The 144,179-nt window shown below is 43.6% G+C and overlaps 5 protein-coding genes across 13 annotated transcripts; 3 read left to right on the forward strand and 2 right to left on the reverse strand.

Moving 5' to 3' along the window:
* The first annotated feature begins 9,447 nt into the window (after window positions 1-9,447).
* On the forward strand, window positions 9,448-60,964 carry samd11 (sterile alpha motif domain containing 11). Of its 4 annotated transcripts, none has more exons than XM_035159511.2 (14): window positions 9,456-10,660; window positions 11,842-11,933; window positions 24,183-24,358; window positions 33,460-33,569; window positions 40,216-40,251; window positions 40,373-40,465; window positions 44,110-44,274; window positions 50,561-50,714; window positions 55,601-55,716; window positions 55,944-56,022; window positions 56,289-57,079; window positions 57,888-58,021; window positions 58,905-59,015; window positions 59,268-60,964. In XM_035159511.2, exons 1-14 carry the CDS (start codon window positions 9,958-9,960, stop codon window positions 59,529-59,531), a joined length of 3,024 nt encoding a protein of 1,007 aa, XP_035015402.1. In that variant the 5' UTR covers window positions 9,456-9,957; the 3' UTR covers window positions 59,532-60,964. The 4 variants fall into 4 exon arrangements, with proteins under 4 accessions (XP_035015403.1, XP_035015402.1, XP_035015404.1 ...); XM_035159514.2 differs by lacking the exon at window positions 9,456-10,660 and adding an exon at window positions 10,770-10,948; XM_035159512.2 differs by lacking the exon at window positions 40,216-40,251 and having other exon boundaries at window positions 9,448-10,660.
* A 995-nt stretch (window positions 60,965-61,959) lies between these two features.
* Window positions 61,960-78,313, reverse strand: noc2l (NOC2-like nucleolar associated transcriptional repressor). The gene is made up of 18 exons (XM_035159598.1): window positions 78,211-78,313; window positions 77,661-77,798; window positions 77,378-77,561; window positions 76,424-76,664; window positions 75,227-75,317; window positions 75,050-75,128; window positions 74,831-74,941; window positions 74,619-74,732; window positions 73,728-73,916; window positions 73,053-73,192; window positions 72,766-72,877; window positions 70,785-70,898; window positions 68,786-68,887; window positions 68,316-68,459; window positions 65,751-65,864; window positions 65,473-65,608; window positions 63,005-63,097; window positions 61,960-62,270 (listed from the first exon to the last, which is right to left on the reverse strand). Exons 1-18 carry the CDS (start codon window positions 78,228-78,230, stop codon window positions 62,143-62,145), a joined length of 2,250 nt encoding a protein of 749 aa, XP_035015489.1. The 5' UTR covers window positions 78,231-78,313; the 3' UTR covers window positions 61,960-62,142.
* An 89-nt stretch (window positions 78,314-78,402) lies between these two features.
* On the forward strand, window positions 78,403-93,757 carry klhl17 (kelch-like family member 17). 6 transcript variants are annotated; one of them, XM_035159602.2, is made up of 12 exons: window positions 78,403-78,703; window positions 81,021-81,279; window positions 81,990-82,117; window positions 82,238-82,459; window positions 86,667-86,783; window positions 86,916-87,129; window positions 87,789-87,933; window positions 88,289-88,456; window positions 88,613-88,701; window positions 88,863-88,936; window positions 89,078-89,259; window positions 91,458-93,757. In XM_035159602.2, exons 2-12 carry the CDS (start codon window positions 81,066-81,068, stop codon window positions 91,684-91,686), a joined length of 1,782 nt encoding a protein of 593 aa, XP_035015493.1. In that variant the 5' UTR covers window positions 78,403-78,703; window positions 81,021-81,065; the 3' UTR covers window positions 91,687-93,757. The 6 variants fall into 6 exon arrangements, with proteins under 6 accessions (XP_035015493.1, XP_047196073.1, XP_035015496.1 ...); XM_035159605.2 differs by having other exon boundaries at window positions 78,566-78,703; window positions 81,996-82,117; XM_035159601.2 differs by lacking the exon at window positions 78,403-78,703 and adding an exon at window positions 79,246-79,488.
* A 7,022-nt stretch (window positions 93,758-100,779) lies between these two features.
* Window positions 100,780-115,003, forward strand: plekhn1 (pleckstrin homology domain containing, family N member 1). The gene is made up of 16 exons (XM_035159600.2): window positions 100,780-100,988; window positions 103,047-103,137; window positions 103,241-103,402; window positions 104,792-104,872; window positions 105,264-105,354; window positions 107,124-107,257; window positions 107,756-107,905; window positions 109,157-109,237; window positions 109,338-109,413; window positions 109,656-109,801; window positions 110,096-110,248; window positions 111,456-111,698; window positions 112,244-112,399; window positions 112,755-113,015; window positions 113,254-113,314; window positions 114,199-115,003. Exons 1-16 carry the CDS (start codon window positions 100,915-100,917, stop codon window positions 114,381-114,383), a joined length of 2,145 nt encoding a protein of 714 aa, XP_035015491.1. The 5' UTR covers window positions 100,780-100,914; the 3' UTR covers window positions 114,384-115,003.
* Window positions 115,004-115,590: 587 nt separating this feature from the next.
* Window positions 115,591-122,494, reverse strand: LOC118111197 (PPARGC1 and ESRR induced regulator, muscle 1). Its single transcript, XM_035159595.2, has 4 exons — window positions 122,343-122,494; window positions 118,148-121,854; window positions 116,584-116,700; window positions 115,591-116,407 (listed from the first exon to the last, which is right to left on the reverse strand). The coding sequence occupies exons 1-4, from the start codon at window positions 122,471-122,473 to the stop codon at window positions 116,307-116,309; spliced, it is 4,056 nt and encodes a 1,351-aa protein (XP_035015486.2). The 5' UTR covers window positions 122,474-122,494; the 3' UTR covers window positions 115,591-116,306.
* Between the last annotated feature and the right edge of the window lie 21,685 nt (window positions 122,495-144,179).

Consider the following 144,179-nt stretch of genomic DNA (forward strand, 5'->3'; position numbering starts at 1 on the left):
GCCTTAAGTGGCTCATGTGATTTACAAGGACTTTGCTTATGCTTTCAGCGATGCACAATTCAAAGCACTGAATCTATCACTAACTTCCGATGGCATCAGTTTGTCCATAGACTTTTCATTTCAGTGTTGATTGAACACTTTGCAGCGACACTTTGGAAATAGTTTCAAGTTTGTGTCCAAGGTGCCGACTTTGGTTACCACTAAACTTTGTAGAATCTATCAGAAATTTACCATTCAAGTCCACACCACCAACGTGCTCAATTAGCCTGCATTTAACTTAAGGACCTCACAACGACGTCTTTCTTTGTAGTCGTGGTAATGCTGCCCATTGTGTTTGATCTTGTCGGATTCCAGGCGCCTAATTTGGTATTAAATTATGGTCATATATGGCTGTGCTCGTATCAATGAGTTTTCCTCTTATTGCATTGTTTGAAATCACTAAGTCGAATCTCTTGAAGGCTAATGTAGCCTGCTATCTGGGCTTTGGCAGTTGGCGCTGCTACCCTTCAAACACAGAGTGAGCCCTTTGAAAAATGGATTGCGGAAGAGATAAGAAATAATTTATGTTCCTATCACTGCCTCGCACAAATATGGTGGGGAATACTGTGCCAATAACTCCCACAAACTCAGAGAGGCACGCTATCTTTTACTGCACAAATTATTAACGGCGCTGGGGAGGAAGGGGGAGATGCTGTGCATTTTTTGCTAGATAGACCTGGCTCATTGCTCCTCGAAGCTTTGAGTTCACCACAGAGCTTTATAATCAGAGACAAACGCGTGTGTTGGAATACAATCTTCTAAAAAAAATCGTTATAATTGTTTAAATTTTATAATTTCCAGCCTTGTCGTAATGAATAAAACTTTCATTTAGACAAAATGAGAGGCTGTGAAATCATTATTTTCTGTGTGTGTGTGTGTGTGTGTGTGTGTGTGTGTGTGTGTCCGTGTGCTGTGTGTTTGTGTGTGAACAGGGAATAGAGGGAGGAGGGGAGGGAGTCCAAAGGGGAGTGTTGAGGGAGGATACTCGGGGTCGGGTGTCCGCTCGCCTCTGTCGGCTGGCGTTGACAGCTACAGACGCTGGTCTAAAATGAGAATCCTCCTGGGCCGCCTGCCTGCCCATCCAGCAAGAAAATAAATCCCATGTGGAAGAGCCGCTGTGTGGGATCACAGACAGCCGCCTGACCCCCCAGATCAGCCGGGGGAGGCCAAGGGCGCCGGCACGACAGCACAACCCCCTCCTCAGCCCCCTCCAGGGTCTAATGTTACTCCGCCTGCTTGCCAACTCTGAAATTCTGGAGTTGCAGCCCTGTGTTCCTGTACTGGTTCAGTGTTGAAACTGTTTTTTTCGGGCGAGTGTTTGGGTGAAGACTTAGCTTAAGGCCTAGGTTAAACCATAAAAATAGCGCAGAGGTCTCTGTGTACTTACACTGTTAAAAAAAAACTTTTAAAAAAGGAGAAATTTTACTTATTGAAAAGGGAGCTGGTGTTCTGAGACTGTGCACAGTGGCCCGAAACACTGCCTGGTGAGCAATTAGAGACAAACACTGAGAATGAAAAGTTTTGAAATTTGATGTGGTGTTTAGCACTATCACCAGATGGAGGGTATTGAGATGCCAAATGCAGCGCTCTCCAAAGACTCTTGTCAGAATCTCAGCACTCTGATCCACATTTTTCCCCTCTACTGTGCGATGCTCCTCCATGTCTGCTAACATAGCACACTCAAATGCCACAGACTGGATCCCCTGAAACATTTTCTGATATTAAATTCCTCAAATTCCTGCATAGGGGAGCTAAACTCCCTCCAGGACCCCTGAGAAGTTCCATGTCTAGATAAAATGAGGATGAGTCAGCAAAGGTATTGCACTGTTTTAAAGGAGCAAATAAAGTTAATGAGTACTAACAGCTACAACAGAAGGTTGACCTGAAGCAAAAGTGTTGACTAGCTTTTTTCTCCTCTAACAGCACGGCGATTCAGAAACGCAGAGGGAGATGAAGACTGTGAATTAGGATCGAGTTGATTTTCCAGTTTAATGTGTAACGACAGCTATGTGACACTTCATCATGCCACAGATATTAGATACATTACTGGTTCAGTCATCTCGTTGAACGACACAGCATCTCAAGGGATCACGTCCATTTCGCCAATATAGGAAGTCATTTCCTTTACGTAGTGAGGCTGAGGTAAGTGTGTGGAGAATCACACTGGTGGATGGGGGAGTGGCGGTTCCAGTGTGTGTCCCGTCAAATGTTTCCTCTTTTGTTTAACTGTCACTACAGTCTTTGCCAAACCTCAACCAATTGTTGTAGGCACCGAACCCCAACCCTAACCATTCCCTAGCCTATACTGAAGCGCAGACAGCAGTTATACCCGCGGACATGCGGTTGAACCGCAGATCGGGTGGGTCAAAATTAACATTTCTGATTAATAGCGGATGGGTTTGGGTTGGTGAAGTAGGCCAATTGGATGAGTCATCGGAGGACAATGTGCTTTCTTTTGGGGAGAAACAGCCGCTCATTCCCACCCCTGCAGCACCTTGCAAAGAGAACCTTGTGCATTCCTGCAACGAGCGCTGCAAGTGAGCGCACATTCAGCGCAGCCGGGCGCATCATTGAGTTGTTTAAATCCTGGCAGAGTGGATGGTACTTTATTTCTGGAATGTTCATGCGGATGCAGGTCTCTAAATTGGAGAAAGCAATTCCTTTGGGTGGGTGATGGGTGGATGAGTCAAGCCCACATGCGGATTAGGATGACGTCCAAGCCGATTTGCGCATCTCTACAATTGTTATTTCCCATAACCAGAATCTTCCCTGAACATTAATCATACTGTTTTGCGAAATAATTCTCATGCCTGGATTTCCTGTTATTCCTCTACATATGTGAATTAAATGGGTACTTTCTTTTAAATAATTTTCTCGCTCATCTTTTGTGGTATCTAGCAATGTGGAAAGTTAAATTGTCAGAATTGACCTAAACGCTGGTTTCAGACATGCACTGAACTCTCACTCTCATTTTCCTGAAATTTTCCGAAGAGACGCAAATGTCTGAGTTTGTTGCTCCAGACATTTTTCGAGAATGACCCTAACCCTAACCCTTTAAACGTCACGTCCTGCCTCCTCCATGCTCTACCCAGGCGCCATCCCTTACCTGAATTTCGCGGATATTTTCTTGTTGTTGTGGACTTGTCTGACCCAGACAATCTCATATGTGAGAGGCCAACTCTGGAAAATGTCCAGACCTCATGTCTGAATATTGCTTTAGATTCTTTGCAACCACACAATTACAATGGGAGTGAATTAGATTTTCTTTGAGGTCCCAAAAACTTGTAGAAAATTGGCATCAGGGTCATTCCCATTACGAGAGATGTTACAGGACTTACCCATTACTCTGGATCATCAAAGGACCTCAACATCAACAGTTTACATTGGACCAAAAGAAACCCGTGAAACCTGTTGACAGTGAGGTTTATTGGTTATTATATGACACTACTTACTTTTTACTGTGAGCGCCACAAATTAAATCCCTTTCACCTCCATTTTTCTATGGAGAAATATCAGACTGACACGTCAATCTTGTCAGAGTGTTTGCATGGGTGGATAACACTTGATGTAGGTGAGAAAATATATTTTATTTTCTAATTTTACCCCTCACGCTTTGAATCTGTGCTCCAATGATGATGTTTGTAAAACATGTTTGAAGGTTTTAGGCCCCTGAAAAGTCCAATTCCAAAGTGTACACAAGTATAACTCATGGGTTAAATTGACTCTATAACAGGGTTCAGTCTTTGGCTAAACACCTCCAGCAGAACTTCAGTTGCTTTTATTTCTCCAACTTCCTCTGGTGTGTTTAGTGTCTCGTGTTTCTTTGGTGAAATTGGACGAGACATAAGCTGCAGCCTCCGCTCTCTGCAGAAATTCATACTGTGCTTTAAATAGTTAATTACTCTCGCCGTGTCTCCGGCGGTGTCTGGATGTGGATGTGGATGTGGGGGAGAGAGGGAGACGCTCCTGCCTGTCTTCCTCTCTTTTCTCTCTTTTTTTCCCCGGCGTGGCCAGGCCTATATATTTTGCAGCTCATGTCTGAAAGGCTGGCTCCAAGCGCTAGGGGTGGGCTCTCGCTCTCTGATGGTTTTCCAGTGAGTATTTGTCAGGTCAGACTGTGCACCGCCCGGCGGTCTCCGCTCCTCTCCCCGGGTTATTTATTACCTCTCTCCCCCGCCGGCAGCGCTGCGGCTCCGGGGCTGCTGCCAACAACGGCGCAGAGGCGGGGGCCGCGTCAGGGGGGTTCCCGCCGGCCGATGAGAGGAAGCAGCGGACATGAACCGCGTTTTGGAGGAAGGGCCGAGTTTGTGCCTCATTACATGGCCAAGTAACCGTCCTCCACATTTTCAGTAAACATCCTTTATGGTTTGCAGACTGGGGCCTGATGTCACCGAGCTCCGGAGTGAACTACTGTTTGGTAGCTTCTTTTTACAGCAGAGAAACACTGTGGAGCTAAAGGTCACAAAACATATCTCCATAGCACCAGTGCTACAACAATCACATCATTTATTAGGCAGGAGATCAACATAATATACATTTCTGCCAGCAATTTTAATGTTTTAATCATTAAAAGACTTTTACACCTGAAAGTCTGAACCAACGTTCCTGTCTTTGTTACATTGTTTAGATTTGATTTGGTTACTTTCAGTTTCATGTTGCGTTTTAGGGAGTGCATTAAAGAATTACATTAAATAACATTACTTGTTACATATGTACCTCCTGTCGTCATCACCTACATAGGATGTGTCCTATACTTGACATCGGCGTGCGTCTGACGTCGGCATGTTGTCAAATCTGCCGTTGTCTGCTCTCCGTTTGAATGGAGAACTTGATTGAACTGGTTCATTTCATTAATTTCGTTGCCACTGTGATATTATAATTGTATCACTATCAGCAAAATGAAGGTCTTCATCGTTCAAACATAATCGTCGGAAGCGAAGACTACAAGCCATCCTGCGCACCGCTTCCCCTTCTTATCCTTTTTTTTTAATGATGTCTCTACTTCCTGCAATTGATCTCAACGTCAGAACTATCACCAAAAAAAGGTTTCACTCTGCAAACCATCAGTTTGATCTGGACCGACACCACCTCTTCTGGTCAGACTACATTTTGTTGTGTTCGTCCGGACTGTGGTGCGAGGAGGAACCTTTAACGCCTGTTATTTTGGTTCACACTAACTGAAACCTCTGACGGTCTCAACCAAACAAGGTATGAAAGCACCCTCATCATATTCACAGGTTGTCGCTTTTCAAATGGAATCATTAACCATTTGTCTCTCTAATATCAATATAAATCAAATATCCTCGATCTAAACAAGCACATTGTTGATGTCACCTTGAATTATAAATTGTGACTGATGATTTTATACAAACCGGTTTTATCCACAAGTCTTCAGCATAACTGTATCTACATACGCTACATTCAGCTACATCTAAATACAGTATTTCGATGCTGAAAAGGAAATTGTAATTACAAGAAGGGTTTGTATTTGTCAATCATATATTATATATTAATAAGTTTTATTGAAGAGGGAAAGGTGTTGCAGTGGTTAGAACTGTTGCCTCACAGCAGGTATGGTTCTTGGCTTGAACCTGATGGCTGGACAGGATCTTTCTCTGTGGAGTTTGCATGTTCTGTCAATGTCTGTGTAGCTTTTCTCCAACTTCCTCCCACAGTCCAAAGACATGTAGATTGCGGTTGGGTGAGCTGGAAACTCTAAATAGCCTGTAGGTGTGAGAGTGTGTGGTTGTTTTTGTGAGAGTCCCTACATGTTGACCCTGCGGTATGCTAGCGACCTTTCCAGGTAACCCGCCTCTCACCCAATGTCCGCTGGGTGGCTCCGCGGCTATGCCACCCTCAAGGATAAGCGGTACAGATAATGGATGATTTTTAAAAACAGTTGTAGACAGTAACCTTGTGCACCTGTACACAGCATTAACAGGTGGATGAAAACATGTACCATAGAAAACACATTTACCGTTTCAGATAATCAGTGTATGACGTTTACTTTGTCTTGTAAAATCCGTTTTGCTGTGAAATCGGAAATCACAACTAATTGAATACCTATAAATTGAGTCTAGAGTTAAAAAATCTTTACTTTGTGCCATGGGAGATCAGATAAGCTACATATAAACAGAAGTAACTGGCTATTGACAGAGTACAATACCGTCTTCTGTTATTGGAATTCTGTAATTCATTGTAAATTAATGGGGTTTAAGAGCAGGAGTGGGTTTTTCCTGTAACAGGACTCTTCTATACTGTAGTAATAAGAAATGCTCACATATGCTGTAGAAAGGTTAAACAAGGTTTCCCCATCGCATCACATATTTCTATCAACAAAAGAAAGACAAGGCCTGGTGGAAAAATCGACTCAGTTCGCTCAAACCACTCTTTGAAGATGTGAAAGTTAAAGTGTCGTCACCGTACGAGTTTGGGGAACTCCTCCGTGATGAGGCACCGAGAGTGAGTCACGATCAGGGACAGGGTGTGGGTGTGCAGGAGTGGGCACGGGTGTCCCCTCTATGACTAGTTTCGTCAGGGCTCTCCCGATGGTGCAGCCTCCAGCGCCCACACATGCAACAACAAGGTTTCCACTGAGACATTTCAATGTGGCGAACGCTGCTTTGATAAAGAGACAATCAAAAAGCTCCCCAGCTGAAACGCAGTGTTCCACTTCCTAGAAACGGCTCTGCAAACATGCGCCATAAATGTCAGCGGCTCATGATTTATGTCAGTGCTATTGCTCAGTGTACTTGCCAACATGTGGGAAGTGACATTATTGTTTGGTTGAAAAATGTTGCTTTTTTCGATTTTATTTTTACGGCTGCGTTCACTGTGAAGGTAGATATCGAATCACTCTTTTGTTTTTCTTTAGCTGTGATTTTAAAATCAGTTTTCTCTCTCATATCCACTATTTCCATTACCTCCTCCTCACACGTCACAACCCCTCAGCTCCAAAAGGAAACATGTCAATCTATTATCCGTCATCATCCTTGGTGACGTCCCTGGCAGACTGTTTTTGTAAATGTCTGCCGTGTGTTTGCCTGGTCTTGGCTGTAGGTATAATACCAGTCCTGGCCGGGCTGTGGTCTCCGGCCTTTTCCGTGCGCCGCTTCCGCCTGCGGTGTGGTGTGCCTCCTTTCTGTGTGTGTCAGAGTCGGTTTGGCCTGATTTATAGGCCCCTAACACACAGCGCTTTGGACCCCACCTCTGCTGCTGGAATGGCTATTCCATGTGTCGGCGGTGGATCCACCTGGGTGGTTCTCCACTGATGGGGGTCAGATGTGATCCTGCTCACCAGCTCCAGGAGCTCAGGGGAACATGCCCTGCAGACAGTGTGGAGAGAAAGTGCTTTGAGAGAATATGGCTCCACAGTTAGGAGCCTTTGCAGCAGCAAGTTACACATATGATCTGCTCTTTTGAAAATACTTTCTCAAAACCCCAAATTTGATAAAAATACAATTATATGGTTGTATTTTGGTCCATGTAAAAGTTAAAGAAAAAACAACAAACTTATCTGCTGAAAAAAACCTCACTTCATTCTTATAGGGATCCCAAGTGTCTACAGCACCTGTCCACCGACCCACTAGTTTGCCAGTTGAAAGTTAAACTTCTCCCTGCCTAGTAATATCTGAGCACTAAGGCTACATCCATATTGTTGTTGATTTGGATACGCCTGGCATCCACATTACTCTGGAATTTTAAAACTTAAAAAAATGGAGAACCCCCATTTTAGCCTGAAAACGTCAGGGCAACTTTTGACTCTGGATGGGAAGAAATTCAGATGTTTGAAAACTATGAGAAACGCTTGCTTATTGGGTTTTTCCAGTCGCGACGTAGCCTTCCATGACCCGCTTCCGCAAGAAAACAAGCCTCGGCTACCAGTATAAAACGCAACCTAGATAATTAATTTCAAGCGTTGCTGACTCTGTTGTCATTGATAACAGCTGTGGGGCAATTTAACTCAGCATTTTACAATGATACCACTGTTTACATTTATTAAAGAGGCAGTATAGTAAACAATGATTGCACTTGATTATCCACAGGTTTCACAGAGCTCTTAAATACTCTTAAACCCCTAAAATATAGCACCTTTTTCCAAGTTTAGTTGTGTGAAACTATAACTTTATGTAAAACATTTTAAGGGAGGGTTTAACAGCAGCAGCTCCACATTTAAGCAGCGCGTCTCTCAAAAGCAGCTGCAGCAGGTGAGCAGTTTCCGTGGGGTGAGAGAGGACAAGCTGGTGTCACAGTAGGTGGAGTATAACTAAATATGTGCTTTAATTTAGACACAGAGGAGAACATCACACACCCAGTGTGCGGACCTGCTGCTGATGTCATGGGTAGATCTGGTGAACTGTGACGTGGCCAGGCCGACTGCATTCAAGTTGAAGGTCTGTGTAGCTGTTTCAGAGCAATATGGCCAAACATTTTCAAATCAGCCTATAGTGTTAATTGTCATGATAAATGTCACATTATTATTTTTAAATTAAGTGAAATAAGTTTGAAGACTGATTTCTGCCCCTGAGTGAATGAGCAGAGAATGACCAACAACAACCTTTACACTGTGTCTGGCACATTTTACACTCTCGTTTTAAGGTTTTAAAGCCAGTTTTTGCTTTTCATCTTTTAAGCATTATACCTTTTTTTGTGTTTTATCTTTTTAAGTGTTTTTAGAGCAGGTGCAATATCCAACTCGCTGTTAGCCTGCTTTATTATTCTGGGTCTTACACCATATGTCCTTGTGTACTGTTTTATGTTGCTTGTACTGTTCTGCAGCTGCTGTAGCACTTTGGCCCAAGAAAGATTTCCCCATGGGGACAATAGTACAAAGTATATTTGATTTGATTTGAACACTTAAACAGCCAAATAGTTTACAAATCTGAAGGTAGATACATTATGAATCACACTCCTTCACTCTGCTTACACAATGCATACCTCATATATTGGTATTGAATCTTCATTATATTGCTATTGACGAAAATTATATTGCGATAAACATTGACATCTTTTATTGCCCAGTCCTTGCTGCTTTAGTCATAAAGCGTCATTTGCTTTTGGAAAATGTGGTTAAAGATGAGAGTCTAATTTATGGCGGATGTGTGATTTAAGATAAGTGATGATCTTTTTTTAGACAGGATTTTTACAAGCGGAAATTATTGGTGGGAACTTGATTCAGCGAAAGTGCTTCACTTAAAAAAAAAATCTGAATTGACTCTGTAAACTGTAAATATTGAAAAGGAGCTTCCCTCAAGTTTTACATTCAGCTGCATGGGGGGTGAAAATGACTGCTCACTTCCTCATGTGCAGTGCTGCTTCCTCTTCTTTGGCCCGGGAGGCGCCGTCCCTCGCAGTCCCCCCTGCTCTCCGGGGCTCTCGCCGAGCCTCCGCTGTTTAAATGGGCCAAGTTGAGAAGCGGCGGAGAGTGCAAATCTTGTTTGGTCTGGGTCTGTGAACTTCAGCGTGACTTCAACGACACACACAGGGGTTAAAAACAACTCTTTCCAAACTTTCAACTGCACTAATGCGGAGAAATATACCGTGAGCCTCATGTGTTTGGCTCATGTTTGTTATGAGTAATGCCACATTAGTTTAATTAACCTAACAGGAGAGGTATAATGTACATTTGCTTTTATTTGATATGTTTTTATTGGATGGGAAATTGGCCACGTGGAAAGTCCCAGTAACTGAGTATTTGATTTTTTTTATTTAATTGAAAGATTTCATAGAAAACTGTGCCTCCACTCAGAGACTGTTAAAAAAAAAAACAGATTTTACTTCTAATTCCCCCCTAAAGGCAGAGGCATAAGAAACAGGACGCGTCGCTGCGGCCGGTCACGATCAGCGCAGGTTGCATGATGATGACCGCGGCTCAGAGCTGCTCAGCTCGTCAGGTATTAACACTGCGAGTGTGATTAAATGTGGGAGGTTGGATCTGTGAGGCTGGCGGAGAGCGCTGTCGCCGCTGCGAGCTGGAAACTACTGAATGGGAATCTATCCGGCAACTTCGACACACCGCTGTCTCACGGCGACGCGGCGGCTCTGCGTAAAACCAAGCGGCGCGTCTCCAAGTCTGGCTCAGCCCAACTCGCAGGCGGAGAGGACGCTCAAGTTGGATACGCCGAGCAGCTTCTCACTTGTTCTCGGCGCGCCTCGGCTCCCACTAACATGCCTGCCATCAAGAAGGAGCGGCTGGATGGAGACGACATGGCACTGACCGCCTTTAACCAGTCCGAATACCTGGCCCCTTTAAATGCCACCGCCATCCCCGTGGTGACCCCGCATCCGCCGCCCTACGACCACATTTTCGCCCATCACCGCGCGTACTTGGGGCTCCACGACTCGGCGCTGCATCACCAGCATCTCCACCATCACACGGACGACTTAATGCTGGAGAGGTTCTCCTCCATCCCCGACTTCCAGCCCTTCTTCGACAACGGGGAGCCGTGCATCGAGGTGGAGTGCGGCGAAAACAAGGCTTTGCTTTATATCAATAAACTGTGCCAAGGCAGCAAAGGACCTTCAATTAAATACAGGGGCGAGTGGCTCACCCCCAATGAGTTCCAGTTTGTCAGTGGACGGGAGACTGCCAAAGACTGGAAACGGAGTATTAGACACAAAGGTAAGAAACAACCTTCAGTGTCCTCGCGGTTCGTGGGCAGAGAGGGACACCTCACCACCGGCACTGAACCACTTTTTACACGCAGCCGATTCTGGGTAAAAAACTTGGGTGTCGTGGTTGGGTGCTGGGTTTTGGAGTGAAAGGGTTACAGCAGCAGTCGGTGCGTAAGGAGACAGATGCGAATAGGCGCAATCTCCTCCACAAACACTCCGGGGCTCTGACACAGAGTTGGGGCTGCGATCGTGCGCTAAACCCGGGGCATCTGGAGTAGACTGCGCCGGAACTGAGGTGAAAAGTTACCGACATAGTTAATTCAGTGTGTAACAGTTGTATTTTTTTTATTATTATGGGATGAGTGGTTCCGTTTAGTGAAGCTGCACTTGTGCTTGGGTGAAGAGACTTTTATGACATGGAGGGATTTTCTGTCTTTTGAAATGTTGTGTTTAGTTTGCTCATTCACACCAACGTCAGGGTTTACCGTTACCATTTAGCGAGCAATTCAAACATTTAACCAAATATTTAAGAATATATCATCTCTTTTTTTTTTTTACAGGTGTTTTTTATTTTTTTATTTTAAGCATCAATGCAACGATAACGTTCTGAGATATCTCATGTTGACATTCACTGCACAGTATTTTTACCCAATAATTACGCATGGAGCGCGCACCCACCCACTCGCCACACACACGAACACACTCACGTACGCTAGTTTATTCAGGTAGAGCAGACACTAGTTAAGGTGTGTGTGTGTGTGTGTGTGTGTGTGTCTGTGTGTGTGTAGGTGGGAAGGGGGGAAGGGGGGGTCGCCCCCAGGTCAAAAATGATTGCCTTATAGATCAATATACTGATTCCTGTATAGACTGATGACAGTACTCTGCTGTCTCTCTTCATGGGTAGGAAAATTAGTAGAATTAAACTTCATGGCAAAAACGTAAAGTGAAAATTCCAGGTACTGACTCCTCCACTTTTACACTGTATTCAGTTATTGATTGTTATCCATTTATTTATTTGTTGTAAAGATTTCTTCTGAAAACTTTGTAAGTTTGGCGATGATGGATTGAAGGACTATTCTCTGAAGCTTGTTGATGTTGCCTTAACTCATTCTGTGTCATGCAGGTGATGAGTTTGAACATATTTCTACACATTCCCTGAAAGTCATTTATTTTCTTCTCTTTCTCCAGGGAAAAGTCTCAAGACGCTCATGTCAAAAGGAATCTTACAGGTGCACCCTCCGATCTGCGATTGTCCTGGTTGTCGAATTTCATCTCCAGTGGTAAGAATATTTCTTCCTCATCTTTCATACTTGCTGTTACTGCTGCAACCTCCTTTTTGTCGACTTGTTAATACAGTGCGATAACAAGGATGAGGATATTTTAGATTGTGTTTGACTTCCCTGCAGTAGTTATGTAGGATTTAAAACACGTTGGGTTGTCAACATGGCCGTCGAGATTTCTCACTGTTGAAGGTTGTAACTTGTCAAAGAGCACGATGCATGAGGAAAGATATATTACACGTATAAGTGTTAAGACTGGTGTGGTATTTGGTACGATAATACCGCGATAAACTAAAATTAGCATTTTATAAAAACTTTTTAAATTCCAAAGTTAAGTTAATGGTTAAACCTTTACCTACTTGGTTGCTGTATCAAGTAAATCTAGCTATATTTATTCAACGAAAATGACAGATTTGTCCAAAAAGTAACGATATGTACGGACCATCAAAATTTATTATTTTATTTTTCTCATAGACCAGATCACTGATCTATAATTTTGATTTATTTCAGCCTATTTGAAAGCAGGACTATAGGCACACGGATATTTCATTGTGATATTTGTGCTGTCACCCAGCTTGACATGCATGAAACAGTGATTGTGTGTGTGTGTGTGTGAGTGTGTGTATGAGAATATCGGAGCGTTGTCTCTCCCTTTGTAACCTTGACGGTGAAGCCCCTACAGGCACACGTGTCAACTTTGATGATAATTTTTCTCAGCATGAATATCAAATCCACTTTCAGCCTTTCACAGACGCGGAGTATCAAGCAGCCTTTTTTTATTCGGAGGCATTGAGCTGTTCAGTATGGCTGCCTGACGTAAGGGCTCGTTGGCTCGTTGGCTCGGCTCCTCTGTCCTATTGAATCAGTTTCCTCACCTGGCTGTTGAACTTTTGTTTGCCTTGTGCTTCCCTCGGGGCTCGGCCAGGGGCATGATGCCAAACCTCGAGGCCTTGCAGGTGTGTCACGGATACGGCATCACCACTCTGTGCGTGTGTGTTTGTGTCAGTTATGAGCAAGCACACCGCCGGCTCACTGTCGCCAAATCTGTTCACACAGGTTGTGAGAGCGTGTGTGTGTGTGTGTGTGTGTGTTGTCTTCGTGTGTGTGTGTGTGTGTGTTTTTATCACCACGAAGCGCATCTGTCGTCGCTCCCAAGCACTAATCTTGAGGGAAGGGTGTAAGAGGCTTAGCGAGCTACTGAGCGTGGCTACTGCTGATTATTGTGTGCGAGGCACGCAAGGCAAAGGTGGTTTAGATAAGCCGGAGGTGTTTGAGTGATACAGGTAAACAGGTAACATTTTTCACAGCCAAGAATGAAGACCTGTACCCTAACACATAGGGTTCAGCCAAAGACGAATCACCCGAGGGAGGCAGGGGGCAGTGGAAACAGATAGCAGAAATGCTCATCTCTTATTTTTCTTATTTTTAACATGAGGATTTCAAAATCTGAGCATGTTTACTTGTGTTTAGGCTCATTACAGATATCAGAGTGATAGGCTCCTGGCTTGCAAGGGCTTGCACAGTTCCATTACAATTACAGCTTTGACAGTAAAACTTTGTTATTGACGTAAGCAGGGATATGAGAGCATTAAGGTTGGTGTAGCCTTTTTCTCCCTCACTTCCTCGACTTGTCTGTTGGTGAAGCTCGAAGTCAAACCAATACCACTGTGACACACATCCACACACACACACACACACGCGAGCAAAGTATGTTGGCAGTTCAGTGCGAGGCAGCAGTGAGGGTTAGGGCGGAGGAGGGAGGGCAGCGGGACTTGTATGGCCTGTACTGGCGTCTCCCTCTCTCCCCACTGACTTCCCTCAGGGCATGGCAGCCAGCACTCCCTCACTGATGAGCTCTCTCTCACACACTCACTCACACACACACACACACACACACACACACACACACACACACACGCACACTACATGCCTGCCCACTGACACAAATTACCTCATGCAGACATTTATTTTGAAAGTTTGACGGCTGAACTTTGAGTGATCTTGTTTCGCTATAGGCATGAGGCAAGCGATCATAAAAAAAAAGTGCAGCAGCTGGCGGGAAGACATTTCACCTGCCTGCTCAGAACTCGTGGAAGTTAATTTGCTGCGTCGGCCCCGACACAAGCTGTTTACGACGACACGGCACAAAGTGAACTGTTGTTACACTCAACAGTTTGGAATTTGAATATGATCGTATTAATGTTCCTTCACGCTATGGAATTAAATCAGTTTTATGATTGATGCGCTGCTGCTGACGAGCTGTCAAGGTGTGTTATTTTTCTGTTAAGCCCGTTATTATGTGATAATCAGGCGCTTAAATGATTTCTGTCTCTGTCGGTAGCTGTAAACATTGACAAAGTTGTCCCTTGAAGTTGCTCGACCCTGTTTATTCTTTGTCTGGGACTATAATACTGAGCGTTATTTATGCCTGTTGAACTATTATTCTTGGCTCTGTATGTGTGTGTGTGTGTTTTCTTTCTTGTACTTAAGTACATGTTAGTTTGTGTGTGTGTTTTCTGTGTGCATGTCTGGGATTATTTGTCATTGTGATGGCAGGCGGACTTGCCCGTTTACTGTGTGTGCTTGCGTGTGTGTGTGTGACTGTGCATGTATGTACGTGTGTGTCTCCTCCAGGGAGAGCTGGGCTTCCTCTGCTCTGTTTTTTCAGCGGAACTGGCGGAGGCCGGGAGGAAATTACACTCCCCTCCTCCGGCTCTTAAAGACCTCCTCCAATCAAGGGCTCCTCTTGCAAAGTGGAATCAAACACACGCACACACTCAGGCGCACACACACACAAACACACAAACATACACACATACACTCTTTAGCATACAAATAGACTTTGGCTTCCTACTGTACGCTGTTGCTTCCGCTGTATACGTTTTGTGTTTGCGTGCATGTGTGTTGCTCTGGTTACGTTGCTATGGTAACGCCGGAATCGGTCAGTGGCCCAGAAGTGTGCAGAGCTGTGATCATGTGAAGTGTATTTGTGCACTTTTGAATGCATCACTCTGTGTATTGGACAAATTAGAGATTAAGTGAGCCCCTAATGAGCTGTTTGTTCACCGTGGGTCTTAATCTCGCTGATAGAGATCAATATCAACTGGAATGTGAGTCCGACGTTAGAACAGCGCGATTCTAGATAAATTAGAATCATGATTTTCTTGTTTAGAATTAAGATCACGATTTCTACATAAATGTTTATCGCACTCTTTTACCTGATACAGAAGGAAACGACGAAAAATATGAAGTGAACGCGCATGTTTCTAGCTTAAACGCAACAGCTTGCTATATCTGACGCTGAAGTTTTTTTCTTTATGTTTTCTGTTGAAATCGCTGGTTTCTGCTGCTCTGCATCACGTGGTCTACTGCTGTGTTGTCATTCACTGAGGCAGAAAGTAGAAGTGTTTGTTTTGATGCAGCAGGAGACTAAGGAAAATGCATCACACTTGTTGACGTCAAGAAATGAGATTGCATAGAGGCATTTATTTAAATCAAGTTTTTAATACGATCAAACCTGCCGCTCAGTCACATGTAGAAACCCAGTAACCGTTGCGCATGAACATACACGTGAAAACACGATCATTGCTCTTGTTGTTTTCCAGTTAATAATTCGGTGAAAATAAACTGTCTAAATAGCACTTTGTTGTTATGAAATTGGCCATTAGTGTCCCTGTCAGCCAGACTGATAGACAGCTGAATGTGTATGTATGTATACGTTAGCTTGTATGTACTGCACGTGCTGCGCTGAGCTTCAACCGAATGTGGTTTATCACATCAGTGTGTGTGTGTGTGTGTGTGTGTGTGTGTGTGTGTGTGTGTGTGTGTGTGTGTGTGTGTGTGTGTGTGTGTGTGTGTGTGTGTGTGTGTGTGTGTGTGTGTTTGTGTGTCAACATGTGATTTCCTCTTACGGTTGCACTGACAAGCTCACACACAGTGTGTATATGACCACCAAGACTAGGAAGTAAAGTTCATCATTTTTGAACAGTTTTTGATTATTTTTTAACGTGGTAATTTAGCTGTAAGACAGTTATGATTTTGCAGATCATTATAATTAATGGTATGTATTTGGAAATCAATTCTTAACATAAGTTTGTTTTTGTCTCTCATTTTGTTTAATGTTAATATTGTGATAAATTGATATATTATGATAAAGATGGACAAATGCCAAACTGTGTTTACAGTATATTGAGTCTTTGAGTTTATGTAACCTTTAGCTACCTTTGCTCCATTATGTGTAGTTTTGTGTGTGATTTGTCAAAATCTCATCAAGGAGTGTATTTAATTGCCCTTGTGTGTTTTATTACAAGTATGTCAAACTTTAGATGAGATTCCATTGATGGTCTGGTTCAAATTTTACTCCTGCTGGGACAAAAACAACAGAAAACCTGACTTGAATTTTTCATCCTCAACTTTGCGCTTGCCTCCACTTCCCCTGCGTTTGCCAGGGGAGAGATAGAGACCTGGTGATCACCTGTAAAGCTCTCCTGTGGTGACTTCAGCCGGCCCAACACAGAGAAAGAGAGAGAGAGAGAGACAGAGAGGGAATATGGGAATATGGGAGGAGGAAAGGGAACAAGAGGGAAAGGGGAGAGCGAGAGGCGCACATGCATGCTTGACTGCACTGCCACTGACCTCCCAGCGCCGCCCAACAGCACCCCCACCCCTTCCCTCCACATCACCATCTCTCGCCCTCTGTGCACCTCACCCCTCCCCTTCCTAACGCCCCCCATCCCTCCCTCCCTCCTTGCCCTGTGCCGCTTCACTGGGCTGCAACGGCAGGAGAGCGTGTGTCTGTGTGTGTGTGTGCATCCGTGCAAATGTGTGTGTGTGTGTGTGTGTGGGGAGGAGGGGGGGAGGAGGGGACTTGGTCGCATGCCTGTCCGCCCTACAGTGCTTTCTCACTTTTTTTCTCTTTCTCTCACACGGCCTTGAACAACCAAGTGTTGCTTAAAGACTATATAAAACACACACGCACATGCACGCACATTATTTTGCTAAGTACGTTTCCTTGACAAGGCGTCTGATCTCATGGTTGGAGATGTTCTCCACACACACACACACACACACACACACACACACACACACACACACACACACACACACACACACACACACACACACACACACACACACACACATCTTTTGAGAAATGAAGAATCACATTTGTCGTGTTCTTGATTGTTTCCTGTCTGATTTCATCCCTTCAGTATAAAAAAATAACATGCTCATGTTTTTTGCTGGGTTGATGATATTTCTGCTGCAAATGTCATTTATACACCTATAAAACATGTTGATTACAATGGCAGTAACAAGCAGCAACTTACCCTTTATCACTGATAGGGATGAGATTTTTTTACAAGAGAGTGATTGCCTTTTCACAATGATATATACCACTTTATTGCATGCCTTTAGTTAGTGTGTGTTTGTGAGTGGTGGAGGAACGTGTTTATTCCTCTATCTCTGTGAATGAAAGTGTCTATAGGAGCATTATATTATCTTATGCCAGACGAGTTCAGCATGTTTTTAATTACGTATCTGTTTATTCACAGCCGGTCTTGATCTTTGCTGTTGTTCCAGATATTGCATTAAGTGTGTTTACGCACACACTAATAATTTGATTATAACCAGATTAGGAAAATATGAATCCTTTCTTAGATGTTTCTCCTTTCCTCTGCCTTTGTCTGATTTCTGTAAGTGTTTGGATTCTGAACATGCACCACAAAGGTCAGGGAGTGCACTGGATGCAAATGGATGTTTTTTCACACACAAACAGTGTCATGGCTCAGGGTGGGGAAAAAAGGAAACGGCGACTTTATTTTAGGACGACAGCGAAACAGCTCTCATGACACAACTAACGCTAGATGTGATAGAGATTGTATTAAGTTGAATTCATCAAAGGACAAACGATAAACAGCAACTTATTTTCTTATTTTCTTATTTTCTTATTGCTTTGTGGTGCTAATGAGACTTTTTCCACAAATCCCCACAAACAGTGTCTGGACTCTCAGCCAGATCATATAACAAGTTTATTAGTGGGTTACTGGGGGAAATCTGCTTACTGCAAACCATGACACACACACACACACACACACACACACACACACACACACTTTAATCAAAGCATTACTTTAATCTGATTATTTACAGTAATCGGGATATACCCGTCGTGTTTGCGTACTAAGCCATCTAAATTTTTTACGAAAGTTTGAAAAATCTAAAATGCCCTTCAGAGGTGCACCTGTGGAAATGTCCCAGCATGCTGTGCGGGCGAGTGAAGAGATAAGGGGGTGAGACTAAACAAAGTTAAGAATTTGCAATTTTTACTTTGTGATGAACTGAATCTGAGGCTCTCTCTCTCTCTCACACACACACACACACACACACCAATGGTTTGTTTTGGCCTTGTTTCAGAGCGCTTACGTGAACGTGGTAATGACCGCCTCACCCCTCCCTCCCTCCCTCCCTACCTCCCCTCGCTTATTTTTCCTCCTCTCTCCCACTCCCTCCGTCATCTCCTCAATCCCCCCTCCCCCTTTCCCCTACTGCTCGCGCCAACTCGGCCCTCCATCCCGCCTACACACACACACACACACACATGAGCACACACACGCTGCGAGGTAACGGCAGACAGGCGCGTGACTCATTAGGCATTCGTCCCCCAGGGAGATCGCTGGGGGGGCGCGTGCGAGGGAGAGAGAGCGCCGCAGCTGCAGGAATGTCACGGGCGGCTACCGCTGTGTGTGTGTGTGTGTGTGAGTGTGAGTGTGTGTGTGTGTGTGTGTGTTTGTGCGCGTGCGTGTGTGTGCTCACTAATGCTGGCTGGAGCCGGCGGCCGGGCACTGCATCTTTCAGGAAATAACGCAAGAAGAAGGAGAAACACACACACACACACACACACACACTTATTAGTGCTCCTCTCCACCAAGAGCCGGTTTAAAAGTCTGACATGAATTTAGAGAGAGAACATTAGATTGCCCTTCTAATTTCTGCTTGCGTCTACAGGCCCACGTGACTGTGTGACGTGGGCCTGTATTGTTTTTTCACTACCAAGAACATTGTGTTGCTTTTAAACCAAACACTCAGCTATGGATTTATGATGCCAGGACACCGCCCAAATGAGTTAGAAGAACGTATGTGGCTGTAAATGTAAGCGCGTTAGTTACCATATGTTATCGCTAATGTTTTTTCGCAGTTTTTCGAAGCTTTATTACCCATATCTACCTATTAAATGAGAATGTATTCTGAGTATATTTTGGCTCGTGAATAGACCGGAATAGTTTGCTTTTGACTTGTTGCCATTTCTCAAGATTGTTTTCTGTAAAGTTAGCGAGCCCATAAGAATACTCTGTATCCTGCACTCTGGTAAATGTCAATCCCTTGCACTGAATTTCACTGACGTCTTAGGGAGACTTGACATTAGGTAGAAAATTGTGTGGATATTCACAAAAGCTAAACGTTGCACATTTGTGTCAAATCTCCTTCACTTCAACATCATTGTCATTATACTTGATTACAACAAAATATATATACGGTCACCCCAACAGCTACAGCTTGAGAAAAAGTAAGGGAATGGGATAACAGTAGTAGTTTTTAGGTTGGCTTTTAATGAATTTGAACTAGAGTGGCACTCAGTGAAGCACAAACCTCCGCCAAGGCCCAGCAGTCCCCTTAAATTCAATCAAGCAATTCAATCTGAATGCACACACTTTGATATCAGTCCCTTAAATGTAACTACATTTTTTTCATCAAGATCCATGAAAACGGTGAAAATGTTGAAAAACTCCCTGTCTCGCTTTGTTAAAGAAAGTGTGGGGAAACCTGGATCCGCCCCCTGATCCAGATCAGCACAAAAATGTAACGGGTTCTTCCCTGACCCATACCACATCCTTCCACCAACTCTTGTGGCAATCCACCCAGTAGTGTTTGTTTAATGCTGCTAAATATCATACAAACATGTCTGATCTACTGAGTGGGCCACATGGCTTTCATAGTGCTGCCATACAAGCCAGTAGCCAGTCAGATTTACCTTTAGCCTTAGCGTACCCTCAAGTTCGGCCTGTATCGTTTATTACAAGGCCAAAACACTTGATGATGCTAAGGTGCCCAACTGAAGTTATGTCCCTAGCATCCGCTGGTGGCCGCCAACACCTGCTAATGGTAGTTGGTAACTAAAATTGTTCAGAAGACCTTCAAACGTACAAGAGATAGTCACCATCTTGTCCTATATTCTAAAATATGTTTTGTAGATAACTACTGCATGTTTAGTGAAATAGAGATACTATATAATAGTGTATCTTTCATAAAGCTCACTGACAATTAGAGCTTTTAGCATGCGTGGAGGTGAATGGTGTAAAGTGAGGTACAGATTAACTATAGGGCTTGGCAATATATTTTTCATCAATAGCAATATATGAAACGCTTAACATTTATAAAAATATTGCTTATGCATTGTGCAAACACAGTGAGGAGGTATAACACATAAGTGATTAGTAAAATGTTTTGCTGTTTATCCAGTGTGTGTCATTCTGTGCTCGTAAAAAATAGTTTTTAACCAAAACCTTAACTCGGGAGCAGAAGTCAGTCTTTAAATGTAAGAGAATAATTATGTGACAGTTTTTGTGATAATTATCGATATCCGCTGACACATGAAATGTTTTATTTCGATAAAATTGTGGCCATATTCCCCTGCTCTATAACAACACAGTATAAACTAGTTTAAGACACACGTGTATGATTTGAATATGGACATCTCATTCTGTTTGACCTATATTATGCTATGTAACTATAGAAACCACTGACTGTTAGTGTCAAACTTGGAGTATCAATCTTTCAGCATTTTCAAATTAAATTAGAGTTGATCTCATGTTGTATCTATTGGAGACTTCATGTATTACATGAATGTGGGTGAAGAAAGTATTTGAGTGTCTTCTGTATGTGTTTGTCATGTACTGATAAGACTATAATTGTGTGTCTAGATTGGGTAATAAGTTGGTCAGTGTGTCCCCAGGCATGTGCGCATGTGTCTTTTTTTACTTGTGTGTGTGTTTGTAAATGTGAAGCCCAGATATATTTCTTGGCCGCCTGACTGTCAGACAGAAAACGTGGGAGGCAATATTCATAGAGGTGCTTTTAGTGGGACTTTTATGAGAGACTTTTTTCCATGGCTGAAAGGAGGTTGACCACACACAGTAAGGTTGCCTCAGCTCTGCGCAGAGGCGTGTGTGTGTTTGTGCGTGCACATACGAGCTTGAGCGTTCCGGCGCCCTTCCTTTCAGCGCCCCTACGTGGGCCGCCAGGGGTGTGTTTTGCTTCGTGTTTTGTTTCAGAGAGCCCTCCCCCGTGCTGCGGAAGTGTTGCCGGAAGCAGTGGGAGCTCACCCCCAGTTCTGCGTCAGTGCCACTAAAGAAAGGATCGGGGCTTTCCGGGAGGACGGGGGGAGGGAGGGGAGGGGGGCTGTCAGCCTGGGTATGTCACGGCCATGTGGGTGGTTGTCTACACGCTCACACACAAACACACAGCTGCACACACACACACACACAGCTACACACACACACACACACACACAGCTACACAAACACACACAGCTACAGTCACGACTGCTCTTAGACAAACTATTCTTGTATACATTATATTGCTGGCATGCTCCAAGTAAAATCCCCTGCTTTGGAGGGGAATTCTAAGGAACAGGAACAGGTGTGTGTGTGAGTGAGTGTGCATACGATGTGTGTGATGGCGTAGCGCATGTGTGCTTGTGTGTTTCTCCCTGACAACGCGGATAGAGCACGAAAGAAACTTGAGGCGGAGGATTTGTATCTAACAGATGTGTGTCTGACAGATGCAACCGTGGCTGCATCCGTATGAGAGCGATGCTCTGTTGTTCTGTAGTGTTGTTTCCCCCGTTACACCCTGTTGGAGCTCGAGCACTTCCTTCCTGTACGGTGAGGCCTCGTGTGGAAGTAGCAGGAGTATCAGTAAGTGATCCACTGTCCTCAAACGCCAAGCAGAGCTCGTAGAAACCTCTGACAGGAAAGAAGAAAGGAGGGAAAAACCTCTTTTCTGGCACGGCTCGGAGAAAAAAAGAGAAAAGGGGAGAAATGTGCAGAACTATGTGGCCTGCTCATCCTGGGGGATGTTTTCATCTTTCTCTGTCCCCCCACCCCCAACTCCAACTCTTTTTAATGTCTGCCATTTGAGAGACTCCAGAGGGGCTGCACCTGTTTGCCTCTTGGCTAGGAGCCCCCAAATCCCTCCTCCTGCCCCCGTCTGCCACTCATGCTGCTGCACCTCCTGGGATGGAAGGAGCGAGGGAAGGAGGGAGCGGGGAGGAGTGGTGGAGAGCAGGGTTGCGTGTGGTGGAAGGGATAGCTAGAGGGCTCGAAGGCGTCCGGGAGTAAGAGCAGTGATGTAGGCACAGACTAGAGGGAGAGCGAGAGAGAGGAAGAGGAGGGGGAATATTGTTTCAAATCCAAGTCCTCTCTTCCACACCGGACAGACCTTACATCTGTGGAACTTTGAGTCATCACATCCTCTTTCTTTTCTGTATTTTCTCTCACCTTCTCTCTCCTGCATGAATCCACATCTGCCCTCCTTACATCCACCCGGCTAACTTTTCTCCTCTGCCTGTCGTTCCTTTGCTCTTCTATAATTCCCTTCGCCTCCACTCGCCCTCCCTCTCTCCCGTGCCTGTCCCGTCTCTGTGAGAGGTCCATGTTAATCTGCAGTGACCTCTTCAGGTCACATTAAAGGTCACCCAGCTTCACTTCCTAATGACCCGGGGGCAACACTCTCCTCTTTATCCCCTCTTTTCACTCCTCATTCCTGTCAGCTTTGGAAAAAGAAAAAAAACCTCTAGCCCTTTTAGTTAGGTTTTAGGTTAAAAAGTTTGGTGTGAATGTTTTCACAACAGCTTGTGGAGAGGGAAGTTGCTTCATTACTGCAGAAGTACTTAAGTATTGGAGGATTTTTTTATGTAATTTATTCAGTGAATAAAGTGAGGACATTCCACAGTAACAAGTTTTAGAGATTATGTTGTTTTGCTTCAGTTTGGTTCATGAGTGTTACAGCTACAGTCGTGTTATTATTCTGGCTCATAACCTTTTTTAATCTTACTTTTGACGAGAATATTTTCAAACATTTTATTTTCTTAAATGATAATGACTGCAGTGGTTCCCAACCTTCTGTGTCTGATGTACTTCCACAGTCTTGTCTGAGGATCTGTACCTCTTCAGTGACAGGAATGTTCCCTTCCTGATACACATTCCAAGTTGGACTTTACTAATAATTCTATTTCTATAGCACGTTTTAAGCAAATAAGCACAACATGTATTGGCCAGTACAGAGTACAGATCCAATAACAGGGCATTTAAAAAAACACCACCTCACATGATGTATTTTAACAGCTGTATGCTACTAACCCTGAATGGAAGTGATGTTTCCTATTGTTGTATGATCTGGCTCAGATTAAACCCTGCTGGACTTATTAAAATATTTGCCAAATTGCTGACATTTCAGCTAGCTCTGTGGCAGTTCAGCAAAACTGCTGTTTTGGAGCAGCGAAGAACAAGTGATCTCCAGGAAAAGAAACTTGCTGTTTTATCTGGAGGAAACTAATATACTTTACAAATGTGGTATCAGATCAGTACATAGATTTGAGTACTCGCGTTTCGCATTTTCTGCAGAATCAGTGACATTTCCAATGCTTGTATCAGATCATCTCTACCTGTTATGTTATAAATATCTATAATTCAGTTTAAAATCGGGTTTCTATTTCTATTTCTTTTTACCTTATTTCAATAATTTATCTGTTACCTTAAGCTAAGTTGTTAGACGTCTCTGCTTGCTCGCTCAGTGTGTTGAAATATTTATTTTGATAAAAATTAAAATTTCTATCCTTTAAAAGTAATTGAGTTACATTGCCATCTTTCAACATGCCCCCTGCTAACTGCAGGAGTATCTCCCAAGGTGTGAGTACTCCTGATTTGGAAATATTGATTCCGTTTGTTCTTTTAGGAGGCCTTTAAAAAGCAACACAAAAATAGTCAATCAATACAGCTCAATAAAACTAAGATACCTTTGTGTTGAAGTCTTGAGTCAACTCAAGACACAACTTAAAAAAGACACGCACAAAACAACCCGAGGTGTCTGGAGACACTACTGTTATGTTTATTTTTTTGTACTTTAAGGTCCAGGAATAATGAATCTTGTTGCTAAGACATCTTTTTCTTTCCTTTGTGCCACGTTGTGCAGAACCGTGGGCGCTTGGCTGAGAAACGTACCATCCCCCTTCCCCCCAACCGGGTGCCCAAGAAGGAGCTGGCCTCCATCTTCAGCAGTGACGACAGTGAAGGCAGCGAGCGGGCCAGCGGGGATCATGCCCACATCAAGCAAGAGGACGAGTTGCATTACAGTATTATGAGAAAGAGGTGAGGCTCCTGCTCTATGACTTCTGTGGCCGTGGTTTGCACTGGATCCCAAATCATTCTTATACCAGACAGCCGTTAGTATCCCAGACTTTTTGTTTACTTCTTATGTTTCCTTCCCTTTTTATTGTGTTAAGTTAACGTTGATGCATTATGATTATTGTCATAATTACAAGGGCTTTTAATGTGAAGATTCTTACATTGTGTAGTGAAAATCTCCACAAGAGGAACATCTCCTGCTGTAGCCTCTGAGCTGTTGCTTCTGTTAAAAATAATTAACAGTCACAAGTCCACTATTTTGTTTACTTCTCTTCAGTTCCTGTCTAAAAGCAGACGGATACACGCTCATTTTTTTAATGGCACCTTAGGCGAGTGTGTGGTATTTTCATTAACTGTGATTTTAGGATAATTTGAGGTGTTAAAGGCTCATTTTGAGATGAGCACACAAAGAACCGTGTTTCAAAAATAAACTTAGGGCTTTTGCTTTGGGATATCTGATGGAAGGATGTGTGCTGAGCTTTCAAAGTGTTAATTGGTTTGTTGGTCTGCGTTTTGTTGCCGCTGCCAAGTCTCAGTCTATGTGTCTCGACATGATTTTTTGAAAGACAAGTCACCTGAGTCACAAGTGTCTGCTTCGTCCTGAGCTTTCTGAGCGCTGTTTGATCAAGAGACTTTAGTATGAAAATAACATATAAGCTGTTATTGCCTTAGAATCTATGTCCATATTGATGTGCATCTGTTCTAGCTGCTCGATTAACAATTAAAGAAGATATTAGAGCTGAGGGTGCAAAGGAAGTGAAAAACACAAACAGACTGAGAGCCACAGACTTAAATTAATGATAAGAAGTCGCAAATTCTCCTCAAAACCATTTCAACAGTCAACACTCTTGATTATTTATTTTCTTAAAATAAAAAAATCTAAATTTTTGTGCAAATTATTAATTGGCTGCTATAACGATATAATAACACTTCATTGAAATGTCTATAACAACAATTTTATTCGAGAAAACAGGACGTATAATTTTAGTCGCCTCTTAATTGCGTCATATCAGCTTTACCCGCGGCTTTGTCAACGTATGACAAATGAAAACCACACTGCTAGACAGTTAGTGGACTGTCTTTTCCTTCCTCGTAGTTGTCACTCTCGATTATTCATTGGTGTTTGCTGCACAACGTGAATAAAACTGTTATTTGTTGCCCCATCCATTAATATGATTTGCGCGTGAGTCGTGTCAATTAGATCTTAATTGGCAGTTGGGTGAAGACAACAACTCCCATGATCCCACACTGCTTCATGACATCATCAAACTAAGTCTTTTGTTGTTGTTTTGATTTAAAAACCCATCATGACCATAATTTACATATTGTTTGTTTAACTAATTGTCAGAATTAAAATTCATGGACGGAGGAATTATTTGGGCTTGAAATGAAAATGTGGACTGCATGCGCAAAAAGCCTGTGAGGATTCAAGTGAATCAACTTGTTCATAATTATACATGCACCGTCATTAAGATAAATCAAATGGGCTCTGCCTCTCACTGTAAACACTCTGCTTTATCAAGAACTTGAACTAAGTGTTAACGGGATCTTAGGAAATATATAAATTTGCCCTCTTTAAACCAAATGGAAAGACAGAATTTAGGAAATTTTTGGAACTGGGGATCTGTGATGATCTGCCATTTAGGTTAACATATCTGTATGATTCAGAAATCAGACAAGCTATGAAGAGATATAATGCAGATGTTCTTCATTGATTAACCTCTGAATCTCCCCAGCTGCAGTATAAGCAGCTTGTGCAACCTCATTACAGAGGAGGATGTTTTTCATCTCTTGAGACTTGCGTGTGACACGGCGGACAGCACAGCAACTTGTGAAGCTTAAAATGGATCCACTAACATCATTTGAGAAGACTTCCCCTCCCCCTGACACTTGTGCCGCTGGCGTGTTAAGATGATAATGAATTTAAAGAACACTTATGACTAATATGTCAAGCTTTTACCCTTTGAAAGGCGGCGACTCGCTGGAGCCGCTGCTGCGGTCTGTCGCGGGCATCCGTCTCAGCCTTGTTTTATCCGTTAGTGCAGGTCTGGACGAGCGGGATAATGGGATGTCCAATCACGGAAATCTTATTTCCATTGACCGCAGCTTCGTAAGTGAGTCGTAGAAGGGTCTTAACAAATTGGATTTGGCCAGTGGATGTGAAAAATACAGGGCCTCTGTATACATGTGTGTGTGAGTGAGTGTCTGTGCTGCCTCATCCACACATCATCAGGGCTGGCGGCAGCACCGCGTCACACCCACTTGGTTGCTGCAACCTGCCCACTGTTAACTGCACCTTAATCTGTATGGGCTCATGTAAGCAGCGCGTTTCAATCATTTATCCAGATTTTTTTGTCCTAACATAAAGCCTCATGCAGCAGATTAACTTCGGATGTAGTTTCTGCTCTGCTACAGTTCTTCAGTGCATAGAGAATATACGTGTATGTCACTGTTGGTAAACGAAAAGTATTTATTTAACGCTTTTTCAGACTGATCGACCACTCAAAGAGCTTTACAGTTTAAGTTGCATTTACTCATTCCGTCAGGGCAGTTTGGATCTCAGTATCTTGCACTTCGGAATGCAGACTGGAGGTGCTGGGGATTGAACCACTGACCTCAGTTAGTGGACAACCCGCTCTACCTCTTGAGCCGCAGCCACCCATAAAGCTGCATTTGTCCTAAAGAAGCACAGAGCATCTGGACTCAAGACTGAAGTGCAGCCGAGCCACAGACCCGGTAATAATGATCACAACAAGGTATCAATACCTCCCTGAGGTATCAAAACCAAAGTCTAGTGTGGCTCCCGTGAAACACACAGGAACTGAAATGTGGGAATAAAATGGAGTTCTATTATCACGGTGCCAGTACATCAGTATGTTTCGTGACTTGGATTCATGTTTGCGACTTGGATTCATTAACACTGATGTATGGATTTCATCTTGGGCACTAAATATTTGATCTCGGTAACTCAGGATTTTAGTGTCTTACTCAAGGGCAAAACAAAGCCCACCTTAGTGTTTGTTTCAGTTTGCCGTAGATAACAAGGCTTTGATCAAAAAGTGCTGACGGAGAGTCTGGGTAATTACCCGACAACCACTGTGGATTTTATAGGTTACGCCCGCCGACGTCTGCCTTTCAGCCCTGAGCAACCATGTAGAGAAAAAAAAAAATCCACCATACCCATTATTAACCTGCGCCAAAAAAGCATGAGGCTTTTGTTACTCATCACTCACATGTACATCTATCTAGATCTTCGCCATCTACAAAATAGGGAAATTATTATAATATTATTATTGTTATTAGAATAAGTATAAGAGAGGGGCTGTCTGCAGACCTTTACCATTTACTTTTTTACACCAAAATTAGTGGGTATATGCAAGTTTACACTGGTAAATCCACAAAAAATAGGCAAATTGACTCCTTTTCCATTGCCAGTTTAGGAGTTTACCCTATGTTAGTGGGTTTTTTGACCAGTGGAAAAGTGGCTATAGACAAAAGCATAAAACATTTCAAGCTGCTCAATTGTCAGAGGCTAATCACTGTGTCTTTATAAAGGCCATCTTGTCCATCCGCTCAAGGGGAAAAGCTTTTTGAAACAAGCAACATATTGAATTTAACATAACATGTTAATGGTTCTGCCCTGAGACATTTGTCTTCAGCGACGAGGTCATAGTTAAGGTAACTGTGGGTGTAATTATGACCTCATCATAGTCTTTAACTTTTGTCAGCTTAACTCTGTGTTTTTATTTAACTTCACTGAAACACTGAAGCAGCTTTTGAGCTTTGAATGGAAGATGCTCACATTCATCAACACTCAGAAGACTAATAAATTATAATGATTAGTGACTATCGCTGTGTTTCCTCTGTGTGAAAGAGGGACTATTTCTTCACGTAGCAGCACTGGTGCTTTTTTGTTGATGGGGATTCTGGACTCAATCTTGTGCAATAACCACAGTGAGAGAACGACACCGGCACTGACGTGGCTTCTGTATGTCCATTGCATTTGACATTTTGTCCTCTGGCTTTATTGAACCACTGTGTCATTGCCTTATGCCAGTAAAGGGTCACGGACAGTGTGAAATTACTGGAAATGGCTCTCCCCCTAAAGCACTAATTAGTGAGCTCTGAGGTTTTATAGCTTTCTAGAGGAGCTTTCTGCTTCAAGAGTTTTTGGCCTTGTTTACACACGTTCACCATGGCAACAAGAGTCACAGCAATTTGGTTGTTGATTGGGCGTTGGCTGCGGCAGCAGGGCGTTCATTGTTTCCCACATAGAGCAGTGTTTGTCTATTAACTTCCTGTCAAAACACAGGATTAACAAAAAAGATGGTCTGCAGCAGCTTAGTCCCAGTTTTGGCGTCTGCTTGAAGGTTCCTCATGCAGTGCCACATGTGAAGGACACAATGTTTACCGTTCATCGGCACCTCTCATACGATATACTGAAATCTGCTAAAGATAATAAGAGTTTGCTCTTTGAAAGCACAAATGGATCACACCACATAACTGATTATTTATTTTTTTAATCCAAATGTCCCAAATGACAAAGATAAGATCTCGTTAAGCGTGAACCAGTGGACAAATGAACAGGCTTAGCACAGGAAAGAAACAAAATTCAACATGGCCGATTTACAGTACATTCTATCTCCGTTATACTCTTCTCTCCCTCCTTGGCTGCCTTATCGACCTCATGTCAATCTCTACAACTGAGGACCAGCGCAGAAGTGAAGCTGGGCTACTCTTACTTATTTATGTATCCATTTCTGTATTTATTCATTACCCCCTCTGCTCTCAGGGCTCCCAGTTGCGGGTTGCCTTTCGATCCAGCTGTGAGCGGCATGGCAATTGTATTTCCGTTGCTTGCGGGAAATAGACAAAACATAAAATGTATAAGGAACAGATCTATATACCTACATTAAACGTCAGAGGTCCTCAAGTTATGTTTATTACCTAAATAAAAAGGCATTATTCATTTTTGAGGTGAGGAATCATATAAACTTTACTTTTTTCACTCAGCACTTTGCCCAAGCCCATATATTCTTCTTCTTCTTATTCTGTGGGTTTTTAAATATTGCATATTGCCTGGTAGTATTTGAATGTTGCTGTGGGTCACATGTGCAGGTTGGAGCGGGTTGTGTTCGGGGCTGTAGTCTTGAGACCAGAGGAGTCTACATGTTAAACCTGCGAGCACCAGATGTTACACAGCAGCCTCTCCTCCATCTCTGTCTCTCTCTTTCTCTCTTTCTACCCTCCACACCTCCACCTTCACATCCCTGCTGTGCGTCTGTCAGCACTTTCCCAGTGGTGGTGTGAGACATGGCGTCAGGGCGCCTGGGCTGCCAGCTTCTGCCAGCTCACACTGTGACCTCCAGCCCCGCCACCTCAGCTCCACGTGCCAATGCCACAGCAGGCCACTGCAGGTCGTTTGTACCGAGTTGACTCCCTGTGCCAGGAGAGGAGTCGTTTCATGTGTGCACTGCGGCGGTAGACGGGAGCACAACCTTTCCTTAACAAACTAAAGAGCCTAGAAACTTGAATGATCTGGCATATTAATGTGATTAGCTTTTTCCAGGGATACTGGTGATGTTTCTGGTGATTTTACTTATTCTTTGATATGTGATTTTTCAACATTGACAACACAATACAAATATGAATATAGAGTCGAGGGAAATTTGACAAGTATTTTTAAAATGTGTCGAGGGGAAGCACTGAAAGAAAACAGCAGTAGAAATTTTGGTCAGATGTTTCCTGAAATGTGAGTATCAAGTGTTAAAAAGTTTTAAAACTTGGCGTTGAATGCTTGGTTGGATTCCTGGGCTCGTTTTCTTTGTCTTGGATCAGATATTTTCTAACCTAAATCATGGAAACCTTTTAACTTATGTTACACAATATATTCACTTTAGGCCAAGGGTGGGGAACCTTTTTCCTGTAAGGGCCATTTCAGTTTTAATGACCTCCTTCGTGGGCCATACTAAAGTATTGAATACACACATACATGATGACAATGCTCACAGCTGCTTTTCGCTGGAAAACTGGACTTTTCTTGCGGCGTCCGTCACTTTTATCAGTAATCCACTCTGTCTCTTTGGAGCGTTTTCACTTTGTCCGGTTTAAGCAACTTTGCAATGGCTACAAGGCTCCTTCACAGATTCTCCTTCTGAACGATGTCTCAGCCTGTTAGCTATGAGCTCACTCGACACAAAACTTCCCAGCAAAAACATTGTCTCTGTCAGAATGTAGTCTCATGAAATCTGCTTGTTGGGCACCAAGCTCCACCAAAGAGCGTTATCTTTATCCAAGCATTATTTTCTATCTGCACGTAACCCGGTGTAAAGAGATGTGTCACTGGCCTTGTCTGTTGTTTGTCCATTTATCTGGGAAATGTGTTGCTCTAGTATTTATGAATTGTCTCACTGTCCTGGAGGCCGGAGGTTCGCCAACCCTCATTTACACAAACGTCTTTGTTTACAATAGTTGCATTGAGCTTTGGAAAATAAAAAAATCTCTTTCAGTGCTGGAACTCGGGTATTGTTTTGGCACCAATTAAAAAAAGGATCAGATGATAGACAGCTCCGGTAGAAATCTAATTACTTATACAGAGATATAAATACAAGTTCAGTAATGTTGGAGAATCCATGACAGAATTTTCTTCCGCAACACATCTTAGTCGTCCCAGTGTCTGGGTCAGTGCGTCTGTCCTGTGGTCGGGGATGAAGGGGCAGTATTGACCAGTTTAGGGATCAGCTGAGGATGAGATGATTGTCTCCGGCGTGCACCTGGGAGATAAGAAGGCAGCTCATGTCCTTCTTAGCTATCAGGCCCAACAGCGACAATATAACCCCCCGCCGTACTCTCTAAGGCGCCCGTCCTCCCCTGCTAAGGCTGGCCTCAGGAGCTCCTTAGGGAGCGCTGACTCAGGTGACTGGGTTTTAACCACCATCCCCAACCCCCCCTCTCCATCTTCCAGAGCTCGAGTATGACCTTGCCTCCACCCATAGAAAGAGGAGGGGAGGGAGGGGGGGGATAGAGGGAGGGCAGAGGTGGGTGGGGACAGGACTAGGCCCTCATTAGCCTGGGCCGAGGTGGGACAGCTCAGGAGAAGTGCGCTAATTACCCCACTAACAATGTCCTTGCCATTCATGGCTTAGAGTGGCCACTTTGCCACGGGATAATAACCCCATCACCTCTCTGAGAAGTTCAGGATTGCATTATCACGATCACTTTAAATGATGGACAGAGGGTAGTGTTACAACGCAGCCAGCTGATTGATGGATTTAGCTGCAGTTTCCCACAGTGGAGCATATAACTACAGTGTGTGCGATGTGTGTTGCTTTTTGGAGTCACTGGGTGACGCAGATCTGCACAGATACATTATTATACAACTCGAAGCACAATAAAAAAAACAACCTTCCCTGCATCTCATTTTCTCTTTTGAAGAAAACCATTGGGCTCAGTAACGGATAGCTACTAATTTTAGCAATTTACACTCTAAAAAAGAAGTCTATCATTAGTCTTAAGAGTTTGCAGTCACAGTCCAATCAAGCATCTCCGTGCGTAGCAACTAGCGGGGAGTGTTTGGTCTGAGACAGTTTTCTGAGACATTGGTTCGCCGTGACTGAAAGGTAACTGGTGAAGCCAGCACGGCCAGCATTAGGTCCTCTACACGCTCCCCTTCATCTTTCCTGTTAGCATGTGGAAAACAGCTTGGCGACCGGCAGCCTGACATTACAGCGGGAGCCTGTAATCATGGGACTGTAAAAACCCAAATCCAGCGGCCGCAAACAGTGTGGCCTCGTCATAGTGGTGGCAGCTAAGAACCTTTCACCGCTTTTGTCCCATAAACTGAGCTTTGCCATGTCATACCAGACCCCCTTCGTGGATGATTTCTGCTTTCAATAAACTTGCCGCTTTAGGCCTGTAAAGGAGATTTCTGCTGACACTCTGGGAGTCTGATACCATCCAAATAATGTGTCGAAACGCTGCATATTTTTAGGGTTGTGACGGATTCCAAGAACAGTAAATGAAATGCAAACTGTCAGCTAAGAAATATTCAACCCTGTACCTCTCCTGCCACACAAGCTGTTTGCCATTACACCGTGACTACACTTGCACTGTGCGGCTGCTACACTCCCCTCAAATGCTAAGCGCCTATTTCCCATCATTATGCTATTTAATGCGATCAGGATGGTAATCAGATTGAAAATGAAATGCCTCCATGACACAGTTGCGTGGGTCCACCGGTGTGGGGGGGTTGGAGAGGCGGGCTGGGGAGCATTTGGAAGGGCAGAGTGGCTCCAATCAGATCTGGACATATAATCTCTAAACCCTCCTCCTGCTCCTCCTCTGGGTGCTGAAGGGCAGGAGAGGGTGCATGAGAGCGGTGAACCATTTTATTGTGAAGGACCTTGTGTTTAAGTTTAGAAGAATATAATATACAGTAAAATCATATTTTTTTATCAACAGTGTCATATAACATAGAATCATTATGTTGTTTTATAATATTCCCTATAATGAAAACTTGCTCAAGGCTTGACTGATATTTTTAAATCTTAAATATTGATTCATTTTTCTTTTCAAATGATCCATTCTCCTTATTTCTGTGAAACAGCATTTGGCGGCCGCAGTTTTAAAAAGAGCCATAATCATGTTTTAAGCTGCTAAACTACTTATGAGTTGTGAATATGTTCGTTAATACATCTTAGTGTAGAAGATGAGTAGGGATGAGACCCAAAAGTGCTGGATGCAGTACTCTGTCAGTGTGTATTACACACCTCAGAGCTGAGAGCCGGTTTACAGGACGGCCACTTGTAGCTGCAGAGAGTGTGTTGAGGCATGTGTTTCAGAGAGGACAGGTCTGTCTGGATGAAGGATTTCTGCAGTAAGTAGTGTGTGAAATTGTATGAGTTTACGCTCTGCTGCTTTAGATTGCGTCGTGGAATTAAGTTTGTTTGGGGACGCTTTTAAATGTGTTTATCCTCTCTTCCCCCTCTCTTTTCTGTGTGTGTGTGTGTGTGTGTGTGTGTGTGTGTGTGTGTGTGTGTGTGTGTGTGCGTGTGCGTGCGTTACAGTCGTGACAGTGACCTCTCTACAATCATTTCCAACCTACACCACACCAGACAGCACGGCATGCCCGAGGACCAGTCAGCCTCTGACCACAACACCAGTCCTGGAAACACAGGTAGGACCCCCGGTGATACCGTCAGTGTGCATGTGTGTATAACACAAGCTAAGTGTCAGATGTCGTCTTTCCTTCCCCTCCCCTCTTCCATTCTCTCTATCTTCCTTTGCATCAAGGCTGATGATGCATCTGCCTTCTCATCTCCCTGTAATACATGTAAACGCTCCATTTCCCCCATTTAATTTACTTTAATTTGTGTGATTGGAGGAATTTAACATAAGCTTATTACTCATTCCTGAAGGTCGCTCTCAAGTTGATTACTTAATGTTCTTCCCACATTCTCTGCTGCACTCCAGGATTTTTGTTAAACCCCCTGTTTTAAATTACCTCTGAATAAATAGCTTTGTTTGCCATTAATCCATTTTCATGTGAGCAGAGGAACCATGGTGAGTGTATGCTAAGCTAAGAGCTTTTCTCGCAGCTTACAGACAGAGCATAGACAGCATTTAATCACAGCTATTTGTCAAGTAGCTTGTGTGAGGAAGTTGTGCAGCCGCTGAAGACATATGCTTGTAAAACGGTGTCTGTGGATATCAATATTCAGCGATCAACCGACTGTACTGGATGTTTCTGCCACAGAATGTTAGTTTTACCTATTTATCTCATCACATAATGTATGTTTGTGTGGTTTACTGCACCCTAACAAGGTATGACTGATGGCAGCAGTGTTATATGGCAACATGCAAACCAAACAAACCTTTCACAGTTGTGCATCAAAAATGAATTTGATGACTGAAATGATTGTTATTAGTTCTTCTGTTGTCTTTTCATTGCTGTGCTGACTTTGCGGCACGGTGGGGCAGTGGTTAGCACCGCCTCACAGCAAGAAGGTTCTAGATTCAAATCACAATTTGGCCGGGGTATTTCTGTGTGGAGTTTGCATGTTGTCCTAGTGTTTGTGTGAGTTTTGTCCGCGTACTCTTGCTTCCTCCTACAGTCCAAAGACATAGATTGGGTTAATTGGTGACTCTAATTTGACTGTAGATGTGTGTGTGAAATGTGGTCTGTCTCTGTATGTTGGCCCTGCGATACGCTGGCGACCTGTCCAGGACGTCCCCCGCCTCTCGCCAAATATCAGCTGGGATTGGCTCCAGCTCCCCATGTGGCCCACCAGGGATATGCAGTATAGATAATCGACGGGATGGATTTGCTGACTTTTTCCTACAGGAAAAATGTATATCTTAAATAAAATCAGCTGTAGTTTGAAAACATTCACCATCAACCACACTTCTCAACAAATACATTTACTCCTAATTAATCAATTAGTTCCTTTTCTATCAGTGAAGCTCACACCTTTGCTCCACTACTGGCCGGGGTATGACCCTGTCCCTTATCCCATTAGCCAGAGGCACAGCAAGAGGCATAATCAGCCAAGACCCAACACCTCCAAACCCTCTCTCTGTGTGTGTTCATCGCCTCTGTCTGCCAGATTAATTGTCCATACGGTGCCTGTGATATCAGGCAGGGTGGGTGGAAGGTGCAGGGTATTAGACTGCTCAACAGCCGCCCCAGCCAGGGTCTTAGTCCTGGTTTGGGATGGATTTTCACCCAAATACGGGTCTAATCAGCCGCAGAATTTAATGGAGAAATCGAAGCCCTAAGTAGTTGTCTTAATGGAGAGAGACAAGAGGTGGGTGGTGGGGTGGTGACAGAAGAGGGGGTGAGCGCAGTGGGGTCCGCACCAGAGGGGGTCCAGGACCCCAAAATCTGTCCGTTTGAGCATTACAGGGAGATTTAACAGACTGCCTAAGCAGCTCGCTCCGTGTCTGTAAACAAGTCCAATCCGATCAGCCACTGGCTCTAATTCTGTCTGCCAGTGAAATGAGACGCACACACATTCACAAACACACTATTACACACCAAATAGCACATAGTTATGCAGATGCGTGCCCACGCAAAATCAACACAGGTTCAAATTTGTGCCCAAACACATGGGTGGGTGTAACGTCTATGAAGTTTTAGAGCAGTGGATTATTTGACTTGGAGATGGATGAGATGTAAACACGGCCCGCCGTCTATGACACTGTGTTTACTCTGCTCTGCCACTCAGCACTCCTGTTCGACGTCTCCTCCAAAAGTGTTTAACATCCACCAGCGGAGGGAGAGAATCTGAGAGACGGAGATTGAGACGGGAGGGAAATTAAAGAACAGAGAAAGGAACGAGACAAAAAGTCAGCAACAGAGAGAGAGAGATGAGAGATGCAGTGATGGAAGAAACATTTGGAAAGAGAGACAGGAAAGAGAGATGAATGAGTGCGGTGGTGGTATCAGGGGAGGGCAGACAGCAGCTATGGCGGTGGTGTGTGTGTGTGTGTGTGTGTGTGTGTGTGTGTGTGTGTGTGTGTGTGTGTGTGTGTGTGTGTGTGTGTGTGTGTGTGTGTGTGTGTGTGTGTGTGTGTGGGTCAGGAGGAAAGGGAAGCAGGCTTGCCGGGTCGTCTCTGTGCCGGAGTGGGCCGTTAATTAAATCTGAGGGATAGACAGGAGGGCTGCCTCCCTCCTTCCCCTCTCCTCGCCGCCCGTCCCCTTCCTCCCTCATTCGCTCTCTCACTCTCCAGCTGCTGGCTATTCAGAGGCTCCATGAGAGGCGGAGGGGAGGTAGGAGGGAGAGGGGGAGGGAGGGAGTGGGAGAGCAGGGGCGCCGACGCTGAGAGTCTGGCTGCCTGTGGAGACTGTAAACTGTGGCTCTGCGGTCAGACCGGAGACTCAAACAGGCAGATAAGGTGTTTTTGGACCGCCACCCTCTCTCTCTCCTCTGCTCCCTGCACTCAGACTCCCAGAGGCAGTTACAGCCTGTCGGTGCGAGTGTGGTTGAGGGCTGTAGCAGTGGTGTGTGTGTGTGTGTGTGTGTGTGTGTGTGTGTGTGTGTGTGCACCTTTACGTTTCATTTAAATGCTTGGTTTAAGATGTTTGTTTGCTTGTGTGTGAATATGCAGCCTCGTGTGTTTTTTCTTTTTTCAAACTGACTTTGAGTGAGGATTAGTTTTTAAAGTATTACCAGTCCCTTATTACATGATTATCATAGAAAGACAATTTTAAACAACACATTAGGATTTCTTATGATATCATATTATCTTCAACACATAAGTTTAAGTTGTTTAATGTTTGAAAACATCCCACTGGTCAATAGGGATGAATATTGTACTGCCATGACAAAATGGCTTCTCAGGGTTATTCTGTAAAGAGACATAACTTTATATTTATCTATTCATTTTAAGTCACAGAAGTCAAACAATAAATAATCACCACTGTGTGTGCACGCTCGCACATGTTGGCAGTGGTGCATCCTCCCCTCAGCATGAGCAGAAGCGCCTCTCTCCCCATCGCGCCCTCACCCACCCACCCCCCTTCCTCCCCACCTCCCCACCTCCCTCTCCCAGCTGCATCGGCCCGTAAGCCAATCAATGGAGGGGCTTTCAGGGCCGGCGGAGGCCCCGGCGCACGGAGGGGTGATCAATAAGTTATTAGCACCATTCTGTCAGCTGTAATGTGGAGATTGATCGGGGGCTGCGGCTGGCGGCTCACCCCACATCCCCGCCTGTCACCCCCCCCCCCCTCCCTTCTTCGCATACCCTCCCCTCCTCCCCCAGCCTGATAAAGATGACAGATTAACGGAGTAAGAGAGGAATTAAGGAGTCTGCCTGTCTGAGCTGTCACCACGCTCCATGGGATGGAGAGAGGAGGAGGAGGAGGAGGAGGAGGAGGAGGAGGAGGAGGACTAAAGTTTGAGGGAGGAGAGGAAATCCGAGAGCAAGGGAGAAAAAGAGGAATGCTCCCCTGCGGATGGTTCACCCCGGTGGTGTCACATGAAAGAGGAGAAGGTTTAAGTCCCGCTGTTCCCTCTTTCTGTCCCTCTGTGCTCATCCCTCTTTACTTTTTGGTGGGAGGAACAGCTGATAAAGAGTAGAATATTTAGCAAGGGAGGACTGAGTCAGAGGCTTGAAGCTGTTGTGTTCAGGACAACTTATAAAAAGTTACCCTGCACTCTATGTTCACCATAAATGGCCAAAAAATATGCCATGTCATAGAAGCTAATGCTATATTTGTGCTATTTGTTCATCCGTGTGCTCCTCGGAAGGTCCCAATTCCTGAGTCGTCATTTGGACTTCAGTGTGTTCATGTGCTTTGAAGTGAGAATGTGGAAGAAACATGGAGCTTGAAAATGCGTCATAGTTATATGTTTGGAGCTTTTAAACTACACCTTGACACCTCTCTCTGATATTTGCATAATATACAAAGAGCAAAGAAAAAGGAGAAAGGCCTATAGATCATTTAAAACGTATGCACTATGGATGGATATAAAGTGGTATTCGGTGTTTATGAGAGATGCACATGCAGTTTGCAAATCACAAAAGTTTACGCCGACTTTCTGAATTGTTCTGACTTGAGATGGCGTTACAGTGAATTTTCCTAGTCGGCACCACATGAATGCACAATAAATTACAGTGCTATCTTGACAGTTAAAACCTCAGCCTTGAAGCTAAAATAAAACTTCTGACTCCATAACTACTAATTCTTCAGCAATATTAACAAGCAGGTGATGTGGAATATAGGCCCAGGGTATAAGAGTTGACTGCGAGCGATGATAGTGGGAAGAAAAAGGGTTAGCGTAGACGCTAGCAGACGCTCAGGGTTCGGCTTTAAAAGAGAGCGCCGGAGCTCTAAGAAGCCCCATTTAATTGGCTTTAAAAGCTTTCCGCCCTCAAATCTCTGGCCCTCGGGCACTTGCTCAGGAGACAGAATGTCTTGAGTGAGGTCGGCTCGAGAGAGGACTGGTGTGCGTGTGTGCGTGTGTGCGTGTGTGTGTGTGTGTGTGTGTGTGTTTGATCATGATCGGCTCTGGGTGTGGATGATTGGTAGAAGAAGGGGCAAAACTGATGGGGGCTCTCTCTCTGTTAATATTCCACTACAGATGCAGAGCTTTTGTGTTTTTTGTTTTTTGTTTTGACCAGTTAAAGAAAGGGACTGAAGATGATCTTAAAATAGAAGAATCACAGAATGAGAGATCAAAAAGGAGACGAGAGAATAAGTAGACATTTTTAAGACGTTCAGTGTGTGAGCATGTATGTATGTGTGTGTGCGTGCACTTGTCAATTAACACCCCCCTCTTTGGTCCCACCGCCTCTTTGGGGTGGTATAGGGAGTGTATATCCTCAGGACCTGAGAAGCAACATCAAACACTGAATCCTTAGTGAACCTCCTCCCTCTCCCTGTCTCTCCATTTCTCATTTGCTCACTCACCCTCTCATCAACATGAGGCTCATTCGGCCGCACAACAAAAATCCTCAGAGTCCTGTCTGGATCTCGTTCCCCTCCACGTCTATCTGTGTCTTGTTAGAGAGAATAGAGGATGTAAGTGACGGGTTAAAGGGTTAAAGGTCAGACTCCGCTGTACGTCCTCTCTCCCTCCTGTCGCTACGGTAACAATATCAGGAGGATAGACGAATGGCGGAAATCGCCAAATGCTGTTTGCTCGGGTGTTGCTAATTTTTTAAACCCCCTGTTCATTGTTTCTCTGCACTATTTACGCATGCTGTGCAAATGATGAAAAATTGCTTTGTTGAAAAAGACACTCGCAGAGAGAGGAATCATTCTCCTTCAGGGGGAAAGTAAAAAGTAAAACACACACACACATCCCTAAAAATATGCACAGGGAAGTGAGAGAGAGTGAGAAAAGAGAGGGGAAGCAGTTGCTGCTGTGGCTTGGCTGTCTGTGTGGAGGAAGAAACAGAGTTGGAGAGAAAAAACAGAGGTGCAGGAGATAGAAATAGAGAAAGAAAGAAAGAAAAAAAGACGGAGAGGGAGAGAGAGCAATGACACACTGATTTTTCCTTTCTGCCGGCGCTGCGTGCAGTGTGCTCCGGATCCCCTCCCTCTCTGATTAGGCCCGTATTGATTTGAGGTGTGTTGGAGGGGGGTGGATGTGAGGCGACGGGTTGGGAAGGAAGAGTGGGATGAGAGGGGAGGAGGAGGAGGAGGAGGAGGCGGTAATTGTACGCTAGATGCTCCTCTTTGGTGGCGAGGGAGGAGGTGGAGGAGAGCGGGGAGGAAAAGGAGGAGGCAGCGAGGGTGTTAATGGGAGGGGAGAGAGAGAAAACTCCTGATGGAAGGAGGGCTCAAGCACACCTAGGGAGGAGGGAGGAAGCGTGTTTACGAGTGCAACAAGGTGGGGCGTGAGTGACACAGAGGTAGAAAAACATAAAAAAATGTAAACATGATATAGACATAATTTAGGCCGAGAGGAATTTCTCAAGCAGCTGAGAGGCTCTTGTGCGCTTTAGTTATGTCAGAGGCTTTTGTGCCAACATCTGGAAAAAGAGAAAATAAGAGAGAGAGAGAGAGAGAGAAAAGGAGAGAAAAGAGTGATAACACTTGAGGACAGACTGTTGGGAAGAGACATTGGAGGAGACACAGAGAGACAGTGTCCCCCGCCCTCCCTCAAGCAGACAAACACACACACACATGAACGTGCCGGGCAGATCTGTCATCCACGGCGGTGCAGGCCCCCCTCTCATCTCTGACAGAACAGGCACATCTCCAGACGCCCGTGGCTCGCTTCACTCGCTCCGTTTCTCTCTTTCTCTCCACCTGTCACTCTTTTTCTCCCCTCTCATTTGACTCCTTTTCACTCTCTCTCTCTCTCTTCCAGCTTCCTGCATTTTCAAAGCAGCCGCCATGTACGCAGGTAGACACAGAGCAGAGCGGCACTATCAAGCGTTTACTTTGGTCTTCTCTTACTGACTTCTCTCTCTCTCTCTCTCTCTCTCTCTCTCTCTCTCTCTCTCTCTCTCTCTTTATGTATACAGATGCCCTTCTAGGCAAGAGGAGAAGCTTCTCTCCCAACAGCAGCAGCGAGTGTCCCTCTGACAGCAAGAAGTCACGTAGCGTATCTCCCAAAGGTAAGACCTGTGCAGCGTGTGCGTGTGTGTTGTGGTGTCACAGATGTGCTTGGACATGCGTTCTCTGAGAGGGGAAACTGGTGAACGAGTGTTATGGTGAAAGTGAAAGGATGGACGCTGCCGAGTAGAGAAGAGAGAGAAATACAGCGGTATTGATTTAGCTGCTGGTGGTCAGTGTGTTAGGGTTAGTGTGATGATGGGAATACACACACACACACACACACACACACACACACACACACACACACACACACACACACACACACACACACACACACACACACACACACACACACACACTGCCTCACACACATGCTCACTTTTCTCTGTGTTAACCCATTCCTCTGCCTCTCACAGTAACAGTTGCATTTGCACACACACATGTTAGAGTGGAACTATTCTCTACCACAACTCAGTCTTCAAATATACAATTTGTAACTTTGGCTGTTAACTAAAGACGGTTTGTTGACGTGAGGCAGCACAGGATTATGGGAGATGTTGTCCTCATCACCATTGCTGATAAAAATCTACATGACACGACTCAGGCACAAATAATGTTGAAGTAACTTATTGAAGTTGTGTTCACGTTACGCAGCAAATGGCAATGAATAGCCGTGTTTCATTATGAGTGACCAATACAAACAGTGGGAGGAAAAACAGCTACAAACTGGCTAACTGGCGAGCCCTGTGTTTTTCCTTCGTCAGAGATGGCCAACGCCACGTGTAAAGCGGATATGACACAATTAAAAATCGAAAACGAAATACAACTAAATAAACAAAAAGTTCCGTCACATAGAGTCAAATTTTAGGATTTCAATGTAAGTACACAAAAATATGAGTTTTTAGACCTCTTAATGAAGGAACTGTTACATATAACGGTGCCCGTCATGCTGCTTTCCTCCAAACACAGCACATGCAGTAATATCTAAATGATATAATATCTCAGGTAAGAGGCCATTTAGGTCAGATAGTATCAGTCTTGCGGCTGATTCCTAAATAAAAAACATTGTTGCTTTTTAATTAGTTTTCTATGACGGACCTTGCCAAGGCACACCAAGACGATAAACCCTCAGTAGCTCTGGAATCCGGTCGCCGTCCTCTATTATTTATATCTCCCCCATGTGGTGTGAAACCGGGCCCCCGGTGTGGAGCCGGCACGGCCACCAGGCCTGTCCCTCTGGGCTGCTGAGGAAGACTTCCTGACTGATGCATTATACAGCAGGCAAAACCAAGGGCGACTCACCGCACATCCAGCCTCATCACTACACACACACACACACACACACACACACACTCCAAGGCCTTGTGTAGGCCAAACAACATCAGCGGCACACAGATACATAGCATAAATAGCTCTCATTATTTGAAACATCAGTAAAAATTCGATTTTTGTCATGTGGGGAAAATTTGATAGGTGAGGGTATTTGCATGAGTGCATGTGGAGGTCAGATTGAGCTGTGTAGAGTTCAACAGGAACCCTGTGTTGACCTTTGCCCTCTGGGTGACCTTTGACCGATGGCAGCCTCTCCCTGCCTGCAGCCTCTTCCCTCCCTCACTGTGTGGAGAAGCACTCATTCCCGACCATTATAGTCATACTTAGACACAAGCCAGCTTCTGAAAGATGCATGGATTTTTTTGTGTTAGTGTGTGTGTATATGCATGTGTGTGTGTGTATATGTGTATTTTTGTTTATCTGTGTTTGTGTCTGTTCTGTACTCGGGCTTGGATTCCTTTTAAGGGAAATGGGGCTTGTGTGTTTTTATTCTGACTTTGTGTTGTGCCTGTAAAGTGTATGCATGTTGGCTTTTAAAGCAAACATCCTCTGTATATGTTATATATGTATTTTTCTTTGCTGCATATTTGCATAAGAGAGACATAGACTTTGTGTGTGTGTTTGTTTGTTTGTGTGTTTGTTTGTGCTGACTGCTGTCCAGAAAAGTGTATTTAAGTCATTTCAAAACACTGCTGATCCTGTTTCTTAACCTTGAGGTCCTCCTATTAGTGTTATCTATGCGCTTTACTTTTTTTTTTTGCCTCCGAGTTTGGCGACACACACTCTCGGCTGAAGTCTAACGCAGGTGGAGAAACAGATTGAGAGAGAATGAGAGAGGTTAGCGTTTGGATGGAGCCGGAGAGATTGGATGCCGCTGCGTAAATGACGCCTACTTTTCTTTCATTTGCAAAGTCGGCACCCCCCCCTGCTGTGTTCAGAGAGCGCAAAAACTTTAGACGCTGCGCGCACACACACACACACCACACACACACACACACACACACACACACACACACACACACACAAACACATACACTCAAGGACCTTGGGTGGATTAGCCGGAGCTTGGCGGTGGAGACAGAGATGCTTGCGTGCTCGCTTCCTCCCCCACCTCCGCTCCTCAGCGCCACTCCTGCTCGCCTGCCCGGGGCCAGGCTCAGGTTTCAATAAGAAGGAGGGTGGTAAAAATAACCCCTGCTTTCCTCTGCGTCTCCCTCCTCCTCCTCATCCTCCTCATCCTCTCTCTCCCTCTTCCAACTCCCTAACCACCTCCCCATATCCCCCTCCACCCTTACCTTAGATCATGTTACTATTGACAGAGAGAGGGGGGGGAGAGGAGGGAGGTCAGAGAGAGAGAGAGAGATTAAGTGTGGTGACTGACAGCTAGATAGATATCATACACCACATCATCTTCACAACACCTTAAACACTGCACAGCGCTACGCTCGCACAAACACACGCACACTGATATGAGTTGGGCTGTTCTTGTTCTTTGTTCTTTCGTTTGTTTACATAGTCAAAAACACTATTGGACTTCTTATAAGCATTCAGCCCATGCAGCTGTTAGCATGGCTACTGCTGCACTTTCTGTCAGAGAAATGGCGAGTTCATGCTCGGGTCAGGCCCAGTCCATTAACAATGTATGCCTGTATGTGTATAGCTTCATCCGAAGAGGCTTCCAGTCCATCAGTGCTGACTTCTTAATAAATGATCTGTGTACGCAGGTCTTCTGGCTGATATTCCAGGCAGGCTATATGTCAACGGGTTCAGTGGCACTGTGTCCCGATGGTATTCTGTGACGTTTTTAGGCCTGGGACATTTATGGTTTTTATCCTAACAATACTCTTTGCTTATGAGAAAACAAATCATAAACTAAGATGAGAAAAAATAAAAAACTGGTTCCCGTAGAGCACTGTATGAACCGTCACTAGTTTTAGTTCTTCTCTTGTCCATTTGCAGAGAACTGTTTTCCAGGCTCCTGCACAGCACTGCCCTGTGCTCAGTTTAGTGACGTACTGAAATGTGGTTTTGTGTTTTTAACTACAATATTTTTTTAATTTGTGACCTCTGGCTGCTACTTTGAGACACAATTGGTTTCAAGCTGCAGAGTTAATTTGAGTATGTGCTTGAGGCAAATTCCTGACAATAATGACTGACTTGAAGATGAATGTGGACGTGGATGAATACACAAAATAATTATTTACTCTTAATGCTGAAAAGATGGGTCAGCGTGCAGCATTAGATTAAAAGCGAGTTAATGGCCTGACAGAGTTTCCGAGCCTTGAGTTTCACGTTAGAATGTATCTCCTGATGGGCTGGATACTGGCAATCAAGTTAGGTCATAATACAAGTGTCTCCTTCCTCTCTGCAGAAAACTCCCGGAGTCCGGTAGTGGAGGCGGGCGGCAGCCACGGCCACATGAGCCCTGAGGAGCACTACAGACGTATGATGTCAGCGCTCAGCGAACAAGGGTCCTACGAGGAGCAGCAGCAACGCCTCTACCAGCTGGCGAGCAGCATGGGTCTGCCTGGCCACGGTCAGTCCACAAACTCTGTACTGTGTGTGTGTTTGTCACTGTCATTACGTGACTGTGCACTCAGGGCACTTTCACACCTACGTTTTTTGGTCACGAATGTCAGACATTTTAGTTTAGTCTGAACTGAAATAACAGGTGTGAAAGGTGCCTCAGACCATGGTCAGGACCTACATTTTGTTCAACCAGAGAAGGGGGTCTCAGTCCAGATCCAACTGAACCATGGTTCGGCTCGTTTGCAGTGTGAAAATATATTTTGGGATAGTTTGGCCCCTGGGACCAACTGCAGGAAGTTGAGGCAGCGATAAACAGCAGAAGAAGAAAGAATGGTGATAGTCGTCACCTCCAACAATAAAAAAAATAAATGAAAATTTTCTGCGCACTTTATTCAAAAAAGTTTGTGAATACAAAAGCCGACAACAAGCCAACACACGCCCATCTACAAACCAATCAAATTCAAGTATAGGTAGACGCAGCCCATGTGGTGACAGGATGTACATGTCATACAAAAGCCTTCAGTCTGCTCCCTTAATTTCAATGTGAAACCAAACTAACGGAATAAAATTATACAACGTGGACTCTGTACACTATATAGCTCAGTGCGTGGTTGATTTTTAAATTAAGTTTTCCTACTCTACCAGTAAGAATTGGTTCATGATAAAGAACATAGAGGTACTTTTCCTTCATTTCTTTTCCTTTGTGTTGAAGTAACTTGAGAGTTAGTTTGAAGTAACTTGAGATTTACTTCAAACTAAGAGTTTTCTTTGGGAGCACTTCACTAGCTTCTAAAAAAAAAAAAAAAGAAATCCACACACACGTCTTCTTCTATCACCTGTCACAAAGTCACCCAGATGCCGTGCTGCTTTGTAACCCCAGAGTGTAGCGCTGTGCTCAGGGTCCCATGTTAAGGTGTGCCACACTGCTGCCATTGGAAAAACCCCAGCCAGTGAGACGGCTGACATTTCTATTTGCGGCGCTTGCCCACCCGGTGTCAAAGTGTCACTCTGTGTGATTTCTGACCACCGCGGCTCCCTCAGTTGTTAACACCCACGAGGCATTCGCATGCATCAACGCCACAATTGATCCGGAAGCTCTCATTGGCTGCCTGCCAGGGCTCTAAATCTCCCAACACTCTGCAAACCACCGGTGTGTCTCAATTCCTCTCCGTTTCTACAGATGCATACAATTGACTGGCTTTAGTTTGAGAGATTTGTAGTTTGATATGGAAAAAAACAACTGAGAAAAGTTCCCTTGTTTGGGTTTTATACGTTGGTTTTCACGTTCTTTTCACTCTGCCTGCCATAAAATTTTAACTCATTTCACACATTTTCTTAAAGAATGTAACATAACGTCCTACTCGTCTTTATGAGCTCTTTCACAGTAGCATAAATCCAATCGATGCCCTGGCTGAATTGTAGTTTGAGTTACTTTTATTTTTATTTGATTAGTAATGATTTTTAATTGCTGGCTGCAAATCTAGGGGGGCGAAGCCTATAAATGCTTTAATTGCCTTTTCCCCGCGTCTTAGAGGAGTTAGAGGCAAGATGCAGTGCATTGTGGGGGTTTTATGGCCCAGGGTGCAGGCTGATCACTGGCTTCCTTTCCCAGCAGCCTTGCTTGGTATGAAGCAGACGCTCTGGCACAACCCAGACACAGACTCGCTCCCTTTCTACACTTCCACATTCCAAATCGTTTGATCGTTTCCACACTTTCCTTTATTCCGCGCTCATGCATTCTTCTTCTAAACTGTGTTTAAATGAAGGATTTCTGTGCAGGAGAAGAAGAGACACAAATAGAGACACCCCAGGAATAAGAGTAAAAACAAATCTGAGTAGAGAAATGGTCAAAGGAAACGAAGGAGGAAAATATAACTTCTCCTGGAGCAAGGAGTCAAGAAAATAAACATACAAGTTTACCATTTCATTAATGACGCTTAAGTCACCCTATCCAATACAACTATCCTTTAAATTACAACTTCACGGTGAAATTTCCCCTCTAGCGACGTGTGTGTTTGCGTCCACTGTCGTGTTTGTGCGTGTCCGATCCTCTAAGCGGATGATGAGCATCACAGGCTTTACCACCGGCTCCCTGACAGCCGAGCCTGCGCTGCTGCTAATGTTCCTGTTCCTCCACACCTGGCCAAGTTCTCCATCTCCCCGCTGTGCCCACAGCACACAGCCTTTTCTATGACGCTTCCTGCAAATCCTCTCTTTCTCAAATTAGTGGCTGAAGCTTGTGAAGACACTGACACTTTGAGACATTAACAGTCTAAGAAGTGGCACCCAGGGACAGCTGTTTTGTCTCTGGAGAGGCTCACTTCAGCGAAAGCCCCTTGACATTGACCTAGACTGCGATGGGGCCCCTGTGACCCCCTTCTCCCTCACTACTGAGCCCCCACCAGCACCACCTTCTCCCCTATACATCTACCTCTCGGGAGCTGCTTTTATAACCCCACCTCCCCCTCCTCCCCCTACTTTCCTCACCCCCACCTCCAACTCTCCCTTTAGCCTCGGTCCCCGCAGAGCATCCTTTCATGTGTTTGAAGTGCAGGGCACAGAAAATGAAAGTGTGTGTGTGTGTGTGCGTGGAAAGAGGTGGTTGTGAGGAGGAACTCTGTGTGTGTGTATATGTGTGTGTGTATGTGTGTGTGTGTGTGTGTGTGTGTGTGTGTGTGTGTGTGTGTGTGTGTGTGTGTGTGTGTGTGTGTGTGTGTGTGTGTGTGTGTGTGTGTGTGTGTGTGTGTGTGTGTGTGTGACTGTGTAGGTGCAAGGTGTTGTTTGAGAGGCTCTCTCTGGACCTGATGGGCAAAAGAAGAGTTGGGAAGGGGGAGGAGGGCCTGAAATTGGAGGTTGAGGTGGAGGGGTGGCGGGGTTGTGGAAATGGCCAGGAGGGCTTTCCCTCCCTCTTCATATGATGAAAGGAGAGAGAAAAGAAAGGGAGAGGTGGGGGAAGAAGAGATCCAGATGAAAGTGTTGGGAGGGGTGGGATGGAAGGGGCATTCTTCTGTTTTGTCTCGTGCAGTTTAGTCTGATTTGAAACTAGAAGCTGTACACAACAACGTCTCTTTATCATCATCCCAAAGAGCCGGGAAACTCCAGCATGTGATTGGTCAAAGTACAGACAGTCGGTGTGACAAATACGCCACAAATGTACTGCTGGCTAAGCCAATGATACTGGTTCAATACCTCTTCCTGAAAAGATACTTAATTTTTATGGTGTATGGTGCGCTTCAGCAGAAAGATGTCGGCTTTTGTGTACCTGCCACTCCACCAAATCCATCACGAGGCCGGCCAGGCTGCATCAGCGCAGCGCTCCTCTGCATTCTCACGCCGAGGAAAACCCGGCTTAACCGAGGGGATTTAGGCGCAACTCCAGGAATGATGGCAGGGAGAAAATGGGATGGCACAATGGAGGGATAAGCAGGATGGGTCCGAGCTGTAAACACGGGACCTCCCAAAATAACCATTGCAAAGGAAGTGATGTGTTGTCAGTGTCCAATGTTCAGTTAGGACTCTAATTTATGGGAACTTTCCCCTTGTGTTTCAGCAGCTGCAACAAAAAGAGCCTTAGACAGGGGGATTTCTGACACACACACACACACACAAAACACACACACACACACACACACACACACACACACACACACACACACACACACACACACACACACACACACACACACACACACACACACACACACACACACTGAAGGGTGGAGCCCCAGGTGACCCTGCTCCCCTCAGTTCACATGATGAAAGAGAATTAGAGAGGGGAGAGACAGAGCAAAATATGGCACCTCTGTCATGTGAAGCTTTACAGACATGGACTGGATAAAAAATAGAAGAGAATAAGAGGACAACTGGAAGAAATACTAGAGAGAGAAATAAGAAAAAAATTCTACAGTGTCACATAGCTTTATTTGTCTGGGTTTAACGAAGCACTCCAACTATTTTACATTTCAAAGTCAGAGCTGTAGACACCACTCACTCAAGTTTGGTTTGTTTGACATAATATCTTTGATTTGGTTCAGAAATCGAAATAAAATTAACATTATTCTACCAAACAGTGTAAAGTTTAATTTTAAATTTAAAATGGACCTTATCAAAGGTGAAATATTTTTGGTGTGTGGTTTAAGTGGGTGTGGTCCTACTGCCCTATTGCCCTCATGACCTCATTATTTTTAAACTTCTGGTTACGGCCCTGGTCAAAGTCAATTTACCAGAGAGAACTACTCAGCCTGTGGAAACTCTTGTTTTCAGTCTAATGTGGCCCAGCCTGGAAAAATCCAGCTATACACACAGCTATATCTCATAAAATTACTCAAGTTAAGTAATCTTTTTTTAACACAAAGTAAATGTGATACAAACTGTGCATGGAGTTTGAAAGACATGGGCAGGGAGGGTCTCATCTAAGACACTATTGATCTGCATTATGGGAAGTGTAAGATCCAGTGTTCTTGGAGCTCGACCCGGATTCTTCCTCGTGTCACTTTTTGGCTGCGATGTAGCCTGAATATTTCAGGCTCCGCTGCATTGATTGTTCATTCTTTTTTAAATTTGTCTCTTGGAAGTGTCCAAACTTTTGGGAAGTGCAACACTAAATCACCGGAGGGCCCCTTTAACTGAACCAGACATACAAAATAATTGGTGAGGTGGGATTGTGACCACAACTCTTAGAGGTCAGCGCCTCCACCCTGTCACCCCCAACACCATGTATGCAAGTGTACGACAGACTCTCTGTGTGTGTGTGTGTGTGTGTGTGTGTGTGTGTGTGTGTGTGTGTGTGTGTGTGTGTGTGTGTGTGTGTGTGTGCGTGTGTGAGCGCGTGTTTGTGCACTCTTGGTCTCCAGTCCCTCTGATCCTTCCCTTATCTCTCTTCCTCCCTCCTCTCACACACACACACATACACACACACAGACACAAACACCCTTGTCTGCCGCCAGCCGAGTCCCCTGCGGCCTGGCGCAGCAAACAGATCGATACACCGGAGCTAGGCCGCATTAATATCTGTCGCTTCACCCCCCCCACCCCGGCGCCCGCTCAGCTGCTTCAGCACACACAGAAACACACAGTCAGGCACGCATACGCAAGCACCTAAATCACACAGACACACATCACACCCGCACCGGCGGCGGAAATGGCCCCTAGCTCCTGAGGGATCTGTCTAATTAAAAAAGTGTGTGTGTGTGTGTGTGTGTGTGTGTGTGTGTGTGTGTGTGTGTGTGTGTGTGTGTGTGTGTGTGTGTGTGTGTGTGTGTGTGTGTGTGTGTGTGTGTGTGTGTGTGTGTGTGTGTGTGTGTGTGGAGGAGGTGGGTGTGTAGATAGATTGAGGCAGAGAGAGAGAGAGCAGGATGGATTTTTCTCTCATTAGAAGCCGTGTCTCCTGGTGTCTCCTTCTCCTGCGACGGCAAGTGAGAGAGCCGTGGTGGCTGGGAGAGAGGGGACAAGCGGAGAGAGGGAAAGATGGAATAAGGCGAGTGGTGGAGGGCAGAATTTTGAGAGAGGAGGGCAGGCTGAGATTGAGGAAGAAGGTGGGATGATGGTGGCGAAGGCAGGGATGTTTCAAAGGTTGCTCACCTGATGTGTGAAGTTGCTGTCAGCATGATTTGTTTTTGAAAAAAATGTCAAATACACCATATCAATTTAATTTCAATTTCCTGCTTCGACCTCTTCATTTCCTCACATTTGCTTGGAAGTGGTCAGCTCACTTCCACACCTCGACACATGGATTTCAATGCGATGGTCTCATTTCTTGCACCTCTGCCAAAACGTCAGCTCTGTTTATCTTTGTCCGGTGTGAGTGTTTACATGCATGTGTCTGTACACGTACATGGGCGTAACATGGGGATTAGAAAATGCATCGCCATCACTTTCATTAATAATGTGGAATGAGCCAATTGGGGTTTTTAAAATAACTTATTGGTGTTTTTATTAGCCATGTGCAAACTACACCCTGACATCCAGCGCTACAGTACAATAACCAACTTTGTGTGTTCTCCACTTCCTCTGCTTTCCTAAAAAACATGTAAAGTTTACTTACAGCTTATGTGCAACACACTTAACAGAAACCATCAACTAAGCTAGCGGTTGAGTTTCTGTCTTAAATTGCTTTTAAAGTTTCTTTTAGTATCTTGTGGAGATGTGAATTCTAATTTGTTTTTATCCCTTCTCTTCTCTCTTTCCTTTTCCTTTCCTCTCACTATTCATCCTGCATCATCTCTGTCTTGTCGACCCTTATCTTCCTGTCTCTCTCCCTTCACTGTGCTTTCCCTATTTTCCTCCACATTCAGACATCCTGCGTGCTCGTCAGGAGGCGATGGCTGCAGCGGTGAGGAATCCAGTGGCCTTAGAAGCTCACCTGCCCTCGGCGGGCAGCTCCTCCTCATCCAGCCAGAGACGCAAGCAGGGTCTGCCGCAGCACCGGGACGCACATTACACCGACAGGTACGTTACGGATGCAAACACAGGCTTTGCTTGAATGTCAATGTCAATGCGTCATAGGTAGCTGTTGAAACTGCAACCGTGCTCTGCTTGCAATACCGGTGTTATTAATCATTAATAAAGCCCAACACCCACATCTCCACACACAAACAGAAGAAGGCCTGCTCGCATCCCTACACCACTTCACTTCTCTTCCCATTCTTCCACACATTCCTAGTACAAGATCTGATCTTGTTTTTTGGCTTTTTCAATGAGTTGTATTGTATGCGTGTGTGTGTGCGTGTGCATGTGTGTGCGTGTGACTACATGTGTTAGTGTGTGTCTCCAAATTCATGGCTAAACTAGGGATCCAATAACCTCTTGGCTACCACTGTGGAGCTGCACGCCTGCATCCCCGGCTCTTCCTCCCTCCTCTCCCCCCCAGCGCCGGCCCCTGCGCCTCCCAAACAAAGCCGGGGGCAGCGGGAGTGGGCGGGTAATTGCTTGTCGATTATTTATGTGGCGCGGGGAGAGGCGGGGGATCGATAATGGGCCGGCGGTGCGGCAGCAGGGGGGGATGGAGGGCATTGTGTGTGTGTGTGTGTGTGTGTGTGTGTGTGTGTGTGTGTGTGTGTGTGTGTATGAGACAGTGAGAGACAGAGAGAGGGGGATGGCGGGGTGAGGGGTAGGGGCGGGAATATAAGCAGGAAGCAGAACGGCCAGGCGCTGTGTGGTGCAGCTCTGGTAGGCTGTGGGGTGTGTGTGTGTGTGTGTGTGTGTGTGTGTGTGTGTGTGTGTGTGTGTGTGTGTGTTTAAGGGGGGGGGGATTGTTCGTTTGTGTTTGTTCCATTTTTCAAGCTGGCCGTCTGCATGCGTGCTCATCTATGCGGACTGAATCTGGGTTTGTTTGTGTGAATATGTCTCCTAATTTGTGCGTGTGTGGCCAGTGGTGCAGTGTGAATGTAGTCAGTGAGCTGTGGCCGTTCACCGACAGCACGCCGAGTAATTAGCCACACAGGATTGGTGCGAGTTAACCAGGCCTCAGCCATCCGTCTATCCATCATTCCATCCATCATTCCATCCATCCATCCATCTCCACCTCACTCCCTCCCCCTCTACCGCCCCCTGCCTCCTCTTTAACCCTTTAACTCTCAATATGATTGGGAGAAGAAAATTGGTTTGATGGCCAAATTATAGAATGCAAAGAGAAAGAAAAGGTAAAGAATTAGTGACACAAAAAATATGCATTTTCTCACGTGCACATTCACCATAGGGCCAAAGGTTTGAGACATATTCATATTCAGAGGTCATTTTTTCATGTTCTAGGGTAGGTCCCTTCCATTCTACTAAGGGAGATTTTAATGCAACTGCATTAAACATTTCTAGAACAGTTTCCAACTTTGAGTCCTTCTTGTGCTTCAACGTGCAGTTATACTCTCTGGACAGTTTAGTGTGCAAGAACACGACAGGCCTGGATAAATCCCGGACTCCATCCAACACGTTTGGGTCCTGAATCGCAGACTGCATGATTGGCCGTATTACCCTGTATCACTGATTGTGGTTTATAACAATACGGTGTTGTGCCAATCTCATGTGCTCATGTGCTATACCCAATCCCAATAAAACATACAGAAAGTGCAAAAAAAGGGAAAAAAGATGTGAGAGTAAAATGAGTGCAAAGTGAGGAGGAAATTAAAATCAAGATAATTGGAGAAAAAAGGTAAAAACGTACAGAATGAAAAGGTGAGAGTGAGGAAGTGAGTTAGAGACAGATGCTCACCCCTCTCTAGCGCTCTCCATGGCTCACCTTTCCATCGACCCCTCATCATTGATTATCTGGGGCCCATTAGGGCCCATTGTTAAAAACAAATCATTAGGGCCGCTCGATGGGCTTAGAGCCTGGTGCTCCATTTGTCTGGCCTTAAATGGCACTAAGCTCACCGAGCATCTGCAAGGCAAATAGGGGAAGGATGGAGAAAAGTAAAGAGAAAGGGGGAGAGAGAGAGGAAGCGGAAAACATGGGAGGTTAAAATGGGGATGAAGAGGGGAGAGGGTGAGAGAACGAAATGACGGAGAGAGAGAGATGAACAAAAATAGGGAGTGAGGAGATGCACAGAGTGTGAGATAGCGGTAGGGAAAGAAGGGACGGAGAGAGAGTGAGAGAGATGGAGGGCGGGAGAGGGGGAGAGAAAGAGGGAATGAGCATGGAGGGAGCCTCATCCATTTTAATGAGCTTCCTGTGTAAATGTGTTCCTGCGGAGAAGGAGCCGAAGGCGGCCGCGCGGCGCTCCTAATCCCCCCACGCTCCCATCATTAAGGGCAGCCCTGTCGCACGCACGCACACGCATGCACGCAGCCACACACACACATTTACACACACACATGCGCGCACACACATCGCTGTCGCCACTCTGACAGGTCGTCACACAACAGTGAATTCCCCAGGAGCCCCTGGCCTCACTGCAGGCAGAAGAAGAAGAGGAGAGAGAGAGAGAGAGAGAGAGAGAGAGAGAGAGAGAGAGAGAGAAGAGAGAGAGAGAGAGAGAGAGAGAGAGAGAGAGAGAAGGAGAGAAAAAGAGGGAAGTGGGGGGGGGGCTTCCTGTGATATAGTTTTTCATGATTATGAACCCACCTTGCATTTGCGAATCTGCCCATTTTCAGTCTCATGCAAAAACTAGGTGAGTGTTTTTGCCTTGTCTTTTTATAGCATGTTTGTGGTTTGGCAACAAAATGCAGAGATAGGGCAAAAAGAAAAACACACATGCACACACATACACACAAATACACACACAGAGCCTAAGAGCAAAACAACTAATGTCTGCCACTCCTCCCTCAAAATTGCCTCCTATAAAAGGAGGAAAAGAGGGAGCGATGGAGGAAGGGAGTGTCAGACACAAACTCTCTCTCTCTCTCTCTCTCTCTCTCTCTCTCTCTCTCTCTCTCTCTCTCTCTCTCTCTCCGTCTCTCTCACTCCCCGTGATTAGGCCTAATTATGGTGGCGCAGACGCCTGGCAGCCCCAGTCATGCAGCTTTAATTGACCGTTATTCATCTGCGGGCTAACGCCAGGCAATGGTAGGCAGTGTGTAAGGAGAGGGAAGAAAGAGATGGAATATCAGAAGAGAGAGGGGGGGGTGGGGGGGATGATGGGTGTTTGGCATGCGGGAGCCATTGCAGGGTGGATTGGAGTTTTGTGGGCGCCTCAGCGTAGCCTAGTGGAACTGTGCGTCGCGAGGCTAATTGCTAGCCCAGAGGGATTAGGCCAGGTGATTACACACTGGGCGGTGTAATTACATAAGCAGCGGCTAGCAGGGCCCCGGCTCGCGGCTCTGGGGTCACGCGCCGCAGCAAGATTAATTGGAGCTGCCACTGGAGTGCGAGGCACCGCCGGAGAGAGCGGTTATACGATTAGCATTAACATTTCAGCGGCGGAGGCGATCGATGAATGGTTTTCACCCCCTCCCCCTCTCAGTACTGGCTTCAACCCCCCCAACACACACACACACACCTCTCCGCACTCCAATGTGTGCCCTCCCTCTTTGCAATTCCTCCCTCTCTCTCCCTCCTTCTCCCTCGTCATTTAGTGAGGTGGGAGACATGCAGGCGCTAGCTAATTTGAACACGGTTGCAAAACAATATTTGCGGTTGCATGCGTCCCGGTGTTGGTTTTGATTTTGTTGTTTTCCTCAGCTTGTTTCCCATGTATGCTTTTGTGTGGTGGCAGTCGCACACAGCTGAGCTCCGGTTGGTGTGACAGCAGCAGCTCATGGGGAGAAAAAACAAGAGAGAGAGAGAGAGAGCAGAGAGAGAGAGAGCAGAGGGAAGAGGTGGTGGGAAGCTGGAGAGTGAGCTCAGAAAGGCCCTGGAGACAGCTGCGGCTGGAGATGTCCGGCAAGCATCGTCATCAAGTCCAGGTCCTGTGACCATGAAGATTAGCAAAACTCAAAGAAAGGGGGATCGAAAGAGAGACGTGACTAAAGTGAGAAGAGAAGTGGGAGAGGAAGTGAAAGAGATGTAAAGAAGCTGGTATAAAGAGACGGGATGAAATGGAGTGATGAAGAGGGAAAAGAGAAATATGGAGAGGTGAAAGAAATTAAAGTGGAGGAAAAGAAAGACACGAACAAGACAGATATTTAGAGGTCACAGAGAAGTAGAGAGACCGGAGTAAAAAAAAAAAAAGATGGGTTAGTCAGAACAAGAGATGGAGAGAGAGGGAGCAAGGTGAGAGGCGCCTTTCCCCCCTTAAGGAGGACAAAAGACGAAGCAAATAATGGAGAGGCCTTTTCAGAAGCAGACGTTGCAGGACGCTCCATCTTTTCACCAGCTTCAATGCAGCCAAGAGAGCGAGAGGGAGAGAGGGAGGGAAGCAGGGAGAAGGGCGTAAAAAGGGGAGAGAAGAGAGAGGAGGGATGAGTGTTAATTAGAAGGTCCTTCAGCCCATGGCCCCGGTCAAGACACAGGGGCCGCCCCAGCTGTCGGAGCATGACACACTGGCATTGTGCATTCAGCTCTCATTATGTGTGTGGGTCTAGAGTTGTGTGTATGTGTCTATCTGTGTATATATATTGTGTGTGTGTGTGGCGGCAGGGGAAGGAAAGGCTGCAGTCCAGGGTACAGCTATGGCCAGCGGCGCTTGTTGTGGCGTGGCAAGACTGATGAGGCACTGGGGCGACATGGGGGCCTCTGGAGCTCCACTGATAAAAATACACTGCATACATTGGTGTGTGGCAGAGTGCGCACACTCACAATGACGGAGCTGAGACACACTTGGAAGAGAAACAAAATTATTAAAACTAGTCATTAAGCCATCATGCATTATACATACCTCCACTTTTCTTTTTTCCCCCATTTTAACATATTCAGTCAAATCCAACTTTGGCCTAATGATGTCTTTGTATATTTGTGTCTGCAGAGATCTGTCCCACCCGCCGCCCCTACTGTCGCCTCCGACGGCCCCTCACATCGCCTTAGGACCTCACCTGCGGCCTCCGTTCCTGGGCATGCCTTCTGCTCTTTGCCAGGCCCCTGGTGAGTTATCAGTGATGCCTAAGCTGAATAGCTAATACACATCACAGCCCCCAAAAAACATATTCACATTTGCACTGACATGAAGGAAATGTCCTGTGACTTTGAATAAAAGCCCCAAATTCTAAACCAAGACTTTTTGTTAACTTAAGTCACTTTCTAATGTTTGTGCTCATAGATTTGTACCATTTCCCCAGCATTTCTAACATTTGGGATGTTTTTCATCACAGGGTATGGTTTCCTCCAACCAGCTCAAGCTGAAATCTTTGCTCGGCAACAGGAGATGTTGAGGAAGCAGAATCTGGCCAGGTGTGTATGTCTGTGTTTTAATGGTACAGGATGTAATGATTATAGAAGCCATTTGAAATATTAACTGTAACCACAGCTAAAATGTTTGGAGATGTGGCTTTTTTGTCACATTAAATTTCCACTTTTTAAATTGTTTCAAAAGCAAACTGCTGGATACATTTAATGTTTTAATACACAGCCATTTAACCAATATTTAAATGTGAAATAATTTAAATTTTAAACCGATGGCATAGGTATTAAAGTCTCGATGTGTTTTACTTCCTCAGACTTGAGATGTCAGCAGAGCTGCTAAGACAGAAAGAGTTTGAAAGTCTTCACCAGCGACAGCAGCAGCAGCAGCGTCTTATGGGCTCCGACTCGCTGGGAGCTCTACCTCATGGCCTGCCCCTTGACCATCCTGCCCTGCGGAGCCTCCACGACATCCCAGAGGGCCACCCTCTCCGTGAGGAACTGGCCCGCCGTTCAAACGCAATGCTGGTGCTTCACCACAGGGCTGCCACGCCCCTTCTAGCACTCAGCCACCACCAGCATCCACCAGGGGTGTCCTCCACACCCAAAGACACCCAGGCACAGAGCTCCGCCACTGGGCCAGATGCTGACTCCAGGAAGGTCCTACGCCGTGGCCCCCAGATACAGTTCCGTTCTGGGGACCACACAGGTGGAAGAGAGGACAGAGGAAGGGAGAGAGACAGGGAGGTGCAGGATGAGGAGATGAAGGACTCAGACAGCGAGACAGAGATGTACACGGAGAGGCAGGAGAGCGTCGCTGCCAAGTCCACGAGTAAACCCAGGGACAGAGAGAGGGATGGGGGTAAAGACACTGGCAGCAGGGGGGCATGTGACAGTGCCAAGGAGCCTAGAGAGAGCTCAGGCAGGCTGAGCGCCCCCTGTAGTTCAGCAGGTACAGAGTCACCCAATCGTCACCTCTTCACCCCTGGACTGGGCAAGGCTGACGTCAAGTACCACCTGCCACCTGGGTTCATGCCACCGCTGCCTGCTCTTCACGGCCAGTCGTTCCCCTTTGGGTTCCCCTACGCCAACCCTTACTTTCACACGGGTAAGATACTCCGATACACACACACACACCCACACCCAGAGACAGAGACACACACACACACACACACACGGCTGAAAACTGACATGTGAAACCCATTAGTGTCACCCTCTGTTTGCGTGTCTCCAGTGTGGAGACCTCTCCCTGTTAGGGGCCCTGTCTCTGACCCCGGTGTGACCCCCGTGCACACCACCAGCAGAACAGACACGTGGGCAGAAAAGAGGGAGGAGGGAGTCTGTGTGTTCACATATAAAACACACACTTCTAGTTCATATACATAACTGCAAACACAACACTTATCATACTTTCTGTAAACAACCTTAAACTTAATTTTATCATTATACAAATTCCCTCCCTGAGCAGCTAAATGACAGGAATAAAATCGGGTCAGTAGAGGTGGGCATATTTGTTAAATTATCCATAATCCCCAGCTACTTGATAATCAATTAATAGTATGAGTGTGAAATGAGTGTGAGGAGCTGATATTATCTCTTATATTTTTTTTAATTAAATTCCTTTGGTTAATGTTGGTCTTTGGAAAGAAATTATAATTTTAAACATTTTTTGGAATTAATCTTTTTCCTTTTCAAACTCATTGTGGAAGCTTAAAACTATTTTAGTGTCCAGTTTCTTTCTAAAGTGCAGTTCAAAAATATTTTCAAACACAGTACTTGGGCTAAGCTAAGCTTGCAATTTTGGCGTTCCGCATCAGTACAAATGTGGAACAGAAGCAGGATCCTCGCTCTCAATAGCAGCTTTGTAGCCAGAGTTTACATTGACACATCATTTTCACCCACTGCTGCTCTTTCAGGCTCCGTGGGAGGTCTTTTCATGGATGGGGAGGACTCGGCCACGGCAAACCCTGCGGAGGACATCAGCAAGTGGAGTGTGGAGGACGTGTGCGGCTTCATAAGCAGCCTGGCCGGATGTGCTGAATACACACAGGTGAGTACGTGGACGGGTGCGAGGGAGGGAGGAGGGAGAGAGAGGCCAGGGGCAGGCTGACTGTAGAAGGATAGTGACCAAGTTAAAGCATTTCAGGCATCTCATTGTTGAGGGTAGAAACACTAAACCGAGCACAGCAGCAGTTTATTGTGAATGTGTGTGGAGACATGAATGGTCACATTCACAACTGCAGCCATACCTGTGGGCTTTGTGTGAATGAAATGTGTATTGGTGTGCACAGTTGTATATTGTTCCAAAATGAAACATCCAGCTTTTGAGAAAGATGCAATACTTACATGATGATGTGTTTAGTCATTAAGTCATTTAAAAATCGCTGTAGTCATTCTGGTTGTGGCGTTAAGAGAATCCTCACATTGAATTCAGCGTAGACAAAACCAACTTTAATTCTAAACAATAGGTCTCAGTAGAAAATAGCTTTATCTTCAGAAATATTTTTTCCATGGAAGAACAGCGGAATTTGTCCCTCTTATCTCCAACAGTAGTGCAGTGTCTGTTCTAAACCTGCCTGCCTGTTTAGAATGGGCCCATTAAGATGAACGGTTCTCGAGATATACAAACCACATACAGACAGACACAGATTTCTGGATTTATTAAATAGATTAAGACTCAGGCCAGAAACGGATTTCTTTGGCCACTGTGGACAGAGATGATTCGTTTATCAGCATTTTCTCCACAAGTGGATTCTCTATAGTAAAAGGTTGCAATCAAAATATTCAACCGTTTTTTTTCCCCTCTCAAAATGGGAATGTAACATTTTGGAATAGAGTCACTGTTTTGTCGGTTGTGTGAGTGGATGTACAGGTTTGTGTTTCGAGTGTGTGTGTGTTGGGTCCTGTGGCTGAAGCGGCTGTGTCTTCGCCAGGTGTTTCGGGAGCAGGCCATTGATGGAGAGACATTACCGCTGCTCACTGAGGAGCACCTGCTCAGCACCATGGGACTAAAGCTGGGGCCTGCGCTCAAGATCCGCTCACAGGTACACACACCACAGACCAGCGTGTGTGTTTGATCAAGTGGACTCTGTGTCTGAGTGTGTGTTTCTGTCCGTAGGACCAAGACAAACTGCTAGTGTAGCATAGCTTATTATTCCCTTAAACTAGCCTGCCCCACAGACTGCAGCCTGTTTCTGCTCTCTCTCTCTCTCTCTTTACCATAAAGTATATAACATAAGTCTATTACATGATACTCCACAGGATGTACTGACAGTCTTTCGGTCTCGTCTCCTCAGGTGGCGCGTCGTGTCGGCAGGCTTTTCTACATGACTGGATTCCCCCTGGCGTTCCCTTTCCCGCCTTCTGCCGCCCTGCGCCCCACAGACCGGGATCGGGACACCACCCTGCCCCACCCCCTGACCCTGTCCCACAGACCCACCTCCACCAGCAGCAGCTCCTCTCCCTACAGCGGTCCCATTCCAGCGTGCTCCTCCCCCAAGCAGGAAAACGGTAACGGCTCCACGGTGGCGGGAAGATACGAGGCCAAAACACCTTCGTAGGTGCTAAGATGCAGGGGTGAGGAGGGCGAACTCAACCACAGAGATTGACTGCTAGGTTCTCTTTACTAGACTCCCCCCACCTTGGGAGCTTGATGCTGAATTTTATGGGAAAACTTGGACTGGAATAAGAGGACAACTGGACAATATGAACCACAGCCGGCGAACCAATCAGTCTGAGTTTGTCTGCAGCGGCTGTAGTCGAGCAGAATCCAAAGAAACTGGGTTGGATGGGAGACACGTGAGGCGACAGAGGAACAGAGGAAGAGAAAAAGGAGGAAAAGGAGACAGCTGGTCACAGACAGCCTGCCAAAAAAAGGAGCGAAGCCCTGCCACAAATGCGACATTCTTGCAAGTCAGACAGTCAGACGCTAGCGGAAACTCTTCCTTCCTTCCTGGGCTGGAGGAAGCTCTGCTAACTCACTTTCTTTCTCTGGTCTGTATCTCTGCTCTCACCACAAGCCCTGCAGAACCCAGGAATTAAAAGGAGACGCCTCTCTTCTCTTTTCTCTCCCTCGCTTCCGGAAGCCAAACAGCAGCGTGGAGCCGTCTCTTTAGAGGCTGGAGTCGAAGCATATATGCTGAGCAGCGACAGATCTGACCAGCTCCCTCTTTATCACTGCAACTATGCATTCCACTGTCCCAATACCAAAGATGACCGGATGTGTGGAATTGGAACCATGTTTCACAGTGTGTCTGCTTCTTCTTTTTTTTTGCATTAATAGTCTCAGAGAAAAGACTGGTCCAACAGGGGAATGCTAGGCTTGTGCCTCACATGATGGACTCTAGGTGGAGCTGTCATTTCCTGACATACAAAGACTTAAAATACTGTATGTTGGAGAAATGGAAAAGTGTGTACGGCTTATGTCATTGTGCGCTTGTGTTGACTACTGTGGGAGGTAGGAAAAACATGCAAAATTGTACAGAATCATGCTTAAGATGAAAATATCCTGAAGGTTACATACGTGGTACTTTTACTTTTTGTTAAATGTAGTTGCACGAATAAGGTTTTCTTTACTGAAAAATGTGACTTGCTGAACTTTGGTGGTACTTATGTTCATACTTTTGTTCTGCCATTTTTTTTAAGTGTAATATTAAAAGACGCTCCAATCTTGAATGCTACTTCAGCATATAAATGAGGAAAAAATATTTATAGGACTTTTGATGTAGTAGATAAAGCAGATTATGATATGTATTATAATTAGCCCTTCAGATGGATTCCAAAGATACTTTTACTTGGTTCTCTCTTGGTTGCAGGGAAAAGAAAGGCACAAAAAGCTCTTAATGCAAATGTTTTGATTTTGTTATGGATTTTTTTTTTTTTAAACCAACACAAGCAATGAATTAAAAATGGTCTCTAGATTTCCCTTCAAATGTTTTGTCTTCATCCTATTTTTCTATTCACCACACGGGTGAAATAAATCCTAAAGAAATTCCTCTGTTTTCTCATTTCTGTCATTTGTGTGCATGTGTCAGAACAGCGTCTATGTGCCCTTTCCTCCTCAGGTGTTTTGTGGTTCTTCTGTAAAAAAAAAAAAAAGACCGTGCAGGAGGGAGTATACGTGGTCTTTTGAAGGGGAGGTGAACCACGGGGGGCGCAGTTCAGGTCAACACCAGCCGTCAGAGTGTGAGGTTCAGCTACAGGCCAAGGCCTCCCTGCCTGTGGGGATAAACCCGACCCTCCTAAAACACCCACACACAGGACCAGAACCAGGAAGAGCCCCCGATCAAACTCCCCTTCCTCCCACAAGAACTTACACTGAGGCTTTATGGTCTGTTTCTACAGCCCCTCGCTTTAGGCTGGGCATCTGAAAATGACTGCTGAGGAAATGTGGCAAAACTAATTAAAAAACTTAAATCATAATTTGTGGAGTTTAAGTTCTACTCCCCTGCCTCTGCCCTGTGTTGTACACCGGTGAACATTTGATCGTTGTTAACCGAGTAGGCCAGGATCACCTTTAGTTCGTGGTGAAAGCTGCAGTAAAGCTGAGAATAGGGATAAGTTAGCGTCGGAAAGCCGTGTCTGAGCATGTGAATACACAGACAGAAAAGACAGTGGTCGGGAGAGAGGGGCGGGGGTTTGAGGAGCTGGCACAGAAACAGACCAGCCTGTGTTGCTGCTCTACCACCTGGGCAGAGAATCTTGGCACCGCATCAGACACCACCCTGCCAGCCTGGCACAGCACTGCTGCCTCGGGGCTCAACACCCGTCTCTCTGTACCCCTCCTCTTGGCCGGCCCAGCCTGGCTCAGCCCAGCTCAGCTCGGCGAGGCTCGTAGCTCTCTCCAAATAGCCTGTCCTCACAAAGCCTGAGGGTGCCTACAGGTGTGCACATGTACGCAGGACACAAATGACTAATTTCAGTTGCACTTGTGCATCAACATGCACGTACATGCTTCAATTAGTTAGCAACTAAGGAAAGAAAAAAAAATCAAGTGGGGATTTTGTCTTTTTAATAGAATTTCAATGCTTAATCCAATTACATCGCAAACACATTTGCACTGTACAAGTAATAAAAAGCAAAGAAAATAGCAGAGGTTCAGGAATACAGTGAGAATAGATGGCTGGTAAAGTGGAGGGAGTAGAAAGTCTCTCATGTGAGCAGCAGTGAACCTCAGTCTTCATCAGACAGCTCCAGGTCCTCCACCACATCCTCGTCTCCCTCTGCCAGCTTTATCAGAGCGGAGGAGGACAGTGGCTGAGGAGCCTTATATTCCTCTTCATCCCCTTCACCGTCATCATCTGGAATACAGAAAGGAAACACTTATTCAGTGGCTAGAACATGTATGAAGCCCAGCAGCTACCGGAGGTTGCATTTTGATAACTCCTATGCATGAAGATTTAACAGTGTCATTGTAGCAGCATGTAGATATTGCTTGATCGCTCAGGAGAGTTGGCAGCAGAGAAGAAGCTGGTATATTATTCATTTGTTTGCAGTTTCAAGTTTGGGACAATTATGTTAATGTTAAAACAAACATATCATTTAATTCATAAACTAAAAATGAAAACAAAAATGAAATGAAGAAAACTTATTGTGAGTTGTGCTACGTTTGGGGAACCTGAATGAATCTGACCCCTCTCCCTCATAGCAGTTATTTCAGATCACTGACACATATTACAAAGAAGAGCACCAGACTCTCTAAACTGAGTAAATACAGATTATTTTTCATATTTGCCCAAAACAATTGTCAAAAAATGTATCAAATATTAAAATACCGCTGATTATTTATTGATCAACTCAACATTATCTCGTTTATTCCGTTTGACTTTGATTTCTCAATATTTACAAGTATGTGGATACATACTTGTAAATAATATAATACTAATTATATGGGATTATGGTCTCATCTAAATCCAAAGTGAATAAATACACAAAAATGAATAAACACAGAGCAAATGACTTTAAAGATGAAAATGCATAATCTGTTAGTGCTACCCGTATTCTTGCATTTTGGACCCTGATGTCTGACACTTACCCAAGTCTCCTCCCTCCATTCCTTCTTCATCGCTCATGTCATACAAGTCTTTAAGATCCTCATCATCATCTGACCCACGCCTGCCCTTTTTACCTGAGGAGAGAGACAGTGAAAATCATTACACTGCATTGAGTCGAGTGTTACTTTGTTCAGACATTTCAAAGTTTGCGTTGGTGCGTCGCTGATGTGTGAGGACTTGGGAGACACCTATATGTGGGCCAGGTATCAGAGGCAGCTGGAAGTGTCTATTTCCTCCTGAGATGGAACTGAGAGACGATTACAGACGGCGCGACTGCTGCTGCACAAACACCCATGACAGTTTACTACTGGCAATTTCAGACATCTTATGCTCATGGCCTAAATATAGCAAATGGAGATAACAGGCAGGTTCCACAGCTACGATGATGATGATGGGAGAGTCGGTGTGTGTGTGCGCTGGAGAGAAGTAAAGAATTTGTCTGAAATCGTGTGTGTGTGTGTGTGTGTTGTCTAGCCAAAGGGACAACTGGGGTCCATGAGCTTTGAAGTTGAGGTGTGATGAGAGGCTGAGGGCATGGAGGAGAGCGAAGCAAACCAGAGCTGCTTCCTCTGTCTGCTATACCGTGAACACACACACACACACACACACACACACACACACACACACACACACACACACACACACACACACACACACACACACACACACACACACACACACACACACACACACACACACACACACACACACACACACACCTTCTATTAAAACACAAGACATCTCCCTTCCTATCTGAATATAATGATGACGAACACGCTCTCGTTCTTTTCCACTCTTTGTTGCTCACAAGGTGCAAAGCAGACGTCAGTAGTACATCAGAAGTTGCCCCCAAATGACCTGGAAGACATTTCCAGGTCACTTCCACACACTGACACCACCACCACAGAAAACACACACGCACACATCAATTTAAATCATCAGCACCCTGCTCTCGAACTCCCCCTCTTTCTGAGAGTGTGTGAGACCACAAAGAGCTTTGGTGAGCTGCCCAAAAGCTTTTGGCTCTTCAAGACTGGACGACAAGGTGGTGGGTGTGCCTTTGTGCGCTATCATTGAGATGTGCATGTGTGTGTGCACGTGCTGCGAGGACATGTGGGGGCAGCTGGTTGAGGCCCACAGGGCCAGAGAGAGAGCGAGAGAAGTAAAATGAGCGTGGTTGAGGGGGAGAGCGGAGTGGGAGCGTCAACTCTGGCTGTTCCACTGGGCTGGTTTGAATTAGGAACCCCGCCGGGATCCAAGCTTGTACTTCCGGTCGGGGGGTTCCAGTTCATGTATGTGCACAAGGGGTGGGAGGGTTGATGAACAAGAGGTGTGTGTGTGTTTTGGGGTGGGGGCTAGAGAAGCCCGCTTGCCGCTTGCCGGCAGCTGCCCATCCGTTTGCGGGGACTCTCCCTACAATGAAGTCCAGATGCATCTATAAAAAAAAAAAAACTGCCGCCTACTCCTTTCCTCTGTGACCTTGGGAAGGCTTTTTCAGCTTGGAGTGCGTCCGAGTGTAAAGGCGAGGTTACAGCTGCCTGTGACCTACGAGGGACCCCGAGTGGACAAGACACAGAGCTGAAAGGATAAACAAGCCGACGGCTCCTCTTAGCTGAGAAAGAACTAAACTATCTGATTAGTAAAGAGATTTTCTCTTGAGTTAGGTTTTGGGATTTAAGTTTTTGTTTTACAAAAATGGCAACTGTGGATTTTTTTGTAATTCAGAGCAAATACTTTGCAGGTCAGGTGGTGATCGATCGTGAGCAGCTGATCCTGATGGTGGACCGTGATGGTGGATTGTCGATCGTGAAGGCAGCTGATCATGGACAATGATTACAACAAGACTGCTTGACATACAATATGCCTACTCACATATTCTACCATAACTGGCAATACCTCCTCCATTTCAATTGTAATTGCTGCTCCATTCATCTCTATCAGACATTTTCTTATGTATAAATACTTTAAACATTGACACACCATTCCATAATGCTAAAAACTGTTTCTTCTAATAAATGTTGCACTTCTGTCCGTTCTGGGAGAGGGATCCTCTCTGAGGTTTCTATGGTTTTCCCCCCCGTTAACAGGGTTTGTCTTAGTAGTTTTTCCTCACTCTTGTTGAGGGTTAAGGACAGAGGATGTTGCACCTTGTTAAGCCCTATGAGACTAATTGTTATTTGTGAATATGAGCTATACAAATAAAATATAATTTATTGAGGTCATCGGTTTCTTGAAGCCAAAACTTTTGTCCCAGAAACGGACAAAAATCAAACTCCTCTGTCATCACCTCTTAACTTTGCTTTTAGTGAAAAACCAGGCCTCAACAAAACACAGCCCCCTGGAGGCCAAGATGGGATGTACATCATAAAGTAGTTTACCAGAAGTAACACAAAAACTTTGCACAACAGTATCATGAGTGAGTGAAAAGTGCGTCTGAGAATCAGCTTACCTTTAATTTGGAACCGTACTTCATCTCCATCTGATTCGCTGTCAGACTGAAACAGATCCTTGAACTCTTTCTTGTCCTCTACTTTTTTGTCCGAAATCTTCTTACGTTTGATCTCAGGGAGGTCCAGATCCTCCATCTTTAATACAACACAAAGACGGACAGATTAAAGCACAAGCCTATCCAGATGATGCTGATGATCATCAAATAATTGCTCTGCTCCACTATACAACAACTGTTCCATCATTATTATTATTTCTTTTAATTGGTTGGATAGTTACCCTGTCTTTGCCAGAGATTTCTAGCTGGATTTCCTTCTCCCTCAGCTTCTTCCACTGGCTGTAGTACCTGCTGAGAGGAGTCCCCTCCTCCTGGACCTTCTTCTCCCAGGCCGCCTGAAAGAGAAAATGGTTATTAAATTAAAATCTTTGTATATTTGTATAAAGAATGTATATACACAGGTGTGGGTGTGAGTAAGAGCTGTATATTGTGTTAAATAAGAAGCAGATGAGTGCCTGATAAACATGAAGATCCAGGATGGTAGAATATCTGTTGATGGAGGCCTATTCAGTTTTCACAGGTTGATTCTGGCTCTGAACTGATCTTACTACAAATGATTTTGCACAGCAACCGCACAACAATTGACCAGGAGAAAGAGATGGACACACAAGACAGTGATGAGAGTGAGATGTGAAAAACAGACAGATTGAACATGCCTGAAAGGGGGAGAGCAGCACATCTCCAGCCATCCCCTAAAGGTATTTGTGAATGATATTGATTAGGCCCAATCATATTATCTAACCAACAAATCAAATAGAGTGAACAGACCTTGGTCTCCTGCGCCTCCTGTTATCTTAACACATTTACCAGTTGGCTATTAAGTTGGCTGACGTGTGCTCGAGAAAAAATAAAAATGAAATGAAAAAGCTCATTCTGAATTCAGCCTACACTCACAAAAAACAAAACAATAAAAAATTCCACCAGAGAGACACCAACAACAGACACCAGTGTGACCTGGATTAATTAGGCTAGCTCTCAGTTTGGGTGACATGTCAGTGGGGGGGTGGGTGGCCAGAGGGGGGCCGTGGCCTTTTACACAGCAGCAGCAGGGCTGTCCCCTCTCTTTCGCCTGCGGTGACACCTCCACCACGATGCCAGGGAGTGGATGCCATGGCGACAGCCTCCGCTGAGCAGAGAGTCGTGGCGACAGGGGCTGGCGCTGCAGCAGTGCCGTGCTGTCTGTCTGTTGTACTTTACACACACACACACACACACACACACACACACACACACACACACACACACACACACACACACACACACACACACACACACACACACACACACACACACACACACACACACACACACACACACGGCTACTCATTAAGGCACAGGCGCCTCTGGTTCAAAGGCCCATAAGAGTTTCCAATAATCACAGGGTTGTTCTAAACCTGTCTTTGAGTTTACACAGGGAGGTGTTATCAGTCGCTGCCTGTAGGGGTCAGCGGTCCGGACAGTCTGCAGCCTCAATCTCAACTGGACCAGAGTCCAACAAACAAAATAAACCTTTCTAATCTTAACTGTTCATCAACCAGAGAAAAGTGTCTTTACACTGAAACTGGTACACTATGCTCTTTTGATGCATCTTGAGACCAGTCAGGTAAGACTGCACCTACACATTGTGAAGCAGGCATTGATAATCTAAAATTATTATATTATCATGCTGTTGTTGTGGAAATAACTTATATTTACTAGAAAATATCAATTGAAATTTCTACCAACTATAACCGATTTCCAAGGCAAGTGGATGGAGCTGACTGATTGAACATATTTGTGAACACCCAACAAACCCACCACAGCAGCTGGCATCATCTTGTCTACAGCTGGCAAACTGACAACCCACTACTCCTCATTAGATCTGATTTATAAGAGGGATTAATGGACAGACTTCTCAGATTAATTAATTTCAAATGTCATCTTTGTTGATTATCTCTCACACTTCTATCAGTGCTGAATAGAGCTATGTTCTGTTTACTATTAGTTTTGAGGTCTCGTCTGGGCATGAAATGAGTAAATCAATATTTTAGAATATTTTAATACAAAACTAAATGGTTCAAACCTGGGATTTGTTGTACATCAGTAAAACATATTTTGACATTCTTAAAGAGAACAAATGAATGAAGGTCACCAGCAGAAGCGTTCATCAAACGGTTTGCTCTGGATATCTGTTAGATTTTATCTGGTTTCCATCTGAACCATCATCAGCTTTTAGATAGGTTGTGTATTTTTACCAGGTGCTTCCTCTGGTTAGACATGTTGCCATGGTTAGCTTTGCATTTCACCTCACAAATATTGCAATGAGCAACTATCTACGCTGAATCTGACAAGAGTAACCACAATTGCGACAGGTTTGGACTCACCATTGCCCTGACTCACTGTGACTTGAACAAGCCGCAGGGGAGACGACATAGCAACGTTAATCTTGCTCCCTTTCTTTATTTTTATTCTCCTCTCCTCTCTCACCCAGATGTGATCGCAGGTACCAGGTTTTTGGCATCATTTGATTGATCACAGATTGGTAAATCAGATACTTGGTAGTACAAACTTAATTTAGTCCGTGACCATAAACGTACAAACCTGTGCGCCCAAAACTACTTAAAACACAAATGTTTAACTAATATTAATCTGCTTGGAGTGTCATTTTATTAAAAATCTAAAATAAATGTCAGGAAACAGAGGAGACAAACTGACAAGAAAAACAAATGAGTGTAAAAGGAAAAAGAAGCTCTGGAGAGGCAATGCTACATTTAGAACAAGACAGACATCCCCTCTCACACACTCACCACAGCGGTAGCATCGGCCACTCCGAAGGCGGTCTTCTGTCTCCGTCCTGTGATGTGGCTGCTGTTCTCCTGTACCTTCTCCAGTAGCTGGCGCACCGGCTTGCAGTAATTGGCCACTTTGCATTCCTTCAGGAACGCTTTCAGCTGCAGGGACATGGGGGGGTTAGAAGGGACTGGTGTAAAGAATCATGCAGTCCCCCCATATTGTGTATTCAGGCACAGCAGAGGTGGGTTTGTGGTCGTGTCCCCAAAGGGGAACAGATTCGACCTCGTGAGACGTCAACCAGAACCAGAGTCATCCATTCAGAGAAGGATTAAGCTCAGTGTGATGTTCAGTGTCACCATTTCCTTCTGAGTTTATACAGAGGTGCAATTCTTTAAGGCTAGAATGTGTCATGTAAAATTGTCAATTCAAGTCACCAAACCTATTTCACATGTACATTCCAGGATTCATTTCAAGGGTGTGTTACCTGAATGACGGTGGGGAGGGCGAGTTCTGGGAAGCCAATGGTGCAAGCTTGAGTGTGGAAATATTCCAGTATCAGGTCATACAGCTGGTCAATCAGTCCGTCCTAAAGATTCAAACAATACTCAGGTTAAAAACAGATGTGTAAAATTTCAATGCATCATTGTCGTCATTGCTGTGCGACTTCATTCAGAGGGAAAAGGCTTGTTAAAATTAACAGTGGAGGCAGCTTAGCAGAGCCTGTTCCAGACCTCTGAACCTGCCCACATTTATGGCTTGTTAGGCAATGCTAAGAAATCTGTGGCGGCGAGTTAACTTAAGGCTGTTTTTACCAGCAAGAGAAAATATTACAATAGGCAGGATTAATAAGGGGAGGACATCTTCCTACATACATGTAGATACCTACATGGTTGTACAAGTTGATCTAAGTTCATGTACAGGAATAACTTCCTACAACTGAAAAAGGCACTGGCGAGATGGATTTGCAACTTGCTCCAACACAGGAGAACAGCAAAACAAGATAATTCTCCCTCCAATACAGAAATCAACCAACAGGGTGTCTGAATGAAGAGAAACAAAATGGTTACGTCAGATTTTGAGGCAAAGCATGGTCTCGCTGTCACACAGCTTGTCACTTGAAATCTGTCACCTCTGGCTTATAAAATGAGATACATCAAAGATTACTTAGCTTGCTCTCATGCCAAGTCAAAAACACTGATCAAAATATTAAAGCCAGTCTGTAAATTGTTTTTTAATAAGTGCCAACAAGTGTTACAAATTTATAGAAAAGTATAACTTGGGGCCAACCTGTGCCTTTACGTCCACAAGGGTCTGCTTTGATCAGATAAACTGTTCACATACTAACTGCGCATGCTGCAGATTGTGTGAGGAGATCGGTCCATAGTCACATTTATACAATTCTTCATAGTGACGGCCGTTAACTAATAACATTGAACTCAAGAAGAGGCAGGAAAGAGAGGCTTGGCAGAGGTGAAAATATTTTCTGTCAAAAAGTGAAATGTTTGGGAGACAGATGTGAAGGCAGAAAAAAGAGCTTCTTCTTGATTTTTATAGCTGTTGGCATTGCAGTTGGCGCATCCCCGCCATCAACTGGAATGGAGTGAGGGTCAGTATATGTGTATCAGTGGATCGCCTCACTGATACAGACCTTCAACAACACTCTAAATGAAAGTGCATGTGTCCATGCAACCAGAGACCGGCTGTCTGAGGATGTGGAGAGGACGTCCCAGCATTCAGCTTTTCTTCAGCATTGTTGTGGTTGTAACTATCAACAAAATCTACATAAAAGCAGGTCAAAGCAACCTGAATGGACCAATGACAGCTTTGCGATCTCCATGTAGCTGCAACAGGAAGTTACTGTCAATTAAAAAGAGACCCTATATGTACTATTTGCAGAGTCAAAGCACATACTGTTATATATCTATGATTCAACCTTTACTAAAGATAATATAGATAATAGATATGGAGGGGAGAGTAAATGAAAACATCATCATAAGAAAAGCGTAGTTGCCTCTTTGTGAAAACTTTTTTTAACGTGTGTCATATCTAAGTGTGTTTTGTAATGTCGTGTGTCTGCGAGGCAGGGGTTCGTGGCAGCTGCCCAGGTGACTGGAGTGAAAACAGCCCTAGCAGGCGGAGTGCAGGGGATTATCCCAGAAGGCCGTGCTGCAATCCTCTTGGCTGCAGCGCTGAGCGTGGTGACTCCGGGCCAGTTTTAGAGCCCTGACAAGGGGCTTTCAACGCTGCCCTCAATCCCCTCCTGTACACACGCAGACTAACACACAGTGCCAGGGAGTAACATGAAAGTAACATTAACTAAGACCTGGAGCACTCATCTGATCAGCTGCTCCTCCTTCTCAGCACAACAAAGACACACGGAGCACAGATACAAAGCGCAATACAAGCAGCACACGCTGGATAATCTATCACTATAAAAATAAATTTGTCCTCACTAGTGGTGGATCAAAGACAGAAACATTTACCTTGTAGGCTTTCTCCACCAGGTTGACTTTGTTCAGCTTCAGGATGACTGCAAAGTTGATGGGTTTCTTGCTCATTCGTCCGGGCTTCTTGTTAAATTCGACTTGTTGGAAGATCTATAAAGAAAAAGAATAAACCAGCAGCACTGAATTTGGATCCAACGACTAAGAAGTGATGAGCTTTGTTCATACAATAGAGCAAAGCACATAATTTTCAGTGAGAACAGTGAGCAGTACCAGAACACATAGCAAATACAAAATGCATGTGCAACATGTGACAGAAAAATCCTATATATATATATATATATATATATATATATACACTTTTTTGTTCATTCTTGTCCTTGAGTACTCGTTTATTATTCAACGCCACAACTTTTGAACAGAATTGGAAACTGTGACCATATTTCCTATATTCAAGGAACAACAGAAAGCAACTACCACTACAGTACACATGTAATCAGCAAGACATTGATATTAGTGCTTCCACTTCATTTGACATTTACAGTAGTGTTAGAGAGATGACACATTTCTATCTTGGTATGGACGAACATTTGAGCCAACGTGTGGGCTTCTCGTCTATAAGGTTTAGCTTTCACATCTGCCCACAGCGCACAAGTAAATTTCTGCATTGTATTTGTATATGAAGCTATTTCTGACACCCTGTATCTCTGTGTATTTGAGTGTGCGCGTGCATATGCATGTGTGTGCGTGTGTGGTCGTTAATGTGCTCAGTGTGTGAAGCAGAGAAACGCTCCTGGTCGGTGCTGTCTGTACAAACATAGGATGTGGTGGCGGTCTGCGGGGGAGCCGGGGGGAAGTGGGAAGGCATGGGCCAACCCTGGTGCATGCACATGCAGACGCACATGCACGCACACACGCACACAGCTACTGAAGCAGGAAGCTCCAAATCATACACCCCCCTCGGAGATGCGAGAACACACACAGGCACAGACACAGGAGGAAGGGGCTGTTTCTGCTGCTCTAATTAAAACAGTAGCAGCATACCTCCGCCTGCCTTTAACAAGGGGAACAGTAAAGGAGAAAAAAATACAGGAAATATAATGCGTCACAAATAAACCCAGCTTGCTGTTGGGGATGGGGGGGCTCTGGGTGTATGTGTGGGGAAAAAGAGGTGGGGAGTGGGCCATAGGCAGAGAGGATGTGGTCTGCACAACATGTTAGGACCAGAGTGGAAACCACAACCGTGCCTTTATCGGGTCGGTCAAACTGCTGCAAACACACAAACGCACCCACACACATGCACACAAAAACACACACACACAAAAACACACACATAGATGACTCCCAGCGGGCCGAGCTAGTTTCTGTCGCTAGCACACTGTTCACCTCTGGCAAGCCACAACACCGCCCCACACATAAACACTTGCATACGTTCGCACACAAAAAACACACAGAGACCACACAGTCACGCGTTTAACACCTGACCCGGAGAATGTTGTCAGTTGGTGACTTGCGATTGGTTTGATAAGAAAGGTGTCTCTCTCTCTCTCGCTCACACACACACACACACACACACACACACACACACACACACACACACACACACACACACACACACACACACACACACACACACACACACACACACACACACACACACACACACACACACACACACACACAGAGTTGTACCCATCGAGGTGTTTCCTCCTGAGCGCCTTCAGTTGTGGCCGTTGAGACCAAAATGCATTTCATACACCACTGATGTTTTTCCACAGCAAATGGAACATTTCATCGCCTCCACCTTTTCATTGTTTCCACTTGTGACAGAAAACAAACTGACTGGTGTTTATTCTGCATCATTTAAAGTGGTGTGAGGTCTTCAGGTGTATATGGTGAACTGGAATATGAAGGACTTCAGATTAGACTCCTGGAAACTTTGACCTTCTACATAACTCTTTTCCAGCGGCCCTGATCCTGTAAGACCCTTGTGGAGGTTACTGCAGATGACATGTCTTACCTCCAGGAGGAAAGGCAGCACAGGTACAAATGTGTTGGTGCTGCTCGACAGCAGCGTGAGGGCTCTGCAACAGTGCATCCTCAGAGGGTAATACTTTGAGGAGGGCACCAATCTGTTCAGGAGGAGAAAACAGCGGTCAGTGTCTCCCCCTGCTGTTCAGAAAATGTATACAACATGATAGGTTCAAACTATACTACTTTCTTGCATTGAAGACTTTTGACATCATGGGATATTGTCCAATATGTACAAGTTAAAAAAAACCCTGACATTATAATAGATTTACTCACTTGATGGTTCCAATTATGACCTGGCAGAGTGGATAGATGAGAGGCTGGAGGACATCACTGGGGTGCAGGGTGCCGAGCACACGACACCAGAGGTACAGACAGTGGATAAACTGCCAGTTATACACTGACTGGTATGTTTCCTACAGAACACACACAAGCAGAGTCGTGGTTTAATTACAGATGCATAAAATTAGCACATGCTCATGTTTGCATTGTGCTATATGTATGAGTACAAACAAGCAAGAATAAAAAAACACCAGGCTGGTGTGAACAGACTAGAAAGTAGCTTTGTGCTCTTTTAAACTGAAGGGGCTGTGTCAATACATTTTTATCAAAGAAGAAATAATCTTACAACAAATAAAGAAATCTCACTCTGACTTTTTTCCTCAACAACCACTTGGGTGTGTTGCTGAGGACATGAGGAAGTGTGTTTTTAGGATGAGTGACTGTTCAAAACATTCGATAAAGATTCCTCGATTTATTCCAAACTGTACTCAACACAACCCTATCACCAGAGTGCATGCTCCAGCTTGACAGACACTGCATCAAAATGAGAATAAACCTTGAAAATCAGTTATCCTAAAGTAGCAATACACTTTCTTCCCACATCTGTAAATGTGAGAATTTATCAAAACTTTGAGAGACTCCTCTTCAATCGCACAATCAAAAACAAACCTTTTTCTTCATGGTCATGGCGTTTCGGAGGTGGATGGCCAGCTGTCGAATGTAAATGAAGGCATGCTGGTAGGAAGCCTGTGTGTCCAGGGAGTACATCTCTGTCAGAGTGCGTTGCATGAAGTTGATCATGGGCAGCGCATTGGGAGATGTGAACTTGCAGTTCTGTACGTAGGAAATGTACATTTGCTGCAAAGAGAGAGAACACCACCATAATCAGAAGAGATCAAAATATGTCAAGACAACTGGGGACTGGTTCTACAGTGACGACATGTATTTATTAACCATGCTGTGCTGGTATGAAAAGTTAGGGGGCTCTTGTTTCTAATAACTGATCTTCTGAGTTCTCTTTCCTGTGAGGCATGGTTCGTATCAGCAGATGCTTCTGGTGAATAGTAAACACTAAATGTCTTTTTATAACTTAGTAATGTCTTTTTATAACTAAACTAAGTAATCTTATTGCACTGACTGGACTCCAATTAGCTGTTGTTCGTGTCATTAAATAGGGATTCACATACCATTTCAAAACTTCGCAGAGCATTTAAATGATGTCTTCAATATGGACAAGAACAATACAATGATCGAGTTCTTGCTTAAAATAGATCATGTTTGTTCATTATTGTAACTTAGTAGATTTGACATTATAAAAACACATTCATACAATATGATAATTCCAAAAGGGGATATTCGTTTTTTTCTTGCCACTATACAGTCTTGATGTGTCTGAAGTGTTTGTAATGACCTTTAACTGAAAAAATATATAAAATATAAATGTCTTATTGTGTAATTGTAGCATGATCTTGTTATGGCCTACTTCCCCGTTCTAGGCCATTTAACATCTAGGTTCCCAGTGAACCCCTGATTTCCAGCCTTACTCTGCATTTAGCTCACCTTGAGAATGGGGTTCAGATACATCTCCTGCTTGTGTCTGCAGATTTTGTTGAGGGCCAGGAAAGCGAGAACTCGGTTTGTTTCCTCCCCTGTGCTCCACTGCTTCAGCAGTTGCTAGATACAAACACGTTAAAGAAATTTAAGGAAAAATACAATAACACATGAGGAGAATTTATCCCAATGAGCCCTTCCTATGGTGACTTCTGTCCTACCTTAACCAGGTGGCGACACTGTTTGGGTAGGCAAAGGTAATAAGGCACGAGCTGGTTGGCGTGCCGCAGGACAGCGCTGATGACTGTGGCCTCTGTTAGACAGGATAACAGCTACAGGTGCAGAGGGACAGAGCAGAGGTGTCAGAGGAAAAATAACAAAAGGGATGTTTTCAGGACGTAAAGGAAGATGAAAAATCTGAAGGTAAAAGCAAAACAAACCTGAACTACTCCACTGACGTACATCTTGATGTCAATGTGATTCTTCTGCCACTTAGGACTGGAGGATGGAAGCACTAGCCTGAGAACAAAACAGAGGAAACCAGAAGGAGAAGTGAGGACAACCTTTCTAACTGTCAACATGACGTGAGAGCAGCAGGTGAAACATCCACTTCATACCTTTTCTGGTCTTTATTTGGCTTCAGGTTGAGCATCCTCTGCAGGGCCACATAAATGTCTCTGATACAGAACAGGACCAATGTGTTGAACACTGTAGACCAGACAAAGAAAGGATTATTCATGTATATTAACAAGGAGTCCAACATTTTGTGTTCGGTCAAGCAAAATGTATTTATCTCATACTAAATTACACAGCATTTAATTTAACAATGTGAGATATTAACCAATCCATGATGTCATGTTTGAAATCTGTTAACAGAACATTATCAAGCACTTTCATTTTTATATTTCTGTATTCAGAATATTTCTAACTGTATACACCACTAGAGTGTTCGTACCGGAGTCAAACAAAAATAATATTTACTGCAAAGTTTTCAGGTTTTCTGGATTACAATTATTTTAAATACATCTATACAGCATTTGACAAGGCCCTGTCCACACATACAGCGTTTTCCTGTTTCCTGCACGTTGGTGTTTCTGCAACATACACACTGTGATTTAAGTTATTGAAAACTGAGCTTCTGCAAAAATCCATACAGGGTGCAGATTTTACAAAACAGCATTTTGAAGTGTTGACATGTAGACAGAACAAAAAGAGTTTTGGACTTGTAATGTTATTGTTGTTAGCCTGCCGAAAAAGCGTATACCTATGACTCCAGATTGGTCACAATGGCTTAACGGGGTAATATCCTTATATCGCAGCCTGTTGCTTTGGTATGTTCTTGACAGCACATGACAGATTTCTATTTTCTAAGAGCAAAGGGGGAAACCCCTTACTTAAATGGATATTTAGTAGATACCTATATACGTGTGGGCGCAGCTGTGAAAAAAATACAACTAGTGAACATTGAAACATTAAATTATTAAATATGCGATAATATGGCTTTATCAATACATCAAACTAAAATACTGTATAGTGTAATATCAGTTTTGTTGGTTGATTTCAATACAAGTGTTGCTCTGTGCCATAAATGAAACCTATTATGACAGACTTTTTACAGTGACTGTGTCCTCTAGTTGTTTTGTTAAATTGTAATAACAGCAACGCAGGAACACACTGTTACGCACTGGCGAGTTGTGTTCAACTACAATTGCATGAAGAATTTTCACAGCAATACAACAATAATAATGTCAATAACAACATGCCGTAGCTTTGACACACATATCAGTACTTGTAGGTGAAATGAGCGGTCTTACCTGAGCTGTCTGCAACTTTGTATCGACACGGACCCCCCCCTTCACCCTTTGTAGTAGCTACAGCGGCCTTAAAGGCCTGAGTGACCTCTCTGAAGAGACGAACCGTGGGCTCCTTCTTCATCGCAGCTTTCCAGTCTTCAATCATCTTCTCTGTGACTTTGGTGGCCTCATCCTTCTTAGATTTCTTCGAACCTTTCTGGCCGTCCTCGAGATCTTCATCGTCCTCATCAGAGTATGCCTCCTACATGCAAAACATGCCAGTATCAACATCTTTGGCCCTATTCAGACCTGGTTTTAACAGCAGTCCTGAGAGATCCAATCACAAGTGGACAGAGCTATGTTCCTCTGTTTACATCTGAAATTAATATTTGTCCTGAATGTGTCTCCTGTGACCTCTTGTGATCGAAATCTCACTTTCCCACAATATGTGTAAATAAACACATTTACGTTTTGTTATTACCCAGTCTAAGTTTACAGATGAGTCCGATGACAATGCGCGTGTGTTGCTGTATGTATGTGTTTGTATCAGCAACTGTGCGAGTGAGCGAAGCGAGGTCGCACAGAATGGGTTGATACAGTATAATAAATGCGCAGCTCTGCTATGTGGAAAGATTTTACCCACTATAAATAGAAATAAGAAATCGTAATTTGGTGTTGATATTGTCACCATAAACAAATTAATCATGTAAGCACTGAGAACAGCAAAAACTACTTGAGATTCAAAGTGAAACTGTAGTGGGTTAGAAGACATCAGCCGAGTCCTTCATGTTTGGCCCAGGACTCATTTGTGTTCACACAGCGCAAAGAACGTTGCCACATGCGTCCAACACTACCTCAGTATTAGATCTGAGTGATCGGATCCCAGGACACATTTGGGTGAGTTCAGTTCAGACCACTTGTGATTGGATCGCCAGGTCTGACCGATGTGAACACACACACAAGAAGCTGACCTACCTTCAGTGAAGTTGGCAATCTATGGTACTTTTTCTCATCCTCATCGTCAGAGCTGTCCGTGTCGTCGAAGTTGAGAAGCGTTTTGTCGTTCTCCTGCAGGAACTTGTAGAACTCTGGGTCTTTGTTCTTTAACCTGGACAGCTGATCCTTGTGCTCAGAGGCCTGACCTTTCTTCTTTTCATCACTATAGAGAAAAAAAAAACCAACAGATTTTCTTGTCAGTCCCTGGGAGGCTATGATGTTAGTACGATCACAACAGTGACACAGTGTGAGTCTGACTTACTTCTCTGAAGCTGCAGAGCTCAGATCTTTCTTCTTGTTGAGTCCATTCTGTTTGGGAGTCTCCTCTTCATTTTCCTCTTCATCTGCAGAGTCAAAGCCTGACAGCAGGAACTCATCCACACTGAGGTCTTCTAGTTTTCTACAAAAAACAACATTAAAATAAGTTAGCCCACATGTGGGAAGAACTTTCTGTGATACATGCTCTCCAGTTTCCAATTCAAACGTTTTAAAGTTTAGCCCTTAAGTCTTTAGGTAGCTAGCCACATATTTCCTGTTTAAACACGTGTATTTAACGTTTTCTATAAAGAGTAAACTGACTGGCCCCTGGATTAAAGCTAACTACTTCTAAAAGCCCACAACACTGCGTTAGCTTAAACAGCATGGGTGGCTAAGACACGGTCGTTCACGGTGTTAACTAAGCTAACATGAGTCTATAAAACACCAGAACCCCACTAAGGGGACTGGAAACTGTTCCACTCATAAAGAAAACACAATCAGCCGTTATAAACGCGCCATAAACGTAATATAGTAAAGAAAATGTGCACACACACCTTTTCTGTTTCCCTGCCATGCTGGATTCCTAACGTGACACCGCGAGACTTCAATACCCACAATGCACCAGTGTAAACCGTAGGAATTGGTTTTATGGTTCATGGGCAGCGAGCGCCGTGAAGCCTCTCGAAACGTAACAAGAGCAACACGTTACTTTGGTCCATTACAACCAGCTTATTTTGGTTTATGTCGATGAATGAAAGCGATGCATTTACTCTGTTAGAATACTAATACAACCAGCGAGACAAAACACACGTCGGCGAGCACAGCAACCTGGAAGTTTCACTGTCAAAGATGTGCGAGCGAGAACCAGCAGTGTTTTGATGCCGCACGTGAGCTTTACATTAAATCCTCGGCTGCAGCGGAGGAAAGCGGAGGACATATTTAACTTCTCCATGCGTGTGTCCGTCACGTTACACAGTTACAAAGCTGGGTAAGCGTTCAAACAGGAAGAGAGCGGCGCTGTCACACCGACACCGACGACGACTGGTGGTGAGTTAAGCTGCTGGTTTTCATTCGTCTGTCACGGCAGGGCTAACGTGAGCTAAGCTAGTTAGCCCATACATAGAGTAAAACAAGGAAACTGTGAATTAAATGTTAGTTTATTTAATGGTTGAATAGAGGAATGCTACACACACAAACGCCGCTTTCAAAAGTAGAAAACAGTGATATACTTTATACACGATTGAGCGGTGTTCGTTTGATTCTGCAGTCGGAGCTAACCGAAGCAGCAGACGGTTCCGCTTCTAGCCAATCATGTCGCTTCTAATCCAAACCCCGCCTCTCGCTGTAGCGCAAATGTATTTATCGAACGCACTTCCGGACTCTGGCCAGACAACAAAAAAAAAGAGGGGCGCTTAAGGTCGACCGCGTCGCGTCACGTAATAAACAAATATCAGTTGATAACGGTCGACATTTGCGCCCGTGGAGCCTCCTGTGTTTAACATGTGAACCTCTGCCCCCCCCCACCCCCCACAGTTTCTTATTTGAACATCATGAGCAGCGATGCCTCTCTCTCATCCAGTAGCTCCGGCTCCACCTTAACAAACCGATGTCAGCGTTCATGCAGTTTTTTTGCATTGACGTCAACCGTATACAGCCATACAGCACAAAACAGAGGCTTCCTTCATATGTCGTATGCCTGAGTCAGAATATGGACAGATAGTCAGACACTGGGGCCGCTTTCGAAACCAATCTGACTGCGACAGCCGCATATTTATCTGCCATCACCTGGAGGAAGACACTTGAATCCAAGGATCATCTCAACGCAGCCACCGGTAAAGGATCACATCCATTCTCGGTGCTGCAGCTGCTGATAGCTGCTGTTATTCAAAATAGATGGAGTGGGGGTTGGGGGGGGGTTCTTCAGATCCCAGAAGGAGGCTGATGTATGAAGAGAAACATCCCTCCACACTGACAAGAGATTACAGTGCATCCGACAAGATTGTTGCATGTGCATGTTTGCCACTGAGGCTTTGTGTGGATGTCAGCCAAGGTTTTTGAGCCAGAGAGGGGAGAGGAGATTTTAAGAGCCTGGGATGATCAGGACCAGTGCTTCTCTCTGTTAGTTTTATCTGTGGTAATCGAGTTGTCACGCCGGCCCCCAACCTCCCTGTACCAGTGTCTCAGTTTTCAGCATTGTCTCATGTTATTACCTCTGGCATGAGAGCAGGTTGTTCCCCCCATAGATGGTTGGTGTGGCTTGTGGTCTATTGTGTTTTGGAAAATGGGAGCCAAAGCTAGACGCCAGACAGCTGTTGTGACATTTGAGACGATGGTCCTCTGCGGGACAGGTGTTTAGTTGAAAGAGTGGATCTGAACAGATGACGACATTATTATGATGCACTGATCCTCAGACATTTGTCTGCTGGACTGGAGAGGTATGTGAAACTTAAACACAATCACTAATTTGTGGTTGTGTCTCAGACTTTGAACTGATCAATATTCCAATATTTGACTCATGAGGTTGTAGAGGCTGCTTTTTTTCTCTGCTTTGTTTCTCTATATTGAGTTACTGTAGCATACATTGTTCTTTGTATTAACAAACATGTTTAGTGAATTGAATTGCTCAAATAAGGATATTCTGATAAATTATCTATTTGTAAGCTCTTCGTCAGTGGAGCTGGGGGTACCTTGCTTGAATTTATTTAGGTATGTGGTATTTATTTCATTTGGGTTTACCTCAGAGCATCCTAAATATTCCTCTGACTGCAACTTCTGAGATGCTGCGTGACGATGGTTATGCAACGTTCTGAAGTGGGTTCTCCATCCGAGAGCAAAGCAGCTGAGTGTACAAAGAAAAAAAAGCAAACTCAGGCTGCATCCTCCTCTCCTCCTACCCTGCCTAACAGAGGCTGCAGCTGGGATGAGGAGGTGGTGGGAGTTGGCTGCTGATTCTCATGGAATTAAACTTGTTAGTCAGAGGTCGTTGCAATAATAAACCAAGACAGTCCAATGGATGAGAAGCCTGCGTTGATTTGAGTTTAAGTAAAATTCCTGTTTGACACTCTCTCTGTTGTCATAATTATATTTAATCAGTTTTGACACTGAATCTCAAATAATGAGGCCAGCCAACACTTTGTAATGGTACTGATATTTCCACCATGGTGGTAGGCGTCATGTCTTAGCTGTCAAGATGGATGCTATAACAATAACTGTAGGTACAATGATTGCTCAGGACATCTGTCATAACACCTGCATCCCTACAGATAGACTAAGCTCTTATGACTTTTCTGATGATGGAAGACATTTTTGTAGGAAGGTGATGTTGGCATTAACTGACATTAAAATGGTTTTCTCGGGGTTTCAGTTGGCCAGAGTGTGGCCCAGGCCTGCGACCGCCACATCAGGCACCATGATGGAGGGGGGCATGCAGTTGCTCAACCGCGATGGGCACAGCATCTCGCACAACTCTAAGCGCCACTACCACGACTCCTTCGTGTCCATGAACAGGATGCGACAGCGTGGCCTGCTGTGTGACATTGTGCTCCATGTCTCCAACAAAGAAATCAAGGCTCACAAAGTGGTGCTGGCATCCTGCAGCCCCTACTTCCATGCTATGTTTACCAGTAAGTTAAGTGGATCTTGTCCAGCTTGTCTATATATTCCTCTACACATCGCCTGTCTCCACTTCACTTTTTGCTCTCATCTCTGAATGCCCATGAAGCCCATCATGTTCATGCCTCCGACATCAAACTGCACATACAATTGCATTGTTGCTCATAGTTTGATGACAGCACAATTTGTGTTTGCTGAGTGCACCTCATCCTCCCAGCATCACCGTTTCCTTCCCCTTCATCCTGTCTGTGGCACAGGTGGTCTAATGAGGTGTGTGTTTGTCTCAGATTTCCTCCCGATTCCAGACCTTTGTTAGGGAACAATGAGTCTCCAGGGCTGCCTCTCATCTGACCCACTCACTAACTGTCCCATTTTCACAGAGACCGCTGATCTTTTACTATCAGCTAAACGGCAATGGCAGCTCTCCTGTAGATACTGTGTTTGTGATTTCTTCAAACTACCAGGAGATGGAACATGAAACCTTCTGACCCACTGTTAAGCACGAACACGCACATAGGAGAAGATGGTATACATTTAGTCATGCAGTTAAAACAACTGATTAAATGGACATCAACAAATGAACTGTGCTGATATTTGGCAGCTGCCCGGTATACATTAGGAGCTGCTGTGTGTCAGTATGATTGAACAGGGAGGCAATTATATCAGTCAATTTTTACGGCATATAACTCTAGGAGAATTGTAACCACTGTCATTGTGTGAGATGCAGATGAGATGTCAGAGAGTCGACAGACCCACGTGACCCTTCATGACATCGACTCTCAGGCTTTGGAGCAGTTAGTCCAGTATGCCTACACAGCTGAGATTGTGGTCGGGGAAGGAAATGTGCAGGTAAGGCTGATGATTTCAGATTTATAGAACAAATTGTTGAATCCGACTTTTGCTTTGACCCCCCCTATCTACCATAAGGTGCAATCAGACTCATGATGTATTTCCACCTGTAATTGCCAGACGTTGCTCCCAGCAGCAAGCCTGCTGCAGCTCAACGGGGTGCGGGACGCCTGCTGTAAATTCCTCCTCAGCCAGCTGGACCCCTCTAACTGCCTGGGCATCCGAGGCTTTGCTGACACACACTCCTGCAGCGACCTGCTCAAGTCAGCACACAAGTATGTCCTGCAGCACTTTGTGGAGGTGTCCAAGACAGAAGAGTTCATGCTGCTGCCACTGAAACAGGTAAGCATTATACTTTTTTTGTCTCCTGCGGTGTCTTCTACAAGATAGTACTTTATAGAAAACATAGGTGGTAAAGCTGTCTAATGGAAATTGCTTTTTGTGTTTGTTATACCTCTTTCACACAAAAATTAGCAGAGTCATTGGACCTGGGAGTGAATGAAGATTGTTTCCATTCTCATTGCAGACAAAAGCCAGATGTTTATGGTGAACGTGGTAGACAAAACATTCTGGTTACGGCCTCGTCTGAGTTTATTTTGTGACAAACGGAACGAAAAGCAAACATGGAGTAATACTGAGAATACTGATCATTTTTTCAACTCCCCACAGACTCGCCTGAGAGAAATGCCCATCAGCATGCTGTGTATTTAACACTCATTAGAAAACATCAGCTAGCTGCATCAATCACTGTTACTTGTTGCTGCCATGGACTATTTTATCAGGCACAGGGGTGAAAATTCAATCTCAAAGGTGTTGGTACAGAAAACAGTTAGTAAACTACTGCAGTTCTGTTAACTTATTTACATAATATGTAATTATAACCCATGTGGGTTCTTCAACCATTTTTCATGTCTGTGACACATTCTCCAGATAAAGACGTTGCATGTCAAGTGAAAGGTTTCAGTTATGTAACCCCATGCAGGCTAACAGAACATCTGGTGAAACAGGCTGCTTCATAGCTTTCCTGTTATTTTGTTCAGCAGCAACTGATCGACCCTCTCACAGTAAATCACCAATAGTTCATATGTGTAGCTAAATAGCTAAAAGCATGCAGCAAATATGAATGATATTCTTAGTTCCCTCATAATTAACATTAGTGAAGTGGGAATTCATGTATTGAGTGAAGCACAGTGATGGACTGAGTGTGTTCATTTGAAAAAGCATAACACATTCATTCCACAATGCCATTTTCTATGGCTAACAGTTAGCTAAGTTGAACACTAAAGTGATACGACATCCCAACATGATCTCACCGTGAATATTGTATTGTCAGCCAACCTAATAGATTGTGTCGAAAGACATCATCCACACTTTGTTTTTTCTCTTTTTGGAAGGGATTTATAACCTCGAGTCACTGCTGCATGCTACTTTTACATCACTCTAGAAAGTTAACATGCAATCACAAAGTTTTAATTGGCCAGTAAGCCCAGTTGATGTTTATCATTATAGATTTGTTATACCCAGGAAAATTGTGGGCAAAAAATTACAGAACCATGACAACACTACAGATATCCCTCGTGTTATACAACTAATTTCATGACAAGTATATCTCGGTCAAGTTGGATTTAGAGCGTAATATTCTGTCATGATTGGCACAACGGTTAGTGTTGATACTGTAAGTTGGAAAGTGTAGTTTCAAATTCTTTCAAAGACATTTATTAAAGTCTCGAAGCCTCTCCTTTTCCACCCTGAACACGATTTTCTATCCAAACGTAAAGGTTCCCTTAACCGAGTATAAGCCCTGCTGATCCAGCTGCGGGGGTACATCTATTTAATACGCTGCGGTTGTCATGGAGACAAGCTGAGCCAAGTCCCAGCCACTGTTGCCCATGTCAGAGTGTCCTCTGTGGCAACTCATGGGGGACTTGGTGGTGTGAAGTAGGTCTGTTGCTTTGTTCTTGTGCCAGTATGTAGGTCTATTCACACACCAGGCTGAGTGTATTTTGTTTAGCTGCGATGTTGGATGAAACCAACTAAAGTCCTTTAAACAGATTGTCCCTCATCTCAGAGAGATAATATGTACTTCTATTGAAAAAAAACATTCACCATTTAAAAAGTGCAGGGTCGTGTCCCCCGTAAACCCTCATAAATAACTCCCCTGATCTGGCAAATGAAGCCAAATTATCTCTTATTCCTGAGCTTGGCTCAGCAGCAACACAGCTGTGGTTCCTCTCCTGGATGTGGTAATTAGGTAAAACAAGTGACATTATCACAGCGTCTGTGCTGTTAATAGAAGTGAAAGTGTTGCTTACCTCTCTGAGGTTTAAGTAAGGGTTTCTTTCCCCCCCCCCCACTAACTTAGTGTTTTTTTAAAATTTAGTTAAGGTTTTAGGGGGGGATTCAGGTTAGATTTAGTCAAGCTAGTTCGGTAAGAGCCATCAAGTGGAGCAGCAGTGGCCAAACGGTTGCTTACTGGATTCCCAAAACTATCAGAATAAACTGCTGAAGTGGCGTTGAGCAAGGCACAGAAAATCAGCTACTCACTAGAGTGGCCCAGCCGCCAGTAGGTCAGACAGCGGCTGATTGTTAGTGAGTGTGTAGTGAGCCAGAGAATTCCTAAAATAAGAAAGCATTGTTTTCCGAGAAACTCCCCCGGTTAAATAAAGGTTAAAGAAACAAAAAGGCACAGGCTGCTAAAACCCAAAACCAACACACAGGACGGGGACCTGCTAGATTCACAAGTCTGGTGATAAGGGATTCATGTTCATTTTTACAGGAGGTAAACCGGCCTATGATTTCAAGTATGAGTATCAGAACACTGCCCCACATTTTCAAATATACCTTTAACCTGTCAGTTATGTGAAAATTCCTGAGTGGTCATGAATAGGATGTTGTTCTCAAAGTCTTTTTTTACTTTTTACTATTTTTTTTATTTTTTATGCTTTTGATTTTATTGGCCTCAAAATAGCATACACAATCTAAAAGCCCATTATATTAAAGAGACACTAGAATGGCACTCAGTAGAGAGAATGACTCTGTCAAGACCCAACAGTCCCCTTAAATTCAATCAAGCTGCACCAAATTTCACATGCTTATAGATATCAGATCCATGAATTATTCTCTGGAAAAATTGTGAACCTGTTGAAAAAGCTCTATCAAACAATGTTTCTATGAATTAAAGTAGCGGTGAGAAGACAACAAACAGCTGCCAGCATCACTTCCCCGTTATCTTGTCACCTATCTAAGAAGAAATCCCCACAGCACTGAAAAGACTGCTCCCACAGGGTAAAACACAGAGCTTCACCCGCTCTGTCTGTGGCTTTCAAAGCCTCAAGACTGGATCTGCAATGTGCGTGTGTGGGCGCAGTCCATTAAAGTTAAGAAGCATAAAGCCAGATTAAAAAGAGACCATTTTCTTTTATTCGTCTCCACTCTTCTGTTTTACTATTTCTTTTTGCTTTGCCCCCCCCCCCATTCTGTCTGCAGTCGTTCTGTGACTGTGATAAATCTACAGCAGATCCGCGTTTATATCCGGGCTGCTCTGAGCTCATGGAGTTGTGAAATATGCTCCATATTTCTTTCATTGTTCTGTGAAGGATGTGGAAAAGCATGACAGGATATTCACTAGTTTACTTTGGTGATGATTTCCAGATGTTGCATTACACGTGTGACATTTTGAAGAAAACAATGGATGAATGAATTGTTATTGCTGTGTGCATAGGTGTCTCATGCATCAAACCCTTTTCATTCATGCTGTCTTCCTTTTCTTTACATCTCTACATATACACACACTTTTATGCATGCAGTCGCAAAAGGGACTGCAGGGTGGGGCAGCAGCAGTAGCAGCAGTAGCAGTATTTCTCTGTGTGACTGTGGATTATTGGAGGCTGTTAGGCTATAAACTGTTGCCCTGATCTGCCCAGGGAAGACGACAGCAGCAGCAGCAGCAGCTGGCTGCTCTGGCCCCACCCAGGCCTGCTAGCTTTGGGTTGATCTGGGAATTGTGCCAACAAGCCTCTCGGACTGCAGCACCGTAGTCGTGCCACAGAAACACACATACACATAATACTAACTTAAAATATATCACAGCACCACTACACACATACAGACCTTACAGTGGCACACAAGCATTAATGCTGGAATGGTCAAAGTTAAAATGGTGCCTAAAATGATTTGTTTAGCTTTATCTTTCATTGATTCATTCAATTAGATTGGTGCCATTTTAAAACAATGCAGACAAGGCATAGCGCCACCAATCAGTCAGGATAAAGAGTATCAGGTCAGGGGAGGGAGAAGAGAAGAGGAAGGAACAGAGGCAACAGCTCAGCAGACAAATTCAGGTACAACATACCGAAACTAACAGTCTGGGGCCAACGCAATTTTCTTCCTGTGTTGAAACAGATCTTTCACTGTCCTTTTTTTCATAAGCAAATGCTGCTGTAAGGCTTTTTGGATGGTTACAGTTAACTTCATGGCACTGTAGATTTACATCTGATGAAATCATTTATGTAAATATTATATAAAATCAGCTTTGTCCTCCCTCATCCAGGTCCTGGACTTGATCTCCAGTGATAATCTCAATGTGCCATCTGAGGAGGAAGTGTACCGGTCCGTGTTGAGCTGGGTGAAACATGATATAGATGGACGCAGGCAACATGTGCCATGGGTAAGACTGGTTCCATCTCACCAGACATGATGTCTCAACTCTGAACTTTTTTAGTTTGACAATAATGTACTTAACACCCCCTTTCCCCATCTTAATCTGAATTGACCTCCCACCATTCTCTGTCCCTGTCAGCTGATGAAGTGTGTAAGGCTGCCACTGTTGAAGCGAGACTTTCTAATGAGCAATGTTGACACGGAGCTGCTGGTGCGTCATCATTCTGAGTGCAAGGACCTGCTGATTGAGGCCCTGAAGTACCACCTGATGCCTGAGCAGAGGGGCGTCCTCAGCAACAGCCGAACACGCTTGCGTCGCTGTGAGGGCGCCAGCCCCGTGCTCTTTGCTGTTGGTCAGTGTGGTACCTACCAGGGTACACTTTGGCGACACATCCCATGTCACTCAGAAACTATAAAAATATGAGTATTTATGTAGCTGGGAGATAAAAATGGTGAAATAATTATATCCGATCTTGTCTGGTAGTTTTGCAGTATTGTATCATGTAGTCGTGTATCTTAGACATTATACTATGTGTTTCAAAAAGAAAAGTGAAAAATCTGATTCACCACGAGATTTGAATGAAACAAGCACTGAATGCCACTTCCTGCTTTGTGATCATATCTAGATGAGTTTTTCTACTCAGAGATAATATCATTTGTCTTTTTTAGTTTAGTTGTTTGAGAAAAGAAAGTCAGTTTAATGTAGTTATGTTTTACATGCTGAAGCCTTGCATAATCCCAAATTCCCTAACAACTAAATCATAGCAATTCGAGTACAGTTCCTTATTTTGTTTTGAGCCTAAAACTGTTAATTTGCAATTACAACATAGTTGTTTGTGCAGTTTATGAGAATATTATCATCCATTAATTCTACGCCAGGAGTCTTTGTCGGTCTCAGCCAAAATAACCTGACAACCTAACATCAACGATCCCTCTGAAATGATGCCACACTTTCGCCACAACCGCTAAACTGCTTGATGTTAAAATGTTGTTTTGTTGCTGTGTGTCCCAGGCGGTGGCAGCTTGTTTGCCATCCATGGAGACTGTGAGGCTTACGACACCAGGACCGACCGCTGGCACATGGTGGCGTCCATGTCCACTCGGCGGGCACGGGTGGGCGTGGCAGCTATTGGCAACAGACTCTATGCTGTTGGAGGGTGAGTGATGCCAACCATGATGTTGATTTCTACCAACCCACCATCTCATCACTCAAACAAACATAAGGTTGTGTTATGAACTAAACCTGACTTTTGTAAAGAGGATTGGAAGGTGGTATATTCGGATGTTTTGACTATTAAAAACAATCCTGAGTGATAGATATGCAAAGGTTAAACAGCTGCGTCCTTCGGATAAGCTGTTGAAATGTTTTCCTCTTTTAAAAATAGCTTTTAAAGTCGACTGTTGTTCTGTTGCCATGCGTTGCATATTTATGAAAAGATGATTCGAGGCAACATTTGCTACGTTAATCATCAAAAAGCCTTTTCTGATTAATTTACATCCAAATCTCCTCAGGTATGATGGCACCTCAGACCTTGCAACTGTGGAGTCTTACGACCCCATCACCAACTCCTGGCAGCCTGAGGTTTCCATGGGAACACGACGGAGCTGTTTGGGTGTAGCTGTACTACACGGCCTGCTGTACGCTGCAGGAGGTTATGATGGGGCTTCCTGTCTCAACAGGTACACACAGACAATGATAGTATGGAGCTGTGATTTAGTGCAGTGTTTTAGCTTTTTTGTGTGTTTTCGAGACCAGATCTTAAAGACAGTTCATTTATATAGTGAAGCTTTGCAGTGTCATTATATTGAATTGAAAGTGTTTTTCTCTTCTCTCAGTGCTGAGCGCTATGACGCTCTGACTAGTACATGGACCTCAATTGCTGCCATGAGCACCCGCAGAAGATATGTCCGAGTCGCAACTCTGGGTAGGAAATTGCCAGAAAACACATTAATGTGAACATACTGTTCAACTTTATGTGTACATTACTGTCTACATTTTAATATCTGAAATCAAGGGGGAGTTGCACCTTCGGTATTATAATCCTAATATTTACATTCTGAGTGTTTACTCCCTTTTCCCCTCCAGATAGCAGCTTGTACGCAGTAGGAGGTTATGACAGCTCCTCACATCTTGCAACAGTGGAGAAATATGACCCGCAGGTAAGTTGTATGCTGTTAAATTTATCATCAGAGTAAGATGTCTGTTGCCAGGTGTGGAATGTGAATGCAGAAGAAAACACATGGCATTATGGAGGAATGTATGAGCATGTGACCAATCCACTGTCTTGATCTGATGAACAGAGCAACACATGGACAGCCATAGCCAACATGCTGAGTCGGCGCAGCAGTGCCGGGGTGGCCGTGCTGGACGGCATGCTGTATGTCGCGGGAGGGAATGACGGCACCAGCTGCCTGAACTCGGTGGAGCGGTTCAACCCCAAGACCAACACCTGGGAGGGAGTGGCCCCCATGAACATACGCAGGTTAGTCTGGAAACAACTCACTTTGATATGAACAGAACTGTCAGGTCCAAGTGCAGTTAGAAAGAAGTATGTCTTCACAGCAGTTTAAAGTACGATAAGGAAAGAATTGGAATGAAGTCTACCCACTTTGAACAATGCACCAAAACATTTTCAACTGCTACAACTCAAGAGTAAAACTGCACAAGAAATCCAAGCATCATTCAGAGATAAATGTTTGGAGGACTGGTTCCATTGTTTTAGAGATGAGAGCCACCAGAGCTGGTGAGAAAGCACCTTGCAGCCTAATCTGTTCCTTTTTGTTATATTACAAAGGCAGAGCTACTAAGTGTAAACACTGCAAAAAATGAGCAGGCCCCATTCCAGTCTGTACCAAAGGCACCTTGTGTTAAAGTTACACAATTACATTACTCATTTCAAGTGTCTGCTTCATTTCTATTAGTGGAAATATGTTTTTTGCATTTGTTTATCTGACCTGTACATTTGAGCGCGTCAGCAAAAAGATGTGAGGACAGATGACATATGACAAAGGAGCTGGGGTGGATCCAGGAAATGTGATTGAGTGATACACACCTAAGCCAACTGAGCCATCAGGACAACCGGGTTCTATGATTCCAATTCCAAATCACCAATCTTGCCTTAACACTGCAGTCTTTTCTGAGTTTCTCATAAGAAAACACCTACTGTGATTATTTTGCCCTGTGGAAAATCTTTGTGATTCAAGGGATGGGACCCCCGATCATTCTTTATTTTTCTACAACAGTAGTTTCTTTTTTCCTCATTGTTAGAAGATGAAACTTGTCTCGCAGGTGATTGTCAAAGCAAGTTTGTCCATTAATGCAGGCTTGCATGCACACTCTGATACAGCATCGACATCAGAGAGGGAGACGAAGCAGTCTGTGATGTTAGGACAAATTCAGATATTCCCTGCCCCCACACACACACACACACACACACACACACACACACACACAGCCTCTTTTTTTTAACACTATATTGCCATGAAGAAAACACTTTGCTTATTTATACTGAACCAAACAAACCCAGTATGCTGCCGACCAAGAGTGCGATTTCTGATGCTGTGCTGTCGATCCGTAACTAGAGGTGTGATGTGTAACACAACAGCGTTTACACGTGTCCCGCCACACCAACTCTCCCCTTAACCCAGACGTTCACCCACCTCTGTGTCTATGACCCGCCCTGTGCCTTTTTATACAGAATGGCGAGACGTAATAAAGGTGCAACATTCCTGCCATGAACAGGCTGGGTTAAAGGGGCTAATGTCTGTGATGTTTCCAGGCTTCTGCAGTATCCTGTTGACTGTGCAGCCCCATAAATAACTCATGTGTTAATCACCAGTGTGGCTTTGGGTGCTTTTCTTATCCAGGTGCTGAGAGGCTCCATTTACACAGACCAAACATCACACTGTGTTCACCGCTCACCTGTCGCTCTCAAAACACATTTGGCACCAGCTGATGTAAAAATATTTACAGATTATCTGGGTCAAACAATCTTGATACTGTAAATCTTGATAATCCCTTGGACACGGAAAAACAACAAATCATTGTTGATGACAGATAAAGAAAATGTTCAGTTTTAGTGTTTCTCCCAACTTCCAATGATCCTCTGATATAATTAATAATTAAGTTAAATTATAATTGGTACTTCCTTTTGGCCTCAAACTGTATGACAGGATGATATGTCATTGTTCCATGATGATATGACTCATACATCTAATTTTAGAATATTTCTGTCACAATCTCTTTTGCAGTGGAATTGCACATTATGAAAGTAATGCAAAGCAGACACTGCATTCAGTGTCAATCACAAATGTCTACTCGCACTCTGTAATAAATCTATCCATCCATTATCTATATCACTAGTCCTTTGAGGGTCACAGCAGGAGGAGGAGCCAATTCCAGGTGATATTAGGCGAGAGGCGTGGTACACCCTAGGTCGCCAGTGTATAGCAGAACCAACACATTCACACAATTTAGAGTCTCCAATTTACCTAACCTTAATCTGCATTTCTTTGGACTGTGATGAATGAAGAATTATCAAAATGAAATGGAAAACATTGAGATTATTTTTCACTTCAGATAGGACCAACTGAAATGGCTTTTTAATCATTTGCAGTAAGGCTGTAGAATACATACAGAATTTATATATTTGTAAAACCAGATTTAATTTTCTGTTTCCAGGAGCACCCATGACCTGGTGTCTATGGACGGCTGGTTATACGCAGTGGGAGGCAACGATGGCAGTTCCAGTCTCAACTCCATTGAGAAGTACAACCCGCGCAGCAACAAGTGGGTCGCGGCCTCCTGCATGTTCACACGGCGCAGTAGCGTGGGCGTGGCCGTGCTGGAGCTGCTGAACTTCCCACCGCCCTCCTCACCCACCCTCTCGGTTTCCTCCACAAGTCTTTGACACGGGGTCACCACTTGGCTGAGCTCAGCCTCTGCTGCTACAGCCCAGGCTGGCTCTGGGAAGAGGCGCAACTGCTCGGTTTGAGATGGTGAGGAGGAGCGGAGGATGGGAGTGGACAGGTAAATGGATGGGAGGGCGAAAAGAAAAAGGGGAAATGCCTGGTTCGGTTAATACAGTACCATCAATAATTAGTGGCACTCTTGGTAAAGATTAGCTGACCATGTCGTTAAAACGTGCAACATAAACCAGGAATTCTAAATCAGAATCTCTGAAAATGGTTAAACCACTCTGGCTAATTTTTACCAAGTGCCAGTAATTCTGGAATGGACTCTGGATGCCTGAATGTCCATGGTACAGCTCCACCATAAAGATACCAGCTCCCTCTCTCTTCAAGATATTCCTGGATCAAGATGTGTGAACTTTGACCGCTCTTTCCTCAAGCTCCTGGTTTTTCCCCCACCACTCATTGACCCACTCATCATGAAACGTGGTGGGCACTTCTGTCATGTGTGACGTAAATGTTATGGGTTTGATGTTGCCGTCTTCTGCAAGATCTTTATTTAGATGATTTTGTAAAATGTATAAAAAAGAGAAACAGAATGATTTTACTTTTGGAATGTAACGTTCGATTGGTGAAACCATGCATGTTTACGTAATGGCATCGACTCCCTACGGGAGGATAAAATGTTGTAGTGCTGCCATGCCACACTAGGTGGCAGTCACAGGCAATGCTCTTAAACCCTTCCCACACTGCAAGAGAGCATGGAAACCAGCGTGCAGAGCAGCTCGACCCTCAGTTCTGCAAATGAGTTTGGATCCTTTTTTCATCCAAAAACAGAACAACTATATTGAAGTGTATTTATTCATAAAATGTATAAATGATAATATATTCAGTTTTTAAAGATGCTTATAGAAGGACACAGATCAGACCTATGCCTATTTAAGAGTGTTATTAATATATTAATTTATGTGCGTGATGTGCAAACCATCAATGGCAATGACGAAGAGAATGTCAGTGTGAGAGGAGTTTGTTGGGTTTCTCCTGCGAGGACTGAGAGTTGCATTTTGATATGCAGGATTTCATTTGCATTTCTTAATGTTTCTTCACTGCCACAAGCATGATCTCACACCGCAACACATGTTTACTACATTTGTGCAAAAAGCTTCATTTGCCTGCACACCTATTGACCAGTCAGTGAAAAGACTATGTTTTATTTAATCCTGCGTCTCTATTGCATTTCAAAAGACACAGAGTGATTTAATCACTGCACATGTGACAGCTTAAAATGCCTAACACAGTGAGTACTACTGTAGTTTATCTTCAGTATACCAACACTTGACCAGAAAGAGTCACGTGGTCGACACTTGGTGCTGTCATATTTCCCTCTACACTCCATCAAGTGTAGTGTCTTGTTTTATTACCTCATTTTCGAAATAGATCCAAGTTGAACTACAAACAACTGTATAATTAGCAACAACTACACTGGCTATAGAACCAGTGGTTCTACCAGTGATTTCCAATAATCACCACGGAACTTGCATTTTCTAACATAAATGGATCACATTATGAGTCTTGTCTCAGTTAAGAGTCAATACCTGGGTTCAGTTCAGTTCATGTGTAGCGCAGTGATATTTTCATTCCAGACTTCTAGGAAGTTGCCTTTTTGTTTCTCCTTATTTTGAAGGATTTTGTTGATCTGGATCTGTTTACTTTTGACATCTATGCGTTAGAGTGGACCCAGTAGAATCGGGGCTGTGATGGTCTTATGGAGATGCCGTTATTCTGTAAAGTCACCGTGAGACACACTTAAAGACAAAAGGTGCACAAAACCACACAAGACTTTGGCCTCCATTCTGCTGATTCAACTGTAAATTAAAAAAAAGATAGCTAAAGTTATGGATGTGCAATTTCAATGTATCTGTTACTTTTTTAGTTTGTGTTTAATGTGGTGATACTTGTTTATTTATGTTTGTTATTTATGAGGAACTTTAAAATATTGAATTTTGCACTATTATGAAATGGAGCAATACTACACACTAAAAAAGGAAATAAAGTTGTTTTCAGATGTGATAACTTGATGACTTTGAATACACACACACACACGCACCCATACACTGATCAGTACAACATTTGAAAGTATATCCTTTAAATTAAATGCATCTCCAAGTACTGCAAGCGTCTCACTCTGCTCACTACATGTCACTTTGGATAAGAGACCCAGTTAAATGCCCAATGAAAACACATAAAAACACACACGCACACTGAAAGCCGTGTCGGTAACAGTGTTTGTTGCTAGGCTCACTAAACACTGTTGCTTGGTACCTTCCCAACATACTCCTCTTTCACAGTGATCCAAGCAGACAGCTGAACACTCTCACTTTACCCTTCTTGACCTCAGTTACATGGCATTCACACCTGTGGCGGCCGCTGCATGCACTCGAACCTATGAACTCCCACTCTCAATACAAACAGGACTAATACAGTAAACACAGCAAAATACTACAGCTTTGAATGATGGGAAATGTGCTACGACTGCACACAGCTGGTTTAACAGGACATCACATCGTCTGTGCCACGCGTTGTGGTGGCACATACACAATTTACACATGCAAGTGGATCTGGAACCTCTCAATTCATTTTCGATTTCCTAGAGATGTTACTAATTTTACCAGTTGATGAACAGAAAGCACAACCATAAACTGAGGAATGAAACGTGTGAAATAGGCCAGAGCGACATACAAATTAAAAAAGACTACAGAGTGCTGCTGCTGTTTGTTGTTCTTTGACTGAAAATATCATGTCTGGATCACCAGATTCTAGGAAGTTGACAGGAAGTTTTGTAGAATGAGATGAATTCACGTTGGTTACAACAGACAAGGTGCCACGTAGTTTTTTTGGAAGTTACATATGCAGCTCCCAAGACGGTTGATGGCACAACAATGCATGAAGCCATTTACTCATATATTCTGGAACATACTGTATGCACAGCGGTTTGAGAAGTTTCATGGATGAATCATGTGTTACCATTGGCATCCAATGTTATAAACATGAATTCAAGCTGACCACTGTCAATCTTCTCAAATTTCACAGCCACATATCAAGCATGAGAGGAACGAGTGTATGAAACTAAAATGATTTTGTCAGGAGTATCCCTCGACGTGTGCAAAGAGGACTCTGGAATTACTGACCGTCTTCTGTGTTTGTGCCTCACTAATTGCTCGAGCTGCGAGTCACCTCTGCTGCCATGAGGATGCTAATGAGTTTACAACTTGTCCATATGAGTGTGCTCACTCCGGAGGAGCTGCTGCAGCTGATCCCGGGGTGAGAGGGGGGGGGGGGCCGGTCAGTTCCTCCCACTGGAGCCTCTCCCCTTTCCCCTGGTGTCAGCCGCTGCACAGCCCTTATCGGGCCATGGAGATGCTGTCATTCTATGTGGAGGGACTGAAGTGTCAGCTGCACCGCTGCACCCACGAGAGGCAAACACTTCTCGACATGCTACTTGAGATAAGAGCTGGCTTGTAATGGAAAATCCGTCAACCCCATCAAAACTCTTTATCACTGTGCAGCTCGTGGAAATGTGTTCATAGCGGAAATAAAATGGAAGTCTAAACCAAACACAGGAACCCTTTGCAGAGCAATATGAACATTACTCAAATTACTGCACATCACAGTTCATTAGGCAGCTACACGAATGAGTTGAATTAAATGAACATTAACCATCTTTACAATTCAACTACATCAGCACATTTTCAGCCAGAGATTATATTTAAACGTAAAAGGTAACACATGACTTTCACCTATAACGCTCTTGTTCATCTTTTTGGACCAGATTTGTACCTGATGCTTATACAATCACAACTTACCATAATACAGTGACTCATTTATTCCACCTATATTCAGAATCTGTGTCTGAGAGAAATGACTCTTGCTCCACAAAACCGGGCAATGAATAGTAATCCAGAGACACAGGCTGTGTGTCATGGCTATGTACTGTATCAGTGCCTTCAGAGATAAATCTCAGAAACAGACAGTGAGCTGGTGTTTATCGTGGGGGACATGTTACTGTGACCTGTTTGGAGACACAGCCTAAATAAAAGAAAAGAGACTTAGGCTAAGAAATGTCAACAGAAATGTTCTCACCAAGGAATTCCCAGTGATTATCCAACAGGCATTTTGTTGTAAATGTTTAACTGTGTCCTTTTAACCACATCAAGTATCTCAGTCCATGTTTACAACGTCTGATTTCAAGGGGCATCTCTCCCATTTATGGGTCATTCATATTTTAAGCTTGTGAAATAACGTTCACAAATAACTTCACAGCTTGCAGTAGTATATTTGTTGCTAAAATTGCACAAGAAGTTTTATCAATATGAAGAAATTTTGATTTGATTCTGTCCAAACGTTTGCCTGTTGTACAAACCTGTCTCCAAAGAAACGTCAGTGGCCCTTGCTTTAGGTTAACAACATTCAGATGTTGCATGATACGATAAGGTAATAACAGCAATTGAGGTTATGATAATTCTTAAATATACTTTCATGAATTCTCTTAAAGAAAACTTCAACTTCTTCTTCATAAAAATCATTACAAAACTATTTAAGAATATATTCAGAATGATGTTTGGTAGATAGTAACAGATAGTAACAGGTAAATTATTGTATAGGAAAATGAAAGATAAAAAGAACAGTATAACAAATAAACTGGGTTTTTATCAAATTCATATGATTGATGGTAAAAGAAAAGTATAAAGCTTAATTTTTAACTTGTTAACAAATCTTTTAACAATTTCTTTCAGTTTCTGAGCTGCATAAGATTGTAACTGCCCATTGACTGACTATCTGTTGCTTTCCATGCAAGTTAAGATATTGTGAAAAAAATAAAAAAATCCTATGTGCATGTTTGTTACCTCTTGTTAAAAGTAATGTTAGATATAAATCATATAAACTTAATAAAGTCTGTCTCAAAAACAGGCATCTGGCGAATTTAGAAACTGAAACATTCAGACTTTGACTGATCTTGTCTTCAAAGTGGGGCCGAGGTCCAATTGAGAATCCTTTACGGTGGTCGTGTGTGAGAACTTTGGCACGTCGGAGTCTCTCCGTTGGACACCTGATGTTGGGGGCCTCGTATCCAGACTCCGTTTTAGTGGCCCGAGGTGTGACTTTAGCACCGCCGCTCTCACCCGCTGAGTCTGGATAAACACAAACGAGTGACTTCTCGGGGAGAGCCAAAGTTCAACCCAGCATACATGGAGGGAAGGCCATTATGAAAATAGATTTGAGGTTTCTTCTCATCTCCTAAAACGAAACAGGTGGGTTCAACTTTAGGGAAAATAAAGTATGAAGTATAATTTATTTTGGTACAGTCTTAAATGGTCTGAGGGGCTGGATGACATGTTTATTATTTTGTTAGCAAAGGCTGAAACAGGAACGTACCAAAAACTAAAGTCATTATTTTTAATGACCATGTGGGTTATTGTTAGGAAACAGCTCATTCAGGAATCGTCGGTCCCAACATATGAAACGTGATGGGGAAATGAATGGACTGTCTGTCTGCTGTTGGTTTTGGCAAATGTACCTGGTATTTCCCTTTTCCCATTGAGCAATATGACAAGAAACTGTGGGAGTGAGATCTACTGTAGTGAACTTACCCACAGGGTGAGTTGTATAACAACAGGCACATTCCCTACTGTTAACTCCTTTCCTCAATGGTGTCCTGTAAAACGTTGGCAGAAGCTGGTTTGTATAATCCCATGTGAGGAGTTCAACCACATATAACAACAGTCACCCTTTAAAAGCTGTGGTGGTGGTGGTGGTGTGGGTGTGTGTGTGTGTGTGTGTGTGTGTGTGTGTGTGTGTGTGTGTGTGTGTGTGTGTGTGTGTGTGTGTGTGTGTGCCCTAGAGCTTTGAAATCAATGTGACTTGAACATGACTATGTAAGTGAACCATTGTAATTGAGTATTGTTTACAGAATGAATTGCCTATAGCATCATTTTATATATAAGTAGATACTATAAACTGAAGATGAATGGTGATGTGCTTGCATACAGCATGTGAGTAAATGCTAAATATATACAGTATAATCTGTTACATTAGCTTTTTTATATATTTACCATCTCACCCTTGTAGCACCTCTCAAAGTTGAAACACTAAAGTTAAGGGAAATTTCATTCATTAGTTTAAGTAGTTTTTCGTGAATTAAGTTGTTGTCGAGTGACAGAAAACAAGATTCATCCTATGAGAACATTGAATGAATAAATGCATCAATATTCAGGCAAATTCATGCAATAGCTGGTGAGATGTTTCACTCTTGTCATGGGTGAAAATATATTTACATGATGAGGTTTATAATACCTAATATTTTATTCTATTTTTACTCTGCCAAGGAGGTTATGTCACACCTAGGTTAGTCAGTTCGTTTGTTTGTTTGTAAGCACGATTACTCAACAACTACTAGACAGATTAACACAAAACTGGGTGTTTCTTTAATATTGCGAGATAGGGCTTTTTAAACATTTTCTAGAGGACAGATATCTTTGAGTGTGTGCAATTTAGTGCAGTTTGACAATTTAAGGGAAGTACTGGGCTTTGGTGGAGGTGTGTGTAGGACTGAGTTACATTTTAGGGAAAGTTTTCCCCACTCTGGGTTTTGGAACTCGTGCACTACTTTCTTGTAAACCTATGTTGCATTTTTTTGGGAATGAACTGGATCCAAGATTTTAATCGTTGTCACGACTGGATGATGCATTTCTTCTGAAACCACTGACTGAAACTGGATTGTCATCCCAGTAGAGAATCCCTGGCAGTTTTTTTCTTAGCTGCCTTCCTCATGGAATACTGCGAAAGAGACATGAGTCATCGTGTCGGCTACGTGTATTATCAAGTTCGTTTTACTGCTTTTTCAGTGATGATCCACAGCCAGACAAGAAACCTGTTTTCAAATGATGACATCATGGGTTGAATTACAGGGACCATAGTGTAATCAGTTAGATTACTGAGTAAAAGGATCAAATTACTGTCAATGGATCCAAATTAGATATAATACATATAAAGTCCTCAAACGGCTACGAGGACAATAGTGATTCAGAGGGTCCCTTTTACTTCAAATCACATAAATTAAACATATTTACCCTGTGTAAAAGCATAGTACATTACAGAGGAGTGTGTGCATTATTAGCTTTGTCCTATATTAGAGAAATAATGAATTTGTGTCAGTTTCCTGAGAGTAACAATCCCATTTAATGGATTAAGTAAAAAACTTTTCTAAACCCAGGATCCTTGATAGTAAAAATCCTACTGTCTCATAAAAAAGTTTAATATGTGGACAAAAGAAATTGTCCACGCTCCATTGATTATTGATTTCTTGAAGTTGAATCTGTTTTTTCCATTGCTTGTATCATTGCGTGTTTTGAAAAGTGCTAAATAAATAAAGTGTATTATTGTTATTATTATTATATTATTATCATTATTGTTGTTATTATTATTATTTAAAATGTTTAAGTAACACCAAAATAAAAAATATTTTTTGGGTTTCTTGTTAATTAGCTTACTATCAAAATGTTCTCCTCCTTATGATTTCTATGACCTAAATCTTATACGCCATGTTGTGTCTTTCATCTACACAGCCGTTATAGTTTGAGTTTGTCACAAGTTACATATTACGTATTCACTTGTGTATTCTGAAGAACAAGTCAGGCTCATTACCAAGGATTGGTTTAGGATTAGATCCATGATTTACTTTCATTTAAATCACATGTAATTCAATCAGTTTTCTTCATTGATTAAACTGCTGGACCTTTTTCGTGAGTAGTGGGATCAATCAAACGAAGAACAATCACACGGAGTGAAGAACAATAACACTCCTGAAGTCTACAGTTGGCTGTGAACAGGATGGTGTCTGTTGCAGCCTCGGGTGGATCCGTTTGAACAATCTGGTTGAGCAGGTTGGCAGCGAGCGCCCTGACAGCGAGCAGCACACGTTCTCATTGAATGATGACTATAGAGCGCAGCAGCTCAACACAGACGGTGACCTAATTAATGAGCAAACACAAGGCCATCACGAGGGTTTGACTCCTCCGTCTGACTGATAAGGTCACTTGTTTCTGATCATTTAAGGCAAACAAGCCGGGAAACTAGTGTAGAGTATTCAATGCTGTAACCTAAAACAAATACTTTTTAAATAACAGAATTCCTTAAATGTCTAAATGGGAATGGTTTGATTGATGGGATTGACTGTATAATGAACTTTAGACTATATTGGCAAGATAATAAATAATTATAAAACCCTATAAGTAAACTTGTGCCTCAACAATTTTGTTGGCAGATATGTCATTTACAAACAAACACCTTACATGCAAACTAGACATGTTTGCATACACCCATTTCCTTGTGGAAAATAGAGCATTTGAATACACACACATACGTGCAGTTCAAACCATCCTGACTTCCAATGCCTGTGACAGACGACTGCCCAAAATGTGATGAAATGCTAAAGAAAAATATGCCACAAAGAAAAGACAGAACAATCTAATCGTGTGATACACTAAAATGAATTATCTGTCTCAGTTTCAATATTCCAGGGCGCTTTGGCCTATTTTTTACATCTACGCAGTTTTCTTTCCAAACCAATAGATCAATTATAATTGTGAAACATAAATTTTCCCAGATACTTGCAGTTTCCAAATGACACTTGTTGAGTTTGAGCATGTGAGTCAATAATAAACAGACTGCAGGCATTTTCCATGTCTGGACATGCCAATGGAAGCTCCCATCTTGCCTTTGAGTGACACACACCATCCATGTTTAGTGAGCACTCATTGCAGCGGTCAAACAACAATGAGGCCCATTTGGCCCCTGGAAGGTGTGAAATGGCACACTTCTCCCTGAACACCCCCCACACCCCTGGTCTCTGTTGTTGGGATTGATTTAACAGACAGAGGCAACTCACAGAAGGTGTGAGTCCTACTGGTTATTCAGCGCACACACACACACACACACACACACCCACACACTCACTGTCTTTGACACAGCCCCAAACTCCACCCCTGTTACGCACACACTCTCTCACCGGTCTGACTTCTACACCCTGCCCACTTCTCCCTCAGTACAAGTCTGACTTCAGCAGGGAGCACACTCACACAAACACACACCGCACTACTGGATAACACTCTTCCATCACAGGATTCATTTGTCTACAGAGCAGCAGCAGAAGCCTCACAGAGCACAGCAGCATGGGGAGCAGCATGTCATGTGTCCCCCAGCACAACTTCAGATTCTCCAGTAAAAGCTTCATACGCAGAAACAGGTAAGAACAATCCAACCTGTCCTGGGGATTCTTACTGTACTCGCCTCAGTGTGTTCACTCAGAGCACATGTCCTGCCCTTGACTGCCGTTTGTTATTTTAGACTCCGCGTTTCAGCCGGAAGGAATTCCTGGTATTTCTCGGGGTTTGAGCAGTGGGGTTAAATGTAGGTTGTGAATTTTGTGACGCCGGGTTGTCAGGATCATATGGTTATGCAGCATAGTCTGGGTGTCGTGCCTGAGTGGTGCCTGAGTGGTGCCGGTCTGGGCAACGGTGTCAATGATCCAGTTACCATTTGCCTCCTCTTTGCATCCCTCTGAAGATGATCTGCCAGCTGTCAAGTCAATCTGGTTTCCCCCCCAAAGTCAGGAGCTGACCCACAATCATTATCAAGATCACAAGAGGGCAATTATAATCCATAAAAGAAACCGTTGGGTTTATGGCACCTGATAGCGTGTAGTGATCTGATATGAAGGCATTAAATACAGGAAATGACAGACATACTTAGTTTTTATATCTGGTCTTCTTGAATCCGTTGGGATTATTTGCCCGGGCATGTTACAATTGGCGCAGCCCACTCTGCTGGACCAGCACATCTGATTCTGACTAACCTCTGCTACAGAACATCTGTCCTGTGTGATGATTCAGGGTCTGGTTTGATAGAATGTGTCATGTTGCTCTTCATTTTCAAATAAAAATAAGAGACAGGGCAAAAAAAACCAAAACAACGACTCTGGGCTTATACACCTTCCCAGTGGGATTGATGGATCAGCACAGGAACAATGCATTCAGTGTTCCTGCTTCCTGTGCACCCTACTCGCTCTTTGTGTTGCTGAATCAGGCCAGGGTCAGGTATTCCCTTCAGAGAAAGGGGAGTGAGGTGCATTGAATACCACAGCAGCGATTTGGAGAATGTTGGGTGTGTAAATCAACTACCTATCTATTATCTACATTCCTCTTTCACGTTGCAACAGCAGATTGCATCAGTGTGCACGTTATTAATATTTTTCTCTTGTGTACGTGAGCACAAGTTAAACAGGGACGTGGCAGAATAGTATCCGTCACCGAACACTTGTCAGTGATTGATGCTGGACATGGACTTCCTGATGAGACAGACCTTGATTCCCACCGTGAAAACAAAAGCCTGCGTTGTTGCACCGAGGACACTGGTACACATATGTGCAGATAAGCAGATAAACTGCAAGCTGAGACTGTAAAAGCAGTCCCACAGTCTTATCGTTGCAGTGGGGGAGCTTCCTCGTAGAGACGTGACACTGATGGTAACAGATGAGGGTCATGCAAAACAAAGAGGGACATTGAATGCTGATTTTCCTATGCACATCCTTAATATAAGAAACATAAGAGCTGATTGTTCTTATCATTTAAATGGTTGGCATTGATGGACCGAGGACAAAGGAAGGGTCTCTGGTTGATCCACTGTACATTACGCGAGATAAAAAAAAAAACACAATTCAAAGTTATTTACCCACTGTGAAATTTGACATTGAAAACCAGAGTGGCACTAGAGCAAAGTCCCCTAAAATGTAATCAAGCTTTACCAAATTTCACACATTCAAAGATATAAGTGCCCTAAATCTGCCTGTTTTTACCAACATGAATGATTCCCTGGGAAATAGCAAAAAATTTGAAAAATGCCATGTCTCGCAATGGCTTCTTCCCTGATTTATACCACAGACTTCATTTCATGTAAATCCGTTCAGTTGTTTTCATGTGATTTTGCTTGCAAACAAACATACAAACCAATCATGAAACAAAAAGACAGGGGTGAAAACATAAACTCCTCAGCGCAGGTAAAGAGCAGAAAAACAGATAATTAAGTCTCTGCCACTGAACTTGAAATGCAAAACAGTCTGAGCAAAGACGGGTGTGTTAAGTTCATCTCTGCATCTGATAACAGTAGGTGACGGTCAACTGACAAGAACAGGAAATGCTCCCTGATGACTCTGCCGTTTGGGATTGAGCTGAACAGCAAACAATGAATAGCTGGTAAACACTGGAGAGTGAGTGGTAACACGTGGTTTTTCCTTTTTTTTGAGCAGCAGCCGCCTGTTTCGCAAAAACTATCCCCAAGAGGGGCAGGAGAAGTCCAACAGCATCATCAATATCCTGTGCACTGTCACCCCCAGGAAGGTAAGTCCCTCCCTCAGCTCGCAGGACACTAACCTGAAACTCATACCAGAGAGAACTGCTTTAAATGTCTGTTTATTTTTACTGACATTATGATTGGTTGCAGGAAATGTGCCAAAAAGATCTGCAGTCAATAGACAACATAAAATGGAATCCTCCGTTTCCTTACGACCCGGCCAGCGGCTGGAAGAAGAGCAGCATCAATGTGAAGAACTACGGACGCATGATTCACAGCTCCAAAGTCCGTTTCCGCTTCCTCCAGTGCCAGGTGAGCGAAACGAAACAGCCTTTTAATGACGATGTTGAAACACCGGGAAAGCAAGTATAAAGGAAAACAAAACTAATGCTGCACATCCTCATTGTGGTTAATGGGGTCTGAAACAATGACCAAGCCTACAATGACACATCATGCCAGTCATCCATGTGATCAGCGTGAGTGTCAATCCCCCCCCCCAAGGAAAACAAAAAAAACAGGTGGAGAATAACATGGACAGACGCACTGAAACTCGCTGTGAAATTGACGTAGTGGCAGGCAGTGAATAATCCAAGCGGTTTTCCATGAAGCGGACCGCAGCCTGTGTTTGGACATGCTCGCTTCTGCTACAGTTGTGAAACATCTCCCAGAGAAAACCTCAGGGCAGAGAGAGAGAGAGAGTTCCTCTGATCCCAGGGACTGATAGAGGACGTGACGTCTCCGCACTGTGGGAACTGCAATTTATCAAAGCTGTGACACAACAGCTCTGTCAAAAAGTAGAAAGGAAAGATTGTTGCACGGAAGGGCGTCATGATGCCAAAAAAACACAAAGTGTAAGACCTAGAGGAACACCACAAAGGAGGCGTGACTTACCAAAGTGTTGACAAACAAAGAAGATTGCTAAACAAGTTACTTTAAAATCACAGCTCAAAGAAGACACACCTTTCTGGAAATCCCTGTCATTTCTGCTAAATCAGAACATCTCCCGTAGGCGCTCCACGAATCGGCAGGTGATACAAGAACAAGACATTCTGATCAACTGACGACTCAATTTGTGTGAGACTTTTGAGACAAACACAAGTGCTTAACACGATAAAAACAGTTCCCCATGGTGTGAATAAGGAACTAAAATGGCAGTCAGCTTAAGGAAATACACTTAAATTTACTAGATCCATTTCATACATTCATACGTATCAGCCCCATAAACATGCCGGATTTTTTCATCAAGATCCATTGATCCGGATCTGCAACACATTTTTAATGAGTCCTTCCACGCACCATACAGCATCTGATTAACAAACAAACAAACAAACAGACGCACACAAAAACCGAGCTAATAAATACAGGAAGTGAGAAACCTTAAAAACAATTGATCTTTGTGATTGTAAAATGATTCTCATCTGAGACCAACATCAGGAAAAGACACATTGCTGAACATCATGGGCATCCAGACATGTGCCTGTGTGTGCGAGGGTTCATTTCATCAACACTAAACCAGCTGATTCTATCGCTCAGTTTTCCAATTAGGGCAGCGTCATGTTAAATCAGCTCCTGTGTGTGTTTTGAAACCCGAACACATAGTAGGTGAAACGTGATAGCTCTGTAAAACAAGGATTGTAGTTTTCTTACAGTGTATTACGTCTTAGACAGGACATTTTATGATTTTCCCTATTATCTCCGCAGGATATACATGATTGTTACCTGGATCTCTTCCAGACACACCTTCACTTTGTCTCTAACAACACAACTGGACTAACATACCAGGTGAGTTTGCTTTCACTTTGACAATTTCAAAATGTTCACGACTGATCCTTTCAAATGCTCCGCTTTATCTGTCGCTATGATCATTCCCAGGATTCATTTTGAAATTTTATAAAACTTTCTTTGGGGCAGATTTCTATTTTACATAATCCTACCTTTTGACACGCATACCCTGTCAGTCAGCAGAGTGTTTGTAAACAGAAAGTATGATTAAGTTACTTCACCATGTGTAAAGCGTGAGCAGCCATTAATCATCATTTGACTGTGTCTGTTGTCGGCTTAACTTCTTGTCAAAAAGAGACAGCTATGCACCTTATAACGCTTTTAGTGACAGAATGAGAGAATGTTTTTGCGCAAAAAAGCGTGATTGAACCTTTTGTTGTCTTGTGTTCAGGGAACTCTTCCGTTGAAAGAACTCTCCATCTGTAACCTGCAGCAGAACTGCAACCACAGTCAACCCCAGGAATTCGCCTTTCAAATAAACGGTAAGTTCAACTCCAGCGTAGAGAGGACACAAGTGTTTGTTGGCACTGAGCCCTGGAATGTCATAATCATCTGTTTTGACTTTTATTGGTTGTGTTGAATTTATCTAATCAATCACTCAGGCTGATTGATTAACAAATCCAGCAGGGTGTCTAGAAGTCAGCTGCAAACGTCAGACTTCAAAAACAAAAGACAGAGGATGAATTAAAGCAGTTGTCCAAATTATTTATCTTAATTTATTACGCATACTCAGTTTTTTCCCTCTGCTGGTGGTCTGCTCTGTTTTAAGTTATGGATCAAAGTAAAAAAAATCTCCTCACTGCAAGAAATCACACGCTATTTTCAAGCTGCAGCATTTCGTATGTTGTCACATTCCAGTGATTCAAAGGTGCTGCGACCCCCTTCACCTCCACTCAACCCCAAGACTAACTAGAGCCGGGCCCCCTTCACCCTTGGTCAGGGGGCCAAAGCAGCCCTTAAGACCCTGCTTGTTAGACGACAGGTGCACTTCAGTCGGCCCAGCTGTCGTGCAGAAAAGCCCGGCTACCGCTCTTAGCCTTGTCACTGTGTATAATCTATGGCACATTCCAAAAACTGCTCCGGTTAATGCCTGGTGGAAATGCCACTTAGCTTTTGAACCCTGGGTAGACGAAAACAGTCTGAGGCTCGATTTCTTTTCATTAAGTAGAAATGTGATGCTGCGGGGACTACGGGGCTGTGGTTCTTGCCAGGGACTAATGTAAAACTACAGAATTTAAAAAATGGACGGTTTCTTTGTTTGCATTTGATTATAGTTTCTATCTGACTGACATCGGAACCGTCTCCACTGTCACAATATTGACACTCACTTGACTTTCCCGGATCAAGCTTGTTATTTTGTGGTATTGTGTTCCAGCCTTTGTTGCAGTGTGGACTTTCATTTGCTTTATGGGATTCACCACGGACAGGAAATATGTAGCGGAAGCGTGTCAAACGTCTGAGTCAAATGAGGGTTCTCACAAAGTGCTTTCCTCCATGAGCGCTGCGGAAATATGATTCAGCTTTAGTGTGAAGTGGTGTTGGTGAGTTTATGGGTGACGAAGCGAACACAGCACGAGACAGTCTGTAAAAATCCCTGTAAGCTTTTACACAGTTTGAGTTTACGTTGCTGTGAAAGTTAGATAATGAGACTTAATTACCTTTAACAATAGTTAATAATGTCTATAAACTGACAGAGTAGCAAAGTCGGACTATGTGCTTCCAGTCCCAAGAGTTTTCCCTTCACTCGTCTTGTTTGAACTCGGGGAGCACATGGTGGTCAAGGTGAACAGATTCCACAGTCCCGACTTCAGGAGCAGTCAGTGGGCCATGTTTCCAGACAATTGCCACACAAAGCCAAGGGGCTAGAGTGAAACTATCTGTACTGGTTATCTGTGGTATGTGTGGGACTGATAGATAGAACGAGATTCCAGCTCTTTTCATCCCAGACCCTGGTCATTCCTCCTGAGTAAACACTGTGAGGGGGAGAGAGAGTCTGCTCTGACTTTTAAATACCAGAGGACGCAGGTCAGACGTTAGATCTTCTCACAGTAGGTCTTATATGTGGTTTACTCACTTCAACATGTGTTAACATTTATTACATAACTTGTGCTAAACAGCCAAGAACGCGGCGTGTGGACTCACGGTCAATGATTAACCAATGCGTCAGAGAATTTCCTGAAAAAAGACTTGAGAGAGAAAATTCACAAAAGACACTTTCCTTTTTTGACCTTGTGACCTTTGCACCCTGCAGGTGTCAGCCTCAGCTCCATAATTGTCTACTGTGCCAACCAAGACGAGCTGGACCTTTGGTTTGGCCTCCTGAAGGAAAGCATTGAGGCAAATGGAGGCACCGCAACTACAACCGAAAACTTCACCAGAGTGAAGGTAAGACAGACAAAACTTTTTAATTGCCACCTATCTCGAAATAACCTGTTATATTATATCAAGCTGCATAAAAAACTGCAACAAAATGTGGTTATCGTCTTTTAACCCACCTGGTGGATTAGCCAAGAAAGTGGTTTGGCTTCAGCCGCTCCTGAAAACAGGATGTGTGTGAGCCTGTAGATTTGATGAGTCAAGTAGGTCACTGCTGGCTCTCCCTGAGGCCTGGATACTAAGGAGTGGCCTTGACCACATCACAGTCAATATCAAACTCACATCTGCACAGGGTCGACTCCACACCCACAGGTGGGGAAACGGCTGATGAAACACATGCACCTAAGTGTGTCACGAGAAAATAACTGAGCTGACAATGTTTTTGTGAGCATTAGCTTAGATGAACAAACATTCAACGCTTAAATTTGCTTAGGGCAGAGGACTGGTAATATTTACATTGCTGACGATTCTTCATGACTTCTGTTTTCCCCTGTGTACCTTCTGTAGCTGAACCAAGACAAGGCTCCCGAGGGCAGAGAGGAGCTGAGAAACTCCATCAACAGAGAGCCCATCTACGAGTGGGAGGGCTCTCAGCGAGACAGCCTGGGCCCCATCACCTATGTCACCAAAGTCCGGCTGCAGCACCTGCCCTGTCAGGTACGACATCACCGCTGTTTATCTAGAGTGAATCATCATTTCTGGTCACGCAGAGATAAAACACATGATCTGGGTTCTTAACTATTTATGGGAATGTGCAGTGGCGCCACGGGTAGAGACGATCACGTGATTGGTAGTTTGTTGTCAGGGTTCCCCGACCTGCCGTATCCCACATTGACTCCTGACTACAGCCGCCTGTAGTGATACACCATGGTTTCAAACTCTGGGAAATTTTCTAATTTAACAAGCTCAATAACATCAGCTCAAAATCCAGGTGACTCACAGTTCTGAAATTGCGCAACACACACATTACTTCAACACAATGTGAGGAGTGACTGAAATGGGTGGGGTCCATATTTTTGGCAACAGGGTGCCTCTGCTGCAGATGTAACTCTGGTTTCCTTATTTTTCTATCAAGGTGCAAAACAGTGTCAGACACCTGCAACTAGCCGGTGAAGAAAACACGACTCTGTGCGAACCAGATCAGACATGAGCACAAATAAATAATGTTAAAGCTTCACATAACAACCAGTAAAAAACCGGAGTCATGACACAGCATGCGTGGTTATCTGTAATTAATTCTCATATGGGCCCGAGCGCCAGTCCCTATTGAAGTGTGTGAGATTTAGGGCCTGGTTGTGTGAGAGCCGCTCGCCAGGCTCACAGTGACTCAACTCACCTCACAGCTGGAATGTCAGCTGTCTGTCCAGACACACCTTCCGAGAGGGAGAAGAAACATAAACTGCTCGTCTGCCGCACCTTTAAATGCCCCTACGGCCGGCCGGACTGAAGATCTCACTGGGATTTAAACTGTGCCTCTCAACAGAGTATTAAAGGATAAACACTGGTGTTTTTTTAATGTTTGCCTTGGGTCTCACGGTCGCCTCTGTGCTTTGTGTTATTCATAGTTGTATTTTCACCAAGGCAGAATGACTGGAGATTATTTTCTTACCTTCAGATTAAAGGATTTGGTGCCGTTCGCTCCTGTACAACAACGAAACAAGAGACCTTTTCAGAGATACATATATGAGAGTTAAAATTAAGCTTTAATATGATTTAGATTCTCTTTGACTTTAATGTGCCAAACCTTTCTGAGCACCTGAAGGGAGAACCAGACATCTCCACCGAGGAATCATCCGTCATATTGGTGTTGAAATTTTTATTATGGGAATATGTAAACAAATCATCAGACAATGGTTGACTGGTCTTGACACACGTAGCTCACTATCAGCTATTATCTTGTGTCGACAGGAACAGAGTGACAGACTCCTGGTGATGTACCCAGCCACACTGATCATCCTATCAGAGGAGAACGACGGGCTCTTTTACAAGGTACCACTCTTCTATACTTACTAATATCCTGAGGTGTGTGCATGAAGCGTTTCCATTGTTTATGTCTGTGTAGTGTGTCTAACAGTCATTATGATTACAGGGGAAACTTCCACTCAACATGATTACTGTGACCACACCCTGCCAAGACGTCAAGCCCAACACCTTTATGATTGAAGGTAAATGCAGTGAATCAGTGAGCTGCTCTACTCTGGACATGTTAAGGGGATTTTAATGGGTGTGTGTTCTTATGCAAGCTTTATGTTAAGTGGCCTTTTGCATGGATCTACCAGCGTCACAGAGTAAAACCCCTCTATGAATGAGCTGGTTTTATCCCCAGTGAATGACAATCTGACTATAGCACATTCCAGCGAGCGACTGGACCGAATGACAGCCTTTGTCCCCCCTCCTCTCTTCCCAGGGAAGCTCATCAACCCCATAGTGGTTTCATGTCTGGATAGGACCACGTTCTGCGACTGGATCCAGCATTTCAAAGCTGCTGACGTGCCTGTTCTCACCCCCCCGCCCCCTGTGTATGACATCATCTACACTCCGACGCAAAAAGAGGTGAGACCCTCCCCCCTTCCTTTCACGGACCACAAACTATTACATTGTTCACAACTGTAACTATCCATAACTATCAAGGAAGCTATCCACACTTGGTTTGTGAACCTGCGGGTGCATGGGAGGGTTCAAGTATGAGTAGAAGTGAAAGAGCACACAGACAACATGGCCCTGCCTCTTTTGTAAATCAAATCAAAATAACTATGATATGATTTACAATAACTACATTTGTCAAATTTGGTCTTGGTCAAAATATCTTTTTTTAAATGTTTAATTTCTGGGTCCTGTTATTTCTAGGCTCCACAGTTCGACAGGTGGAGTGGAAACAGCCAAGGACGAAGTGAGTCCCTTAAGTTCAGCCAGTCGACAAGCGGACGTGGGCCCCACAACCTTCAGCTACCCATTCATGAAGACAACCCCCTCACCCCAGGATACGCTGAACCGCTCTGTGTAAGTCAGCCATGTGTCAATTCTCACGTTCAACTGTTCCTGGACTAATTAATGCACCATCAGTACAATATTAGCACAGATATAAATGTGGACAGATTTAGCTTTAGACATAGAACAAATGTTTGTTTTGGTGGAGCTGAGCAGCAACACATGTCCTTTACAAAGTTAATTATTAAGTGAGGTCTAGATACCTAACGGCTCCTCTTGCACCCACAGAGGAGGAATAGGGAATCCTCAGGCCTTTCAATAAAAAAATCATAACAGTTTTTTATAATATTTATATTTTTTAGTAAGTTTTTATTGGTATAGAGAAATACGCGGTTAATAAAGTCTGATTCAGCAAAGATGTTTAAGAAGTACTGAAACTCTCAGCTCTATCAGGACATCTAAGCTAACTCCCCCAGGAGAGCGGCTGTGTAGGTCGACTAACCCCCTCAATTAGCTGAGCGAGGAGGGGGCTCAATGCCCAGAAGACAAGTTGTTGTTCAGCTGAACCACCACTCACCCTATTAAATTGATAGAGACTCTTTTCTCCAAAAACACAAAATGAAGATAAAAAACAATGATGTAAACAGAAGAGACTGTTTAATATATTTGCTCTACAAGGACTCACTGGTTAAAATCTCTGACTCTATCTGTGTAAAAGTAGAAGTACCACATTAACTTTTCTACTCAAGTAAAAGTAATACTTGTTTTTAAATATACTTTATAGTATTAAGTCCTCTTCCCTAATGCAATAGTCTACTACATCATTAACTGAGCCTACTGTATATTCAGTTTGATTTAATAGTACAGACTACTTATTTATAAAGAAAGCTTCAGATGATGCTCCTGAAAACATATTGTCAGTTTTAATGGCTGAATCTTGGCGGTGTTTCAGGTGTTTCTTCATCCCCAGTAATGCTGCTGCAGCAGGAGGCGGGGTCTAATGATCTGATTGGATCTATGGACCAATTCCCCCTCGTTATTAATTATTTATGAAAAATATAATCAAATGTGAACATGTAACACAATGCATTGTAAAAAATGTAGTGAGGTACAAAGTACATACGGTATATTTGATGATAAAGTATATGTCGTGGAGTAAAAGTAGAAAGTAACTGAAAATAGAACCATGTGAGTACAGGTACTGTAACGAATATACATCCCAGCACTGGCTATGACTCTTGGCTGACTCTTGCCCTGGTTGTGTTTGTTCTCCGTACAGTACAGCTCCAGCCGCCCCTCCTCAGCCGAGACCGCCCGCCTGGGCAGCAGGAACAACAGCATGTCTTCCCACACCAGGCCCGAGCGTGACCTACGACCTTTGTCACTGCGCTACTCCTCACCGCAGCACAACTCCTACCTCCAGCCTGCCGAGAGCTCGGTGGGGTCTCAGGTCTACAGCACGCCATACTCTGCCCTGCACCATGTCAGCCCGCAGCGGCTGGAGAAAGCCCCACTTGTCAAGGTAATTCAGTCTGGCGTCTAACCCGATAACCGAATATTCCCTCAGAGACCGTTGACTTATTTTACATGTCACGTGTGCAGCTACTAAAATAGATACGAGCAGGAGGACGAGTGGGGTCATGATATGTGTTAACAAATGAGATAATAGTGCAGAATCGACGCTGAAAGAATAATTTATGTGATAGTGCAAAGAATGAGACCTCTATTACATTTAATTACGATAAACAAAGCCACCAATCACTAAACCTTCACTGATGGAACATCCTCGCATTACGTATGGCAGTTAAGAGTTTTAAACACAACACTGACAGCTGACTGTTGATTTATGAGACAACACATAGCACTGCTGCATATCAGAACTGGCATTAGTCCAAATCCTCTACTTGGTAATCGGATCTGGTTTATGTTATTGGCTCATGTGAATCTGAGGAGCATGTGAGAGAAAGTCAGATGAGACGAGGGGAAATAAGTGATTGATATGCCTCTCATCAGCTGGTGTTTTAAACTAACTCCTGCCTCTGTCTGTCCGAACCTTTTTCTGATTAGTCGAACAGCTGGAGCACACCTCAAACATCCCTGAACTACTCCCTGAACGGCCCACAGCGCCACTCGGACATGTGCACTCCCCGACAACCCTTATCGCCGCTGTACGACGAGCCGTGCAGTCCCGAAATCTACTCCCTGGATGAGGCCATGCCATTGGTAAGTGGGTCAATGATACTGGATCCATAGGTTCAATTTACACCTGCACAGCCTCTCTGATATCAAGCATGGCAGACACACACACACACACGCACACACACACTTCAGTGAAAAAGTAAGAAAGATCAGGCACTGTTTGTGCAGAGACTTAATAACAACCAGCAATTATTTATTCTGGGTCTGTATATTCAAATTAATTACTGAACGTGTGTTTACCTTTAAGAATTAAGTTTATAATATTTGCTAGTCTCTGGTCACATCAAATTGGTCACACACTTAAATAATTCAAAAGTAATTTCTTAATAACAAGATTTACCCTCATTACTAAATCAACGTTTTATGAATTTTATTAAAGGAGGAGAGCTGGCAAGAGCCAATTCAACACCACATGCACCACCTCCACCACCAGCAGCAGCAGCAGCAGCTCCTACCGCCCTCCTTCCAGCTCCACACCCCTCCCATGGGCAAGCGCGGCAGGAGAAGCCTGGTTCTGACCAACACCCAGGGACAGGCTCTGAGCCTGGACATGGAAGGTCCTCAAAGCCACGCAGAGCAGAGAGCCGAGGCCGTCTCCAGGCTAAAGCTCCTGCCCGTGCCCGGCCAACTGCAAGAGCAGGTGAGAAACATTACAGTACTCATCTCTCAGGACGCTCCTGTTCCTGGAATGTAGTGGTGCAAAGTGCAGCGATGGAGCTCTGTGTGGTAGCAGAGCAAGTTTATACACTTGTTCTGCAGGTGATGTTTGAACAGGTGCCATATGTGAAACAGTCTTTGATATTTTCATGAAATATGAGAATGTTTGTTTGAGTTGAACACGGGACGTAACTTTCTCTCCCTTTCACATCTGTCGACAGATGATTCTCCCGTCGAGCTCTTCGAGGAACACCTCTCAGCTCCCTTACGGCTACTCACCAGGTAACAACTGAGGGCATGCACCCATGAACCTGATCAAACGTTCTTCTGTTTGTGTGTATTAGTGCACACGTGTGTTGACTGCATGTTCAACAGTTGATCATAAATCATTACAAAATTACTGTCCTGACCAAAAAAAGATCAGTTGATTAAACATGCCTCATTGTGTCAAACAAAAAGAGGAGCGTGCTTCTTTTCATTGCACGGCTGCATAGAATCTATATTTCTATTGAGCAACGGTGGGCGCTCATTCAAATCATAGCAAACACTGCAGCATCGTATTTCCCCACAAGTGTCAGTTATGAAAGTCAACACTGTCTGCTGCCTTCCTAAGCACCAGCAAGGACACACAACATAGCTCACACTCCATTATACCTTAAATTAAACACGGCAGACGCTCTGGACTGATTTAACTCTCTGGTCTGTCAGCAGGTAGACAGAAGGTTAAAAGCTACGGAACTGAAAGTGCAGGAAACACACAAATGAGCCGATACCATTACAGCCATTGTGGCTCTAAATTCCATTGGATGGAATTAAGAGAACACGGTGCAATGTGACTGACAGCACACAACTGTCTCACACACGTTTCTACAGGTTCTTTTATCACATAAAACAAGACTAGAATTTACTTTAGATTAAGTCTTAACCGTGCTATGATATAACAAGTGATTTTATCTGGCAGGCTGCATGTTGCTGTATCTTTAGAAAGAATGAAGGCGGAGTAGCAGTGGCATGTTGCACTGGCAGTTTGACTGTTTACACGTTGGAATAAAGCCGATCACACCATAAGTGCTTTGGAGCTATGTCAAAGTTTATTCAGTCAAGGCGATGTTTTGTCTTTCATTGTTCAGAACTAAAAGCCTGGGAATCTTCTCTCGCTCCTATAGATCACCACTCGTACCTCGAACCAACAGAACCAGATGACCAGGAAATGGACTATGACAACATTTGGGAGTACGACTGTGATACTGGAATGAATCAGCCAACGTCTGGAATTTCGACACACTGGACAGGATTAGACTATGGGGCCAGAGGCCTTGGTGCCATGGCGACCCAGCAAAGATGGTCATAAAACAAAACAATAGCCGGGCCACTCGTCTGGACGTGTGCAAACAACAGATCTCTATCAGAGGGATAATAAAAGCCAACCAGCACAGCCTGTGCTGCTCCTGCTGTGTACAGTGTGAACCGGCAGATCAAGAGACCTGCGTTGTCAGAGGTTGGGCAGTTGAGCAGTCGGACGATGAGTGCAAGTATGCAAAGCAGCAGGCTAAATAAAAATATTATGAAAGTGACAGAGTCGCACTTCAGCTGTCTGTTTGTGATGTAGCATTCGACAGAGAAGACAGCTGGTTGCACTAAAGCTTTCATACGAGTGCAAAAACTGACCGTTTTTAATTATATAAGTATTTTCTAACATGCTGTTAAATGTCTTTTTGCTTCAGCTGAAAGCTATAAAAAGCATTCCAAGAGGGCTTGTTATAGTCAAGGATGTATATTTTTGTAAATGTTGTACATATATTATTTTATTATGATACATTATCAAGACAAATAGATGTGGCTTTAACGGACTGCCTTAAAGGTGCTGCTGTCACTACAGCATTGTACTGATAACTGTATGGCTTCCTCTTTTCCATTTTTGTTTGAGGTGTTTATTTATATTTGGCAATAAAAGTAGAAGTTAATCCCGTATATCCGTTTATTCTTATTTTTATGGGACTGTTAAATCTGTTGTATGTATGTTACAGTAAATACAGTATACTACTGCATATATTTGCTCTTTTGAAACAAGATACAGCTGATGAGTGAAACTGATTATATTTGATGAAATGATGTGAAAAACCAACAAGATATCATTCATGTAGGATTCCCTCCCTTTCTGGGCTTTAAAAGCCAAAATTGGTCCCTATCAGTGAAATGCATGAAAACTGCATAAAAATCCAATCAGCTGAGTGTTTGTATGAAAATTCTGTAACAGCAGGACACAATGCATTTTATAGCTCCACCACGCCATCTACTGGAGAAAAATACATTATTAGTCAAGAAATATCTCTTCTGAATACTTGGAAATTATGTTGAATAAGTTTAACATAATGTATTAAATCAAACTAATTATTTTGACCTAGACTAGATTTCTAGGGCATTTTGGATTATTATTAATTACTTGAAAACTGCAGCTCACTCAGCTGATCCAATTCATATTATCATGTGAGCTTGTGCTGCCCTCTAGTGTTTGGAAAGCTGCACCTCCAGGAATATTCAGAGGAATAACAACACACTGCACACAATTCAATTTAATGTTGTTAAACTGACGTCGATCCACGAAATATGAACAGCTCACAGAGCAACTTAGATAAAATACTGTACAGTCTTCTATAAATCATCTATCATGAAAATCAAATTCATAAAATACATAATAAGAACACTGGCAAAGAATACAGCTCCCAAATAAATGACAATAACAACTATGGGGGTTTTGTCATAGTGGAAAATGTTGCAACAGATATGATCTCATTCATATCATGAAATAGTCAACAGAGTCACTTTGGATAAAATCAGCTGCTACATAAAAGTAGTGGAAACAAAACATGCTCCAACAGCACCATTTAAATTGTTTTTCAGGGATTCAAGTTAATCCATTTATCACAAGTTCATCAAACATCCTCAACTCAGCCGAGCTTTGCTGCTAATCTCACTCACTGAAACCTCATTTACAATCGTCTCAAACCTGTAAAGTCTCCTGTCTGATAAATACACGTCTCATCTCACCCTGCCGAAGCAAAACAGCTGTTATTAAACGAAACTCTTTCCATTCTATGAAGGCGTCGGTGAAACTTGAGTTAATAAAGCAGTTACAGAGCAATCATGGAACAGCACACTAAACACGTGTCATATTCCTCCAAGGAACTAGGTCCTGCAGTGACTCAGATCCAGGATTCACGGGAAAATTGATAATTTCAATGGTGACGTGTATCGAGGGCAGAGAGATCAGGCCTCAGTTGTGATGTAATTCCTTCTCGCTAGCTGCCGCCTCCATCTTGACGTACTTACGCAGGTATCGGATTGCTGACAGGGCACTTACGTTTGCCAACAGAACTGTGAAAGTACAATACAACGAAAAGGTTAGTCATTGTGTTACTTATTAGAGAATGAACACAAATACACTGTGACAGAATAAGCGGCTACTGTGTAATTTCAGTCTTTAAAAAAGCTGCATGTGCGGGCTTTCAGTTATATGAAACTAAATTACTGCTACGTATGAACTAGCATACCAGCTTTCCAGGCATCTCCAACTTGTGGGTTTGCAGTCTTCAGTACCCATGAAGCAAAGGCAATACAAACCAGGCACATATCTGACTGTCGGAGTGGCAGGAGCAAGGAATCCAGCCCTTTAGAGACAGAGGATCACAGATAATGTTGTGAATCTTTTTATTTGATCATACACAGGCAGTTCACAGAATGAGAGCATCAGGTGAACAGAGGTGTCAAATGGGCGCTCTGGAGCTTGTAATTGGCAATAACATCCCAACAGCTGAGCATAAGCCCCCAGTAATATGTTGGGACTTCCTGTTCTGTCACACTGTGACCCTATCAAATCCCATCATCCATTCGCAGATTCCAGTTCTGCAAACACACGTCTGCTTGATGCTACTGGAGTTTGAAACTGTGACTCTCGTAGCCTTGAAGATAATCCTCGTAGACAAGTGTTAAACATTAGACGCCATGTCATGATGCTGAGTGTTATTATCTTAATTAAAGCTCAGTGGGGGAAACACATGCGGACGCCATGTGATGATTGCATTTCCCTTCACAGCTAGACTAATAAATTAGGGTGCTCCGGTGGCAGCTTAGAGAAGACAATCATTGAGTGAAGTCAAGTTATCACGTACAACCATTCCTCTCTACTTTCCCCACCGCAGTCCAGTGAGTGTCCTCCGACAGCTGAGGTAAGAGAGTCCGACCCGGTCATGACTGGAACAGCTGACCGAGTGGATCACATATCTCACACTACGACATTTCTTGCACTACGACTGTCCACATGAAGCTTCACTACATACTGTAAATATTGTACATTATTCAAAAAAAACAAAAAACATTTTCAATTGTATAAACTTTTAAAAAGAGGTTATGTTTCTCTGCGTCTCAAATCGTTGCTTTTAAAAATATACTGTCTGCTAGGCAGGTCCATGGAATTGAACCAATCTTTAATTTGTCCATATAATTATATAATCCAATTTTGAGTTGTCACACAAGTTATTAATTCACTTTAAAGTCTAAATCCACCACTAAGCTGACTCTGATCAAAAAGATGTGGTTTGCCAACATGCAATGATTTAATTTCTAAAAGGCATAAAATTTGAATTTAGTAAAGCTTAGTTTAGATAAGAGTGTTCCCAGAGAATTAATCAGCTGTGGACTTAACTTCTGAGGTACAATAAGATCACATATTCTCTCCGCTCCTCCAGTTTGTCATTTTCAGGCCTGTTTGCCATATGAGACCATTTACCAGTTAAAATACCACACTAACGGTTTTATGCTTTATTTTTGCAGCCAAATTAACCAACAACAGACACTGATATGTAGAATCTGTGGAGTTTTAAAGAATTTGTATTCTTCTATTATACTGATGGAGCTACACATTTAATCTTGGATTATTCTATCCCCTTTTTCCAGTTACGCTCTAAGAACAAACAGAAACATACTAATAAAAAAGTACTTATTTCACCACTGTTTATTAATCTAAAATTTACTGTAATAGCAGCAGCAGGCTAAAACCTAATACCCTAACTCAAACCTTCATGCATTACTGTGATAATAGTGGGAAACTGCACTTACTTGGATTTGAAACAGACGTCTGTAAATCCTGATTTCTGAAAGGCTGCAGCGCTTGCTGTCTGGAGATCATGTCCTCCAGGTGGTAGAGAAGTGGATCCGGAAACATCACGTCTTGATTTCCCAGAGCATTACTGGGATAAAGTGTCCTTTGAAGGGATCTGCCACTTTGCCTCACAGGTACATGAGACGTTTGGGAGCTTGAGAGAGTCTGCTTCTGCACCTTGATTCCAGACAAATTCATATTCCTGAAAGAGAGCGTTGCTTTCCAGAAGAAGTTCTCTCTCAGGTCGCTGTCTGTGAAGAAATTGTCATAAATGTCCGTCGAAATCTGAGATGAGTTCACGTTATGGCTAAACCTGGTCACCACCCTGACAGGTCTACAGTTGTCCTCTTCATCAGATTCAACTGAAGAATCATCAGAAGAGGAGGATGCAAAGAAGCCTTCATACGCCTCAGGGAACTGTAGATTTCTACAAGCTGAGCGTGACGAGGAAAAGATCGGAACCTGCTCACCTTTGGCCTGATCCTCCACTGAGAGGAGAGGACAGAAGAAGGTTTCTGTATCGTACTCTGAGAAAAAGTGATCATAATTTTCAGGAACAGAATTTCCATCTGCGTAGACATTGGTTATGTTATCTGTGGCTGATTGGCTGGGAATCGACTGCTTTCCACCAAAGAGGTACTGAAAAATATCGGAAACAGAGATTCTGTAGCCGTCTGTAAAAGAGGAAGGTAGAGAATCCATGTCCGCTTGCTTTGGCACATTATCCTCAAAGAGACAGTCAAACTTTTCTGATCCTTCTTCGTCTAAGGTTTGTAACGTTTGGCCTTTCAACCTGGAGCTGAAGGACTCAGAATCCAGAGCGGCTAGATTGTGCACACTTAAGGTTTTGGAGATCTTTCTGTGGCTCTGTTGTGCATTTCCAGAGAAGACTGATTGAGAAATGTCCCTCACAGACGTCATCATTACATTCTCTGTGTAAGTATCTGAACCTAGCCTCATCGGCACAGGTTCACTCTCCCACAGGACACTTCTGGAAATGGAAGAATCAGCTGCCGCAACAGCACCTGAACTCGATTTTTCAAGATCAGGAACACTGGGCATGTGCTCGCTGGTTTGTTGGAGCTTGGACTCATCTGATTGTGTAAAAAAACCTGAATCGGTTAAAGCAGACACGTCTGTTTCCTGACTTTCTGGAAGAGGTGGCAGGGATCGTAAACCCAGAATGTCATTTATCGTCAGCTTCTCCATCTCCCCCCAAAAAGAAGACATGGCAAACACTGTGTGTTTTGAATCTGGTGCGTTTTCAGGCTCACATTCAGCTTCTTCTGCTCCGTCCAGTGAATCCCACTTAGATTCTGTTGAGTAACTTGATTCGGACCATCTTTTAGGTCCAGATTCAGCTTCTCCGTCCTCGTGTTTAAACAACATCAGTGGGGTTTTTTCTGTTTGACCTCCAGACTCATTTTGTCTGACAGATGAAGAGAAACTACCAGACAGGTCTGTGATGTTTCCATTTGAGAGTGACGTTCCAGATTCTGTGAGCAGGGATGATAATGATGTGATATCTGAAGGACTTGTTATTAAGTCTTTAGAGGTGGACAATTTGATTTTTCTCTGACTGATGATTTCCACAGATGGGCCGGGATTCCCAGGAGACATTAATTGTGATGCTGCTAAGTGAGCTAATTTGGACAAAGCCTGAATCTCCAGAGGGCGCTCTGTTTGCTGTACTGTATTATTTATGTCTAAAGTGGAGGCACGAGGTAAGGTATCGGGTAAGGTCACCTCACTAGAAATCTCCAGTATGAATGGACGGGCTGTGGTGTTGAATTGCTGTGGTTTTGTGTTGTCCAGAGCGGAGCTAAACCGGTCTGTGTCATGACGCTCGATTTCCAGCTGTTGTTGGGGCTCAGCCTGTCCGTGACACGGTGTGCTGTCGTCTCTGACTGAATTTCCAGCCTCTGCAGCCAGGACTGACTTAGCATCGGATAGTTTGTCGTTTTGGCCGACTCCCACGGCGCGATCATCTGACTCTGTGCTCGGATTGACCTCGGCTGTACAACGCTTAAGATTGTGCTCGTTTTCACAACCACTGATCGAATGACTCACTTTATTAGCCTGGTGGAGACTGTCTGCACTGTTTGCTGGTTTTCTGTCTGATTTAACAGTCACACTGCCGGGAACGGAAACCGCCAACCAAGGATGTTTATTCAACCCTGTTGATTCTTCAACTTGTAATTTCATGCATGGCTGTGAATCTGTTTCCACATTACCACGGCTGCTTGTCACTGATATTACATTGTCGACACATGGTGTAACTGACTTATTATTTGTTGCATTATTTTCAGCCAAGCTTGCTGCTTTACACCTTTCCCGTCTGAGTGTGTATTGGCATCGACTGTCACCGGGCGGAACAATATGAGAGCATTCATTTGTTTTTATCTCCTTAGCAGATGTCCTCACTGGAAGACGGCTTGAGACTGAGTATAAAGAGGACACAGCATTGTTTTGTGGTGCATTTGAATAAAATAAATTCACATCCTCAGGTAAGCACAGACCAGTCCCTCCTCTCCCCGAGTACTGCTCCTCCTCGGAGTCGCTCGGCTTCACTAAAAACCGCCTCTCGTATCCACGGGCGCTGTCGGCCGGCTCAAAGCTGAGTCGTCTCTTCTTCCTTCTCTTTCTCTTGATGGAGGCCGATGGAGAGGATTCTGGGCTTGCCGATTTGTTTAGGCTTGTTGCGTCTACCTGTAAAACAGGGTTGTGTTCTTCCTTGCGCTTAATGCGTGTCACCATTTCTGCATTGCTGGGTGAATACTTGTTGCACTTATCACTTTCAGTGAATTGACTTATAAAGAAATGCTCCTGCTTAGCATCCTTCAGAGGTGTGCACATTTGCACCTCGATCACTTTGTCTGTGTGAGGTGTTTCTGATTCCGGTAAGTCACAAAACTGATTCCACTGTGCTGCCTCATTTACTGTGCTTTGTGTGCCGGCCTCCTCTCTAATAAATAACTCTGTTTCAGGGCTGGCTGACGTGTTGGTTTTGAGCACTGAGTTACTGGCTGCAGAGTCAGAGGAAATGTTGGAGCCAGACTCGACTTTTTTCTTTGTGTTTATGTTGCTGATGGCGTCGACAGGCCTCGGCGTCTCTGCGCCAACTGCTGTTTCACCCCTGGCAGGCGGGGAGTTTAACTTGGGGATGTTTTTTGGCAAAGTGCTGCCCCTGGATCGTTGCCCATCACTACACTGTTCCTCCTCCGCGGCTGCCTCTCTGTTTCCTCCCGCTCTCTCTTGGCATGGCTCAGCCAGCCTCTCAGTCTCTGAAAGATTTTTCAGTCTTTCAAAGAATATATTGACAGACTGCAGGTGTGTGTCCTCCTCACTGCCTGAAAGGACGCTCTCCATTGCACCAGCGCCACGTTTGCTGAGGTAATGCTCCACGGGAGAGCCCTCGCAGTCTGGGGGGCCGTCGATGGGTCGGTCGGCCTCTGAAACGCCGGACGTTAGGTCGACTTTGCGAAACCTCTTAAGTTTGGAGCCTGTTTCATCAAAGTCGCTCATCCCAGAGTCCAACCCTGCTAATGACGGAGGAAGCAGGTTGCACTCCTCGCACTCTGCAAAGAAGCATTCCCAGTCGCGGTCACAGATCTCCACGCTGTATTCAAAGTCTTCCATTTCCACTGAGTGCGTGTAATGTAACCTGGGAAATCAATCGAAAGAGGTAAAGACAGACACATTTGAAGTATTTGAGTTTCTTACAGGTAATTTGAGCATCACAGAATTCATTCAAAATCAAAAGATCGTCTCAGAACGCTAAAGAAATCGACATTACGTGCACTAAGACCAAACTTCCAACACAACTAGATCAGCAGATAAATGAAGGCATTCGTGTAATTCAAAAAATACACAACCATGCCGATTTTAATTGTACATAAGATTTGCTAAATAATTAAAAACATGTAAATAAATTGCAACTTCTTTTTGCAATAGCTCTCTATTAACGTGATGATATATAATATTGAAAACTAATCTCTTAAGGGCAAAACATTTTTAAACTAGCTAGTAAGCTGAAACTACCACGGATTAAATCAAATGTAAATATTTAAAAGTAAGACAACAGAAGCGTTAGTAATCTCTGCACTTCTAGCTGTGTGTATGTGTACATGCACATGTGTTCAGGTTGCCTACCTGTCAGGTTTCAGCTGTGATCGTGGTCTACAGGAGGTGAGGGTGAGGGAGACTGGAGTCCCAGCAGCACTGTGCTGTACGTCCTCTGGTGGGCGTTCTTTTGCACGAGCACGCTGCGCCGCAGGCCCCATGATTTGTTAAATATAGAGGGGTGCTTCTGATCACGTAGTACACGCAGTATTCTCTACAGCAGCCCCGTCCAACAGAGGCATAACGTTTCCCAACTTTAAATAGACTTCACTATGGCAAGCTCTTTAACTGGTTACAAGATATTGATTTTGCCATTGTGTTACTTGATCAATGCATTATAGAATCTATAATAATTATGTGATATCTGCATTTGCTTTAGTTCTTTTTATATCATTATATTTAATCAAATAAATTCAATGTAAAGCACTGAAAGCTAATGGCGTCCCTGGCAGTTGCTGTTGGCCCGACCATCGGTCAGCCTCGGAGCAGATATGGAGGTCATATGAGGCGTGTGGGAGTCAGCTGAAACTCACTGGTGTGACATCACGCGTCCACAGCGGATCGGAGCAATCTTTCCAGACGCGGCAGGAGAGTTAAACACCAGGAGGAGACACTGGAGCTGCAACATGTGAGACTCATGTGACTCATCTGGAACTGAAACAAACAATACAAATCCTGTTTGTGTCATCGGAGAAAAAGGATAATAGGCTCTTCTTTGTGAAAGGCACGTTTAAGTTATAACTCATTACTATTAGTTCAAGTCTGCCCTCATTGAAAGATGTGTTTTTCTTCATGTTCCTTCCCTTGGATGTTTGACCTTCATTGTGCAGAATAACGTGTACGTGCAGTTTACAGTCACCTGCTTTAAGCCAAGCTGAAGAGTTTAACGTGTCTTCGCATGGAGGTAAATTATGATCTATTATGCAACAGGTCTGATGAGCAAACCTGAAAACTACAGTGTACATACAACAAGAACAGACCGTTTCAATGAAGCAGGAGGAGTTTTATTTTGCAGTTAAACTTCTGAAATACAAATACCCACTCATTTCTAAAATTAGATTTTTCCATGAGAGAGAAGAGACCATAATTTTAAGAATTTTGGAGTATTTTCATCTATATAAAACATGTCTGGTGGGAGTCTTCAGAAAATGATTTCATAATAAAAACTTTATGGAACAATAAGAACAGCTTTTGCCAGACTGAGAAATCTACCAGTGTCCTCCTCTAGTGTAGCCTGAGGCGTTAAAGGCTCACGTGTTTCTGACTTCATAAAACCTCATCAAGTGAGCAACCATATGTCTAAAGGCCTGATCCATTTCATTCTATTACACAGGAATCATATCTGAAACTGTAAATGTTTTCTAAATAGATAATTAATAGATTTGAACTCAAAACCATTTTTTTCCCCCCAGAATGAGTCTAGATGCTTTTAGGAGTTTGTAAGATTTGGTTGAAAGCACTGAAAAGGAAGCGGACATTTGAGCTGAGATTTATTTTGTCACATACTTTCATTTAAGGTAAAATATGAACAAGCAATCTGTGATTTGGTCTTAATATATTTGTGATGCTTAACTTTAACATATTATATATTATATTTGCTGTTTAGGCAGCATTATGGCACAGATGTCAGACTGGGACCAGGGCACGGGGCAGCTTATCTGAGGAGGACCTGAGCCTTTGTTTACAGCTATCAGTAAGACTTAGTAAGAACAATGTGATTACGGGACCATCCTTGCTGTCAAAATGTCACTGACACTAAAAGACAGAGATAACCTATCAGGCCTGATCTCATTACCAACTGTTAAACTGTACTTAACAGATGCCTAATGTGCCTTAATTGCTGTTGGATGTATTGATCAACGATGAAGGCTCCCACTGGGAATTTAGAGGAAAACACCTCAAATTATATTTTTTACTGCTTATTACTAAACTCCGGTGAATATGTCTGACTCTTCAAAATGTAACTTAATGTTTTGCAGAACATTATAATCATTAGAAAACCATGTGTGAAAATGATTGCATCTGCAAAGACAAACGTCGGCTTGTCGAGCTTTTCCTTGAGTGTCACTATGCATTCAGAATTTGCATCTCACTCTTTCTTTCACAGGCGGGAACTACAGCCTTTATTTGCCTCATTTTCATCACTATAGATATTTATGAGAAAAAAAAGAGCCTCTAATTAGCCAAACCCCAGCCTGGGCTGCGTGCCCAAGAGGGTCCTCTCAATTCATCCGCTGGGATAAAGGGAGACAAGCCAGGGCCTGTGTGGCTACTGCACCTGGGGCAGCGGGCCGTTTTGACACGGGTGGGATTCTGTTTCCATCAACAGGATTAGGCTCTTATGAGTCAGTTCTTGGAGTTAAGATTGGAATCTGTTTGGGCTGTTTCACGGCAGCTAATGCGACAGAATTTCAGCCTAATTGTTTTCCATGTCAGCCCCGGGAACTCATCGTCAATTAAACAAAGCCCAGTAAACAGATGCATTCAGGAGCAGCTCGGTGACATGATGTTTGAACAGAGAGCAGTTTGTGTTTGGTCCCGTTACCAAGCATCCTGGGTTGGTGGCGTCTTTTGTGTCAAAGTCTTAATTATGGTAAAGGGTAGAAAAACAGAAAACAGTAGACAAAGATGCCTATTTTAAGAGTGTTTGGAAAGCACACGGGCTGTTTACAGATCTGCAAATGCCACACAGGCTGATGTGGACTCAACTTTCTACGAGCTAGACGCGAGGCACCGTGAGGCTGGAAAAGAATGAGCTAATGATTCAAAACTACAGTGTAATTCAAATGAATCTGTAATCAATCTTATTAATTGGTTTATTTAGAAGTTATTGTTTGGGTGTGACACAGCTTTTTACTTTTCTTTTTCAGTTGAATTGTGTTTCAGTATTTGGAGCTGACTGGAGGATAAAGAGAAAATATAAAGTGTTTATCACATGAATACATTTCCATGTTTTTTTTTTTTCAACATGTGTCATTTCCTTTCAACTCAAACATGAAAAGATGGCAACTGAAATAACATTTAGTGGCTGCACATTATATATTTAAGTATCTCACTCCATGATGTCTCAACACTTATGGATCAAGCTTATTGATATATTATTTTATTATAGGTGTGTTGTATGATTAATTTGTTGCCTCTGCTTGTAGATAATATGGCAAATTATTAAAAAAAAACACTTGGATAAATTACTTTTTTTTTTTCCAGGAAGGGTCATAAACATTTCAATCAAATTGGTTTATATAATTAAGTTTATGTGTATACATTTAAGTCAGTTTGAAATAAAGGAGAAGTGCATTTTCTTTTCTTCATTTTTCTGCCAGGAACATTTTGGATTCACGGGCCTGATCAGGCCTTACTTTTGGAAATCGATTATTTCAAACACACCAGGAATTAGCCTCGTCCCTCTTCAGCATTTGTTAAATCAGTCGTACCTGGATCAGTGGCTGTTGCTGGTCGCTGTGGAGCAGGGGGCGCCTGCAGGCTCTCAGGGATTATACACTGTGACAATGGTGAGATTTGATCAGTGGCACAAACAAAACATCATTGTCCTCACCTGAAATGTGACCACGCACACGCAAACGCACACACACACTGTGTCAGTGCACAGAGCAGCTCCAGGACCATGTTAAGACCATAGACTGTGGTTAAGCCACCGTACCCACACTGTCAGCTGCTTCTACTCAAATAAAACTTTGATCTTACTCAGTCCTCACCTTTTCAATCACTGTGGCTCGACCTCCATTACTTCCTGCTGTGCAGTGCTCGATGTTGACCACAAGATGGCGATCAACAACCACCGATTCAGACCAAACGAGTCGATAAAGCTTCATAGATAGATAGATAGATGGATAGATGGATGGATGGATGGATAGATAGATAGATAGATAGATAGATAGAGAGAGAGAGAGAGAGAGAGAGAGAGAGAGATCGATAAATAGATAGAAAAATAGATCAAATCTATGCAAAATATAAGAAATAATGATAATAATAAAAACAACAATACTACTATTACTACTACTAACAACAACAACAACAACAATAATACAAATAATAATAACATAAAAAGCGATTTTGAGTTAAAAGTAAAGATGTACTCCACTATCATCAGTCAGTGTTTAAGCTACATGTTAAAAGCAGTGCAGTAACATTTTCTAACTACAAATACACTCAACATTACCTGGTTGAATGTTGTGTTGACTTCACACAAGGACTCTTTACATTATCAGCAGTTTTTATATTTATACAAGTACTTTGGTGAACTCATTTCTATAGGTCCACCCAGCTTTGACCTGAACACACGTCTATTAAAAAAAAATACCTGTGCCTCTGCAGGTTGCTGGGCTTTTAATCTGAAATGTCAGTAGTATATAACTGTCAGATAAAGGAAGTGGAGTGAAAAGTAAAGATCTTTCTTTTGAAATGTATTTCAGAATTTCTGCGGGATCTTAAAAATTCTAAAATATATTATGTACTAGGTCTTAAATACTTTTTGATAGGTCCTCATGTGTTAGCGTTCATTTAATGCTACTTCCGTCGTGCTTTAAAATGAGTTTGATTTAAGGTATGTAGTTTGTACTGTCTCTGTGTGTTGTGGTTCTCAACTATGCAGATAGCCCGCTGTAAAAAAAAAAAAAGTACAAACAAGACTAACGTGAAACTGATAACTGATACAAACACCAAGGTCAGAATTTATCTCAGTGAACTCAGCTTGTTTGGAGGACAGACAATGGATACCTGTCACTATAGAACAGTGCTGCTCACTGTCTTATCTTCTACCATTGTTCGATTGCGTTTCTTTGACAATAATAACTGCATGGTATAAAGTAAAATAGTAAATTAAATCATATTTGTCTTTACGTTTCCCCAAATACATGTCGACTCAGCCCTAAGTATGGTGTCCTTATTTTTCTCTCAGTCCCAAACTCCACCCAACGCTCCAACTCTCTATGGCCTGACAGGCTGAACCCAGTCAGATAACATATCCTCACATGTCCCATCTGCAGTAACATGGCTGTTTGTGAGTAAAATCAAACCAAAACTGTGAGAGGAAGATTTAAAAATAGAATACAACAAAAAGTCTCAATCCTCAATGGAGATAACGTCTCTCCCTTCTCTCTTCCAAAGATTGATTGTGAAATCCTGCATCACTTGCAACGTTACTGGCTGATGTTTTATTTCTCCTCAGCCAGTGAATGGATCTATCAGTATGAAACTCACAGCCGTCCTCCTGCATCATGTCACTGTCAGTTCGCAGCTTTTTATGTCTGTTCCAGTTCAGTCTTGGTGGAGCTGTAAGCCAATGTCTCATTGACAACACTGTTTACTTGTATGTTTTCATGGGAGACTCCCTGAAACATGTTCAGGAATAGAAAGCCATGTTGTTTTTGATAGGAAACGCAGCAGACTGGCTGAGAGCTATAACTTACAGCTGCACAATAGATTCTTTCATGCTGTATAGAGTCATCTTTTGCCATATTCACACACCCAGCACTTACATCTATTGGTTCAATCTTCAGTTCCTTCTTGCCCTTCACCCTAATTAGGCACAGAACCACATCGTTATCCATTAGCTGGTGTCAAAGTATTGTTAGATGTCCAGACAGCAAGTCAAATTCTTCTTTCGGTTTCCAGCCTTAAGGCAGTCGTCGGACTCTTTGCACATAAAGCAATTTGTGGTCCAATTTTTGCCACTTCGTGCCTTGAAGTGAAACAGCTGAAATGATTGTTAGGAAGGGAGACCTACACATTAGCCGAGCTGAACAAAGCACAATTAAGGCCAGAGAGGCGTCTGATCAGCGATGTGCCTGAGGTGTGTGGTGACCCTGACTGACTCCAGTCTGTCTCTGCTCTGTCTGTCCTGACCACATATACAGCCCTGCAGGCCTCATCTACTCTATGTTAAAAGACAGCAAATACTGCGAACTTATGCTTTGAACAACAATTTTGATCACATCCGCCTTTAGGTTTTCACCCGTCTGCCTGTTTGTTGGTTGGTTTGTTTGTTTGTAGGCAGGATTACACGAAAACAACCAAACTTGGTGGAAGGATGCGAAAGGGCGTTTTTCAACATTTTCAACATTTTCAACATTTTCAACATTTTCAACATTTTCAACATTTAATCAAGAACATTTTTATTTTTATGAGACATGTTTATGGGACTGATGTTCTAAAGTATGTGCAATTTGATGCAGCTTGATTGATTTAAGGAGACCTGGTGGAGGTATGTGCTCTATTGAGTGCCATTATAGTTGCTATAGAGACTATATTTAATCACTATCTCGTGGAATGTGTAGTGAGTCACAAATGCATTCAAGTCCAAAATATATTAATTGGTAGTTTAACTTCTTCTTGAGAACTTCATTGTTATGAATCCTTGTTCACGATCGAAACTTTTTACATGTCCTCAGATATCAGGTTATTTCCAAAAGGTTTTTGTTACAGACGGATGGGAAAAAAATCACTCTACTTTTCCAAAGTATATCCTCATCCTCACCCTGAATAATTTTGAAAATAATCCAAAGGTCTGATATCATAAGCATTTTTGGTTTTATCCAAACTAAACATTAGACTCATACATTCTTTCTGCTCCTGCTGCAAACTAATTGCCCACCAGGTTGTTATCTTGTCTAAAACAAAAGTTCCAGTGTAGCTTCAAGCCTCCTCTTTAGTTTGTTTGGGCATTTTTCAAGTATTGAGTGAAAACATTTTTATTTAATCCTGTCAGGTTTGTGTTCACTCTAATTTCTGATTCCCCACAGACAGATTTGTGAAGAGCTGTTTACTCTGAGTTAACTATGAGGCCGGCCATGTGAGGAATCATTCTTCCCTTGGCAGACTCGGTGGGTTAATAAGTTATCTGAGGACAAAGAGCTGACAAGCCCAACACCACAGACCGAGCGATGGCCTTCCTTCCTCTGGCCAGGATCACTGGGGTTATCAGTGACAGGGGAACAATAGGAAGTGGTGAGACCAATCACACTGCAGCGTTGTTTCTCATCTCATGCATGCCTCCACACTGCTCTGCGGAGCGCTGCTGGGAAACAGAGCTGTCCGTCCGCTGCTCTCATCACATGTAACACAACCGGGCTCCTGTGCTGTCATCACTGCAGCCGGCGTGTGAAGCAGCCCTGTGACCTCTCATTTATCATAACATACTATACTGCCTGATGCTGACAACAACCGTGGCCTGGTGTGAACGTCTCTTCTAGTACAGAAACACACGAACCACAAACAGACATGAAAACCTTGCAGAGGTGACAGCACACTTGTTTATGACTTTATGACAAATATTTCAGTTAATGAATAGGTCAGGAAGACGTAAAATGTAATCGAAATCATACTTGTCTGACCTTAATTTGTTTTATTTGTTACTTATGTCCACGCAGCAGCTATGAAAAGTACATCTACAAATCTAGTGCACTGTTTCCATTCTTGTGATTGTTACCAGATGCGTTGCTGTTCAAGATTTTACATACGAAAGATAAACCTAAAGAGGACCTATCTAATTAAAATATGAAATAATAAATAATGTGTCACTCCAGATTAAATAACCCAACATTATATAAATTTAAATGAGCTTCATCTTGATTCGCAAAAACATTAAAATATTTTCGCAACAATCATCCTACAATACTGAATATACAGTGTATGCTATTTTTCTGCACCTTGAGTACATTTATTTTTGTGACATTTTTCTGACAGTATCTGTGAAGTTTTATTCAAATTGTTTGTAATCAGTATTTCTACAATAACTGCATGTAACAAATTGAAAACAATGTTAAAGACATAAAAAGAACCAGCAGAGAAAGAATCCTTGAATCTGAAGTTCCCATCATTATTTAGTTTTCCAGTCCAAAACCTTTTAGTTGATGTTTTTGGCTACTGCAGGCAGCCTTTTACAAGGGGAGAGCTCCAAAAAGCCATTTTTTGTTACATGTTAGTGAACAACCAGATATTCCCCACAAGAGTAGGTGGAGACCAAAAACAGAGCTAGAGAAGGAGGAATATTGGACCAAGCAACTGATCCTGAACAAGCTCAGCATGTCCAGTTACAAGCTGGTGATATGTTTCCACTGCGCCCAAATGATCTGAAATCAATTACTGCAGTTTTAAAGCTGCTAAAATAATTTTCTTTTACATTAGAAATGTCTAATGAGTATGTTTATTGTGAACATAGTGACAAACCTGAAGAGAATTATCAAACCACAAACTGAGTAAACAGAGTAAATGCTACATTCAAAACATTTAACATATGATCTTAAAAGATGCTCAGCTCCCAATGTGGTGTGTACAGATTTTTTTCTGCTCCTCCTGTGTCTAAAAATCAGCTCATATACACATTGGAATAAGATTTGAATGTGGGACTTGTAGTGGAGTATTTTTTGGGAAGAAAGAATCTGAATACTTTCTTTGCCACTGAATTACAAAATAAATATTTTAAAATGTATCATTGATAGCCAAAAAACGAACTGACATCTATTAAGTACATAAGTCATATCAGATATATACACAGAGTTGAAAGTATTTCATGTTTATATTATCTTGGTTTAAAATGGATTTAAGGTAATTTTTCAGGAGCCAGTTCAGCTTCAGGAGAGACACTGAAAACAACAAGCGCTGGCCTCACAAGTGGAAACCTGCCCGTGGTAAACGTGTTTTCTTTGGATTTGGGCCGTAATATGATCATGAAGTCAAGTTTTCTGGGTGTCTCTTCCCCAGTTAAGGGAAAGGCGTACTGCACAGGTTGCAACCTTGTCAAAACCAGCCTGTAAATCACAGAGGGCAGCCCTGCAGCGCACACCCTCAGGCCTGGTGTCTGTACACGCTAAGTATGAGTCAAACGCATGTCTGTGTGCGCTGTGCCCTGGCTGCCCTCTGGATCTGAGTCAGCCAGCTGGTGAGAGTGGGTGTTGTGTTGCTGGAAGCATGGGCCGTCCCCTCAGTAACCTCAGCCTGAGCCGTCTATCAGCTTTGTCACTGGGCAGAGCGACTGAGGGAGGGGACACATCCCTCTCTCTGCGAGAAAACCGCCACTCAACAACCTATTTGTGGTCTAACAGACACATATTTCCACTTCCAAGACTGTGGCCTGTTTGCTTCCTGTTGATGTGGATCACCCACAGTGTTAAAGTGACTCTCCCCTGAAAGCACTCAATGCACATAAGGTTATCAATGGCTGAGCCTCGGCAGAGAGGTAAACTGCAGAGCTTTACCTCCCGGGTTTGTTTAACCACAGCTGGTTGTTTGTGGCCTGACATTTGTTAATGATGCATCGCTCCGAGGCTGAATGGCACATTCTTGCGCCGACACTTCAGATGTTTTTAACTCCTTTTCCATTGAGGTACAGAAGGCTGTGGATCAAGTAGGACTGAAAGGCTCCTAAATTAACACAACCAGTCACTGAATGCTGGCCTCCGCCGCCTGAGAGTGTGGGAGAATTTGCATTGAGACCATTCACGCCACAATACGGTGGGTCCCTGACAAGTGCTGCTGTGCTCGCCTGGGTCTCGGGGAGAACAGCTCTCCAAGGAAAGAGACTCTTCACTTGTGCGACGCCAGAGGCCAAATGGAGAGCTTAGGTAACAACGGAGAAGTTGAAGCTTATTTACTCGGTAGTTGCCATAACAGAAAGGGTAATGAGAAGTATTGGCTGATGCGTTCCCCCGGCTTAATGAGGCTCGACAAAAGCCAATGGTCAGAGGTCAACACTGCCAATGCCGTCAGCTCCTAATACCTCTCTCAGCTACGGCCCATTCACACCGCAGGGTAATCAGTGCCAACAGTCGGGGGACAGAAACAGGCTGATGCTGCTTTCACACCATGTTGGCGTGTAATGTAAAACTAACTGTTATAGACAGTGTTAACACATACACTACATACTTGGACTTAAACATACAACATGTGGCTTCGGTCGCTAGGGGTCTCTCAATCAAAACAATAACAGAAAACCTAAGTTTGATGAGGTTGTGAAGCAGCGTTGGATCACATGACACGACTCAGGCCCAAATAATGTTCATGGATGAGGTAATGTATTAAAGAGATGTTCATGTTACACAGCAAATGACAATGAATAATCCTGATCCACTATGAGGGACCAAGACAAACAGTCGACTGGCTAACGGGCTAGCCGTGTGTGTTTTTCCTTCACCATATGTTGTTTGCCCCGGATGTAATGACAGAGATGCAATTAAAGGGCGAGCGAAGTGAAACGACCCATTACCTTGAATAAAAGGTTGAGCAATTGATACTGATATTATCTATGATATGCTTCATAACAGAAGAAAGTTGGAAGGGGACTTCTCCACCGTGAAGTCCCCCAATCATGTTTACCCATAATGGAGATTAATAAGTCTGTAAAACAGTTTGTCTGGAGGAGCTAAGAATCCTGATGTCACTGGACTTCAACAGACAGGCCGAGTGTAGTGATGAGATGTTTTTGAGCTTCATCATTAAAAGTGTAGGAGTCAATGTTTTTTTGAGTTTGTACCGTACAATAGTGATAACAATGAGATTCATATATTTTACATCCCTATTTTCTACAGCTAATCAAAGGATGGGTAGATTTTAATGAATATTTTATGATTTGCATTTGAGCTCATGTCTCTTTATGTCTACAGGGTGTTTACTTTACAGAAAAGCAGTGTGTTTGTTGATCTGGTCCGTGTATGAATGTTTGATAAACCTGAAAGTTTAGAGAAGCAAGAAATGGTTCAACTTCGGTCATTTGCAACAGCTTTAAATGATGCAACATTTTCAGAATAGACAGTATATGGAAGATGCTGGACAAATAGTACATCATACACATCGTACACTACATTGTCATCCGCCTGTGGGCTATTTCAGTTCTTCACTTCACTGGAAAAGATTGTGGAACTTCACTCCGAATGGATCAGGACCAGATGTGAAGGCCAGAACCTTTGTGCTTTGAGGAAACGATGCCAATCAATGAGCCACCATAGTGCCCGACTGAAGTTAAATCACACAAGAAAAAACAATAAATCCCTGTTGTAAGGCTTTCACCTGACACCAGTGATTTCCTGTAAGGCCGAAGAAGAAGCCAGGAGAGAGAGAATCACCTGCCAGCTTTCGGCCTTGCTGCTGGCGACGATGATGTCACCGCTCTCCCTGGGTTCACTGCGAGTTTTCACCTAATCTTCCATGATTGTTAAACCACAGCGGACTGCAGCAGTGTTGCAATCCTGGTCGACGCCTACTCAAACAGGCGAAACCTTCTGTTCTGCAGTGTTTCAGCAGTCGGTGATCTTACATGTATGTGCCGTCTCTGTCAGATCCACACAAAGACGCTTTTACTCCGCTATATTTCGTCATGGAAACCAATTACTCAAACATTAAGTCAGCTCTACCCATAGACTGAAGATGTGACGACATGACGACTCCCCAAAAGTGAAGCCGAAACATATCGATCGCCACCTGGTGGCCAGCTGCAGTACAGGTCATGTTAGTGGATGGGACAATGAACAAACTACAAAGTCAAACTACACATGATGTACATTTTCCTCACAGAAGGTTTCTATCATCTTAGGTAGTTTTAACATACTGATGCATGTTAAAATGCTCATGTTTCTGATAAGTTTTCATTAGTTATGAGATTCTGTAAATATGGGCTGAGACCATAGACTGCATATAAAGAGGGTGAGACGTCTCGATTGAGAGTGACTCCTGATTGGTTGAGCGCGTGTGTCTGCAGGACCTTGTAACCATGGCTCCGTCCCCTGATCGCTACTTTGCAAACATGGCTCCAAATGTTCTTGATGGTCGAGTTCATATCTGGGTTATTTTAGTTTTATTTCTAGATGGTGGGAGGAAGGGGAGACGCGTCATTCATCTTTATGTACAGTCTATGGTTCTACCATGTGGTGTAATGTTTCACCACAAGCAGCTTTGCTTAATGTTTCTTAAAATAATTGTGGGAAAACCCACAAAAGTCTCAAAGGCTCAAAACAAGACGATTTTGTGTGTGGGCACTTATGACTCTAGCAGCTCTGGTGATGGGTGGTTGGAAGAGAATAGACAATAAAGACCATGTACTTGAGCAACTCTGCATACTTCAAAATTTTAATCAAACTACACAGAGCGTGGCATGCTGGGAGAAAGCCTACCCCCACTGTAGCCTGGGAAAATGCCAGCTTGTCCTGAAAACTTCCAAACAATCACTCCTTCCCAGTGCTCCACTCTCTCCAAGCCCCCACTGTGTTGTAATATAACCTTAGAAGGGGGTACGAGGGTTGTGAGAGGTTAGTGCTGTCAGTGGGTACATTATAGTAGAAGCTGCCGGACCGCCACACGATATTACTAAATTCTAGCTGTCGCTTTGAGGTTGCTGAGGTGAATGTCTCGGTTTTGGCAGGTGGGGAGCCGGGTGGGGCTCGGCCCCTCACAGTGGGTTCTGGTTGATTAAAAGTGTTTCAGCACAGTGGTGACCGGTGGTGCCCAACTGCTTGCCATGAGGAAACCAACAGCATCATATATTACAATAATCAGCTGGGGCCCGTGAGTGTTCCCACAACAATCAGAACATGAGAAGGTGAGCATGTGGAGACGGAGATTTAAAGGGGTGAGGTCTTTTTTAATATGGTCCCACTGAAAGGAATGAGTCAGGCTCTGTCAGTTTTCAGTGAGTTTACAGCTTGGTTACTGCAAATATTCAGTTGATGTTAGCTCCATCAACCAGAGTGTGCACAAAGTGTTTGATAGACGAGTTGGTGTTATAATTCCTATGGCTGCTAAAAGGCTCTGTAACGTCAACATTTGCCGGTTTGGGACATTTCCTGAGACAATGACACTGACGTTATCTTGGGAGGAGTAAAGAACATAAGATGCATCTTTCAGGCCTGTCAGTTAAGACCCTGTTCATACTGTAGATTGCCTGCCAAGTGAGCGGAGTACAGTAAAAGAGAGAGAGAGGAAACAGGATGAGAGGGTATGAAATGGTCAGGGTTAAAGGTATGGCCAACCAATAGTCAAATCGGGGACCAGGATCTCAAGACGTATGCACCCAAGTAGAATGCGCTTATCCATCGAGTTGCACATGAGCTGATTTCTAAGGCTACTTACATACGAATGTGTTTTTGTTCTAACACTAGGCATGAGTGTGCCGGTGTAAACAGGAAGCAGATTGTCTACTCTGCAGTTGGTTAGAGAAAATACTATGAACGAGAAACAACAATGGTAAAAAGTAAGATGAGAGGTTTACTTCTTGGACGGGATACTAAGTGTTTTACGACGTTTTGCCTTTACTGCTGGATGTCAGGCCGTGACTGATAAGAACCATTCAGGAGGCAAATACAAATGAGTCATTATTTCCAGTGGTCTCAGTATTTGATCAGTTTTATACCATAACGCAGCCCAGGAGTTTCGACATCAAAACGGGAAACATACAGTCTTTCCAAACTTCTCTGTATTAGGTACAAAAAAACTCAAGAGTAGAGTGAACAGCAGGTGTAAATTTTACAACAGTGATGCGTTTTTAAAACTAAAACATAGTATTGTGAATGTAGCCTGTTGCAACTAACTATATTTATACACAGGCAACAGACTATATTTATATAGAGGCTATATATAAATTTAGTTTCTGTATAATACAGCTAAACTGCAAAAGCAAGTACATGCTGTAGGAAACATAATAGCTGTCTGGATTATGTTGACAGGCAATGTTGTTTTTTGAGTGAATGAATGAGGTGCTTCATTGACTGACAGCAGCAGAGTCACCAGGAGGTGGTTGTGGTTGATGGCAGACACACAAAACTCACGATTATCACAGAGACTGGCCTGCGACCAGTCTGTGGTTAGATTAGAGGCAACAATAGTACTTTGGTTATGGTTAAGAAAAGACGGTGGTTTTGTTAAACGTAAATAAACATGTTGTGCATGAAGACAGTGAGGAATTATTCTGTATCAAACCAAATAAGATCCTTTCCCAACCTGAACCGAGCGCTGTGAGTGTCTCAGCATGAACATATGAAAACGTAATAATGCTGTAGAAACAAACTGAGGTATGTTAAGTGGTAGTTGTATAAATCATATTGCATCACTCCCCTTGTCTTGGTCAAACCAGCGGTTCTGCAAACACACAGCTTCACTTCTTGCAGAAACAATCTGTTATTGAAAACGGGGACGTGTGGACTGAAGGCTGCTGGAGAGCAGTTTATAGGACCTCTGCTTTCACTTGCCCCCGCTTCATCCGGATTTCACCTCGGGCCAGAATGTCTCTTTTTACTCCTGCTGTTTCACCTTCTCTTATATGACCATTCTCTGTCCCCCTGCTGTGGGCGCAACCTTCCATGTAAAGAACTTGCTCCGTGGAAAGAGGGGCCCACAGGTAAAGAGCGGCCTGAGGACGAGCTCTCCTGCTGGGCTGCGACACATGCTCATACTTTCTGTCCTTTCTCTGCTGGAAGCTAACATCCTTCTTTTACAGTCACGGGCCCATATGCATGAAAGCTGGCCTGCTGACACACACATACGATAGAAAGGAGAACACTACCTGTTGGTTGCTATGTTTTTGAATGGCTGTGATGTTTATTGTTTGCTCTCTCTGTGTGAGCTCTTGGTTCACCCACCTGCTGCCACATGGCTTATTATCACTGCTGTGTGATGAAGGCTGCATCTATACTACTACATTTGAAAACTGATCTCTGTCCACATGAGTGTTTTGACTCAGCATCAGTTTTAAAGGGATAGTTCACAGAAAAATGAAAATAAACTCATCATCTACTCACCACTATGCTGATGGGGGGGTGGGTGAAGTGTTTGAGTCCACAAACAAAACACTCAGGGGTAAACAGCGTTGCAGCCAAATCCAATCCAATTGTACAATTTTTACAAACGTCATCCAAGTGTCTGTAAGCCCAAACATTCAAATTCAACTCGAAGCAGCATCATTTACACCATGTTTTTTATTCTAAATGTCCTCTGATATCCTCCTCGGAGCCGCGTTTGCACACACACACACCGGAAACACTGCACACACTGCACACAAGCTCTCGCCCAAGGGCATGTGCAGGTTGCGCGTCAGTATAGCTACTTCAGATAGGTAACCGTTAGACTTAAAACATGGTTTAAATTACAGTATTTCGAGTCGAATTTGAATGTCGAGGCTTACGGACACTTAGATGACACCAGAGAAGCAGTATGGAGGCATTTTCTGTTTTTTCTGTTGTTTTTTTCTGTTTGAAGAAGTGGTCGCCAGTTACTTCAATTGTATTGGATTTGGCTGCAATGCTGTTTACCCCTGAAACTATGAAAGTGTTTTGTGGACTCAAACACTTCACCCCCCTCCATCGGCATAGTGGTGAGTAGATAATGAGTTAATTTTCATATTTCTGTGAACTATCCCTTTAATTCATACAAACCATTTCACTGCACACGTACTGGGCATGTGTGTGCCAGTGCAGACAAGAAGGCATGTGCATCCCACTGGACACGGGAATTGTCGCAGATTGCTCACATAGTAGCTTGTGTCCTACGCACGTAAGCAGTTATATTGTTGTACAATTTAAGAGCACAGCAGCTGTTAGCAAACACAACAGGGTCGGCAATGCTTGTAATTGATTATCCATGTTGCGCTCTACACTGGTAACTGATGCTAATGTTGGTCGGGGATAATGTGATTCATAGAATAAAAAAAAGAGTAAAAATGCAAAATACAAAGTATGTTGTAGAGAATTGTTTCTGTATGTTCCTGTTCACTCTCCGTGTCCTTTCGTTGTGGTACAACAGTCAGGTTGAGTGGAGGGACAGAAGCGGGACTCAGATATAGGCAGCCACGCACTCAGCCACTTCCTGCAGCGTCTTGGTTTCAGTCTGGAGCTATTTCAAAGGTTATTGATGTGTCTGCCAAGTGGGCGCTTTCTAAGCAACTACCCTGCTGCAACAGGTTACAAGTCCAGCTTCCCGCTCATTAGGCTCTAATTGATTGTAATCTGGCCTTTGAGAAGTACTGGCGCACTATGGGGTTGTTCTGCACATATGAGCGCCCCCACTGTCCCTTGTACTTGTCCACCTCACTCACCAGCAGGGTCTGGAGTACAGACACAATTGGCCCTCTCAGATGGAATCATTAAAGCGGGCGGGATAGCATGAGCTCTTTCATGCATCAGGCCTCTGTGGACCAGCTTGAGACCAGGGACAGTGGCCACTCTGCCTGCCCAGCGGGAGAGCCCCATCCTGGGCAGACTATTGTTGGCCTCACCCCTCGACTGGCTGCCTGTGGTTCTGGCTGCATTGGCTTGATTTGTATGCCAAAGTCTTGGACTAAAAAGAGCCATGCAGGGGAGCTGGGTCAATATTGGTTTTGAGAGCTTGAGGAAAAATGTCAAAATGTTAAATTCTATTGACTTCCCCCCACTGCTATTTGTTTCTGTGGCAAAAGGCCTAGTGGGCCATTAGTGTAAACAGGGCTTTGTTTTAGGGCTCAGCTTCCAGCAGGAGGCTCACAGATCAAAACCCGGAGATAGAGGGTCTGCTCTGGCTTAAAAATGGCCGAGCTGTGAGGCTGAAGAGAAACCTTGAATCGACAAAGACAAAGATACAGAGGACAAACTGTTTTGATCCCCTCTCACATGGCTGAAGTATGCCAGCCAAGTTTTTTTTGGGGGCACTTCGAAAAGTATGTTAAAGATGAGTGCTCCAAGTTGGCTGTGACCTTTCTTTTATTGCTTTATAGTAGAGTTTTACCTTTTCTTTTCAGTATCATATGTATTTAATGACCTTTCCACATGCAAATTTCACCTCTGTCCGACATCCATGGGATTAAAGTGAAGAACACCTGTTTTACAGCATCCCTCTTCCTTTTTGCTCTCAGTTTTCTCCCCTGGTCTCTTTTTGCCCTCCAGGAATATGGGATTCTTTTTCAAATCACTTCAATTAACACTGAGCCATAAAACCGTTCTCCTTGAGTGTTTTCACACCTTCTTCTCTTTGCTTTCTCCTCTGGTCTACCCAGCTTTCTTTTACCTATCTACCCCCTGACTTTATTAGGGCGCAGGCTTTTGTGCTGCAGCAACAAGTCACTTCCTCTTCAGGCAGACAGGGAGGGAACATGGAAATACAGAGACAGAAAAGACACATAAAGGTCTAAAGGGGGAATTCTTCTTCAACTGAAAACTGTAAAGAGTGCTTTTGTAAAAACTTGACTTCGGGCTGTAAAATGTACCGAAGTCAAATTCCTCAACTTGAATCTGTTTATCTTGTGATCCTCTTGTATTTCATGTGGTGCCAAATCAATCTGAGATTAAGTAATACTCTAATTTCTACCTGTTTAGCACTGTCACTGTTAATGGATTACTTAGTACACTGCCATCCTGTAAACAATTCGAGTGTGTGAAATCACACATTACTGAAAGGTGACACATTTCTCTCATTTGGCACTGGAGGACTAACAAAGATAGCAGAGGCGTGCAATACGGATCCTCTCACTTGTTCTAAACTGTGCCCTAAAGTAGTAAAACAAGGTTTACTCAGCCCCCCCACTTCTCAAGCAAATAACATTTTCATCGCTTGCAGGGGTTAGTTGTCTATACTTTTATACCTTTGATTTTCTGGGGAGAGTAATGTTTAGTAGTCAAACATAAAGTATTAAAGGTAAAGATCTTGCTGCAGCTGGTGACGTTTCATTTGAGCAGTTGTCTGTGAAAATCAAAAGTAGAATGAGAGGCATGTGCACACAGGTTACGTGTGTGTTTGTGTGTGTGTTGTTTGTATGAAAGCGTTTGTTCTAGCGAGGTCAGTAGGTTTATTCAGTCTCTGGAGACCTGGACGTATTGCCAACTGGTCAGGACCTGCTCTGCTGCTCCTGCAGACAATAGAACCAGTCAGACTGTCCTGTCCAGTCTGTGTCAGTGACCCCGTTCAAACCAGCTGGGTTAGAGCTCATGCATGGCCTAGCTGACCCCAGTTAGGGTCAGGTATAAGAGTTCTGCTCAAGCACAAAATTTTGCCGAAGGGTTGAAGCTCTTACGTGTTGCAGCTAATGATTGTGGTAGTTAGAAGTTACACCTTTGTGCAAAATTGGCATTTCCATCAATCCAGGTAGTGCACGCACAGTGAGCGCATGTTTTTCGAGCTCTTGGGAAAAGTCACTTCTTCCAGTTAATTTTTCATTCAGGTAATAACAATCATCCAGAATAACAAATGACAGAAAAGCCAGGATTTTAGTTTTAGTTTAGTTCAACTTTTTATATCACTGATCACTTTACTTCATGCTCTGCCTGCTTGCACATTTTTGAATTAATGTCAGTGTTCAGGAAGTGATGGGTTCCTGAAAAGTAAGACCTGTAATCCTCATGTGACATTTGAGTAATTTCTGTGTATCATTCATAGACTGTATGTAAAGATGGACGACGTGCCAGCTCCAAAGCAAGTCATAATTTTTTTTTATTGATTTAGTATTTCATGTGTGAAGTGAATGTGTTTGTGTTTGTGTTTGTGAATGTGTTTTCCATTTGTCTATGGAGCCTGGGATTTTTTTGGGGCCAACCCCTGCCGGCAGTCATGCATCTTTAAACACTTCTGCATCGGCTTCATTTTTTAGATCTGGAAATTACATTCACTTTTTATATACAGTCTGTGGATATCACACATCTTCAACTGTGCTCATATGAGTCATTCTGGATCACACAGCTTAGGGACATATTCTGTTGTTAAAGTTGGAGAAGTTGTTGTGACTCTTTGGTCCTGGTCAAGAATAATATTGTATAACATGTGTTTTATTCTATTTTAGTGGAGTAGTAGTGAAAAATATATCTTGCTATCGCATAGAGATATTTGAACAAGACATGTGTAATGCTGCTAGACAGACACAATAACACTTAGAGCATTTTATTTGTGAAAAAAATAACTTTATGTAGATATTTTGTGGACTGTCGCAGTTGCCCCAAAGGATTACATTGTAGCCACTGCCGCTGATGGAGGTGATCAACTGGACTGATTTTAAAGTTTTTGCAAGAACCACTGATTTACACACCCACGTAGGGCCCAGGTTCAAAAGTACAGGAATTCTCCTTTAATGCTAAAAAAGATACAGTGCACTTGTTTTGAAGAATTCAGTTTTTATTTTATAAAATTTTTCTGCATAACACTGGACAGATGCTGCCTGTCCACAAACTGGATGAGTTGGAGATTGTCTGTTTGTCTCAGGAAGGTACAAAAGTTACAGTATACAAGCAGCAAAAGAGCCATCTGTCACCACCGTGTGCGCACACACATGACCGAAATATAACAGTTGTAAAAAGGGGGCCAACTTTCAAATCCCCCATCTCGCCCGGTAAACGCCAACAAACAACCCACAATTCCCCTCAGTGGGGGAGTTTGCATAAACATATTTGCTCATTGTGATTGCCAGCTTTCTGCCGGCCCCTTCTGATGAGAGAGAGAGCAAACATGTCTCTCTGTGTTTCTCCTGTGGACCTGCTGAACAAAAGGAGGGGAAAAGAGAGGTCGCAAAGGTAAAGAAAAGTGGAGTGATGTTTGAAACTAGGAGAATAAATAGGCTTTGTGTATGTGTCCTTACAACCGGCAGTATAAAAGGAACATTTTCAGAAAAGCTGCAAACACAAACAAAAGTAATTTATCCAAAATTGTATAGCCAAAAAAAGACCTATTTCTTTATGGGCAAGAATAACGTGTGTCCAATGATCATGATGGATTTCCTCGACTTCCTGAGTTTCCTCCTCCCTGTGGACTCTCCTCAGCCGTACAGAGGCATCATGGGGGATGAAGTTGTGGGCCACTGTGAGTGTTGCCCCAAGGAACTGACAAAACCCAACTCTAACACCTGACACCTCTCTGTGAATGATCCTCTAAAGAGTGCACATCCTCCTCACCCGGTCCAAATCAACTGAGCCATTTACACACTCACCTCTGAGATGTTTTAAGGGGTTTTCTCTTGTCTTGTCTTGATATCTTTGTGAAACCCGACTTTAGTTTCATACCGTCAAACTTGGGGAATTTAGGGACCTACCGCAAACGGTAAGCAGCTGCTCATTTTGACATTTTTATTTCTCACCTCGTGGTTTTGGATTTTCCCAAACAAAATGAAAGTGAACACAGAGCCACTGCTAGATTTTTTTTGCGCACATTAAGGGACATCAGTCACCTGGAAACTCATGCTAAGGATTTTATCCCGCAGCATGACATCACGCGAGAGCACCTGCCTGTCGGACACAAAACACACCGTGTGCCCAGGAAACAGCTGCCCATCCATTGTTGTCTTGAGTTTTGGTTTATGGACAACATGAACCTCTCAACAAAGCCAAGTCCCTCCGGATGACAATGGCCTAAGTAGGAGGCAGAGTGAAGGGCATGCAGTGTTAAATGAAGTGCAATGTCAGCCTTTTACTGGTTTTATTGGGGAGTGGAGTGGATGGTGCAGCTCTGCTGGGGGCTACAGTAAAAGAGGAGGGACGATTCGTTCACACTAAGGTGTCTATCCTGCTGTCAAGCACATTGATGAACACACACTCGTACACAAACTTGTTCACTTACACACAGACGTGCATCATTGTGCGCACCGGCTGTGATTAAAAGAGGTTTTCTGGAACAGCTCTGGCAGAGGTCTTCTGACTGGTACCTTAAGCGACTTGTCCAAATCAACACAGGCACTATAGTGTTGTTTTAATGCAGGACTGTTCTGAATGCTAACTAATGCTACTGTCAGACATATTCTGAAGTCAATACATTTTCCTGAAATTTTCCAGAGGCGCTGTATGTATGTCCCCTGTAAAATGTCCAGAAAATGTCAACAGCAAGCGGGTGAGCGTGTTGATGAAAACAATCAAAAATTACATATATCTCAAGATGAAAAAGACACCCAAAAATAGTATAGAATATCCACAATTTAATAATTCAAACGTCATGTCCTGTCTCCTGCACTTTCTACCCAAGTGTCACCACTCGCTTTAATGTTCAGAACATTTTCCCTGGCATGTAACGAGGACAGTATGCTGCTGCGTTCTTCATTGTGAAAGGCAACATCCGGAAAATGCCTGGAGCCAATTTTCCAGATATTCTCCAGAATTCATGTCTGAAAATGGCTTAAGAAAGTCAGGAAGCACCAGAAAAGATGAATCAGCAAAGAGTTTGCACACTGACACTTCTTTTATTTTTCTCAAAATAAGTAATTGTAATGTCCCTGCGAGATCAAGTGGGTGTGCACATCAAACACATACGGAGGAGGTCAGGATGATGGAGGGAGCAGCAGCAGCAGCAGCAGCAGCAGCAAACAGCACTGGTGTAACTTTCAGGTTATCAAGGTTGGTCTGGACACTGCTGACTTGGGAGTTACCAGTGAGCTCACAGCCAATCAGCTGATGCAAGCATTACTTCAGTATTCTGACATGTATATAGCAGCATTGCTGTTCAGTGTTTAGAACAAACTACAAGATCATTTGAAAATCTTTTTCTATAAAAAAAATCCTGTTGGATTTTGTAATCCAGTAATATGCCTTGAAGCAGTAATAGGCTCATACAGTGCAGTCATTGTGTAACCACCATGAACCTGACCAAGTACAATTTTCTTGTCTTTATTGTTGTGTTTGGCCAATGAGACTTCGGTCAGACCAATGATCCCTTTATACGTCTGAGCCAAACCTGCACTGTGCTGGTCCTCACTCGCTATTTAACTCAATCCTACAGGAGGCACATTTATTTACATTCAATGAACTGAAACCTGAAAGCAGAACAATAAAACCAGCTCCACTGTGCATATATTGTGTTTTGAGCTAAATAAATCCACTGTTGCTCCCCAGCAAGAAGGTTCTGTTGTCTTACCAGTTTGCATGCTTTTCTTGTGCCTATCTGAGCTTTTTGGTACTCTGGTGTCCTGGTGTAAGTGGTGTGGTGTAGATG

The sequence above is a fragment of the Hippoglossus stenolepis genome, chromosome 6, assembly GCF_022539355.2.
Source record: "Hippoglossus stenolepis isolate QCI-W04-F060 chromosome 6, HSTE1.2, whole genome shotgun sequence".
NCBI classification, from domain to species: domain Eukaryota; kingdom Metazoa; phylum Chordata; class Actinopteri; order Pleuronectiformes; family Pleuronectidae; genus Hippoglossus; species Hippoglossus stenolepis.

Excerpts from the sequence above, each read along its gene's own strand:
- klhl17 (XM_035159602.2), top strand. The coding sequence starts at position 81,066 with ATGATGGAGGGGGGCATGCAGTTGCTCAACCGCGATGGGCACAGCATC. Across the intron at positions 87,130-87,788 it reads CCCCGTGCTCTTTGCTGTTG|GCGGTGGCAGCTTGTTTGCC; the intron begins GTCAGTGTGGTA and ends TGTGTGTCCCAG. Across the intron at positions 88,457-88,612 it reads GGGGCTTCCTGTCTCAACAG|TGCTGAGCGCTATGACGCTC; the intron begins GTACACACAGAC and ends CTCTTCTCTCAG.
- samd11 (XM_035159511.2), top strand. The coding sequence starts at position 9,958 with ATGTGGGAGGTTGGATCTGTGAGGCTGGCGGAGAGCGCTGTCGCCGCT. Across the intron at positions 40,252-40,372 it reads AGCAGCCGCCATGTACGCAG|ATGCCCTTCTAGGCAAGAGG; the intron begins GTAGACACAGAG and ends TTATGTATACAG. Across the intron at positions 58,022-58,904 it reads GATGTGCTGAATACACACAG|GTGTTTCGGGAGCAGGCCAT; the intron begins GTGAGTACGTGG and ends TGTCTTCGCCAG.
- plekhn1 (XM_035159600.2), top strand. The coding sequence starts at position 100,915 with ATGGGGAGCAGCATGTCATGTGTCCCCCAGCACAACTTCAGATTCTCC. Across the intron at positions 103,138-103,240 it reads GCACTGTCACCCCCAGGAAG|GAAATGTGCCAAAAAGATCT; the intron begins GTAAGTCCCTCC and ends GATTGGTTGCAG. Across the intron at positions 103,403-104,791 it reads TCCGCTTCCTCCAGTGCCAG|GATATACATGATTGTTACCT; the intron begins GTGAGCGAAACG and ends TTATCTCCGCAG.
- noc2l (XM_035159598.1), bottom strand. The coding sequence starts at position 78,230 with ATGGCAGGGAAACAGAAAAG. Across the intron at positions 70,899-72,765 it reads TGCTGCCTTTCCTCCTGGAG|ATCTTCCAACAAGTCGAATT; the intron begins GTAAGACATGTC and ends TTTTCTTTATAG. Across the intron at positions 63,098-65,472 it reads AGTACGGTTCCAAATTAAAG|GTAAAAAGGGCAGGCGTGGG; the intron begins GTAAGCTGATTC and ends CTCTCTCCTCAG.
- LOC118111197 (XM_035159595.2), bottom strand. The coding sequence starts at position 122,473 with ATGGGGCCTGCGGCGCAGCGTGCTCGTGCAAAAGAACGCCCACCAGAG. Across the intron at positions 121,855-122,342 it reads TCACAGCTGAAACCTGACAG|GTTACATTACACGCACTCAG; the intron begins GTAGGCAACCTG and ends TTGATTTCCCAG. Across the intron at positions 116,701-118,147 it reads GACGTCTGTTTCAAATCCAA|GGCTGGATTCCTTGCTCCTG; the intron begins GTAAGTGCAGTT and ends CTGTCTCTAAAG.